This window comes from Amblyomma americanum, chromosome 2 (genome assembly GCF_052857255.1).
Source record: "Amblyomma americanum isolate KBUSLIRL-KWMA chromosome 2, ASM5285725v1, whole genome shotgun sequence".
Taxonomy (NCBI): Eukaryota; Metazoa; Arthropoda; class Arachnida; order Ixodida; family Ixodidae; genus Amblyomma; species Amblyomma americanum.
Genome location: NC_135498.1, coordinates 17,387,688 through 17,502,527, shown reverse-complemented (window position 1 = coordinate 17,502,527; position 114,840 = coordinate 17,387,688). Strand labels below are relative to the sequence as shown.

Below are 114,840 nucleotides of genomic sequence, written 5' to 3'. Positions count from 1 at the left end.
CTGCTTGCGTCGAACCAACTGGACTTTCAGGGTGCGCTGATGCTCCATGACCAGGATGTTTTGAGCGCTTAATATGTCGCTCTTTAATAAAGTGCTTACTGTGCTACTGTGTTTTCGAGCGGTTCAGCTTTTGAGGGGACTGCCTCCTAGTTCAGCGTATACTCCTCGAACCAAATACGCCCACAGTTGATGCGAGATCTGTTGCAACACACCTGTTTCACGCATAGGTGCTTCACTCCTAAATTGCTCGTAAAATACTTTCCAAGCGAAAGCTTCACTACACTAGGTTTTCAAGGGGGCAGCGTCAGTGCAGTCACTTGACAGGTCATGTGACGCACTGGCGTCATCACAATCTGCCCACCGTGGCAGGTAGCAACTGTCCCATCGGGAATTTCATCGACGCTTTACAGACAATCCGTTCGGCAGTGTGTGTGGCGTTTGTGAACGTAGCCACGCAAAGGAAATTTAGCTTCTCACCAGGGTTAACCAAAGTTTAAATCACAGCAATTTTTTTTCATTGACTGGATACTAGTACACTTAGGAACAACAAGTTATATTTCCGTGACTCGAGGCGAACGAGTATTGTTGCAAACATTGAAGTTCAGCGGTTGATCAACCAATGCTATAGGCTACGCTCCTCTGATAAGACTTTCAGGCTACTGGCGCTTACCGCTTAAATTCCTTGCGTAGGCGACGCTATGCAATATTTGTTTAGCGATAATGGAGCGATCATAAGTCGGCCAACACCAGCCTCTTGTGTGTTCGCTTAGACGTGATCACGTGCTTAAGGGGGTTGCTTTTGTGCTATACAAGTGCAACCTCGAGTAGGTAAACTCTTTTATTGCGCCCAAAAACAGGGGACCAGTCAAAGGACCGGTTGCGCTGAGTGAGATCTGCAGAGAGAGATGAAAGTCTGGTCAATCGCTTTCCCCTCGTAATCTCTTAATATGTTTTCCAGGGGCGCCCGCTTAGAATTAAGATTACATGTCCGCATCCAAGCGGTCGTTGTACTTATTGTGTCAGTGTTCCTCAATATTTTGTTAATATGTAGTGACTAGATTAATGAATGAACGAATAAATGAACGAACAGACAAACAAACGAACAAGCGAGAGAAAGAAGCAAAGAAATACAAGACCCTCGATTTATTTTGATACACGTTTCTGCATCTATTCCAACTGCGTCAAGAACAGCCTTCCGGTCACGCTGCAGGGCGCACAGCTGCATATGAACGCTATAAAAAATAAAAACAAGCAAAAACTCGCTTTAGTCAACTCGGACACACGTGTCCCCTAAGCTGTTGTACAATCCGCCTCTCCGTGGTTGCGGTCGCACTAGTCATGCCTCATTTATCCGGTGAGCACGTGAACGCCACCAGGGCGTGACTGCCCTCTTCGCGTCCCTGCACCCAGCGGAGGGGTCATCATCGCACCGCCAGGCTCGCCGCCATGATGTGCTGCCTCCTCACTCTGCCCACGTTGCTCATCGCGACGGCTGTGGCCGTTGCTGGTATCGTGGCTGCATGCCACAAGCATGGGGACTCTGACAGGGCGGAGTCTAAGTTCAAGCATCGGGAAAGTAAGTAAACGGTGGCGTAAGCTCGCAACTCGAAGGCCTGTGCGCTGTATTTATACGTTGCGTTTACTAAGTTTATTTTCCCGTAAAATGTGCACGGGGTGAGAAGGTATTGAAAGTTGCCCGTAAGCAACTTAACTGGCTTTAATAAAAAATAGACAGGAAGCGCAACGAATTACAACCAACGATCGAAAAAAAATACCAGTGAAAGTTTGTGCTGAAAGAGAAGAGAAAGATAGCAGTGCTCATTTACAGACGTCAGCAGTGTTCATGACGTCATTCGACTAGCTGGTGCTGGTGGTTAAAGTCTAAAGAATCTGCCATGCATCTGACATGGTTAAAGCCATGCAGCAAGGCTCATACCATTGGAGATGGCAACGTAAATGAAAGCAGAGGTCAAAGACAAGCCTGCATCTCACAGAACCGGCTTCAGCTGACTTCTACCGATTTTTTTAAGACTTGCCCAAACACTTACGTCAGCGGAAGACAGATAGTTATGATAATGTTAAGCTTTGTAGAATGAAACTGTCTCATGATAAAAATTAGGTACACCACTCTAAAGACGAACGCCGTATCCAATGCATGAGCGCCCCTTTAGAAAGGAAGCCTAAAAGCTTGCCAGTATGCTGCAGTCCATCATCATCATCATCATCATGTATTAACCCTTAAAGGTCCCTTAGGGACATTAAATAAGGGGGGGGGGGGGGGTACATAGTGTCCGACGGTCATACATATGAAAAGGCAAACAAAATTGAGAAAGTTCTTGCCAGAAGTTATGCAGGGAGTGCAACGTAGCTAAATCAATATTTTTGACGGTCGTTTAGTGCAAGGTTTTTTTTCACCTTCCTTGCTACCTAGTTAATCATTTACAATGATTAACATCAGCGCGTACGGGTAGCCGTAATCTCATGCACTTCTGACATTGCGAGCTGCGTTCATGGCGTGCAAAAGAAAAATACTCAGAATAAATTTCGCTTTTCAGAAATTTCGCCGCCCCGCCGCAGTGGCTCAGTGGTTAGGGCGCTCGACTACTGATCCGGAGTTCCCGGGTTCGAACCCGACCGCGGCGGCTGCGTTTTTATGGAGGAAAAACGCTAAGGCGCCCGTGTGCTGTGCGATGTCAGTGCACGTTAAAGATCCCCAGGTGGTCGAAATTATTCCGGAGCCCTCCACTACGGCATCTCCGTTCTTCTTTCACTCCCTTCCTTATCCCTTCCCTTACGGCGCAGTTCAGGTGTCCAACGATATATGAGACAGATACTGCGCCATTTCCTTTCCCCAAAAAAACAATTATTATTATTAAATTTCACCATTGAAAGTTTCATATTGACCTTTCCAGTTATCTCAAGTATGTTATCAATTAATAAATTGCTGAAATGTTCAAGTTCTAATCATAAAAATACATCTCCTAACGCTATTACAACACCACTCACACCGTTGCCGCTTAACTTTTGCAGAATGTATCAGCTTCCTTTTGTTAATTCCTGATCTGTGTACCACGCGAAGGGTGTTCAACCGACAGAATTTCAAGATGTTGCATTAAATGATGTCTGCTATTCCTTTTTTCACCTCGAGCGCATCAGTTTTCTGTGCAGTCTCCATCAACTACGATGTACTTCCGCCCTTGAGAGAGTGTGTTCTCATTCCATCGTCTATGAATGTGGAGGTCTGTTGAGGGAGACGCCTGCAATGATGCACATTGTACTGGTGACCTTTTCGTTGAACGCAAAGCACGTACCTTTCAGGTGTTTCTTCTTGTAAACGGGCCAGAAGTGTGATGCTAAGAGGTCAGTGCTGCAAGGTGCAGTGCGCCACTGAAGTCGTCAACCGCCGCCATCATTCTTCCACGACGGAATAAATATGCTAATGCAACCGGTGGCACATTTCCACGAGTGGTGACTGCGGAGAAAATAAGGGAGTAATTACTCTGTGGCATCCACCAAGCGCAGCCGTGCGGCTACAAAGGAAAGGAAGGAAGGAAAGGAAAAGATTTTTCTTTAACTACGAAGTTTTCTGAGAAAGCTGTTTGTAGCCGTATGGCTGCACTTGGGTAATTACTCCCTTACGCCAACGAGTAATTACTCCCTTATTGCAAATCTACTCCACCTTGGGGGATTCCCCTAAAACATTTGGCCAACAGAGGAAAGTGATGCGTTCAGGGGAAAAGGGCATCCAAAACTTCATCTCAGTTTAAGTTTTCATTTCCCTCAAATAGTGATAAAAGGCTGAATATACAGAAAAATGAAAGAAAATAAATAATAATAATAATTGGTTTTTGGGGGAAAGGAAATGGCGCAGTATCTGTCTCATATATCGTTGGACACCTGAACCACGCCGTAAGGAAAGGGGTAAAGGAGGGAGTGAAAGAAGAAAGGAAGAAGAGGTGCCGTAGTGGAGGGCTCCGGAATAATTTCGACCACCTGGGGATCTTTATCGTGCACTGACATCGCACAGCACACGGGCGCCTTAGCGTTTTTCCTCCATAAAAACGCAGCCGCCGCGGTCGGGTTCGAACCCGAGAACTCCGGATTAGTAGTCGAGCGCCCTAACGACTGAGCCACCGCGGCGGGGCAGAAAATAAATAGGAAATGTTACTTTGAGGCTCACTCGAACTTAGGCGTGTTTTCTTGCAGAGCGTGCACCTCGTTTGAATACAAAGATTCTAGCGATGTTTTCTTTATACGTTTCATCTGTGACGTGTTTGCGCAGGACCACGCACAGAGTCTACTTGTCGACTACTGGGAGAAAACTAAATAAGCGATGAGCAGCGGTGAGTATAACTGGTATATCTATGGCTCTGCAATTGTACCGCGGCAGAACGGCGCCGTAATCAGACAGGGTGAATAATCGTCATCACCGGTCGCAATTAAGGGCCGGCATTTATAAAGATTTGATTATGAAAGATGGATTTATATTTGGGTGGTGTCCGCTGTGTAGCCAGTGGGGATCGTGTTAAAAAAGGCATTGTGCACACGGCTCTTGGTTAACGCCGCAGCTTGTTAAAAAAAAAAATCTGGATTTTCTCGAGAAAGTTGCTGCACTGCTTTTGGTAGAAAAGACTAACCTGAGATCTGAATGCACGTGAGGAAGACATCATGTTCTGTAGAGCACATTCAACTCCTATCCTTGATTACGCACATATCGTTTGCAATTAAATTACGTGACGTCCACGATGCCCATAAAACTGAAAATGCTGCAATTTGAGATAGTTCGACCATTTACGACGAGAATCTTGTGCTAAAAAAGAACGTTCCATTTGTCTGTTGTTATTGCTGCTACTTTTATTGCAAATGTAGCATGCCCGTACAGTGAAATATTTCGCGTGGTTTAGCGCGCAACATTGACTCCCTCTCCCCCCAATTAGTAGAATGAAAACCTACTTGCGCATCAAAAGCTCACTGTAGAAGTAGCAAGATAAACGAGAAACTTTGGAGCCATTTAGCATCGCTTGATTAATACTCTTACTTCATTGTCTCTTTTTTTTTTCTTTTACAGCGTCTCTATACAGGGTGTCTCTTATTTGGCAAGGCTTTTAAGAAAGTCTGCAAGCAGCGCGAAGTGCATATCCGACAGATTTCTTCGCAGCTTACCAACGAAAAGGAAACAAGAAAAGACAATTACTACGACACGAATGAATAAATTGGCGCAATAAATGGTACCTCATCTCGCAACGCGACTGATTCATAACTGCAATCAGGGAAAAACTTCATCTCGATGTAGAGACGGCGTGGCAGGGTGCTGCGGGTGACGCAATGCAGAACGAAGGAGCACTTCCTCGAGTATGTGGGCAACGAGAAGTCAAGCGGGGGTGCGTTTAGCTATAACTATATAGAGGCCCGGCTCGTGTACCAGACAGGTAGGAATGATCGAAGCCGGAATCGCTCCGCCCGGCCTGTTTGCAAAGTGTTGCAGGTGCATCCGTGACTTACACCAGCAGCGCCTTTGTGCGGATATTCCGGAGATTCGAAACTCGCGAACTCTTCAGACGGCAAACCATCTAAATCAGCGGGAGTGCTTTGGGGAGCTAAGTAAGGTCATGGGAGGAGGGAGGGGGGGAAAGGGGGGGGTAAGTAGTGGTTGGTTGCCGTTACGATCCGGTGCTCACTGCCGAAAATGTGCTGAACACATTACCATTTCACTTCTTATGCGTGAGCTGACCCTGCAGCTGAGTTGTCATAAGAAAGAAAAAAAAGGAAAGGAAACGAGCTGGGTGACCTAAAAATGGGTTAGATTAAGAGCTTCGAGCAAGTATAATAATAATAATTGGTTTTCGGTGGAAAGGAAATGGCGCAGTATCTGTCTCATATATCGTTGGACACCTGAACCGCGCCGTAAGGGAAGGGATAAAGGAGGGAGTGAAAGAAGAGAGGAACAAATAGGTGCCGTAGTGGAGGGCTCCGGAATAATTTCGACCACCTGGGGATCTTTAACGTGCACTGACATCGCACAGCACACGGGCAGCGTTGATCCGGTGCGCCCTTGCTAAGGCGACCTAAGAAATGGTGAGTGCAGCTCACAGGAAACGTTAGCCACAAATCAAAACAGCAAGACGCCGCGGTAAACCGAGTGCCCCTTATTCTATTTTTGTCTTGCACGATACCCAAACAGGTGCAGTCGGTGGCCCCAAGCCAGACGCAGTCTTTATCGCTGATCTTGGATATCAAGGGCATCAAACGAGCATCTGTAAGCAACGTGAACGAGAGATAAACTTCCCTCCGAGTAGCTCGCAAAGAGCGAGCTTGCTCGAGGCCGCAGGCGTTGCCTTGAGCAACGGACCTGCCGCTTATTTCGGACGGAGAACGCACGGGGGGAACGAGCATTTCCAACGAATGCCCGCTCTCGGAAGGGTAGTATGAGTGGACCAAAGTCGAGTAAATGTATACCAAGGAAAGTAGTAATTAAACAAGCGGGGACAAAGGCTGAAGACAATGCAAAGCACGTATGTACGTACATGGAGTTTCCTCAACCGCTGAGCTAGTCCAAGGACGCTGCCGGACGAGGTAGTTCATTCTTTCCTGCCCCTCTGAGAAAAAGAGAACAATTTCGTGGCGGCGCCTGTCTTCGTCCCCCGTAAAGGGTCCAGAGATGTGAGGCTGCACTGGCAGCAAGCTATGTAGCGGGTACAAATAGGAAGAAAAATAATTCTGGGGAAAACCCGTGTGGCGAGTGCTCAAGCGCGCGAACAGGGATCTCCAGCTCCCATGCACCAGGTGCACAAGCGGTTATTCGAGCCATAATTTCCCTCGTTTTAGTGGCACTGGTTTGTAGAGTTTAGGATAGGGTCAATAGGAGGTACATGGGAGTGGCCTTTGCCCTGCAGTGGACTTAGGCTGATGATGGTGATGATGTGGAGTTTAACGTCCAAAGCGACACACGCTCTATGAGGCACACCGGGTGGGTTCCGTGCTAATTCATACCACCTAGGGTTCTTTAAAGTATGCGCTGACATCGCGCAGCTAGCGCACGGGCGCTTTTAACGCGATAGCATATGGGTTGTCGTCGTCCAAAAAATTTTCGGATTCTCTGTAACGAAATTCCCTGGTCGGTCGAGGAGGTCGTGACGTAATCAACACCGCCAAAATTGAAAATCTGAGAACTAGAATGTACGGGTGCATTCCATTGGATTATCATATGGGAATAAACTAATCCGACCCACTGATACACCTTAATCCACCCCTAATGCGCATTAATTAATTCACCTTAATCCACCGAATAATTCCCGTTAACTTACCCTAATACATTTACTAGAGCGGGCCAATTTGCAAAATTTTGGCGGTCCTTTGGAATTTTGTGCTTGGGCCAACTTCCAAATAATATGGCATTATCTTCTTTAAGAATGTGGTCAAAAAAAGGACCAAATATTTTTCTTTTCTCCTGCATCGAAATGCGGCCCTCGCGGCCCGGATTCGGTGCCGCTACCTCGGGATCAGCAGCCGAATGCCGAGCCACTGAGGCAGGTTCTCACATTAATAAGATTTTTCGAGACACTTCTATGATGCCTAACGTAATGAACCTATACGTGGCCGTACATTCGTCTTAGCAGACCAATAACATCCTTCCGTTAGTGATATATATTTTAAGTACAATTTATGTTACAGCCGCTTTTGCAGAGCACATCCCTACATAAAGAGTCGTAAGGTGCCGCGGGAGAATACATGCTAGAGCCCTGCCCGGGCTGCATTCTGAAGCCCGAGCCCAAACCGAGCCCGAGACTCAAAAGCCTGAGCCCAGCCCAGGCCCGCGGATTCAAGTCCCGGCCCGGCCCGCCAAACTAGACGTGAGAGCCGACCCTTAGGAGTTAAATTGCTCAGTTATAGTTCAAGTAGTCACCTGCTACACAAGTAAACGAGTGGCCGGCCAAGGCATTCAAATCTCAATAGCACTTGAAAAAAAAAATTGTTTCGTATAAACACAAAGGGAAGAAAGATAAGGCGGGTTCGCCCACACGTTTTTTTTTTTTTTTGAACAGTGATCATTTTTTCTGTGAATATACCTGAAGTTCTGACAGCCAGGTGAAAATGGTCGCATACACGCGCAATAATATTTGAGTACCTCTATATTTTTTATCAGTCCCACTTTACGGCCCGCGATGACGAAATATTAAGACATCCCCGAATTCGTAGCAACGGCATCTTTTTAGTGTGAAGGCACTGCCACTGTACACCCTTCCGTGTATCTGGCGTCATGACGCAACGAGGCTTGCTGACGAGATTAAAGCACAAAACTAAAAGTGAGACAGGGACAGACGAGGGCAACGGACGTCTGGCAGCACTCTTGCCAGCGATAACAACACTAGACAGCCCGAAACAGCGCTGATAGCGGGGTGCAGGGAGACAAAAGAGAAAGCCCCGTCAGCGATTGCAGTAACACGGTGGTTTGGGCTAGTTGGTTGCAGTTCATAATGGAGACAAGTTTCGCAGCATGAATAAAACGCACAAAGAAGACAAGGAACAAACAAGACAGGAGGATTGCAGACGTCCAGTACGCGTTCGTGTCAGCGATAACGTCAATACAATACTGAGGCATAGTTGATTTCATGCTTGCTGAAGTGTGTCTATTCGCGCAACCAGAACTGCGCGCCCGCGCGCTTTGCCAGTGCGATTCTGGCTCTTAGGTCTTGCTTCCCGTGCCGAGCTCCAAGATTCCAGCAGGAAAAGATATGACGCCGTAGCAAGGAACCACGGTGCTGTTTAGGCGTGCTCGCTGCGCCGAGCAGCAAAATGACAGCGGCAAACATTACAGTAGTCATTCATCGCAGACAACACTGCGGCAAGCCCAGGGGAGCCTGCGCCAATCAAAGGCGAATGCATTAGTACGGAAAGTTCAGGTAAACCAGCAATCGGAAATACCGAGTGATCTGACGCAACTTCAGGCATATTCGATGTGGCAAAATTAGAAGAAAAAAAAAACACCAAACGAAAAAACGTCCTCTGGAAGAGGTTCCATCATAAAAGCAATCAGACAAAATCCCCACTTTTTTCATGCGCGTTGCTCGCATCAGACTGTCTGATCGGCCGTGAAAATCTTTTTTTTTTTTTAATGAGCATGATTTCGCAAGTTACATTCATGGCAGCGTTTCTAAGGAGACGAAAAGCAAACACACCTTGGGAGCAAACACAATGTTTTATTAACACCAGGTTGTTAGCCCACTCCTCATGTACAGCATTCACCCAAGGGCCCGTTATAGTATCTGTAATAAATATACAAACTATTCAATTGGACCATTCCAGTTTCCAACTGAAGAGCCCAATTTGTTGTCCAACTGCATCCAAAGTATCCGTGTGAATGTTTGCATATATTTGACAAACAAGGCAGAATTGCATGGTTCTTATAATAAATTAAGAACTATCAGCAGCGTAACCCACCAATTATACGCTGTATTCATCATCTGCACCAACACTGCGGTCTAATTAAATTGAATAACTGCGCTCAGTGTGCATGCAAGCGCCAATGGCCCCAGCATGAGAGCCTCATAAACTGTGTTCCCTGGGTCGAGTACATAATGAGCTAATATGCTACTAGTGTCTGAATGTATAGTGCTTCTTGTTTGTGATGTATGCGTCTCTGTTGGCCTTGATTTACATAAAAGCATGTGATTCTTAATTCCATAATAAAAATGTTGGTTGGCACCAGGCAAGGTGTCTCCTGCAGTCCTCACAAATAAGTTACATTTTGCACATTAATATGTCAAGTTGTAGAAATTGGAATCCAGCTGGGTGCAATTGGTTGGGTGGCTAAAAAACACAACTGGACACAAGTGAAATGTCCAATTCAAATGTCCAATTGGTTCCAACTGAAATTTTCAATTTTTTTATTTTTTTTCGGGGGGGGGGGGGGGGGGGGCAGTCGTAAGCGGTAACACCAAATCGCGCAGATTCAGAGCCCCTTCTGGCAGATCCGACGGCATGTGCACGCTGCCCTTACTGAATTACTCGATCGTGCGTCTCAAAAAGTTCAATTTTAATTTTAAATCAAACCTCTTCTTCTTAGCATAACGCATTACGTCTTCATGCTAGACTGTCGGGTGATCTATAGTGAACATGAGGTATTTTTCTGCTTATCTTAGGGCTATAACCACCATAACGATCCTTGCACGTATCTGCACACTCGGGGATCGATGTTACATAACTTATATTTCATGCATGTTATTTTTGTAGAACACTTACGTGCATCGCAGGCTCTCTGGTAATAGCATTACAAGAACGCGGGAATGTATTTGCAATCACAAGGTCTTCATTAAAAGGATTCAGTTCTTGTAACATCGTCGGGAACCTGACTCCCGTTCAAATGGCGCGCTGCCGTCTATTTTGATCAAACAAATCGAAAGTTGAAAAAACAGCACAAAAAGGGTAAATTTACGCTTCAAAGTAAAAAAAAAACGCTCTGAGCAGCAAATATTTGCCGACAATTATTTAATCTAGTTTAGAATTGTACTTTCCGGTGAATTAATTGGTTATTACAATCACACAACCATATGAGGGTGGATAGATAACGGGAGAATGCATAGAGCTACTACTTGGAGAATGGTAACGAGCTGGTGGCGTTATCTGCAATGAGGCATGCACCTTGAAGCAGGCGCCTACACTCGGGGAGGAGGGTAGGAGAGGGCAGCGGGAAATCCAAGCGACGCGAGACAAGCAGGAGACCAGCGAGACAAGGAAGGAAGGTTGACGACGAACGGTCGGCACAGTCGTACCGCAGCAGCATCCGAAGCCAGTCACAGCGAGGCGGCTCGACTGTTCGCTTGTCTATCATTTGTACTGCGTACGCGTAACCTCCGCACATAGGCAGCGTCGACTGCTTCTTTTTTTCGTCATTTGCATATGCGTTAGAACGTGGCTGCTTCTGTTGCTGTGCTCTGAGCGTTGTGCTGTGCCCTGTGGCGAACGACGGAGGCTTCAGCGGTCCGCCGTGATCGTAGCACCTGGACCGACAGTTGAGGGCGGTTCCGGAGCTACTTCGGACTTCGCTATCATTTGGAATTGCACTCCGTTATCTGAATGTGACCTAGCTAACTGGAAGTTATAACCTGCCTCTGTTATGGCGTGCTGCTTAGTGTCTTGGCTGCTCTACCTGGGAGTACCCTGGCTTCTAGCCTTCGCGGCATGGCTTAAACTTGCCGACGCCGACCTGACGCTGCTGTTTAAGTCAAAGTTCGGCCGCCCAGTCAGTAAGTGAACAACCTCTATTCATCATCCAAGTGTTATTCGAATGAGCGCGTTTCTTGGCGCCGCCCACTCGGGCCAACCTTGTTCTTTGATGCGTAACATTGACCTCTTTCGTTTGAAACCACGTTATTGCTTGCGCCAATTTCATGTTTAGTTTGTTTGTCCTCTCACACTTGTTTTGCACTGTGAGAACAGAAATTAAGCTCAAAACATTGGTCAGCAACAGCATAGTTACAAACGCGAGTTTCAGAAGCCGCGAAGTTTTACGGGTACATTGCGCACTCAGCTTTTTGTGTGCGTCAGGTATAACCTTGAGCTTGAGTGAGGAAAATTGCATCTATTTATCGCACGAAGCGTTCCTGCCGCCCCAAGGGACGAGGTGTAAGAATTTAACGGAAATGTCAGTAATTCTTAAGCACTTGATCATGACTCTTGAACTACTTGACAAAGCCTGAGATAATTCTTTCTTCACAGAGGCAAACATTTAGTGTACAGACACTTTGGAAAACTAGCATTGTATCTGGAAGTGAATGTAAGGCTCTAATTACTGCTCATCAGAAAGTTTGACACTCATTTGGTTCTGTCTCAGGGGGGCAAGAAATGTGATGAGGAGAAAATTGTCATGTTTAATGACAAGAGTAAGAACACATGAGATAGTCACACAGAGGTACCACCTTGGCTCTCCGAACATGCAGGAACCCTCCAAGGGAAAGTAATATGGGTCACAGGAGCATCGAGCGGCATTGGCGAGTACCTTGCGTACGAATTGGCCAAAGTGGGTTGCCGCCTGGTGTTGTCTGGCACGAACTTGGAAAACTTGGAGCTTGTCAAGAAGAATTGTCTTGGTAAGACATTTTCAGCGCACTTTGAATTTTTTTCCTTAAGGCAGCGTGCCTTTCGGCATAAAGTTAGTATCCTACAGATATACATATATACTGGATTCCCAAAGGAAGTCCAGCGAGGTGAATACACTGTAAATGAGGATCTTGTTTCAGTGTCAACACTGAAAGCCCACAGATGTCTTAATACCTACTTGGAAATTGTTAGCTTGGCAGTAACAATATTAAGATCTTGCATAGTTGCCCTCATAAATGAATGTTTGGAAGAATATTGAAACAAAAGTAAAATATGCACACAGTTCATAATACCACTGGCTTTCACCTTCAAAGCTCGTTTCTTGGCACTGGATTTGGTATTACAGTAACAGTGTTCTGTTTTTTGCCAGTGTGCATGCCTCCATACTTTTTTTCCAGTTCACTTCATGCAGTAGTTTTCTTCCTATGCATTAGCAGTAATTTTATGCATTTTTCCAGAGTTCCTTATCTGTGATAAGCCAGCATTACCCAATCTGTTCTGTTTATGCAGACTTTGGAAAAGACAAAGGCACGGAAGTCCTTGTTCTTCCATTCAGCATTTGCGACTACTCATCACATTCGGAGCAGCTTCAGAAAGTCCTAGACCATTTTGGAAAGGTTAGTTTCGTCAAGCAATTTGCATTCACTTTGTACACAAATTTGTTTTAATGACTGTCTGGTAAGCACCACCTTTGATTGCAATTTATCAAACTTCAGTTTCTGTGCAGTACTGTTCACTTGTCACTCATCTATTTGTTGGTGTATGTGTTAAATAAACAGGGCTGTAGGCAGGCACATATCTAAGGGGGGGACTGCCCCCCTCCCCAAAACGGTTTCATTGCCCCCCCCCCCCCCCCCCCCCCCCCCCCCCCATCTCTATTAGAAATTTCTTTTTGAGCATGCACTGCTAAGACCCCACCCCCTCGTGCAAAAAAATTGTTTTGGGCCCCTCTTGAATAAAATTTCTGGCTACGTGCCTGGCTGTATAGGTGTCTAACAAAATGGCTTTAGACGCAAAAGCTGTGTTGCTGTTATGGAAGAATGAAGTTCACTTTCTAAAGTTGCAAAGAACTTGGTTTGGTGCCATGCTGCAAAGCCGAAAAACAGGGGACGACTGCACTGACAAACTGGGCACTCACAAGCGTTAGAGCTGTTTATTACTTTAGTGTAAGCTTGTAGCTTGTAGCATTGTATTATGTCGCAAGGGTTCACAGCACCGCCTAGTTCACATTTCGTCTTTGGATTCAAACTGCTTTCCACGGTTGTGTGGATAGCACCACCACTGAGTTCGTTATTGGTTGAAAATATCTGCAAACAGAGCTAGCTAAAGATTCCTCTCTGAATTTTCTTCATTACAGAAGCTCCTTAGGTTGTAGAACAAACTCACCGATTTAGCTGTCACAACATATAGCACATCGAAGTTTAGAAGCATTCTTAATTATTGCAGCCTAAACTATTGGCTGTACTCCTGATTATTAAACAGCTTGGCTTATTCCCCTTTAAGCATTTGTCTCCCTGTGTTATTTACATTTAAAGCCTCTCATGGCAGTTTAAGAATGTAGGAGAAAACAAAATATATGCAAAAACCAAGCTTTTTTCTTGCAGTTGGATGTGTTGGTTAACAATGCTGGCCGCAGCCAGCGTGCATCCTTTGAGGAAATTCCTGTCGAGATTGACAAGGAGATGTTCGACTGCAATGTCTTTGGTGCCATATCGCTGACACGATGTGTGGTAAAGTACTTCAAGGAAAAGGGTCTACATGGCCACATTGTGGTTACTAGCAGCACTGCAGGGAAGCTGGGTAAGCCCTTCATGTTTTTGTTCTTTTTATTTTTGCACTTAATTATGTGAGACGTGACTGACAGGAGCTGTCAGATGACCCCAGTGTGCAGCCTGATATTCTGTACTTGTTATTCATAAATTAGTAACATTTAGCAAATAAAAGGCCCAATCTTAAACATATAGAACTTCTTCAGAGACAGTGTTAGTAATTGCTTACAGTCTTTCCTTTTATAAATGCAGTTTTGTGATTGGAATGCGAGGGAAAGCGTGGCAGAATACTTGGCTAGCCTGCTTCCTTCTAGAGTAGTATGCTGCCTGTTTTGTATAGGGGTGGTATTCATGTGACGTCACGGGTGCCAGTTTGCTGTTCGTTGTGTAGCCTCAGCAGGGCAGGCCAGAGCAAGAGGTGATCATTCCTTTATACACGCCAGCTGCCTTTCGCAGTGCTCCTGAGATGACACAATGACGGCTGCTGTGACATCGGGGAATACTTCCTACAGTTGCTTCAGTCAGCTGTTCAGCGTTTGCTTGCCTTTCGAATCCCACTTACGTTTTTCTTAAATGCTGACACGAAACAGTTGGCTAAAATTACATTTTCAAGTGCCATGTATTACCTTCTCTTCCACCTTCATCGTTCGTGATTTTTTTTGTCGGGTGCGTGTAGACAGGAAATCTGAATGAAATTGAATCTTGCTAAGTTCTTATTACAAATCTACTCCACCGTGGGGAGTGGATTTGTAATTTCACTTGCACATTTCATATGCACTGAAACATTTGAGGCATACTTTTGTACCATCTCTAAGAATTTCCAGCAGACTTGGGTATGTTTTTCTTTAGATTGCTGATTACCCTATTCTCTTGGTAGCTCTGCTGCACACAAGAATTGTGGGAACCCCCCTCCCCCCTCCCCACAAACATACTGTCTGGTAGCTCCGTTTTGGTTAGGTGAAAGCTGATGTTTAGTTTAGAAACATATGATGCACTTTTGGGGGAGTACCAAGTAGTGTGTATGCTGTAAAACGAAAAAAATTCCATCTTGTTGTGTGTGATGAATACTTGATAACATTCTTGATGTGCCATTTTCTTTGCATTTAGGAGGCTAGTAATCACTGCTGGTTTAGTGTCGAGCTTCTTGTAGTATTTTGGAGGGTGTTGAATTTTCTTTTTTTCTTCAGGTGCCCCCTTCTCTGCCACCTACACTGGCTCTAAACATGCACTGCAGGTATGTAGAAGCAGACACTATGCTCTAATGCAACCTGATTGAGATAAAACAAATTTCGGAACCCTCAAACAATATTGATTGGTATCATGCTAAATCCACATTATTCTAAACACACCAGGACATGAATGCCAAAATGATAAAAACAATGCAATTTGCTTATACCTTAATTTTAAAACTTTCAAATCAAAATGTTCATGAGACAGCAGAACATTGCTTGCTTTGCAGAGGTGGCTGAAAGATATCAAAGGCATGCAGCATTCTGACAGCAGTGCCTTTTGCAGTTTTGTTGTCATCCGGTAATGTTGCTATCATTATTGATGCCACTGATCAACCAAACTCTGTATGTAACAAAATTTCTAGCAGGGTAGTAGAATACTAATCCCTGAACCTTTTGTTCTCCCATTTGAAGTTCTCTGGAGACGGTACCATTGATAATTGGAGCCAGTCAAAGCCACCTTCCCGAATTCTGATAGCAGTTTGAAACTTTATCTGTGATTGTGCAGTCTTGTTAATGAATGCTGGTAAGGTTATGCTATTCATTGCTGTGACCGGCCATTATCTCCAGCAGCTGATCACCAAGTCCTTCACACTAAGGCATTTATTCCTCTCGAAAGAAAGCTTTTGAATGATCCAATACTGTAACATGTTGTACATAGTGTATCCAGCCAGTGATTTGTACAGTCCCAAAATCTGGATCAAACATTATCATGACAGGCCAATGGTGGCTCTCATGTTTAAGTTCGGAGTTTTTTTTTCATACAAAATAAAAAAAAACATCAGTGGCTATGGGAAAAATAAAGCTTCCAAAGCACTGCAGTGGTAGCCCAAGCATTTGAGCATTTACCTCGCATGCGATAGATGTGGGGTTCGATCCTCAGTGCTACTGGGTGCCCACCAGTGATGCAATGAGTACAAGCCTTCCTCAGGCCTGCTGCTAGACTTATCTGGGGTGAAATACTTAGAAAATGGGTCTTTGACCCTGTCTTGTACAAACGAAAATATACCTTGTTCCATGCTTTTTGGCCAAAACAGCCCTCTCGCCATAAAAATTCATCATGGTCATCAGTTTCCAAAGCTTTCCATGCAGAGTAAATGATGTTGTGGTGCAAATACACCCAAACGTGCATAAAATTAATATACTACTGACTAAATGACCTTTTCTTGGAAGGCAAACATCTTCCTTTCTATTCAGTGCATCTTCAAGCAGCTTCTGCGCATGCACATAGGACACAGCACTGTCTTCTAGCTGTAAGGCCTGCCTTCTAAGTTTGTACTTTGAAATGTTGCGAATTGCCCATTGCTAGCGGCACTTTTGTTCACAATAGATGAGAATGTCATTTTTCAAATATTCCACTTGCATTCACAGCACTGTGTGAACTGACATTGCAAGCGTATATGAACTGTAGTATTGTACAACATAAAAATACACAGAAGCGAACGCTATGAAATGCGTGGCAAATATTTTCATGCTGGGTTAAGTTTTCCCACGAAAAAAGTATTGTCTGAATTAATTGTATCCTGCTTGTGGACTCGCAGGGCTACTTTGAGTGCCTGCGTTTGGAGGCTGTGCTGATGGGAGGTCTAGATGTTACCATCACCTGTCCTGGGCCTGTCTTCTCACGCATCCGAGAACGTGCCTTCACTGCCACACCTGGCAAGGTGGGTATCACCTGTCTGCCTGCTTCCATGCAAACATGACCGTGAAGCTTCGTTATGCTTTTTTTACCACAGTCTTTATCACTGCTGGCATATGACCTTATCACTTCGTTTGCAATGTTAAATGTGACCAGAGGACTCTAGAACAGCTGTGATCACACATGGCAATTCCCAAGATGCTTGATATTGTTATCAGTGTTTCAGGTGCCTTATCTCAAAAGTTTACCATCTATAAATAGAGTGTAAATGGCAGCAACAGACATTCTTATCGCGAGGATCATTGAGGGCACTTGCTGATAATGTGATCAGTTTCTGCAGATCAAGTTACACAAGTATAGAACTATTGTATTTGCATGTTTTGTATGATTGTCAAACATGCAGTGCATGTTTAAGTACTGAGAACTAATTGCAATCACGCTGCTTGATTGTTGTGGAAGGGTTCATGTGATTGTCATTTCATGCAAGTAAGCCTTATCATCACTGTTCACCTTTCCTTGTGGTCACATATATACAGCAACTTTAATGTATGTTAGCTATATCTTTATTGAGGCTGGCCTCCACTGCTAAATTCAGTGCATCAGCGTAAGGATATCTTGTTCACACAGTGGGGCCAAGCGGTAGTGATATATCGACAGTCATCGCAGTGGATTGCAGCCAAATGGGCTAAAAAAGTGTTAGAAAGGTAGAGGTAGTAGTCTTGTTTCTTTGGTAACTCTGGAAGAAAGTGTTTTGTCTATTACACATGATGATGTCTCAGTCATTTTTGTCACTTCAATTTGTCTAAATGTTCAGTTAATCTGGAAGACTTATGGAATGTGTTTTTTGTAGTGGTAAATCAAGCATTGAAATGTGTAAACGAACAAATGGGGTTCTCTGTACTTTTATTGTTTTGCATTCTATTGCTCATATTTATGCATGTTCAAGGTAAAAGTACCCGATTGAGATTTGGTTTGCTTATGATTAAGGAAATTTTTAACGTTTGATTACTTCTGTATTCATGGGAGATGTGCCTCCTTATGAAAGATCTTTAAATGGAGCTCTGCGAACACGTTCATCTCTCAGTCAGTGTTCATAATAGAAATGAAAGCAAGACTTGTACAAAGCGTTTTTGTCGGTCCGACACCTCCTGGTTAGCATCTTCTTGAGTGCGGGGCCTGATCTATTTCTCCCAAAACAGTTTCCTGCTTGTCCTTTGTGTGGCCACACTATTATTTGTGGTTTTATTCATAATAAAATAAGAACCGAAGAAAAAAAATGTTGCTAGCCACAGTATCTGCCATCAAAGCCTGAAGCACTTGAACTGCAGCTAGAGGAAACAAAGGGACAAGGAGAGGACCGGGAGGGAAAAAGAAAGAGGGGCACAATAGAAAGAAAGGACAGGTCTCCCACGCTGTGTGCTGTGTCGAAGCGCACTCTGAGCATTTTGCAAACGCTGACATACACGACTCCAGCAACCGCAAGTTGCGGTTGTGGCTGCTATGGCAAGGTAAGCTAGGAATCGCTGTGTGTGGCCAAGGCACAGTACTGATTAGTAGTGACCAGTTGTGTCACAAGACGCGGGGAAACTTGCAATGTCCGACCCTTCTTTAAATTTGAGCTGTAAAAAAAATTTAATTTTGTTTGTGCATGCTACGTTATCACCTTCCTTTGTCTGCAAAATTTGGCCGTTCGGTTTCCGTCCATCTAGGACTTGGAACCATTAAAGGTGTTGCTTGAACGAGGCTCAAACATTCCTTTCTTGTTTTTTGTAAATGATAATCGTAGCGTCAATTTGAGCTGTATGAACTACGAGAGGCTTTAAATTATCACCCAAAATAACAAAGTTGCGAAGGGGATTGTTGTAATGAAAAGACCAGGCAGCAGCAGCATATATCATAGCCGGACTCTAGCAGCGGTGCTACGACCTTCAAAGTCCTCCAGGGGTGCGCCAGATAGTGCCATGTGCGCCTGTGAGCTGGACCCACGCCTACTGCATAGAGTCCAATCAGAATCGCCGTGAGCGTGCTAGATGGCTCCATGTGTAGGCAGACTTCGAAATCTGCCATGCGTTGGGGATGTGGTTTTGTGCCTCAGAAGTCGAGACAAGAAATGAATCTGAGAGCTGTCGGAAGATTAGCTCTAAGTTCCATGCCAAAACCACAAACTAGTAGGCAGTACAGGGTGATATGGGCTGGGCATCGTTTGAAGTATGGAAAGGTCAGAGTAAAATCTATGTAGTGTGTCTGAAGATACTGGATGATCACAGGTGGGCAGCTACGATATTTAAATACTTTTGCATAAAGAGCATTGACTCACATTGCTGGAAAAGGACTAGATGACTAACCAGTTAGTATGCAGGAAACAAGGACGTGAAATAAAGAGCTCTAACCGACAGGTAAAAAATCCAGGAGGTAAAAACTGGATTAATTCAGTGGAAAACAAGCAGACTCGAGAACTACTATATGGAAATTGGGGAAAGGCAGATCAGGAAGCATTCATGCTATGATAACTCAAAAGTCAGTGTCCTACTCTTTGAAGCTAAATCAGGATATCTTGCTAGCAAAATAAATTTAACCAAGATGATTACTCTTGTGCGGTGTGTGGTAAATCTGTAGAAACAATTGAACATGTTATACTAGAATGAGGCAGTATCCATCCAGATGTTGATGCAGGCACAGTCACTCTCCTTGTGGCTGGAGGGTTTAGAGATAACAATGGTCATATGAATGAATCTGTGGTAGAAGTTAGCAAAAAGCGATTGGAAGATTGGGGGCTGAAAAGCAGAGAGGAGATAAAATGTTAGAAGGGCAGGATTAAACATTGTATTCAAAGAAAATGGCACATTTATAGACGCTTATTACACCATTAACATTGTTAAAGAAATATTAAAAAAAAGTGCCGGCCATGGTGGCAACTGCCACCACCTTTTGTCAAAGGGGGTGCTCCTATCTTCCATTCATCCATCCATCCTGGGTGCAGCACACCTGACGCAACTTGACCAACCAGCACATGAGCACTGGCGGCGCGCGACACTGTAGCAGCATGAGCTATGCTAAATGTCTCGATTATGCTTGTGCCAAAGGTAGCGTCCTTGTTTCTTTCACTGCTTACTTCATACTTTACCTTCCGGTATTGTTCCATGGCCAGTCCCCACCCACTTGCGGCCATTCTGTGACACTCTAGGCACGTGCTCTGCACCTGTGCGGCAGGCTGTCCACACGGAATATGCTCTTTGAAAGACATGCACTCGTTGCTTACACTCCCGCTAATCTCAGTTGGCCCAGATTTCACCTGGCACTTTCGATGGATGTTGCTCTTACCTAAGAACGCAGGTCAGCAGTAAGTTTTTGCACTGGTTTTGGCTGTTGGGTTCCGTAATTGGCAGACAAATATGCTGCAGTGTCCTTTTAAGAATTGTATTTATGCAACACGAGGAATAGCATAATTACATGCTATTTATTTACTTCAACAAGGGCTTGAAGTGACAAAGAAGTTAACATCTGTGACGGGCTGGAGAAGCGTCATCACATAGCCACAGCTAGTCATCACATGCCCTGCCTGATGTTGCTGACTCTTAATATCTGTTTTGATAGCATTGCATGTAAGCTTCAGTGCAGTCTATATTGTTGCAGTTCATGGCATGCATATGTCGAGGACTTTGAACAATTTATACAAATTCCTGGCCTATAAACTATATTAAACAGGAGGGGAAAATGGATTTCATGCACATAACTGTTATGCTTTTGTACTTTTAAACACACGTTTTACATTTTGCTCGGTGGTAGCCATGATATCACAACTGGCTTGCATGTTTGTTTTGTTGCCTGCAGTTGTACAACATGAAAGACACGCCCAAGTCTCGACTGATGCCCACTGAACGCTGTGCTCAGCTCATCGCAGTCGCCATGGCCAACAAGATGGATGAGGTCTGGATTTCCCAGCATCCCATCTTGCTCACCATGTACATGGCGCAGTACATGCCCTCCATTTTCAGAAAGTGAGTGCTTTCTTGCTTCTACAGACTGCTGCAGTTGCTGTGAAGGCACTAGGGGGGCCAAAATAACCCCAGATGCTACAATAACACGTGCCTTGCATGTTTCTGTAAGCAGTGAAAAAGACCTGGAAATTGCAACCTTCTGTGACTTATGCAACAAAAGCAATGGTAATAATGGGATTAAATTTGTTCATTTTGTGGCCGTTGTAGTATAAGCACTATTCATTGACATTCATTGACTGCATCTCAGCCTCTTTGAGAGCACAATTAATAATTGCTACTCAGTTTATTTGTTGGTCACACATGATATTTCATTTCTTGATTTGTATGAAATATGTTTTTTGCTGCTAGAATTTTGGCCACAGAAAGGGGTATTCGAGCTTGGCTTTAAAATGCTCGCACTATGTAGAGTACAGGCCACCAAGCGTCCATGCCGCGTACGAGACCTCAAACGCGAGTGGGAAATTTACAATACATTTATAAAAATTCCTGCTTTTGCATCTCGTGGCGACGCGTGGTGCCAGGCTTTCGCACAAAACCCGGCATATGACGTCACGTCATGCAAGTGACGTCAGCAGCCGGGGGTTATCATTGGCTCACAGCGCCAAATTCTTTTCAGACGTCATGTGCTACCACGGTCACTCTGCACGCTCCGCAGCCGGCGGAGGTAGGGGAGGGGCCAAGTGAGTGGGGCCGGCACAGGAGTGCCGCTGTTTTGGCGTACGAGAGGAGAGGGAAAGGCGCGAAGACGCGGAAGTTCAAATTTTGCCTCTATTTAACTCTGCTTCCACAAAACGCATTAAAGAAATTCTTGCTAGAGGATAATTATGAAGTGGCGCCCTGTAGCATCCCAGACATATCGCAAATTTATTAGGAGCCCCTTTCTACGGCCCTTTAAGCTTCTTTGCACTCACTCGAGGTAAGTTGGGCCTAGCCGAAAGTATTACGCTCCTCATGCCGGTGCCAGTTACCACCATGATTTGTGGAGCTCCACATGTCAAAGGAGGAATCGTCAGTTCGTGTACAAATCATTTCCGCTAACGAAAATTCACATGGCATACACACCAGTCTCTCATGCTGGCATTTGGCCTCCCGGGCAAGCGATGGCGCAGGAGCAAACTTCCTGTCTTTCCAGTGCATTGTGCCAGGATCTGAGACAATAGGACCATTGGCAGTTCAGTTTGCCACTTTGATAACCAGCTGGGCCACACACGAAAGGAAGGCATGGAAGTTGCGCTGTTTTATGGCCTTTCATAGTCGCATGCCTCGAACCTCTGGTCTAATTGAATTGCATTGTTGTGCTGCTGCGCCTTGATGCCATCCAGCAGGAGGTGTTTTAACCAAAACCACTTGAAACAAGTGTTTGAGAAACATTATTTGCTTGAGATTCATAACAAATACTTTACGATTCGGTTGAATATACTAAATTATCGAATATTTGCACAAGCCCACATTTTTTGGATAAGATTATCTTTGTAACAGGTTCTAAAACAGTTATAACACTCATCCTTGATGACAAAATTATTTGTTGTTTTTGGAATATCGTCTAGCTGAAGTTAGCGGTGCCACATGCAGATTATTTCTTTAAAGCTAGGAAGCCTTTTTCTATAAAAGTTGCTCAGTTTGCCTTCATTGTCGCGTTGTTGCTCAGATACTGTAAAGTGGGCTGCTGAAATAATTTATAAAAGTATGGTTGAGGTAGGAGAAAACTAGCTTCTAACCATATTCGACCAGTTGTTGGTGCCTTCAGAAATGGGTGACAACAGAACGAGAAAAGAGGGATGGTAAACACGAAAGGGGGCCATGCTGACGCCGTGCAACTGTGTGGACTGCATGCAGCGCAAGGTCTGCGGATTCACGGTTCTTGCTGCATGCTCAACTTACGATGCCAATGAGCACGTGTTTGCAGCATTTTGATATCATTACAAACTCATGCTACAATCGTAGAACTGGCAGCAGCAGCACATTAGCATGTAGTTTGCCATTGCTACTAAGCTCGGGAACTTGGGCATGTGCTTCATTCATTGTGCCCTGAACGTGAGTGGTTCCTTAGAACCGCAGGGCAAGTTGTGAAGTCTTCTTTTCTCTTGTTTTTTACAGCTATGTCATGAAACTGCTGTTCACGAAAGAAAGAGTGATGAAGCTGAGAGAAGGCCAGTAGAGAGGTGTGGAAACATTCCAATGAGTGACTCTTGAAAAGTGGCTGTGTGCTGTGGTGTGCAAAGTGATCACTTGTCATATGAGTGCCTGTTGTTTCCTCCTCCCCTTGTACAAGCACTTCAAATTAAATTAAGAAACCTGCTGCTGTAGGCGCATAATGCTTCATTTAAAAGGTTGTGAGTAAGCGTAATGATATTTGTTCTTCATTGTGTACTATGATAGGATCTTGTAATGGCACTATCGGTGTGGTAGTGTTATGGGAGCTGGAAAGCCAATATTTGTGGCACTGTGTTTTGAATTGAAGCTTTTGATCTTGTCATAAAGATAGTTTTACTAAATAAAAATGAACATAGTTATTTTATTATTTCCTGAGTCCCTTATATTTTCCTGTTCTTGCTATGCAAGTGTTATGCTGAAGAAAAAAAAAGCAGTCCTGCTGAAAATGCTTCTATTTTGGTTCTAATCTTTTCATATCATCAGTTCACTAACAGGCTGATATTTTTTGCTTGACGTGATAGTTTTTAATTGAGTTATGACTAAGTGCCTTTTTGCAAAATATGTATTTCTGTATACTTGCTTAAAATAACTTTTTTGTGACTAATCTCTGGTCGATGCAGAGAAAATATTTGGAAGACCCAGATCTCAATCAACTTCTTGGGCAGCTGGTACTTGGCAGTTGGATACTGCAAAGTTGTTGTGGTATTCCTTGAAATTGATCTTCCAAGCATCTTCATATAATGTGGACCGTGTCCTTCTGATAAACATGCATGAGCATGTCTGAATAGCATTTTGCCAAGCAGCTAATGCATAAAAAAAAATTACACATGAGCTGTCTGCTTTGTGCTGTGAAAATGTTTTCTTCCACAAGTGTAGTGCAAGCATGGTCTTCCAACTAGTCTCTGTGCATTGAATTTCACATTTGTAACAAGCAAGTCATAATGCACTCGTCATAAATGTGCTGTTAGCTGGCTTGCTGAAGTTTGCTGAATTCACTGCACTTCAATGGTGCATGGGGACAGGCCAACAAGGATTGGCAAATAAATTTGGATATGGAGTGACTGTTGTTGCTCTACAAAGGAGTGAATGTGCCTGATTACTTTGCACGTGGAATGTTTCCTGTGAAAGAAAACTAAAGTTGGAAAATCAGTGTGTGGTCACATAACATATCCAGTGCAGTGCACTTGTGAAAGGCACGTAGCCTGGGAAAGCCTACCATGTTGGACACAACTGTCTGTGGCCATAAGCATGTGCAGTTGCGGGGCAAGGGGGCATTGGCCCCCTAATAGACATTGGGAGGGGGAATTTTGTACCATATTGTTCCCTGCTACCCAAAAGACATGAAAGAGCACTACCATGAACTTTGGTCCTCATTTATGGCACACTTATTTCTATGGCACTGCTGTAGAAGATATATTAGAACAAACTGTCAGTCTGCATATTGGCCCCCCTTTAGGCATGCCTATGTCTATGGCACTGAGGTGGCAGATACACCAGAACAAGCTGTCATTCTGCGTATGTCAGCTTTACTACCTTTAACACTGATGTATGAGACATGTCAGCACAAACTTAGTTTGGTCATGTCAGCTGTGTTGGCTTGTGAATTCATGATACTATAGCACTCTTGTGGAAGACTGGTTTGGTTTATGGAGGCTCAATGTCCCAAAACTACTCTGGTTATGAGGGACGCCGTAGTGAAGGGCTCTGGAAATTTTGACCACTAGGGGTTCTTTGGCATTCACTGTGCAATATCAGTGCACGTTAGGAACCCCAGGTGGCCGAAATTTCTAGAGCCCTTCACTACGGCATCCCTCAAAGCCAGTTGTTTTGGGACATTAAGCACCCATCAACCAAACCAGTCTTCAACAAGAGTACTTTATGTCATGCATTCGCAAGCCGAACACAGCTAACGTGAGCAAACTGATAGTTTGTGGAAGACTGCCTTTATTGCAATGCCACAGAATTTTGTTCATGAGCATCGTGGCAGAAGTGCTTTTGTGTGCATTAAAATGTAAGTTGCTCCTGCTACGTCTGCATGCATGCATGAGTATTGTGCAGTTAGAGCGAAGTTTTGCTGAGATAACGATGGCTGGTGCAACTAGCTCAGTGTTCTTGTGCATGGAAACTACACCTCCCCACCCACACACACACCCTGGGCTTTGCCCTATACAACTGCCTAGGGCCCCTTCCGAAAAAAATTTCTGGTTATGGGCCTGGAAAGTCAATCTGCTTTCGCAGAATGGTTGCATCAGATGTCCTGTTTTCCTAATTTTTTTCTCAAACCACCCTGCTCTGTAATGTTATATAATTTTCTTTTCCATAGCCTGCCGTGCTGTCCTCAATCCTATTTCAGGCCTTTTCATGAGCCTTCAAATTCCAGCTTAATAGGTAAGTACTGGCAGGCTACAACAGTTTACTTCTCTGCTGTACAAAACTGCTGTGCAAACAGTTGCTGTACAAAGCTTGACAGTGCTTGTCAAATTCACTCAACCCCTTTTATTCAAATGGTAATTTCTTGCTCATACCTGCAGTCATTATCTGTGCCGGTCACTAAGTGTCCAAGGTGTATTTTGGTGCTACTTCCACAACCAAAATACCATTATTAATATAATTACATAATATATATAAAACAGCGGTGCACAGAAACACAAGTGGCTACAATTGCAATGCGAAGGTTAAGTAGTAGCATTTTGAAACAGCGCAACAAAGACGGGACGTGGAAACTGAGGTGTAAAGACAAACATGCGCTGACTATCAACAGACACACCACATTTTTCAATGAATGCACTTTCGTCATTGTCCTGTGTGATGCACATTTTAACGGCCCTCATGAGCTCTCCGTGTGGCAATGAATAGTAAAGGTCCACTACGTCAACGCTGAAAAACTTGCAGATCCCAGGGTTATCCAGCTTAAGGTGCTCCACCAGCGCATCCGAATTCGGAATCACGAATGGGTCTGGCAGGGCCAGCGCCTCCAGTTGCCTTTGAAGATAACCTGAAACTACATGCTGCCAGGTCCCTCGTTCGGAGACAATGGAACGGAAAGGTTGGTCCGGCTTGTGTGTCTTAATGGTGAAAAAAACTTCGAGCTTCAGTCCTGCCGACTTATTCGCTGCGTCCGCCAGCTTGCTCAAATTGTGGTGTCTCAAAAGTTCGACCGCCCGCCATTTCACCTTATTTCACCACAATTTGAGCAAGCTGGCGGACGCAGCGAATAAGTCGGCAGGACTGAAGCTCGAAGTTTTTTTCACCATTAAGACACACAAGCCGGACCAACCTTTCCGTTCCATTGTCTCCAAACGAGGGACCTGGCAGCATGTAGTTTCAGGTTATCTTCAAAGGCAACTGGAGGCGCTGGCCCTGCCAGACCCATTCGTGATTCCGAATTCGGATGCGCTGGTGGAGCACCTTAAGCTGGATAACCCTGGGATCTGCAAGTTTTTCAGCGTTGACGTAGTGGACCTTTACTATTCATTGCCACACGGAGAGCCCATGAGGGCCGTTAAAATGTGCATCACACAGGACAATGACGAAAGTGCATTCATTGAAAAATGTGGTGTGTCTGTTGATAGTCAGCGCATGTTTGTCTTTACACCTCAGTTTCCACGTCCCGTCTTTGTTGCGCTGTTTCAAAATGGATACGTACCAACTTGCCCAAATTTCTGCTTTACTTAAGTAGTAGCAGTATAGTAGTGGTAGCAGCAAATGTAGTAGTAGTAGTGTTTAAGACAAGAAATATAAAAAAGTAAGGAAAACATTTTTGCTAGCCCCATAATCTCCCGTCACTACTGAGGCACCTGAGCTGGGGCAGCAGAAGTAAAGGATAGCAGGCAGAATGGAGGAATTAAGAGATGAGGGGACAGTATGACACTATTTACACAATAAAGAAGGGAAGGGAAAGAATCTGACTACTGGCACCAATCGGGCCACTACCGCTGCCGGGAGCAGATGGAAGAAGAGGAGCAGAAACAAAGCAAGACAAAAGATTGTGCAAGCTTCTCGGCCACCGTGCGCCCCTAGACCTACTAACAGTTTTCCCACCACCCGGATTCAATTTATACACGGTTTCGTCGAACGTGTTTTGTTCTGGCAACACTGCGATTTAGCCCCAGAACACTTCTTGTTTGAAGAGGGCGCGTTTTCTGGGCAAGTATTGCCCCAAGGAAAACGAGAAGCATTGAAAGCTGGCGCGCCACTTGCACGTGTGCCTTATCAAACACTGCACGAAATGCTTTCCATTGCCTTATCAAATCCAACGCGACACGCGTCGTCTGCACTGGCGCAAACCCTATTCAAACACCGCGCCGTTGATACCGGAAGCGCTTTGGGGCTATCACCATCAGCACTCATGTTTGTAAACGACAAAACCGTGTATATAAACAAATAAAATCCATCGTTCATACGGGGTGCATCGTGCAGGTGCTTTAATTGTCCGCATGACCTTTCATGATCGTGTAGATTCGACATATTTGGAAAATGTCATACAACGTTACGCGAACGGATGCGCGAATGCGTATCAGACGAAAGATATCCAATTCAAAGCCAATCCAAACATGCCGTCGGCGGCGGTGCCGCTGTGGCTGCTGGTTTTAGTTTCAGCCAGGTTAACGTTGATGCAGGTGTCAGCCGTAGAGTTAATATGGTTTCTGTAGTGTGTAGGTCGGCTTGCCTTGCCAGCTGTTATCTGCGGTTCGCCTGTGTGAGGAACAGCCGACGCTCGTTTGTGCTTGCGAACTCGCTGCGCTCATCGAATGTCGCCGACAACGTAACATCACGCGACGGTAATACCCCCGACCTGCCTTCACTCGTCATTTCTGCTTACTAAATTGTCTCTTTCGTGAGCGTCGAATTTGTCAATTTTTCCGCTACTGCGTCAGCTGCATATTCCAATTTCAGGAACAGGAAGCCAAAAGCTGTTACGTGAGCGTCGAATTTATGTCAATTTTTCCGCTACTGCGTCAGCTGCATATTCCAATTTCAGGAACAGAAAGCCAAAACTTAATAGTTAACGGCTGTTTGATTTGCCTGATGCGAAATGGTTCGTTATACTTATTATGCGCTCTCAAGAATCTAGCGGCACGTTCACTCTAGCCGAAAGGGGATTGGCGTGGGGTTTTGTGGAAAACTCGCGATGCATTGGACAGCTCCATTGGTAAGTCGCAAGTGGCGCGACTTTCAAATGTAGCTTGTGCCACTGATAGCGGTGTCAGCGACGGAGCGAATTCTTATGTTTGACGCAGTTTGTGTTATTTTGGCCAAAAAATACGCTTCGAGGCAATATTCTTGAAGGCTGGAAATCGCTGCTCATCGCAAGTAATTCGCTGGCATTTATTTCACTCAGTAAGGTGGAGACTGTTTGCGGGCATTTCGTACGCCGTTATACGAGTACGGATGTACTGTGCTGCGTAGCACAAGGAACGCAGTGACGAAATGACCTTCGGCGGAAGTCGGGCAGCCGGTGCGTAGCAGCTGTATGTGGAATGTGCAAGGGCACAGGCGTTAAGTGGGGAAAGACCCCGGGTACGGTGGCAGGTAGGACTAACTGCGCGTGCTTGTTGAGAGACGCGCACTGCCCGCACATTTCCGTAAGACAGGGCTTTTTCGACAGAAAAGCCGCAAGGATCCGTTCTTCATTTGTGCGGTGTAGAGTATATATGGAGGCCACACTGCCTCCCGCGCTTTTTTCCCGCGTTCCGGGAGAGTTTCCCGCGCTTTTTTTACTGCTTTGTGCGCCTTGAATGCTACTGTAAGCAGATTGCGGCGGATGGATTGAGTGTTTAGCGACGAAATTTACTAGAACTTGGTTGTGATGCCATGCTGCTGTGCCTTTGATTCTTGCAACTGGGAAGCCGAAGGCAAGATTCTTTTTTGTACACTATCCTACTAAGTCGATGAAATAAATTGAAAATGAAATTCTGGACTTATTTGAAGGTGCGCAACAATGATGATGTCACTGGAAAAGGGCAAGAAAAACCAACATCACAAGGGCGTGTCGCGTGAGGATGGCTGGGGAATAGTTGGATGCATTTTTTTTTTCGCCGGCGCCTCCCAAGCTAGAGTCGGCTCTCACTGATTAGAGCGAAAAGACCGCCGTAGGCGTCAACACCTCTCTGTAGTGAATTGCGCTGGCATCTACGCGTTCGTGAGGGAACTCGGCGAGACAAGTCAAGTGCATCGCGGCCTTTTTTAGACAACGCACTATCGCCTCGTTCTCCTAGCTCGCTCCCCCAATTCTGCAAGCGTTTCGATCGGCATAGAATGAAAGCCTTCCATTATATCGAGTGTACAATTGAAACTCTCCTCTGGTTCGTGAGCTCCCGGTAGCCGCATGGTAGGAACACGGGAATGAGTGAGAATGGCGAAGCAGATAAATAGTTTAAGCGGACCCTGGACACCGAAGGGAGCTCAGAACAGCTAGCTAGTCGCACCGCTCACGGCTGAAGGTTTGGTTTGGTTTATGGGGGTTTAACGTCCCAAAGCGACTCAGGCTATGAGGGACGCCGTAGTGGAGTGTTCCGGATAATTTCGACTACATGCAGAGTTCTTTAGCGTGCACTGACATCGCACAGTACACGGGCCGCTAGCATTTCGCCTCCATCGAAATGCGACCACTGCGGCCGAGATCGAACACTCCTCTTTCGGGTCAGCAGCCGAGCACCATAACCACTGAACCACCGCGATGGATCACAGTTAAATAGGATTTCACATCCAGTCATGGGAGTAAGTGGAGATGCAGAAAATGGACTTTATTCGAGAGTCCAGTGTGTACCTGTATTTTTAAGTGATACTTGATGCCATCAGGCACACTGTCGCAATAAATAAAAAGGAAGGAAAATGGATTTGTGAGACCACGAAGACAGTCAAGTGTATATAGTGCCGATCGAGAAGACAGCCACTGCGACAATCTCAAGTACCCGATGGAGCAGACATGTACCCTGCACGCACTCTGTTGTGGTGATTGTATATCGTTTTCCTTTTTGTTATCACTGTTTACTTCTCCGTCAGATGTGGCGGTGAGTCTCCGTCCATTGGCGTCTAGTCTGTGCACGCACTTCGCGATGGATCACGCCAACTGGCCGACCTGCCTGCTCTTGTGCTCTCCATAAACACAGTGCCTCTTACGCGGAGGAACTGACGTCCCATACGATACGCATGACGAAACGGCTAACAATGCCCGATAGATGGAGTTCGCAGCCGCAGTTTTAGCCTAAGGCCTTAGGGTTTAGAGATAACAATAGTCATGTAAACAAATCTGCGGTGGAAATTAGCAAAAAGCGATTTGTGGCACAAAAACAGAGAGGTGACATAAGTTTTAAAGAGTAGGAAGACGTTTTTTTAAAGGAAATGGCGAATTGTATTAACAACTTACAGCAGAGTAAACAAAAATAAAGGAAAAAAAAAACTGAGCATAGTGGCAACAACCACTGCCCCGTTTCAAAGGGGATGCTCCTACCTTCCATTCATCCATCCATTAGCCTGCTGACCTGCGCATTGCTTCGAATTGGCGTCTCCCTCGCAGCAAGCACTCCAGTGTACGCGACATAGCATTCGCACGCAGGCAAGTTTACAACGCGGGGCGAGCGGTTGCGTGTGTGTGCTGTTACAAAACACAACAGAAATTTGTGATTAGTAGAGAAGGCGCCTAAGTACGGTAAGGGTTAAAGCAAAAATGTTGAGTTGTAACCGCCAGATCTAAGCAGCATGTACTTTTGGGGTGTGTAGACATCTGCGAGTTGGCTGGCGATGTGTGTCGTTTAACGAGTAATCTAAACCGAAGTATTAATTAAGTGTAAAAGAAACGCTGTCAACGCATCGCTGCTTTTGGGGCAGAAGGATCCTACCAGCTGCACAGTAGTCTGCCGCGATGCAGCTGTGTTGAGACCAGTCGAGACACCTTATTCCGCTGGGGGCAGCTCGCCCCACCTTGCGGGCAGCGGCGAGGTGAACAACGGACTGGTACACGCGTATCACACAAGAGGGCAGCACCGGGGCATGATGGTTGGAACATAGGTGTTTGTTAACGGTCTGTTGCTCAACTGCGCCAGTTCCGTAATAATCCGTGGCGGTGCCGCGAATATGCAGCGCCGGTTTAGGCAGTTTAGGTGCAGCTCGGCGCTGGTTGCTGCCAGAATGAATGATCGAATGAAGGGATTCGTCGTCTGCGCGCCCTAGCGTTTTACGCAGATAATTAATATAATCGCCTTTGTGTCGAGGCGGTGATGGCTGTCACCTAGCCACCAAATTCTGCCGTGCTAAATTTCTTCGGATTGACTGCCATTTTTTTCCCTTCCCCATACTCTCCTGACCTTCTCCACCAGCCCTTTTATCGGCCCTTATTCTTGCTTATACTTTTTCAAAGTTGAGTACGCCCTGGCTATTCCTAAAGCTCAATGCACCCGAATCTCTGTGCTGGCCTAACACTAACCATGCACCCTGGCACTGGCAGGTGCAAAGTTAAATTAATGATTGATCGCGAGAGGGTACTCGAGTGACTTGGGTCACACAAGGTGCTAGCACCTGCCATCGCAGAACAGTGGCGCATCGCTTCACCGCTGCACCACTGCGCCAGGAGGGGTATGAGGACTCCCAGGGACATATGAGCGTAAATAATAATAATAATAATAATAATAATAATAATAATTGGTTTTTGGTGGAATGGAAATGGCGCAGTATCTGTCTCATATATCGTTGGACACCTGAACCGCGCCGTAAGGGAAGGGGTAAAGGAGGGAGTGAAAGAAGATAGGAACGAATAGGTCCGTAGTGGAGGGCTCCGGAATAATTTCGACCACCTGGGGATCTTTAACGTGCACTGACATCGCACAGCACACGGGCGCCTTAGCGTTTTTCCTCCATAAAAACGCAGCCGCCGCGGTCGGGTTCGAACCCGGGAACTCCGGATCAGTAGTCGAGCGCCCTAACCACTGAGCCACCGCGGCGGGGCGAGCGTAAAGTTGAGAATGACCAATTCCGCATATATGGGAATTAAGCCATTAACTGTACAGCGTCATACCGTTAAGGCGGAGCTTAAGCTTCTGTCCCCTCCGTATTTTACTAAACACGCAGCTAGCATATGGAAGATATTCACGCAGAACACGTGACGCGCTGAAAGAGAACGAGCACTTTGCGTTCCCTGAGTTTCGCAAGAAAAGCGATAATTTCTAGGCGCCTATTTTGCCAAAGCTGTCCTTTGATGGCCTTAATTTGCCTGTAATTTTTTTTTAAAACACTGCTGCTGCACCGTTTTTGTCTGTCTGAATGCGCTTTCGAGGAGCTTGCAGGCAAATCAACCTCCCGTGCACGTAACTCATCGAAATAGCCAAAAATTGTTGGGCCACAGCGCCGAGGGCAACTGCGTTTTCGAAATTCTGAAAACCGGTATCGCTATTAATTACTGTGGGCTACACGCCCCTCAGTAAATAAGGAGACTAACAGTAATAGTTGAAAAGTTGATTATCCGATATTAGTTAAGCAGCCTGCTAGTTTGCATGTCTTAGCTGTTTTCTGATGTACTACACGCTACGCAGAAAAAAAGCGCTCTTCTAGCTCAAAAAGCCTATTTTTGAAAATTGTGTAAAGTCTTAGGTGAAACACCCTGTATTTACCTTCAGTATTCAGTAAGGTATTGAATACCTTCAGTAGCTTTTTGTGTTCATTGAATTTCCATTAATCAATGGGAAAGTAATATGGCATTGACAGAAATACAAAAATGGTTTTTATGAGGCATGCCTTCAATAGTTTGCCATCAATAGTTTGTCATAGACAGTCATCATCGTCAGCCTTCTCTTGGAAGACAAAGGCCTCTGCCGTATCCCTCCAATTAACCGACTGGAGAAAACCAGTCGAGTCCAAATCAATCCTCGCATTTCCCTAAAAAAAACTATAAAAAAAACAGTGCGACCGGTGTTTGTCGACGCGGCCGCAGGGATGTCGGGTGCCGCTACGACGCCTCACGGTGGTGGCGGACGGCCTGCGGGCAGCCTCGAGGAATCTTACAGACGCTGCTTCGTGGGAGGTGACCTATCGGCCCAGTACAAGATGTCAAGGCCCACCATCCCTCCCTCCATGGTGGCCGATATCGTTGAGTACGCCAACGAAACGGTATGGGCACGCGGCCTCTGGTTTCCTCTGTCCAATGACGTGCGGACACGTTTGACCTGCGAAAGATAATGTGCGTGGTGCTACACACGGGGCACAAGAAACAGAAGTTGATCCACATAGAAAGGCAGAAAGCTCGGTACTGGCTATAAATCTCTGGCCAGCGGCTCACAATGATGGAAGAGGGGGGGGGGGGAGAGATTTAGTTTTACGGTGGCCGCGAATGTAGTCAGGACAAAAACGCATAGAAACGCATCTTCAATGCAACTTAAACTACAGTCGCTAGTCGCAGTCCGCGCTGCTTAGGAAGATTGGAGGAACGCCCGAAACGCCTGGAGAGCCTTCAAAGCGGCCGGACAAGTTTATGAGCTACAGGCTTGCTGTCAGATCGCGCCTATGAAGCGGTCAGCGCTCGTATATTTCTCGCTCCTACGTGGGGCAAACCTATATTACGGACGGGGTCCATATATTTTCAGGGATGTCACAGGCGCGGCACAGTTTGGAGAATCCACACGTCCAAGGTACAGTTAAACTATAAGGTATACTACGTCGTGAAAGCCACGTCTAATTTCTCTGTTTTTAGAAGACTGCGTGTTTGTGCTGAATGCCGTTCTGAATTTTAAAAGTCGTGCTCGATACAAAACTTCAAGGTGCCTGCACACGAGCACAGGGAGCGGCATTAGATCTCGAAATACAGTTGAACCTCGTTATAACGAATTTGAACTTCGTTATAGCCATTGCTTCTTTATTGACCCTGTTGACCGAGCTTCCAGGGGAATCGCCATTCCTTCGTTATATCCATTATTTCGTTATAAGCCGTATAGTTATAACGAGGTTCGACTGTAATTTATTTAGTTTTATTGCTATTCACGCTGTACAGCATGGGCTAACTCAATAACATTCGCTACGTTGTAATTCGCCGTTACTTAATTGGCGAACTGATGAACATTCGCCGTAACTGATTCGCTTGGTGTGCGTACTCTCCGCAATAGTTATACGGCCTTTTCCTTCCGACTCCTATTATCCGAGCAAGAAAAATAACTAGCGGCAACATTTCCTGAAACACAGAGCGGCATGAGTTTCGGTGGATGTTTGCCGCCAGGTCACAGGGCTGCTCTCCAACTATATATGCAAACAAGGTGTACAGTAATGAACAGAAGTTTAATGAATATAGATTCGCCGAAAAAATAATATTTCTGGGATGACTCGGTAGGCATTCAGCTGGAATTCGTTCCATGCGATAAAACACGCATATCCTCACATATTTCTATGCTTTCCGCTGACCTTCTTTGCCTCAACAAGCAGAAATAAGTTTCTTCCCCCGCAAGCTCACTTCCCGTTAGCTGTTGCCCATGACTGTTCTAGTGTTAGTGTCATTTCAGGTGCGCGGTTCACTCGCAATTCTTCGAGCGCAAGGCCTCTATCTAGTCTGTTACCTATTCACAGCGTCCGCAATAATAATTTATGTGTCTAAGATCGCTATAGGGCGGATACCTTGTTTTATCTTCGGTAGAAAGTGCACGCGTACTTCTTTACTAATATGGAGATATTTAGTTAAATGTACATAGTGTCGACTGGACCATTTCGAGTGTGATGAGTCAAATGTGTCCGAAAGTTAGACAATGACACAAAGCGCAAGTGAAGGCGTAGTCTAGAAGACTTGTCCTCCTTTTCACAGCAGTTTGGCGTTTTCTTTTTTTTTTTACTGCGGGCAGGTTTCGTGCAAGGATGGCGTGTGTGTCGACGTCGGGTGCGGACCTGGACAGAGCACGGAGCTGTTTTGTCCGCACTTCGCGAAGGTCGTGGGCACCGACATCAGCGAGACGCAGATCTCCATAGCCCGGGCCTCCCGCACCGCCGAGAACGTGAGCTTCGAGTGAGCAGCTGTGCACTCCAGGACAGTGCGAAAGGCAATACTTGATTACCAGCGCTGGTGGCTTAGTGGCTGTGTTACATTAAGTGGTGTTTGCGGGCTCCTTTAGGTTTTCTCTACTTTATACTTCGCAGTTGAAGAAAAAAAAAGAGTAATCTGGGCTAAAAGCTGGAACCTGCCACCGCCGCCTGTCTAGTGCAGTCGTTTATCAAGCAAGTTAGACACTATTCCGGCACTTGTAATAGGATACGACTTAAGAAATAGGAGTTCATAACGATGGGCCATGGTCCTTGGCGTCCTGTGTTACTTCGCTGACAAATCACCACAGTATATAGAATACAGTTTTTTTTAACCTTTGGTTGTGTTAAACAAGCCATATGCATCAAAATTATAGAGCTTATGATTTTGTCTGGTGGTTAAATACTTGTTTAGGCATCAAGAAACGTTGTGACAAGAGACTACTTTTTTGTCGTGGAGGAATTCTGTGCATCGGTCTTAAATGTGGGCGGAGCTTCACTGCAGACTTAGTTGCATCCGACTATAGCTCAGTTGGCAGAGCTGCAATGCTCAAGACAGGCGGCGGTCGTGGGTGCGGGCCTTAAACTTGAATAAATGCACCACAGAAGAAAGGAAGCGGGAGAAAAACGCGTGCACAGGAGAACCGCATACGGAATACCCTGGAATTAAATTGGGCGGCAGCGCCGTCCTTATGTGAACGCTCCTTACCAGTGTTGGCGGACACCAGAAAACCGGTGAACCGTCTTATGTAGTAAGCTGGTTAACTAATTTTTAATAATTATATAGCTTTATAACTAGCAGAGTTAGCCGCCTAGTTGCAATTAGAGATATGTGTCCGTTCGTTAGTAATAGCCATGTCAGCTTTTAGAATTTCAAAAATGCGATTACCCTTGGCGCTGTGGCTCGACAAAATTTAGCTTTTTCGACTAGTTCCGTGCACTGGAGGGGTTGCTTCGCCTGCATGCTTTCGAAAGCGCATGTATTTTCGCATGATGCAGCCATATTTTGTCGAGCCACAGGAACGAGGGTAATCGCATTTTAGAAAATCTAAAAACGGATATGGCTATTACTAACGACCGGCTACAATTCTCTAATTGTAACTAGGCGTCTAACTCTACTAGTTAAAAAGTTAATTATTAAAAATTAGTAAACGAGCTTACTATTTAAGGTGCTTCGCCAGTTTTCTGGTGTCCGCCAACACTGGTAATACTATACCGCGAAAGCTATATTTTTACCCCAAAAACCTGTTTTTGAAAATTTTTGAAAGTGTTCGCTCAAACAGCCGGTATATATATTTGCAGCTGCCGAGTTTACTATCAGTGAAACTAGTTTGCATGCCTTGTGGCTGTATGATTACGTGTAGGTGGAATGTGAATTTAAAATAAAGCAGACTTGAACCTTATTGCAAGCTCGTCTGCGCCAGTTAGTTTCGCGCTGCGGTTCTTTGAATAGGAGTATCATAGTACGTCAGAAAAGACCGCGTCACCGCGCATGCGTACAGACCGGTTAGTCTTAGTCCCAATGTTATTCTGTCACTGTACCGCCCACTGCACTGTGCATGCAACGGCCGGTACTCACAGTTGGACAACTTACGCGAAGTCATTTATAGTCAGCTCAAATGAGTGGACTAAGAGGAAATAGTTTTCCTTAACCAGAGCGCTTTCAACTTGGCTGCAACTGCTGCTGTCGACCGAGACGAAATGCCTCTCTAAACGCGGCCGTCATCGCCGTAGTGTGACCACCTCAGTAGAGAGATGTAACATACCGGAGACGTACAGTACTAGATTAGACGTACACCGGTTTTACGCAAGGGAGATGCGCACGCGGAGTGGTCGTACCCGGCCACGCCCTTGCGCAGCTCCCGTACGTAAGCCTGTTATACGTCGCCGCTAGTACGTATCTGGTATGCTGAATCTCTCATGTCCGCATGGCGATGCCGTAGCATGGTCCTGATGTCCGCTTGCGGTGGCCTTCGAGGCGTCCTATATTTCGCTGTCGCTCAGCGCACCGTGCAAGCGGCGGTTTTACGAACGGCACGAGTAACGGCATCGGTCACCTTATTTGACGGTTACCGGGTGGCGCGCACGTCGCGTCGAGCGCAGGGTGGCCAAGGCCGAGTCGCTGCCCTTCGATGCCGGCTCCGTGGCGCTGGTGGTGACGGTGAACGCGCTGCACTGGTTCCGCTGGGAATCCTTCTTCGCCGAGGTGCGCCGGGTGCTGGCGGACGGCGGAGTGTTCTGCCCGTCGCTCTACCGGCTACGAGCCGTCGCCGAGCCGGGCCTGGAGGACTGCCTACAAGAGGTGCCCTGCACTCTACCCCGATACTCATGACAGCGCCATATAGAGACCGCTAGGGTCACTGAACTTGTCTTCTCTCTGTTAGGTGCTTCTACACTCCGTTCAGTTTTTACTCATAGCAAAAAATGGATTCTGTGGCTCTTTCTGGGCATCCTGGTACTTCTGGAGCGGCAAAGGAGCCTCGTTTATTGGTCAGAAAATTGGTTTTAAAGATGGAGTTTTTTTTTTCTCTCTCTCTATACTGGATCCAAATTCGTGGCGTAAGCACTGAAGAGGGTTTCGTGATCACTGTTTGGAAGTGAATGGTGGTGTACTCTAGCCTCAGGGCTGCTGTGCACTGTCGGTGCATGTTAAAAAACTTCAGGTGGTCGAAAATAATGTGCAGCCCTTCACATACGGCGCCTCTCATATTCTCGTATGTGTCTATGAAGTGTCCACACGCCGATCATCGTGAATTAGTTTTTCACGTGACAGATAAATTGGTAATATGTGCGTGTGTGGGTGGGTTGACAGAAGTATAGTTCTGGGCAGCAAGGTATAATGTACAGCTACAAGTACTGTAAAAGGGAACACTAAGTTTGTGTGAAAGGACCGATTTTTTTTTTTTTTTTGGTGCTTCGTGCAACTTGAAAAACAGTCATTCGTCCACATGAGGCTTACGTTTAAAATGCTCCTCACGCATGTTTGCATGCATGTTACTTGGACGTCACCGTTCAAACTGACTGTACCTGCACTTACTGTCATTCATCGCCGCGCAGGGACAAGTCACAAGCGCATTGTCACGAACTGTTGCATATGTCTGAGAAATTCTAACCATGTCGAATGCTGTAGCGTAGGAGAGAATTAACACCCAAGTTGCCCTTACAAAATTTTTAGACAGTCTATAGACTGTCAATAGACTTGTCTGTAAAGTCTGTAGGCTTTCTATAGACAAACCTTAGAAAACAGTCTATAGGCATTACAAATCCTATAGGCACTCTGTGGACAATCTATAGATTTATGGCCATACGCTTTTAGTAGTCTTGTGTCTGTACACAGTATGTAGACTATGAATAGACAAAAATAAATGTCCATAGGAAAGCAATAGAGCCTGTAAGAAGTCTGTAGACTGTCTATAGACCATTTTTAAGGGTATATTTGCTTTCAGAGATAGCATATCTCAGAGTTTTGACAACGTTTCACTTTTTTTTTTCGTACCCCGGCAGTTTCGGTACAAGGAGTTTGAAGGCTACCTTACCTCTCAGCATGACTTCTGGACTTACGGGTACGACCGCACAGATTTCTCCAAGTGGCCTTTCAAGGACGCTCAGACGTAAGTCGCGTATACGGCACACATTCGTCTGGCTCAATTCCGATAAACGGAATTGACCAAGGAACGAAAAGGCAATTTTTGTAGGTCAAGGAGCTATCGAGTATTTGAAGCTTAACACTCGCAGAGATGCATGAGCGTTGGGATTTGTAGCTCGCTTCTATGCGCCGGTAGACACGTGGCTGTAGAGCTTTCACAGTTCAGTTTACTGAAGCAGTGGAGGTACCTTCTTTGCCAAAAGTAACTGAGCAAAATGTCTTTGCTTCTCAACCGTGCAATGGAGCCTTTACGGCACCCATAAAGACCGAAAGGTGTCAAAACGTGAGGACGAGCGTTAACCTTACTTTACACAGACTAAGAGCTTATAGGCTGTCACAAGTGCTTCTCTATGCAGCTAAGGAACAAACCACCGCTGCCCGGTTACTTTTGGCCAAGACGGTACGTGTCTTCCCATGAAAAATGTTATGTCCGAAAATGGCGTGGAACAGTAGAAGACGCTGAACGCATCGCGTTGTTATTAGCATTGTTATGCTCTTATTATTGTTTTCTATCAAATTAGGCTCTAAACTACCTTTAGTTGAACGCCGCTTTTTGATATCAAGGGCGTAGCTGAGTTCCTGGTTGTACTGCCCGGTATAGTCTTCCGACTTGGGGTTCATATGGAGACCAAATGTAAAAGCACCTTATCGCTCGGTATTATTTAGCGACGGAGCATACGGTGCTTTTCATCGCCTCTTCAGGGCGGGAAAGAAACAGACCCAGTAACTTATGGGGCTTGCCACGGCGTATTCTTTCTTTGCTCTGTCCAGGAAAAATTTCGACGTGATAGAAAAGACAACGCTGTCAGCCGTTGTGGCGTTAGTGAAGACATGGAGCTTCGCAATACGAATGGCGGAGAAGGAACCGCAGCGCGCCAGAGAAGCGGTGGAGAGACTCGAGACCAGGTGAGTGCGCGTCGAAGTTCGCGGCGTTTCCAGGGGTCTTCCTAAGCAGCACGATGCTGTTTAGGTTAGGTGTTGGCTGCTGCGTTACCGACGTAGTTGTCATGGAGCAGGGCCTGTCGGTGACCAGGGTGAAAAATGAGAATAAATGGAGAGAAAAAATTGGCAGCTTTTCTAAGCAACGACCGGGAACCGCGGCCGTTTCGTTTGTTGAGTCCAGATGGTGACTCAGATGATTCCAGAAGGTGGAGAGAGAGTGACCACCATTTCTAGTTTTTTGGTTCGAGGAGAGGGGGGGGGGGGGGGGTGCGAATTTTCCCGGTAAGCTGGCTGAGGTGCTGCCTACCGAGAGTGAGACATTTACGGCGCCTTACCGAAATCCTCATAACCAACTACAGTCGACTATCTGCGAGTCATCGCGGTCAGGTGAAAAATTAACATCGAAGCATGGAGGAAGGAAAGAACTCAGGAGAGACGGTTACGTCACATTTCTAAAGCCGGCTCCCCCCTGCGTCCCCCTACTTGGCCGCCGTCTCAGCGCGCTTGCGAATGCGCAGCAGACAATGCAGCAGACGACGCCGCTGCGCCCAGCGTTACCATTGGCTGCGGCAGCAGCCAAATACTCCCAGTAGTCCTTGCGAAAGGACGTGACTTCCGGCACTCTTTCTGGCGTGCAGCTCTGATACCGAGGGCCTCTCCTTAGTTTTCCTTCCTCCATGCATTGAATGAAGTGTCAAAAACTTACGTACTTGCTACCACAAAACAGGTAATTCAGTGCCTTCAAGATTATCCACATCTGTCGAATGTTTCAGTCTCGGGCTTGCGTTTTCACGTCAGCTGAAGTGTCATCTGCTCATGTCAGCTCTTCTAGGTAATTCTAAAGGCACGCAGACTTCTCTCTCCTAACCCAATATTTAGTGCAAAGCATTGTCGGCTTTCAGGGAAGATGCTGAAAAAAATGGCTAGTTGCCTTCTCTCAGATGGTGGTGGAGCATCATGACATGGGCTACAGCTTGTCGCCGCAAGATGTCTGGCAATAACTGAATTTCATCGGACACTCAGCGCGGCCAAGACAAGATCTTGCGGTAGTACTCGTCGCGGAAAGTGCAAGTGCTCCCGGCGGTACACCGCTGGCTTCCAGAATTGACGGTCTATGGGCTTGGAGCGCGCATGAGATGAAGAAATGGGCACCACCGTCACACACTATTCAAATGGAAAGCAGACCCTTGTTGACTCAGCGGGGTGTCATTCAGGTCACGATAACGTGCCAGTGCCAAGATTGTAAACGAGTTATGCGAATTCACCCGCTTTGGTATGTTATGCGTCATGTAATGTGTATCGCTTGGTGTACTTCTCGTTTCAGGATCCGATCGGGACTTGGGAAGCCTGGTGAAAGTGATCCGGAACTTAGAGTAGCCTACAGAGCATCTTACATCCTGTTACGAAAGTGACCCACTTCGATCAAAATGTTAAAGTTGTTACAAAAAGTGTCTTTAAGGAGTTCAAATATGTCTGGAAAGCATGGAAAGCACAAGAATAAAGCAAATAATTGCGATGCTTTGCTTGAAATGCAGGGCTCACTTTGATACAACTGCTGCAAAGTGTAATGCTAATATCGACAACGCTGCTGAAGCGAGCGGAAATAGCTCCCTTGTAGAACGTTGCGCTGCTCAGAAGGGGGAAGTTGCAAGAGCATTGTTGGATGAATACCTTGCGTTTGGCGTTCTTTGCAGGCAGCAGATGAAGCTTAGCGAGGGGAGCTGGCAACACCAGGTTTCTGTCGACAGAAGCGACGCTGAATGGAGACGCATAGAGGACGCATTTCTCTCTAGTAGGCTGGGTGCGAAAAGTACCGCTCGTATACAAGCCGTATTGCAGAGAAGGGTATTCGATTTTAATAAAGAAAACCGTCGTAAAAAACTTACGAAAGACCAAATTAAGCACGAAAAACGTATTCAAGGAATGCGATACACTTGCTAAATAAATTCAGAGCAATGACCTTTAAATGTTCACTCGACACTTACATTGGACATTTTTTTCCAGTACCTAGCTGTCTATAGGATGGGTGGTAGAACTTTCTGACGGGCTAGTTGGTACATCTCTATTAAACAGCGTGCGCTAACAGGACGTACACAGGAAACTTGGAGACAAAGGAAAGAAGCGCTTCTTTCCTCTGTCTCCAAGTTTCCTGTGTACGTCCTGTTAGCGCACGCTGTTTAATAGAGATGAGTGGTAAACCTCCGCGATAAATCTTCAGGAACGGCGTAGCCTGGCACTCTTTGGTCTGCATTCAAGCAGCGATTTCTATACCGAGCGAGAGCCTCCAGCCCCAATGCCATGAGCTCGATGACCATGGCATGGCCATAGCATGTGCCATGGTCATGCCATGTGAGCGTGGTGTAAGGTGTATGGTGTAAGCGTGGTCATGCCGTTTGAAACAAGCCGGCTAGACTGTAGAGTCGGCATTATGTGGGCGCACTCAAATGTATATGTATTCGCTTAGTTCCTTCACCTTGGGGAGGACCCACTAGAGCCCAGACCAGTGGTTCCGACGTATAGTAATATCTTAGAACAACATCCGTGGCAGAGGATGGCCCCAAACACACCTCACAGCAAGCTCAAAAAGGAACACGCAAGCACTTCGAGCTGCCTCCAGACAGACACATCCTATTTTAGACATCCTAAACAAAAATAGAAAATCATGCGCGCCGCGTGACTGCACCGGCTCTATGCGTTTAATTTTGACATTTACCCGACCGCGGCGGCTGATTTTTTATGGAGGAAAAACGCTGAGGCACCCGTGTGCTGTGCGATGTCAGTGCACGTTAAAAGTCCTCAGGTGGTCGAAATTATTCCGGAGCCCTCCATTACGGCATCCCTTTCTTCCTCTCTTCTTTCACTCCCTCCCTTATCCCTTCCCTTACCGCGCGGTTCAGGTGTCCTCCGACATATGAGACAGATACTGCGCCTTTTCCTTTCCCCCAAAACCAATTATTATTATTGCTCGCTTTTTTCCTGCTGCTTGTTTAGCAAATAGCTCGTGTACTCGCTAAATGAGTGCTTGAAGGTAATAGTGCACCACTAAGAGTTTTCTGCGTGAGCGCGGAAATTTCCCCAGGAATTTCCCCAGCCTTCGGCCATCCCACGCCTGCCTTCTGCAGTAACTTGGAGGACGCTTATAATTACAATTAGCTGCGACAGTGCGATAGCTTAATAACCTCGTTGTGAGATGCTTTGCATGGCCACATTTACCATGCAAGTGGAGAGCGGTATTCCCTCTTTCCACTTTGTCACCTGCCTCCCGCTGCAGGCGGCATGTCGCAGCTGGCTCTTCCGTGCTATTGTCACCTGCTAAGGTGCCACTTGCCACCTTGAAAGTTGCGCAGTGGGACACCTGCTGTCGGTGGGGGGACATGGGGCTCTTACGATATCGCATAAAAGAAGAGGAAAAAGATAGAATCTAATCCATCCAATCCGATCCAGTCCAATCGATGGTGTCCTATCCCTCCAAAGCACGAGTCAGCGTCGTGGGTATGTGCCATTATGCCTGAGGACATCATCATCATCATCGCGTGGCGGCGCGTGCGAACAGAAGACCTGCTTGCCATGGCGGTCGACCTTCCAGTCGTGTGCGCCGTGCTCCTGTACTACATCGTACTCGTGTGCTGCGGAGTATGGTACGGTCGCAAGATGCACAGCGGCGCACAGCCTGTCCGGAGGCCTTCGGCAGTCGAAGACTCCAAGCACAGGGGAGCGACGTAGAATCCTTTCCTCGAGAGGCTCTTCGTGGTCAAACGCAAGCTGCCGCTAGCCGTCGGAATCTGCTCCATGACAGGTGGGAGAGCAACGCTTGGCCGAGCTTTTTAAGGCAGGGATGAAGGGAGCGACCAACCTCCCTCCCGCCTCACCTGGGGCGGAGAAATTCTCGATGGAAGGTCCAAATGGTCCTCAAACTGAGGTTGGCCAAGAATGAACGCTCAGACGCGCCCCAGATATCCTTTGCTTAGACGCGCTATATCATTCTTCCAACTATAAGTTACGTCCTCACGCAAAGCCAGATCTTCAATTAAGAATTCGAGGCGCAGCATAACTATAGCACTATATTGTAGTGCGCTCGTTCTTGTTGCATGACTAAGAGGTGCACTGGGGTTTCCGCGCAGCTTTAGGATTTTCGTAGTGCTGGACGGGTCAAGATTTTCCTGTCGTGTGGAAAGTCGTTGGCCGAACGCATACTAGTTTCATCCTCGGGTAGCTAGGATTACTTCTTAAAAAAAAAGCAGGCAGCCTCTTCGTGGCACACCCTTTCAAAGTTGCGCCGTTTTATGCAAATATAAACCAGGTGGAATGTCACAGAAACACCATTTTATTGTCCCGTTTTCGAAACGGAAAGGCTCCGTGATGTCCAAAGCTTAACTGTCAAATCAGCTGGCCTGGATTTCGCATGTTCAAAAGTGTCGTGGCTCTTTCCAAATAGCAGCTAAAGTCAAGATTTCGGGAACCTCCTTCCGCCGTACTTTAAAAAAAAAAAGAAATCGAGGAACGACAAAAGAAAGTTGTCGTAGCACGTCTTGTTGTTTAATATTGATGAAAAACACAGCTGGATGCGGTTCTTGTCTTGTGACACCGTTTCGCCTACATCAACATGGGCCGGCGGTGGCTACCTGAGCGGAATTGACCATCTACACGCAAGACGTCCTGTACTGCCACACTTCGATCAGCTACACCACTAGCCTCATGCTCTGCGTGCGGCACACACTCTACATCGGGTCTCAAACTCCAAAGGCCGGCTCCGTTCGAGTTGTTGTTCAGCAGGCGTCAGCCCTTCGTAGAGGGCTCTAATGGAGAGATGATAAGCAAATGAAACTTTCTGCAATGCAGATCGGCGTTGCATGCAAAATACTAACAGGATTATGCAAGCACACGGGCTGCCATAACGCATCTAACTGTTGTGGAGAGGAACGGTTACAATTACTTCTGAAACTATCGCAAATGAAATGGCTATAAGACCACTCTCTCTTCTTGCTTCCCTTTGCTTTCCTCTGCAGTTTACTGAGCAAAAGTCGCTACAGAGCAGCTACGAGCACACTAGGAGCACGAAAAAGAACTAATACTGGAAATAACGCACAAATACATTCAGATCGGTGAAAACAACACAGCACAGCCAACTGCCCCTGGCATAAGTTGTATCAGAAATGATGCGGGATGTCAACTGACTCCGCCAGCCTATAATATTCATGGTGTCGGTCATGGTGAACATGTGTGTGGTTGTTATTAGCGAGGAAGCCTAGATGGTAAACATCTGCGAGACGGGATGTTTACCACAACAAGAAGCAAGAAACATCGCCTATACACGTGTCCGTTCTGCAGTTTTACTACGGTTCGAGGCGGACGATGCTCGGGGAATAATAGAAACGCAGAAGAATAAGGAATATGGGCTTCGTACATGCTTTTGTTGGCAATTTAGAGAAGAAGCCTCTGGAGTTGCGATTCTATAGGCGCAGTTGAGCGTTTCATTCCACGAATCCGACATGATTCTAAAGCTTCCAGTCTAGGCCCTCGACCTTACTACGATCATAACGGCTCACGACAGGGACACAGTATGCACGGGTGTCTATGCACCTGTAAACAGAGGAGTGTGCAGCACTCAGTTTTTCATTGCCAGAGCGTCTAGTGCGACAGCGTGCGACTCGAAGCGTTACAGGGTAGTACGAAATGCTTGCTTCTGCTCAGGAAACACGACTGCTCTAAGCTCACCCGCACAACGCCGTTGTATAAAGTGCACTGGCTTCGCAGTTGCTGCCGACGGACCGTTCGTATCGTTTCAGGGTTTAAAGTACAGGCACAGCATCGTACTGATTGGACTTGGTTTGCGGTCTGTCACTGCACATGGATTCAGCTACGCTGGACGTATGACATCCCTGAACTACTCCTTAATGAGATAAATAAAAATTGAGAGGATTTTTTCGTTGCTAGCGGACTATAACGTTTGGCTTCGTAGTATACAATGTGTTTTTCACAGTCACGATTGAGTCAATTCTCAATAAACAACACCCATGAATAATGTTCTCGCGCACAAGTACACGCACATCCGAGCAGGCGGGTGTCGAAGCAGTGGGCGCCTTTGACGCCACCACCAGCGAGCAGAAAGTGAAGGAGCTGCGACTGCAGGCATGAAGCCACCACAGCTCAGCTCCAGATGGCCGCCTTCTACGCCGCTGGGGTAGTCTGCCCAAGGTGGAACCACTGCCCAGCCGTGTGCGTCGGGTTGCTCACATGTGCTGTCGAGCTCTGTCGAGGTGTCTGCCCTGAGCCGACGCCTTGTCCTTCGCCCCTCGGCTGCTGCGCGTGGTGTCCCTGCTGGCGACACCCGCGGCGCTTTTCCGCCTGGTGTCCGCCTTGCGAGCAACGCGCTGGGCGTCGGCCCTGCGGTCCGCACCGCCGCTTGATTTGCGCCTGCGCGAGGCGGGCTGCATCTCGGCGTCCAGCAACTCCACCACCGGCTCGCTCGCCTGCGGGATCAGAGAACGGCGACGTGGGGCTACCTCCGCCATCTGCAGCGTTGTTTCCTGTACACTGGCGGCAGCTGTCAGTGACAGCTTGCGGTTTGACGTGTTTCGTGTTCAGCGGCTGATGTTAGAACTGCGCACACTGTACCTTACTACCGTCTCAAACACGCGCTCATTTCGTACCACGCTGCGGCAGAATGCTGGACTGAACCACCCATTTTTGAGAATGGAGTCGTGCGAACGGATATGAAAAGCGCTGACGCACGGCCTGCAAAAGTCATGTCGTGGACACGCTGCAAGGCTTTGAGCATCCGGCCACTCATCTGCGTGCGCCATCTATACCTTCGACTATACAGCGATAGACTATTCTTGGAGAGAGTATAGCTGATCAGTTCCAAACTTCGGGTGCCCTTATGCACAATGAAATCACTCACATCAGACGGCTGTCTAGAGACGTGGGGAGAGTCGACGCTGTGCCCGGTGTGCTCGCGGTCTGCCGGGCCTCCTCCACCAACAATGTGCCTGGTGTTCTGGTGGTCCGACGGGCCTCCTCCGCCAACGATGTGCCTGGCGTTCTGGTGGTCCACTGGGCCTCCTCCACTAACGATGTGCCTGGTGTTTTGGCGGTCTGTCGGGCCTCCTCCGCCAACGATGTGCCTGGCGTCCCGGCGGTCCGCCGGGCCTCCCCCACCAATGATGTGCCTGGCGTTCTGGTGGTCCACTAAGCCTCCCCCACCAACGATGTGCCTGGCGTTCTGATGGTCTACCGGGCCTCCTCCGCCAACGATATGCCTTGGGTTTTGCTGGTCTGCCGGCACTCCGCCAACGCTCTGCCTGGTGTGCTTTTGGGCCGCTGGGCCGCCATCACTGATGCTCTTCCGGGGCTGCTCATGGCCTGCCGTGACTATTCCGCCGGTGCTCTGCATGGTGGACTCGTGTGCCGCCTGGCGGCCAACGAAGCAGCCGAACACGTCGTAGTGGGGTGGGATCCAATGTCTCTTGAAAGCCATTGCTGTGAGCAGGGAGCCCAAGACGAGGCTCGACACTCCGAGAGCCATGCAGGCAAACCGGAAAGGAACCATTTGGCCCCGGGGCGGGTCGTAGATGGGCATCCATGGCGTCGCTGGCATGTTTACAGAAGGCTGCCCACACAGCCAGCGAGAGAAGGCCCCTAGAAAGAAAGCTGCACGACAGACAGAAACGCAATGCTTAGAGCCAGGCGTGCAAGACGTTTGCGACAACGGGGCAGAAACTTGGGCTAGTTGGATATTGTTAGAACTCATATTTTCGTCCTGTGTATTTGTGTTCTTGTCCCTTGTGTTCACTAAGCGCTAGAAAATATGAGTTCAAGCGACAACGAGGGCCTTGAAGTTCCGACGTGGATCAGACAGCACTTTGAGAGATTCTTCCGAAAAGGAAAAAGCGCTAAAGAAAGGAAAATATTGGTTTGGTTTGGTTTATGGGGGTTTAACGTCCCAAAGCGACTCAGGCTATGAGGGACGCCGTAGTGAAGGGCTTCGGAAATTTCGACCGCCTGGGGTTCTTTAACGTGCACTGACATCGCACAGTACACGGCCTCTAGAATTTCGCCTCCATCGAAATTCGACCGCCGCGGCCAGGATTGAACCCGCGTCTTTCGGGCCAGCAGTCGAGCACCATAACCACTCAGCCACCGCGGCGGCAAAGAAAGGAAAAGACACACCATACAACTGCTGATTACCAGCTGAGGCCACATCTTGTCGCATGTTTTTCACTGTATTCCTAGTTCTTCGGCACTTAAAGAACTAGTCCACCAAAGCTGCTCGACCTTGCTGTTCGGCCTTGAACCAACTGGCCCGCCAAGCAGTCTTGTTGCCGCAAAGAGTTGGTTGTAAGTTGATCAAGTTTAGAATTTTGTTGTAGCGCTTCGCTTCTATAGAAAAAGCTTAAAAGGTATCCAGAATTGTTGGATTTTCAAATTCCATTTTACAAACGTGCAGTTATGTAAGAAAGCTTGATGTAGGTGATCTATAATATTAACGCGGTAACATTTAGGTTGTTATCTCACAAATAATTTCCGGATTATGTGTCACAAAGTTTCCTGATTGCTCGAGAAGGTCATGACGTCATCAGAACCACCAAATTTATAAACCTGAGGACCCCCAAAGTTTAAAAGTTCACTCCCCCCTCTCCACCAAGGGCCACTAAAATTTTAGAGGTAGACGCAGCCCAGAAAATGAATTAAAGTGGATTAGTGGCTGAAATAAAATTGATTAAGGAGTCGGATTAGTACATTTCCATATGATAATCCAATGGAAGGTACTAACACATTCTAGATGGTTATGACTTGCATACCACATAAGGGCAATGAAACTGATTCCATCCGGAGTTTTGGAAGAAAATCGCAGCAACTTTAGACACTCTTTGGCGACACCATAGTAGGCAATCTGTATGCTTTCGCATGTTCTTCTTTAAGAATGTGGTTAGAAGGCCCCGAAGTTTCTGAAATCTGTCATCACCTAAAGTGCAGGCTTGACGCTACGACGTATCATTATTTTGTAAATAAGACTTCCAAAACTCACATTAGCCAGCGCAGCAATTGCACGCCAAGCATATCTACTCTCACCTCTCTGATGTAGACGGAGCTTACACAAATATACGTTTTCATTACTGCGCTACAGTGACGTAACATAACACTTTCAATATTCATCGTAAAATAGAATAATGAGTTCCTTAAAAGTGAGCATATAATAAGGCACTTTACTTCAAGCTACTTCGCGCAAACCTTCGCTGCAGTTTCATAATGAGTGCATTGTTGCGAATGTCACGTGATTAATGGAAGAGCTGGCGTGTGTGCCAGAGCTATGTAAGGCTATACGCCCACCGGCTTTAACCTAATATGTTGTAATTCACCTGCCAGTGTACAGCAGTGCACTAACACGATGCACAGAATGGAGGAGGATGTATTATTTAACAGTCCAATACCACGAGTTTGTTCTCCCTAGTCTGGTGTCATACCTTTATGGGGAGCCACTTTAACATGACGCTTCAAATGCTGTAAGATTCATAAAGATTCCAAGGTCTTCAAGAAGACTCCGTTATAAATCCGTTAATAATTCCTTATTAAGGAAAAAAAACAGTTTAGGAATATGCAAATGTTTTCACCAGAAACATTTGCGTATTTGTGTTCACGTCACTACACAAAAGAACCAAAATGAGAACAGGTGTGACCTTGAACCGAGAGGTAACTGGGAGAAGGCGACTGCGCGGCACCTCACCCATGATGGAGCCGTACGTGTTGGTGCCCTTGAGGTAGAAGACGCATACGAGCTGCGGAAAGAGCAGGATGTACACCACGTCTGAACAGAGGATCCACAGTTCGTACACGGACTGCACCGACAGCGCCAGGTAGGTGGCAAAGGCGCCGATCAGGCACACCATGAACCGCAGCATCACGGCCACTTCCGTGTCGGAGGCCTGCGCGAAAGCACATGCCACTGTTGAAGACGCAGTGCCGGACCGCCACAAACAGCAGCCACATGAATTGCTTTTTTTTTAAATTTTCACCAAGTTGTAACCCTAAGCATAAATATGCCTATATGGGAGTAAAAAGGGAGTAAGTTGTCCTTTAGTGCTCTCTTTCATGAAAGGGATTGCGCTAGAGGACAGTTTCATCATCATCATAATCATCATCATTATCATTTTCCTGACTACGCCCACTGAAGTGAAGAATTGAACTATCTTGTGTTGTAGATGGACGGGGACAAACACAGAAATTCACTAAAATCGAGAAACTGAAAAAAAATGAATTCAAAGTTAGAATTTAATTTTCGAATAAGTGGATCAGTTTAGAAGGTATGTGATTTTTTACAAACAAAATTATTACGCGCTTCTTGATGGTCGCCTGAGCGACATATTAGGTTTTTCAGACTCCGGAAATTGCCTCAAAAAGTCGACGACGCCCACCACGCTGGCTACCAGCACACAGTTTAAGGCAGAATCCGTGTCGTCAACTTGTGAACCCTATTTTATCGGCTGATACCATTGCTACGCCCGCTTATTTCGTTGCGATCTAGCAGCCATGACGGTATACCATCCGGACCTAAGGTGTGGCCGCTGGTCATGCCGAGCTAGCCAGGACAACTCAGACATATTCCATCACAAGTGAACGCAGGACACCTCACAACCTCGAATCTGTTTAAATGGCGTTAGCTTAGGCACCCGTATCGTGTTTGTTTCAGACACAATTACACCAATTTTCAAAATGCTGCCTCAGCGCATTTCAACCCTTCATACCAGGCACAAATGTTGCTTATAGAACAGACATGCTTGGCATACAAATAGTCTTGTTTTCGCGCTCACTAAAATACAAAAAGTATGTTGAGGTGAACAAAGGAATGAAAAATAATATGTCCCTGCCCGCACTGATATGCATAACGGGCTTAATTCAATGGGGAAATAAATGAATTGGTTCTGAGGGGCAAGGTTTGTTTGGCTCGCCAGCAGGCGGAAAATGTTAAATAAAAGAGGGGGGTGGGGGTGGGGCGTTACACTGGCGACACCACAGCCGAAAAAAGCAGGCGCAAGAAGACTCCCCTCCCCTTGTCAACCCTGGGGGGTGGCAGGAAGGGATGGGAATAGAGAATGGCTTGAGGGTTGATGGGAAGCGGTTGTGGGAATTGGGATGGGAACGGGGACAGCGTAGGCTTTTGCTCAGTGATCTTGACTGAGGGAGAGCACTCGCCCTTAGCCGAATACGCGGCCCTCGTCCTTCAAGCGGATTCCGAACACCATTAGACGCTCGCCGGGTTTCCGACCCTTCAGACAAATTCCTAACAGAGGCACGATCAGGGGTACTCATTCCTCAAGCCTAGATCCGCCGCGCCGAGCGTTCTTGGTTCTAAAGGAGTTCGAGGGACAATTCAGGCTCCCCGTCCTCCAAGCCCTGTTCCCCCACCCGACCGTCTGGGCGCTGGAGGCGCCGGTCTTCTGTTCCCTACTCCAAGGTACTCGAACTCGCAGTGGCTAGCGCTTGAATACCGGCTTGCCGCATGACGGGAAACCTTTATCACGGTGTTAGTCTTCGACCAAGTATGTGCGAACCATTACCATTCAAGCATCTCTGGACCCGAACGTCTGACGCTGTCGCAGTTATATCCGCAGATCCCCTCGTTCCGTACCTACGAAGGCGCGGTAGCCCTGATGCCTAGGCGCCAGTGCCGTGAGACACATTTCTGTGTTTTCGTCTCCGCGTGACTCTGCAGTTAATCTGATAAAAACGTAGTTATTCCCAATCCATCTGTCACCGCCTGCGGTTACTAGCACGTCTAAGCGGATCGGTGAAGGGGGAGAGGGGGGAGGATCGGTCGACGTCTTTGGCTGCAGGGGCTCCTCTGAGGGGCAAATGCTGCTTTGTTCTTGAGTTGTATCCTGCTATAGCAGTTTTGCACAGCAGTAAAAAAAAAAAGAAGTATCTTTTCACTGTGCTGTACTGCGGTCTTTGTGACTTTTTTGTTTGCTCCTTGCAGAGTATTGACGGGAAAGTGTTTGTTTTCACATATTTGGTCGTTCTGGTAATAAAATTTTATTTCTTGTTTTCTGCGAATGTTGCACATACGTTTTCCCAGAAGGAATAGAAAGGCCTGGAAGGCATTTATTAGTTCACCTTTTACCTTGAAAAGCTTTATAAGGTTTTGACATTGCAAACGTTCTAGTACCAGGATATACAGTTCTGTTGAGTTGGGTCAATTGCGTTTCAAATGAACAGAAATACTCATTAAGAAATCAAGTTATTTTCATTTAGCTGTAGCGTGCAAAGCCGATAGCTCCTTCAACCACAAATGCCATATTTGTAAATCATGGCGCATCCTCACCAGCGAGTCTCAGACGTCGTGCGACTCGTTATGGTCGATGCTACGGTCCATCGCCTATTTCTTTGGACTTTGGGACTGCAACAAGTACGTCGAAACCGCTCGCGAGACGTCCGCAACCGATAGGTACAAATGTGCCCAAACAGGAACTATACTCTGAATTGGTGATTCATATCGCGTGTAGACGCAACTGTGGTGAAGGTGTTGGAATCAAGGCTCACGGTGGGGCGAAGGAGCACGAGGTAGATGTTCCTGGTGACCATGGTGGAGGCGCTGAGCATGGACGAGTCTGCGGACGACATGACGGCCGCTGTGATGCCCACCATGCCCACGACGGAGGCCGAGGCAGGCATCAGGTAGCGGACAGCGTAAGGCAGCACGCTGTAGCTGTCACGCTCGCGCAACATCCACGGGCCTCGGTAGCCGGCAGCCGTAAAGTCTGCGCCGTGGGAGCGAAGCGGCGCCTTAAAAAAATACCTCTCGTTTTTGGCAGGATTATTTGCTCAAAGTGACGAACAATGCGAAACTTAATTTTTAAAAATAACAGCGCGGAAAACGGGGACTTCAAGGGTAGAAAACACTGGACAAACGCTGTTTTTTTGTATCCAACCCTCGAACAGACGAACCCAAGGGATGACCCAATGGCGCAATGTGCGTTCAAAGAATCAGTGCTCAGTGTGCCCTGCACTTCACGCCAAGTCTCGCAGCTGGCTGCGTTCTTCATCGACCCGAGAACCGAGTGATCCACCGCTTATGTATGCATGCAAAAAATGTATCACCAACTAGCCAGCCTATAGCTATCGTGCCAAACTTAAATTTAGAGCAGTCGGGACTAAGTGGGAATTGGGGACTCATGGGGAAACCCAGCCACCGATGTGGTTTGAGAGACCCAGGTTGCTCTGCTCAAGCGCCCGCAAGGCTCATGCGCAGTGCAGCGGTGGGAAGGTGGCAACGGCATTGAATTTGTTTTAATTGATTTCATCGTCACTTGCAAGAGGTGGCAGGTTTCTTACAACTCGGTGGCCCAATTGCTTTTTTCGATACGCCAACGCCGACGCCGGGTTCTCCGCTGAAGGTGACCCTTAACGCTGTCACCGTAATAGAAACTTCAATCCGCGCTATTCGTAATTACTTGCGCTCTTTGCCGTGGCTCCTATGATCACCGGTGGTATGGCCATGAACACGCACCCGGTGGCTGCCACGAACGAAACCATCTTGGCAGCGAAGTGGCTCTCGCAGCTGAGGACGCGTTGAAAGTACACCTGAGCGAGAAAGATTTGTCGCGCAGAAATGCAGAAACTTGCCGGTGCAAGCCGCGGTGGCTCAGTAGCTGTCGCGTCATATTTATGAGCATGCGGGTGTGGGTTCGAACCGGTCACCGCGACCGCATTTTTATGAAGGCGACATGCAACAGCACCCGCATAAAGGTATTTCAGTATGCGCAGAGGAAGTCCGTATTATCACCTCCACTCTACGGTATGCACGACGGCCCACGTTCCAGCTTGAGTATTTAAAAATTCAGTTATTAAACCCCGCGGACGGTATCCTAACGACAGAGCTGATACCTGGGCACAATGCAGAAGTTGTGAGAGGGGGGGGGGGGAGGTGGAATGGATAGCAAATTAAGACATCTTGCCAGAACGTAGAAGTAGAAGCATTAAGGAAAATTATTTGGCCACAAAACTTACGCGCCTCAGACGTCTTCACCTTCAGCTAGAAGCCAGTCTAGCCAGGTCCCGACAGTGTGGGAGGGGATGGAAAAGAAGCCAGATTGCAGAGGAACCGGGCAGGAGAGAAAACGATGGGAAATGTTGGAATAAGGGGCAGGGCAGTTGGGACATGAATGATAGCGACGGAATATGTACAGATAAAGCCAAGCAGTTGTCAAGAGTGTTGAGTCGAAGAATGTGAGCCTTCCGCACAAAAAGACCGGGATGAGGGTCGGTGAAGAGTTTCGATCAAGGCGCAGAACATTGTAATACTATTTGATGGTGGCGCTACCGTACAGCCTCGACCCGCCCTCTGAGTGCCTGGGCGATAGGATCAATGGTGCCCGGATAAAGAAACGATGCCCGGGAATGTAGTTATCTTCGACATTGTTATTGCGCTACTGATGGTTTACAGACAAGAACGACACATACAGGCAGGACGCAAACTATCAACTGATTTTATTGCATGGGAAATTCGTTTTATATGAACTGTTAAGATGAAAAAAGAAGGGACACAAAAACAAGTAGCTTCATGGAGATGAGTTGTCTAATCTTCTTCTGCCGACAGGCATGCGTGGAGGATGCAGTCTTTATGCAACACATCTTCATGAAGCTACTTGTTTTTGTGTCCCTTCTTTTTTCATCTTAACAGTTCATATAAAACGAATTTCCCACGCAATAAAATCAGTTGATAGTTTGCGCCCTGTCTGCATGTGTCGTTCTTGTCTGTGTAAACCATGAGTAGCGCAATAACAATGTCGAAGATTACAAACCAACTAGGCCCATTTGAAGTTACTTCGCCGCTGCTGCTCGACAAGTTTTTGCGACATTGCGATAAAATGCACGTGATTTCGAGAAGCTTGCAGGCAAAGCAACCCCCCAATGTGCACGTAACTCGTCGCCAAAATTTTTGGACCACAGTGCCGAAAGCCACCGCGTTTTCGAAACTGTAAATGCTGATATCAATATTACTTACCGTGGGCTACATGCCTCTGAATGATTAAGGGGCCTGACAGTAATAGTATAAAATTTTACTAAATATTACTTAACCAGCCTACCAGTTAGCATGCCATAGCTGTACTCTGATGCGCTACACCATTGACAATGTTATGCCGAAAAAAAGGGCTCTTCTAAAAAAACCTGTCTTTAAAAATTGCAGAACATCTTAGGAGAGACACATGGTGTACCTTGCAGCCCGCACGTTTCACGTTTTATACTTACCTGCCACGGAATACCGCCTAGCGCAGTCATGAGGAACGCGTCCAGCAGCTGGGCGACATCCTTCACCGCTATGGTGCCGATCCAGTCGTTGTGAGGAGGACCCACAGCACCCACGGCGGGGCTACTCGACACGTAAGGCACGCAGATCCACTGCGCATGGAATGCGGATGCAAGGGGGTGAACTGAATAACCACTTAGGGTGAGCGACGAATCGCCAGAGCGTCGTATTAATAACAATAATAATAATAATAATAATAATAATAATAATAATAATAATAATAATAATAATAATAATAATAATAATAATAATAATAATAATAATAATAATAACAATAATAATAATAATAATAATAATAATATAATAATAATAATAATAATAATAATAATAATATTAATAATAATAATAATAATCAATCAATCAATCAATCAATCAATCTTTATTTTTCGGTGCCCAGGAACAACCCAAAGGTCTTGGTGCTGGTACACCATTCACACGCACAAAATGTAAATTTGTCTTCCACAAAGGAAGACACTCAGGGGAGGTAATGCAGCAGTCAAAGCGATAGAAAAAAAGACATAAACTAGGCGTGACAGCAAGCATGAAGCAAAAAAGTGAAAACAAGAAAACAACGAGAACAGCGGTAAATGAAAACAGCTAGAACAGGCAACAGACATATAAACAACTAATGAAACAATAAACGAAGAGAATGAACACAAGAACGACCGATAACAGCCAAGTACAGCATATAGCAAAATACAAACAAGAATAAAGCCAATACTAATATGAACGAATAAGAAACCTCTCAAATACAAGCTAGAAATACAATCATACACAATAAGAAATGTAATTAGTGAACGCGTTACAGACAATCAGGCGTGAGTACACAGTATTAAAGAAATAACATTAATGAAAACAAGTAGACGTGATGAACAATTAAGGAGAAAAAAAACAATATAATACCAGTGCAAATGCACAAGTGTAGTAAAGTCAAAATGCATGAAAGGGGAAGTTATGTATGAGAAAAAGAGTGCTCAAAGTGGAACGTCACGGACATCCAATATAAAAGAAGGGAGAGAATTTTCGAATATATCAAGGTGAGGACAAAGAGAATTGAACAACTTTTGCATTCTGTCCAGAGGGGAGAGGTAGTGCAGGAGCGCAGAAACTTGGAATGGTCTGAATTCCCTTATGCTCTTTCGCGGTACACGCAAAAGGATACGCGCTAGGAGCTGAGGGCATAGAATGTGACCATGAAGAAGTTTATACAAGAAAATTATATAATAATAATAATAATAATAATAATAATAATAATAGGTTTTTGAGGAAAGCAAATGGCGCAGTATCTCTCATATATCGTTGCACACCTGAACCGCGCCATATGGGAAAGGATAAAGGAGGGAGTCAAAGAAGAAAGGAAGAGAAAGGTGCCGTGATGGAGGGCTCCGGAATAATTTCGACCACCTGGGGATCTTTAACATGCACTGACATCGCACAGCACACGGGCGCCTTAGCGTTTTTCCTCCATAAAAACGCAGCCGCCGCGGTCGGGTTCGAACGCGGGAACTCCGGATCAGTAGCCGGGCGCCCTAACCACTGAGCCACCGCGGCGGGGCGTGCACTGCATGCTGAAGCCGATTTTGGTGCATCGTTCGTCATTTACTTATGAAGTGACAGGAAATAAGTCGCAGGAGGCGTATAGTTCTGGCCGCTGCAGGTACTGAGGCAGCCGTTGCGCTGCTCCCTCAACATGAGACTGTGTGAACCATAATAATAATAATAATTGGTTTTGGGGGAAAGGAAATGGCGCTGTATCTGTCTCATATATCGTTGGACACCTGAACAGCGCCGTAAGGGAAGGGATAATGGAGGGAATGAAAAAAGAAAGGAAGAAGAGGTGCCGTAGTGGAGGGCTCCGGAATAATTTCGAAGACCACCTGGGGATCTTTAACGTGCACTGACATCGCACAGCACACGGGCGCATGATTACTGGTGAATGCTATCAAGCCCGTTGGAACATGCTTGAACGGCGGCAACGCCTCGATCCGAATGGACGATAAGAAGTAGCAGACGCCGCGAGCAGTCGTATCCGTCATTTCGCGTCACGTCTACGCTCCGTGCTTTTCAGAGTTCATTCGAAGTACATGGAAGCGACTATATATTTAAATGCTCTGAACAGTCGTGAGATAGCTTTGAGCTGAAACAAGAAGAGCAGTGTGATTTCAAAAGATATTTTTGCCAAACTGGGATTCACTCCAAGTGGATGAGTGCTCATACCCAGCAATTCTGGACAAAAGCATTTCCGAGCGGTAAACCATGTATGAACGCAATTGTTTCGTACATTGTAAGATTTCACTACAATAATCAATACATCCGAAGATCACCTGGCGGCAGTCCTGCATTTTTTTTCTGTTAACGTTTTTGCTGTCGCCAAAAGCGTTCCCCATTAGCTTTCTATGGCAGTCTTAACTGTCTGATGCGATCGATGGAAACACTTAAAAAAAGGATTTTGCAACATATCAGAAAAATGAACCATTGCCTTCTATATTTCTAGAACACTGTCTTACAATTTTTTTCAATTTTCAAAATATTTGCCCGATAATGCTGGACATGAGGGCTTTTTGGGTGCGTAAGCACCTAGGGCTTTCGTGCGCCAATTACAGGGTTAAAACAATAAATGCTGTCCTGACAGACTACTAGTTTTTAATGTGTTATAGTTTGAGTAAGTTCTTCCGTTTTCGATCCTAAGAACTCGCGATGAATCGACCATTGTATTCTCTGAAACTGGGCTGCAATGGAATGTATACTTGTTGTAAAATAGCTTCCGGTGAATATTTAAGGCGCCCGTGTGTTGTGCGATGTCAGTGCACGTTAAAGATCCCCAGGTGGTCGAAATTATTCCTGAGCCCTCCACTACGGCACCTCTTCTTCCTTTCTTCTTTCACTCCCGCCTTTACCCCTTCCCTTACGGCGCGGTTCAGGTGTCCAACGATATATGAGACAGATACTGCGCCATTTCCTTTCCCCAAAAACAATTATTATTATTATTATTATTATTATTATTATTATTTAGGCCTAAAGCCGGCGAACGTGTCGGAAAGGAGGTCGCCTTACCAGGCACGCGGCGGTGCTGCCAATCTGGAAGACGTCGGTATACGAGACCGAGTAGAAACCGCCGAGAGCGGTGTAGAAGAATATGGCCGTCGCGGAAAGGACGATGAAGAGGCCAGGATCCACTTCGGTGATTGCGGCCGCTGTGGCACCTGCATCTCGCAGTGAAACTTTATGATGCACGCGTTGTAACTGCCGTTCATTACAGTAGCACGTTCGAGGCAGCACAGACACCATGAAACTCGTTTAAAGCGCGTCTAGAGAGAATACCTCCATTGGCTACAACAGCCCATACAGTCATTTGAATCCCAAGCATGTCCGCATATTCTGTTGTTCATTCTCTTCGTATTGCACTGTGAAGTGCTAAAGCACGGACCAAGGGGGTGCTTACTAATCCAAGAACGGTATCGAAAGAGCGCCGTGCTGTACAGTAATTCTAACGATGATATACCGCTGTGAGAAAGCTTAGATGGTTTCGGAATGCTGGAAAGTGTTTTCTCACGTGACGATAGGTTTACGTAGAAACGTCACCAGCTATGCCTTGGTGCGATGCACGGAACGAACAAAGTGGAACGAGGTGAATTAAGAATAGGAATGCCAGAGTTATGTTGTCGCAGGTCAGTTTGGAGGGTTTCCATATAGCACACAGTAATGTAGCTAATTCACAAGCACGAAAGAACGCATAAATGTATAAGCGTTTCATTGAATGTACAGCCTTTCTCAAAAGTAAAGTGATCAGGAAGTTTGCTTTTGGGCTTTGTGGCCGGTTATGCACTGGAAGCGTTTAAAATCTCTTGAAGTTGAGAAAACTCTCGTCACACCTCCGAAATTCAGCAGTTAAGACCGCGTCATCACATGAGTTAAAAGTAGCGCCCTTGGACTATACGTTTGATAAGGGCTGAACCTATATAGGCACTTGGTAGCTCTAAATGTATTAAGCGCCCATGGCTTGAGCCAAGTTTGACAGGACACATCTGGATGAAGGCAGCAGCAAGTGCCAGACAGAACAAAAGCGTAAAAGTGTCCGTTTCTCTCAGTCACGCTTAGTGTTTTTTTATATGCATTGAAACGCTGGGGAGGTTCAATGATTAATAGCGGGACTGGTGAGGCTGTGGCGGCTCACCCAGCGCAGCCAGCATTGCGGCCGTCCAGAATATCTCGCCGCACACGGCCGGCAGACACAGCAGCAGGCCCATCCAGCGGCCGTAGTGCTCCTGGAACGGGTCCAGCATGGTGAACGCGTTGGTTTCCCGCATTTTCTGGGCGAAGAAGGAGCCGCCTACAGCGGGAGATGGCAAGGCGTAAGCCAGTTATAAAGTGCTGAAAGGCTGCCGAGCTGAAAGTTATTCACATTAGTGGCGTTCAAATAGACATTCAGGCAGGTCACTGACGGGCTGCACATCCCTCTTGCAGACAACCGGTAAATTTGTCGCATACATACGAGGTCAAACCCATGCTTGGCGCAGCAGCAGCGTGTTATTTGGCAAGTAAACTAGCCCTTATGGTGAACAATACATAATATTTAGCGATTCACATGGAATGATGTGCGTTTAACAGGTGCTTAATACGCGGCTGCAGTTCGCTGGTAACTACAGCAAAAACAGGCCATCACAATATCATGAGTAGATACTGGAAAAAGACCAATGGTTGCTGTTCATAAAGTACCGGCGCAGGTGATAACAGGATCGCACAGTGGCCATAAGTTTTCTGTACAACACTCGAACAGTTCAGTGCTGGGCAAAGTAAAATGAAGTTGACTACTGGGAGGTAAATGCGCTCGCTGCCTTATTTTTTGTTTTGGTGCCTAACGCAATTGCATTATCCGCCATTTCTGTAACTCCAGTTTGAGAAAATTGCAAACATTCCTTTCCGCATCGATTGCGTGATCGAGAGCAAATGAAATGAACAAGATAATAAATGTGTTACATGAGTCAGTGTGCTTGCATAACGTTGGAAGTACTGTCCGTACAACGGAGATGTGAATTGCGCCTGAGGTGGTTTCATTTGTTTCCATCGCTCCATTGGAGCCCTCTACGCAGGCCTGACGCGTGCTGCCCATGGCAACTAGAGCGGTGGAGGACTTGGAGTTTGAAGTCAGAGGTAGACCATGTGCCACCCACCGAGGACGAGGCTGATGGCGTAGCTGATCGGAGCGTGGCAGTGCAGGACGCCACGCGTGTACACCGCCTCGGCAGTTCCGCTCAGGTAGCCACCGCCGACCCATGTCGCTGGAGATGTAACGGAGTCACAAGGTAAGAACCTCTTGCAGCTGCCCAATTTCATGGTTGCTAAACAACAAGGGCCGGTATTACCACTTTCTTTTCTTCATTTCTCCATTCGTAACTTTTTCCCTTAGAGACCGGCTGAAACGGGCTCCCGAAATCTTGGCGTCGGAGGAGATTTCGAGCGAAACACGACAATTTTGGGCATGGGAAATCCAGGCCATCTCATTAGACGGCTCAGCTTTCGCGGAAAAGATATCTAACACGGAGCACTTTCTGCGTCTGAGTACAGGGCAATAAAACGGTGTATCCGAGACATCTCGCCTGCTTTAAAATTACCGACTTCCCACTTGTGCTGTACCGCCCACACGACCGAAAGTCTTAACCTGTCCACCAATATCAACATCCTGAAACAGTGTACAATCCTGAGCCCATCTTCAGTAATGTAACAAAAAGAGTGACCACATTAGCATGGTACGATGTTTGCACTGCGTCGCGGAGCCCTAATTAAAGATCTAGCTTTGCAAAAAGACGGAACTTCTTGGTGGAACAAGGAATAACGCGTCTAAACAACGGATATACATGGGGCGCTTCTGACCCATTCCTGGCCAGCCGCAGTTTGAAGTCCTTTTGGACTTTCCGTCCAAAATTTCTCCTCCACAGGTGAGGCAGGAGGAAGGGTGATCGCTCCCCTCATCGCTGCCTTAAAGAGCTCGGCCAAGCGTTGCTCTCCCACCTGTCATGGAGCAGATTCCGACGGCTAGCGGCAGCTTGCGGTCGGCCACGAAGAGCCTCTCGAGGTAAGGATTCTGCGTCGCTTCCCTGTGCTTGGAGTCTTCGGCTGCCGACAGCCTCCGGACAGGGTGTGCGCCGCTGCGTATCTTGCGACCGTACCATACTCCGCAGCACACGACTACGATGTAGTACACGAGCACGGCGCCCACGACTGGAAGGTCGACCGCCATGGCCAGCAGGTCTTCTTCTTCTGCACGCACGCGCCGCCTCGAGCTCTGGCGGGATAGGGCGGGATGGATTGGATTTGATCTGACTGGATGCAACCTCCTCTGCTACGGAAACAGAGTTACACAATTTTTGTTAGGTCCTCCCACGCTTGCCATATGCAATCTGCAATTTAAATAGTCACCGCCTGGTTATGGCCAATCCCCCTTGTGGGTATGTGCCATTTTGTGAGGGGAACAACAACAAATACTCCACTCCTTATCCATTAGTGCGTTTGTTTCCGCAATGCACCCAAGCCAATCCCCCGCCGTGGGTATGTGCCGTTAAGCCTAAGGACGTCATCATGATCATCATTGGAGGAGGCAGGCGTGGAATAACCGAAGGTTGTATTTAGTAGTAGTAATACGTTTTATTGCACAAATCAGCAGCTGGTGATAGCCTTCGTAGAGGCGAGAGTCCTGCGAGAGTCAGGAGGCCGCGGGCCCTGGCCGTTCGCCGCGTCCTGTCCACCAGCATAAGCTTGACCTCAGCATCGGGGCTGATTAGTCGCGCCTCTCACTGCTCTTCGGAAGGTTCTTGAAAAAAAAGCAGCGCAAAAAGACGACAGACGCAAAAAGAACAGACACTACAAGAGCTGTTGTTGTTGTTGTTAGCCTATCAAAAGATGGCACATACCCACACTGGGGGATCGGCCAAGAATCGGGTGGCTGTTCACCTGAACAAGAGCTTTTTCACGCTGATTAACTTCGTTTTTTTTCCGAGTTACTGTACCAACTAGTTCAAATGTCGGTATTAGTACTCCGGAAGGTTTCTGCGCGGGTGATACCTCGGTGCCGTCACACTCCCACACTATGTGGTGAAACGTGTTGGGCACTTTGCATGCAATGCTCACTGTCGAACTCGTAGCCCATATAGCACGCGGAAAGGTGAGCTCTACTTGCTTCCCTGAAGAGGGTGGGAGCGCCACACGCTCATACAGAAAGGAGGCTTCGCGCCTTCTTTTAAAATTTATTCGAGACTGTGACCTGGACTCCAGTTTATTATTCACTGCTTTTTGGTTGGTTTTTGGGGAAAGGAAATGGCGCAGTATCTGTCTCATATCATTGGACTACCGAACCGCGCCGTAAGGGAAGAGATGAAGGAGGGAGTGAAAGAAGAAAGGAAGAAAGAGGTGACGTAGTGGAGGGCTCCGGAATAATTTCGACCACCCGGGGATCTTTTTATTCACTGCTTTCATTTTTGCTTATATTTCGACTGCAAGTGGTAGCAAAAAAAAGGCACATTTTTTGGCGCCACTGATTGCGACCGCGTTCTCACGCGAGTGCTACCACGAACAAAGAAGAAGCCTTCGATCTGTTGTTAGTTCGCAAGCCGCTTCATTTCTGAGCCCGAAGATGCTGGACTTCAGATTTCTCAACTTCGTTTTATTCGCCTGCATCGTAAGTACTGGGCCTAATATCTCTGGCGATCTTTTATCTGCCTTCAATCTTGAAAATGTGCTCCCAGAAATTTATGGTTGTCCTCCACCGGTGGCTAAACCTTGAAGGCCGTTTTTTTTTCCTCTCCGTTCACTTGTCGCAAAAGCGTATATGTCTTTTTCTTGTGAATCGAAAAAAAAACAACGTCGCACTGGGGTCCGGCTAATTCACCGTTTCTGAGGTGAAAGGAACCGAAGAGCACCTTGATGAATTGCAGCTTTCCCAGCCCGGTCTTTTGGGCTGTCCACTGAATTGAGTGCCAGGAACGACTTCGGATAGAGCATGGGGGTCAAAGCGAGCAGAGCGAAAATAAGACCTCTAATTTTTCAGCATAATTTGCTGTGCCAGTGGTGCTTTTCACGTCTGATCTGCTTGGCCCTTCCCTCGGACCTGCTATGTCAGGCAGTCTCTTCCGAGTCTTTCATTCTCCGTAGTAAGACATTCGCGCCTCGAGGAAATCCTCTTTGAGCGCTTCACTAAGACGTAGTGCCTGAAAGGCGAATTCCAATTGACAATTCCCGTATGCTTTCTAAAATAATGTGAAAAAAAAAACTGTAGCCGCGATGAAAACGGCTAAGCGGGCTTTTTTCGATGTTCTAATTTTGGAACATTGACGTTTCGGATAGACAAGTAGCTCATGTCGTCTCCAATAGTGCAGTAGGAATTTCTTCTTGCTATCTGACGACAACGTTAAAGCTGCCTGCACTGTCTTCGTAAATTAGAGAAGGAAAAATTATAGAATCGCTATGCTTGAATAATGTTTTTTTCCTCATGCGAGCTGTAACCCAATCGGCAATTCGGAAGCCTTGGTGCGCAGGAAAGCAATTCTTGAGCAATGTATTTTACAGTATATGATACGCACGTCCTACGACGACCCACACGTGGCTCTCTTTGTGATCACGTGACCACCATCTGCACGTGCCTCGCGCTGCCTTCATTTCTTTGTTTAATGCGCTAGCACTAAGGCCGAAGAGCCCTCGTCTGGCAGTTAGTGCAACCCCCCTTTGAGTGCCTACCGGGTTGTGAGCAATCTTAGTGAGCCAACTAAGATTGCTCACAACCCGATGGGAACACATAGGGGCCGCACAAACTCACAACTAACTACCGTGACCTTGTCTATAGCAACGCCAAAGCAATGAGCGTTGCTATCTGCGCAGAGGCAAACCAGTGTTGCCGAGCTGTTGCTGTAACTCAGTGGTTATGGAGCTGGGCTGCTGACCCGAAAGACGCGGTTTCGGTCCCGGCCGCGCGGTCGTATTTTGATACAGGCCAAATGCTAGAGGCCCGTGTACTCCCTTACAAAAATTTCTGTAGACAGTCTATAGACTGTTTATAGACTTATGTCTACAAAGTCTATAGACAAACCCTAGAGAACAGTCTATAGGCAATACAAATCCTATAGACAGTCTATAAACAGTCTATAGATTTATGGCCATACACTTTTAGTAGACTTTTGTTTATATGCAGTCTATAGACTATGAATAGATGTAAAGCAATATCCATAAGAAGGCAATAGAGTCTATAAGAAGTCTATGGACTGTCTATAGACCATTTTTATAAGGGCTGTGCGATATCAGTGCACGTTAAAGAACTCCGGGTGGTTGAAATTTCCGGAGCCCTTAACTAAGGCGTCTCTCAAAGCGTGAGTCGCATTGGGACGTTAAACCCCCATAAACCCTAAACCAAATCAGTGTTGCTAAAGGTAACGCTGATTTTTTTTTGTTTTATTTCAGGGTAGTAATATCTTTGTAACTTTATCGTGCATCATGGGCGGGCACAGAAACTTGAAAAGTGAGTACAAATGACTTTATATGAAAGGTTCAAAGGCTTTCAATCCTTAGCGCGAAGTGCATCGAGCTTTCTTGGCCTTGATGCCTCGTTATTGAGTCTTACTGTACGCGTTCTTCTCTTGGAAAGAGTTTTGTTATGCCACGAGAGCGGAGGTGTCGCCAACTGGATAATGGTTACCTTGGGAGCAGAAAGGTATGGTGAGAGTGTAAGGCGCAAGTAACTGCCATGGGAACCACCCTGTTGATAGTTACCCTGGGAGAGGTGGAAGGTTATCCTGCAAGGGAGAGGGAATGCCGAGAGCGTAGAAATGGGTAACGGAGAGTGGTTACCACGGCAACCATCCGGAGTGTGGTGATGGAGGAAGGTGGAAGGAGAGAGTGGCGAGAACGCAGGAACGTTGCCTTCCAATTGAATAGCGTGCGCTAACAGGACGAACACAGGAAACTTGGAAAAGACTAGTTTCAAGTTTCCTGTGTTCGTCCTGTTAGCGCACGCTGTTCAATTGAAATGTACCAACTAGCCCGCCAGAAAGTTCTACTACAGAATGTAGCCTGGTCCATCTGATGCAGCTGTTACGAAACGCGCCGGCCGAGGACAGAGTCAGCGGTGGCGCCGCGCGCCTAGAGCGGTGGACTTGAGAAGAAGTCGAAAAGCCAGTGTGGGGAAGACTGTAAAGAGTACTCTAGAACAAAACAGATATGAATTTGAGCAAGGTGGATGGCTGGGCAGGTTGGTTAAGAATAATTCTGAGAAGCACAGCGCTGGCAGACAACGGATGAAAATAAGGAGAACGCCTACAGCTGTCGCTGAATCTCGGGTTATAATGTTAACCGTCCTGTCACTTGTTTGATTTTCTATAAATAGGTGAAGGGGTTGTCTTCGACATCATCTACGGCGTCGTGTGTTCGCTCAACCTGGTCAGCGACCTGATCATGCTCAATGCACTAAAGAAACCGGTGCGTATACAGCACAGGAGTGCTTTTGCGACTCGTCTCCGTTCAAATACGACTGCCTTGGTCGGAAATCGCCCGTGTCCTTTGTTACTCATTGTCATATGTAGCTACTGAGGGCCAAATAAAATTGCACTGTATCGCTAGATTACCGCGTCCTAATGAAAAATGAATTACTATTAGGGTAAGCCGAGACTTTATGACATACAAAAGACCAAAAAGAAAATACCTTTATCTGTGTTAATAGCATCTGTTAGCACACATAATAGTATCTGTCTTAAGGGATACAATCAATATACTAACGTTAATAATATATTAGTAGTATTAATATAAAATAGTACTAATGTAAGAGTAATTATGTCTCTGTTTCTGCGCTGTTTTTCCTTCTTTATCCAATTACCGCTGCCACGGCATGTTTTCATAGGCAAACTGCGATGACGTCTGATTGGTGCAGTGTGCAAGCGCTCCTGCGGTGGCGCTGCACGACAAAGAAAACGCGTAAATCGAAAGCTGTACTTTCGGACAAAACGAACACACGTCACCCAACCATAAATATTTTCTGTCGTTTTTTTTCTACATTTCTTTCGTCTTTGTGGCAGGCACGAATTTGTATCCTCTGTATGTAAAATAAAGCATTCATTAATACTTCAACGCGGAAGCAAGCTGATGAACCCAGGACAGGATGATGACGGGAGGCAATATGATGTAGACACACACACGAAGCCCTGCTGTTTTGTCGTTTGCTCAGCCCGACGTCTATGATTTTGCGCTAAATCTGTCTAAAAAGTGTCAGCTAGCCCTTCCGATAGCATGAACACATTTTTTAAATAAAAGTTTGAGCTCACGGCCATCCTTTTGCAGACTCGAGCTCCAGTCCAGCAGCGGAAAAAAATGAATTTGGCAGACACACTTCAGACTGCTTACGTGTGAGAATGTGACAGCATTAAAGTTATGAGCCATGCGTCGTAGAACGACTATGAGTCATGAGTAATGACTATGACTATAAGATGTATGACTATGCACACTTTGTACAAACTCTATAAACCTTACATTACGCTACTTGTGAAGTGCCAAGTCATGATACGTTGCAGAATGACTATGAGTCACGACTACGGCTACTAGTCATGAATTTCAAATGTCATAGTACATTACGTTTCACAATTCATGACTATACATGTTCACTTACATTTGTTGTGACATCGTGCACCGATGTTCTGACATCATCCGAATTTCTTACCATAGACGGCGACAGGCGGCGGACTGCGGCTTTTGTGCTAATGGGTCATATAATGTTTGCGCATTAATATTCCATTTTTAACTCAAAACTTCTCGTCAGCGAATACGTGTTCTGCTGCCGAAAAAAGTCAATAGACCCAGAAAAAAAATTAAAGATTGAGCTTTACCAAGAGCAAGAATTAGAGTTGAATGGTGGCCGTTTGAGGTGGCGTGTCCACCCGTCAGGAAATTACAAGCGCGTCGGCCTTACCCACGTCAAGATATTGCAGATATTGGACCGTCTAGTTTGCTAAAACGAGCCTAGCCAGCTAGACCAAGCCAGCCCTGTTCTGTCGTGGCCTAACACATTTGCGTGTCTATTATGCCTGTTGTCCTTTCCCCCACTGCAGAGAGAACAAGAGACGAAAGACAAGCTTCGACTGTTCCTAATTTGGAATGCCGGAACAACCTGCGTCTGCTACGTCACAGATATATTCCTGAGTGATTTCAACAGCAAGCACGTAAGTGGCGTCCACGGTGCGGCCGCCAACTTGTTCAAGCAAAATACTCAGCCGATGATCGTTTTTATTTAAGCGCAGGAAGGCAAATGTGATTGACTATAGAAACCAATCAGCTGAGAACTTTGCGGGAGGATTGCATATGACCCCGAAAACATGCCAAACATATCAATACTCAATCTCTCCCTTATCTGAAAAGCAGCTTCATTGCCTTGTTCCCAACAATTGGTGTGCGCTTCGAAATTGTTTAATTTCTGCCGTAATCGCGTTGACAAGCTGTCTCGTCAAGAGCAAAACTAGCCGCGCTTACATGAATGCGACAGAAGTCGACTCCAAACCAATTATTATTAGCCCCATTTTTGCGGGAAAGAGCAGGTTTCGAGAAGGAATGGCTTGACTCGTCCTCTACTCCCTTTTTCGAAGTTTCCGCACTTTGTCTCAAAAGGGGGACTGCAGCCGACTTCTGTCGCATTCAAGTAAGCGCGGCTACTGTTTCTTCCCAAGAAGTATACGTGCAACACACTAGAATAGCGCATTTACTGAGCACGAACTGGAAGTCTCAGGTTTAGTTGATGATGCAATGGATACCTGCTAACTGATGATGGTTTAGTGCTTGCAAAGCAAAGGCCCTCGCGTGAAGGCACTTACTGCTCCTGAAAGAGGTGTAACTTCTAAGCCAGGCCAGAGTTCCACAGCCAACTGAAAATATGTTTACATTCATACGCTCACCAACACCGACCTAGAATCTTGTCATTTGGATCGTTCTTGTGCCGCTGCCTAGCAACATCAACGCCATATTAAGTTAAACGTTGCAAAAAAAGGCACAACACACAGTTACCTCCAAATCTGGCCCGGCCACCCTGAATTTGTCCACGCCCAACACGATGCGGACCTCCAAAATTTGGCTCGGCCCAAACCGAAAATTTCGCCCAACCACCCTGAAAATTAGCCTTTGCAGATTTGGTCCAAAATCAATGTCTAGCATTAACTGGCCACGACCAACATGATGACGAGCTCTAAATTTGGCCCGTGCCACCCGAAAATTTGGCCCACCCCCGAAATATGAACTTGGCCAATTTGGACCAAAATCGATATCCAATCATAATTAAGCGTGCCAAACACGATGGTGACAATCAAATTTGGTCCGAGACATTGCCAAATTTGACCCTGGCGGCCTGGGAATGCTTTCGCACTGCAGTAGGTCTGACCAAGTTAGAACCCTGCCAATTTTTTTCACTTACTGGCGGTGAACAGTAACCCGCCTCTTTCGTTGTTGTTCTCCACGACATGTTGCAGCACTTCAGGCTGGAAACCATACTCTGTTATTTTATTTCCTTTTTTAGATGGCTCTAAAGAAGGAGGATTTCAAAGACATCGATGAAGAATCGGCACGAGTAAGCACCAAAAGCTCTCTCTTGTAGAGCCAATTCTCCTGTGCTGCTTTAAAAAGAAATAAAAGAAATTGATTAAAATAGTCGAGCCGCCATTTAATATGTTACAACACATTGCGTACAGCCGCGCTTTTCTGAGCGGGACTTCTAAATGGAAGCGCGTTAAGCTAAACCGCAAAGCTCGCAGCTTTTGCGGTTCTTTGAAGGACGCGTGAGAAAAACTTCATATAATTTGTGTTCGTAGTACGTATAGATTCTGTGGCTATATCTGGTTATGTCGATGCTTGTTCAGGATCAGAAGACCCATTTATTGCTGACAAATATTTCGCTTCAAATTTTACCGTCTCTCGATTCAAGCTCGTAATTGAAAAGGACTGCGTAATTGGCGCCATATCGAAGTGATTGAATTTATTGCCTAGCCTCTGAGATCCATGCAAAAGAAACCTTTGCCGACGCGCCGCAGTTTACTGGCGAAAATGACCAGTGGTGGCCTCCATTTGCTTATTAGGGTCAATTTTCAGTGAAAGTATTGCCGTTATAATGCGGTAATCTGCAGAAACAGACCAAATACAATTTGTCTCAGTGCGGCTATAAAATCAGGACAACGAGCTATTAAGCCTAGAAAACTACGTACCTTGCCGGTTTTACCAATAAGTTTAGTTGCACCCATTGTGTTTGCTGGCTTATACATTTCATTAAATTTGAACCTTAATAAGCTCTTATTTAATTTTAATCGCTGATGAGTTGAAAATGCTCAGAATCACTACATTTACCCAGAGCCTTTTGTCACTTTTCCCTTTTCAGAATACGCTCTTTTACGCCTCTGTGATGTTCAGCACCGTAATCTTTATTGTGAAGGTAAGACGAACGCACCGCCGCGGCGGCTCAGTGGTTATGGTGCTCTGCTGCTGGCCCGAAAGACGCGTGTTCCGTCCCGGCCGCGGCAGTAGAATTTCGATGGAGGCGAAATTTTAGAGGCCCATGTGCTGTGTGATGTCAGTGCACGTTAAAGAACACCAGGTGGTCTAAATTTCCGGAGCCCTTCACTGCGGCGTCTCTCATAGCCTTAGACACTTTGGGACGTTAAAACCCCACAAAAATAATGACGAACGCAGATATTTGGACTTCTGCGTTTAACTACAGGCGTATCGTGTGCATTAGTTCAAATCAAATCAAATCAAATCAAATCTTTATTCAGCATTCTTCCGCGTGTAACGGTGTTTTGATGTCACAATTATCTGATTTGCTCGTTGAGCTGCGAAACTTCGCTGATCACCTTGCACCTCTTGTGCGAAGTGTATCGGCGCCATAGACCGAGCTGGTGCGTGCAGTTTAACCCTCCATCGAGTTCGCACGATTTCGATCACTATGCCGCAGGGGCGATGAATAATCCTACTCAGATATGTGCGGCCGTCTGGGAGGTGTCTTGCTTTTAACGCGATAGCGTTAAGGTGCTCGTGACACAAAAAAGTCGGTGTCGGCGTTGTTGGCGTTGTGGGCGTTGTAAGACGATAATGACAAAAAAAAAAAAGCTGCGATACGAGGAATCGAACTGAGGTCTTTCAGACTGCGAGGCGAGCACGTGCAAGGACGCGCTACGAAGGCTCGTTGCTTCGAACTGAATGAAAGTGTACCTGTTGATTGCGTTGTGGTCTTTGACTTCGTGAAGTGTCTTTGTGTACTGATGCGTACATGAGTAATACCCTGGCAGCGCTTGAACACGCTGTCGCGTTCCACTCTTAACAGCGAAGCTTAAGCTTCCTACAATATTTTAGTTGTTTCTAGCTTGAGCTTTGCGTGTGCCACAGGCTTGTTGGCTACGTCGTTACTGGCTGGCATATATGTTTCAATCGCGAACTGTTTATGCGTGCGTTAAGACGTAGCAAATTTCACACCTTAGCCTGCACGCTTGCGAATGATTACAGGGGTCCACCTTTTCTTGTAGAAAGCATATGATTTCGACACCTGCCGGGATGCAAGCACAGATTGCACGTGTAATATCCGTGAACGCAAGCCTCCCCATTGACCGTGACGTCGTATTTCCCACTTCATTTTTTGTACATAGGGTGTGACCTGTTATTTTTTGCAGCAACTGATCACGAAGCCAGCGAAAATAGCAGTTTGCACGATTTCATCTGGGCATTTTATTGGTGTTGTCGGAAATAGTAGCGAATGGACCACACAATTTTTTCGTTAACTTGGCCAAGCAGTAATTGCGTACTCTCCATATAGGCACTCGTTTTCATTTTCTGACTATATGCCTAAGCTGTACTGCAAAAAAGAGTAAAGTTGCATTCATTTTCACGGTCGATACTAAACGTCGCACAGGCCGGCCTGCAGCTTCAATGTGTTTTATAGTGAAGCGCATGCGCCATTCTTGAGCTGCTGAAAGTCGCCATCGCCTCTCCTGCAGGGCGGAGTCCTGTACGCCATCTACCAGATGTACACAAACTACGAACATCTGGTGGCCGACGACGCCTTTCAGGCGCCAGGAGTGAGAGGACCTCTGTTCGCCGCAGCACCGCCCGTCGCCTTTAGGTTCGAACCGGGAAACCAGCAAGGAATCGCCGTGGGGACTCCCGCCCCAGCAGTCCCGATGACTCCTCCGCTACCGGCCCCGTACAGCGCCGCTCCCGGCTGGGCCCCTATGGCACCCGCCTACCGCGAGGCACCCCAGGTTCCGGGACAGCCATACTACGTGGCGTTTCAGCAACCGTGTTTTCCGGTTCAACAACCGCAGCCAGAGATGCATCCCAGAACGGATCCCAGGATAGCGTACATGCCTTACTACACGGATGCCGCATCGTCCCAAATAACGCTGGAGCCGCCTATAATGGTAACTCAAGGCAACGCGCCAGCACATGCAGCAATCGAAGTCAATGCGGCTCAACCACCAGTCTGTGAGCCCACAGCCCCTCAAGCAGTGGCACCTCCAGGGGCACTACCTCACGATGCTCAGTCTGAAGGAACGTCGTCCGAGGACACGCAAGTTACAGCACCGACAGCTCAGGGTACGACGGCTTCGGATACGCATGTTCAAACACCTGCCGAGCAAGCAACGTCTTCTCCAGATATGCAGGAGAAAGTCATTCTGGACGGGGATACAGCAGCAACGGCCACGTCGTCTCCAGTTCCGACGGCTTCAGCGGCAGCTACCCAGCCTGAGACTGTTGAAAGTACCGCGTCCCGAACAGCGTCAGCTCGTGGAACGCCTGTTTCGAGCAAGCGCGTTCCCAACGCTGACGAACGAGATACGCAGGCTGAGTCAAAGGCCGCTGTAGCGTGCGTTAGCCAGGAGCTGAAAACTGCGAGCGACCAGCCGGCTGACGAGGCAAAGCAGCAAAAGCGTGGCTTCTTGAAGTAAGCCCCGGAATCTAAGGAAGACATGTAGAGGCGGGTGGTGCGTGCTGGGGGGATGTTGCTGTTCGGAGGTTGTTTGGAACGTCTGAGTACGACTTGCGGTCAGCGGTATAGCGTGCACATCTACAGATGTGCCAGCGTCACGCAGTCTGCGTGATTAGAGTGACTTTCCGCAGTTGCGCTTAGTTGTTAAAAGCTTGGGAGGCAAAGGTTGAACTTCAATGTAATTAACAAATTATTCTGCGCTAAGCTAGAATACGTGGGCTGTTTGTCAAGGGGGTCGCGGTCGAAAGGGGCCACTTTTGAATAGATAAAAATAAGAATTCTACTACCACTGTGTGGACTTGAATTCTCGCGACGCACGAGTGTTGTAGCTTTAGTAGCCAGTGTTATCTCAAGTATGGATGCTTAGTTCTATGTACAAACGTTAGCGCAAAAAAAAAGACATATGTACAAGAAAGGTGGACAAGACAACGCGCTACTGACAACTGATTTTTATTGAAAGAAACACATAATATATAGGTTCACCGTCACACCACCTATCAGCTGCAGCAAACGTGAGAAAGATGAATAGGGTCATAAAAGCGATTAAAGACAAACACTAAAAACACGACTTAGTTGTTTGTCTTTTATCGCTTTTATAACCCTATTCATCTTTCTCACGTTTGCTGCAGCTGGTAGGTGGTGAGACGGTGAACCTATATATTATGTGTTTCTTTCGATAAAAATCAGTTGTCAGTAGCGCGTTGTCTTGTCCACCTTTCTTGTGAAAGTGTCTTTTTTTTCGCTAACGTTTGTACATAGAACTATGCACCAACTAGCCCAGCAACAAAAAAAAAAATGGGTGCTTAGAGACGCACAACAGTGCACAATAACGAAGACTGCTTAAGAGCTGTGGAGTTTTTATTATACGGTAGTGTAGAATTAAATCGACGTAATAGTGTATCGTTGCGCTTAGCACTGGCCAGTTACAAAAAAGGGCTTTTCCTTCCATTACTCACATTTCCATGATACTTTTCATTCAATTACTCACAAACGTGCAAAGCTTCCCCACGTGACCATGTTTCCAGTGTTCGTTCCCTTTCCTCTGAATAGCGTAACAATGGATGGTGGCAAAAAGATGTTAGAGTGGTCCATGATACAAACAAGCATGACTCTGGCGTCTGTTTATAACCATCTAGGTAAAAATTCGATGAAAACAAATGCGAACATCTGAGAGCGTAGCCGCCGCGCTGCTGTAGCCGCCGCGTTGTTAGCATTTCATTTTATCGAGACAGAAGATTGATGAATATAGTCAAAGGCATTAGTGAAACCAACTTGATGCCAAGCACGAACACCCTTTGTTACTATTTTTTTTTTGCTGAATTCCAAACTCGCACACTTGTTTTTTAAAACTTAACTGCGCCCTTGAGTCCAAAGTGTATTTCTCAAAGAAACTATGAGATCGGAATATGGACGAGTTTTTCTAATCGCTTTGAAAATAAAGGTAGCACGAAAAAAGGCACGTAATCGTCCCTACAGTTGTCACTTTTCTTTAACACACATGGTCACTTTAGCAACTTGCATTCTGTTTGGAATGGAGAGGACTGACAAAGGTTAAAAATGTGCGGACATCAAGGACATCTTTGGAAGTTAGAATTTCTATATATGAGCGCCGCAGCTTAGGAAAACTAGAACGCTTCAAAAGAAAATTGGAACTTACGAACAATTTGGTTTAAGTCAGCTGATCATCTCTTTCTAAAGTAGATGGAAAAGTTAGGCAACAGACAGAAGCCGAAGTACATTTGATATTTTGCTGCACATATGGCCCCTCTTATGACTTGACTGTGTTGGTTGGAGTACAGGTCATGAGAAGGTCAAAGCTGCTCCTGACGAGGGACGAAATGGGAAAAAAGCACTTACGGACGAAGCACATGTTATGAGTCCTTGCAGGAGCACAAATTGATCACACTTCTTTCTTTCACGACAGATCGAATGTACATCGCTGGGATTTAAAAGGAACCTATTGAAAAGTAGTCGCAGATGAGCACGGCGTTTCAGTCCTAATAGATGTACCAAAAGAAACAAATCGCCTTTAGTGTGCAGATGCTCTCGCGACTGGATTCCTGATGATGGAGTCTCCGGTTTGTCCATGGTGGGTAAATTCGGGCTATTTTCTCTTGTTTTTTCGTTCCGCTCCTGGTAAAAATAGTGCACGACTCTGAGGAGTGTGATGTGAAAAAAAAATAAGGCTCCGGGAAACAATTCCCCGCCATCTGAACACAGCCACCGTTTTCCTACACTGCTAAATGAAGTAATGCTTTTTGGTGGGCTAGTTGCTGTTTCATTCTTTTAGGGGTGATCACCAGAGTGACGTCAAACTAGTGCGCAGATCAAAATGCACTTGCCAAGCACTCTGTGTCCGCCGCATACAACATAAACTGGGCAGAGACACGTGTTATCGCAAAAGAAAGGGACAAGAAATCAGCACTCCATCTGGAATCTCCGATTATTCAGACGACAGCGCATACGCTTGCCTCCAACCTACGCCAGGTGCCCGGGTTCGCTCATGCGCCGTGTGCAAATAAACGACGCAGCTACGTTACGCCTCATTGTGAACAAGGCTTCGTGGGGCAGCCGAAACGTCATCCCATCCTTTCTTTTGGTCGGCGCCTTCTATTTTCGTCATGTACCATCCCGACCAGACGGCTTTCCGTCCGACACTAGGTTTCTAGACGAATCACATGGATAGTAAACATAAAGCAAATAAAGCTAGTAAAGAGAACCCATACCAATATTAAGACCGAGGAGTCGCAACTATAAGCAGCACGAGATAAAGTTTCACGTTGCGACAGCAGTGACCTAACACACGCTAGCAAGTGGAAGTAACAGCTTTTGAGCGCAATACTTAGGAACATAATTATGTAGTGCAGAAAGGACGCGAACGACAGAAAAATGGCGGATTTATATTTTCACGCCGTCCCTTTGACCCTAAGTGCACGTACCAACTAGCCCAAGAGTCGATTCCTGATCAAACGCTGAAGCCTTACTAAATGACGCTGGAGCTATGATGATATTGAAGGCTACGAATCAGGCGGGAGTCTCCCATCCAGTGGAATGGTAACTTATTACTGTTACATGAGGAACGGTTGTGACCGACAGATCTGTAAATTGTAAATTGGGGGGGGGGGGGGGGGTGACATCCCAAAGGGACACAAGAGGGTTGAGGAAGTCGTAGTGGAAGGCTGCAGGATAATTTAGAACACCTGGGGTTTCTTTAACGTGCGCTGACAAAATACAGCACAGAGACGATGTCAGTGCGCGTTTGGAGCACATCATTTGAGCGACTGCAACTTCATCTTGTGAAGCAGGTCGCTTATAGTTCTAAAGGATAAAAAAAAATAAACACTGGCGCTGTCATACAGCAACTGTGAAGTTTGGTTTGGATTATGGGGGTTTAACGTCCCAAAGCAATTAACTCAGGCTATGAGAGACGCCGTAGTGAAGGGCTCCGGAAATTTCGACCACCTGGGGTTCTTTAACGTGCACTGACATCGCACAGCACACGGGCCTCTAGAATTCGCCTCCATCGAAATTCGACCGCCATGGCCGGGATCGAGCCAGCGTCTTTCGGGCCAGCAGCCGAGTGCCATAACCACTCAGCCACCGCGGCGACGCAACTGTGAAGTGTTGACGAGACTAAAGCTGCCGTCGTATTCTGGACCGATACCAACGTCGGGGAGATTATGAGAGGTAATTAAAAATTCGCGAATGGCTCGCACCCGTGGCTGACCGCTTCTCAGAGGCACTGACAATTTAAGCCAAGGCACTGAGCTTAACAAACCGCCTTTGTGGGCAGCTTTTTGAACTCGACCCGTAATTAACTGACGCAAGATATTCTATTTAAACAACAATACCTCGAACAGCGACTTACCAATAAAAGTAGGGGACATAGCTGTGGACACAAGTAAACGGAGCGCGCTATTCCGTTCTACTTGCAATCCCGCCTTCCCAATTGAAAATGAAGAAACATTGTTCATGAGAAAGCGCACTAGCGTCCGCTACTAGCTTGGACATGCCACAATTGCCAGTTTCAATGAGAAAACGCGTGAAAAATGTTTGAAGGGAATAGCATGCTCCTTTTACTTTTGTCCGCACCTGTACATTAAATTGAATAAATTTTTATTGTACAGATAGCATTGGAAGGCTTTCAGCCGTATGGCTACGCTTGGCTCGATTCTAATAAGTGACTATTTCTTTGTCAGATATATTATTATTAACAACAAACTGCGCAAGCATGAGGGACGCACAGGAGAGGAGATTCCGCTTTCATGACGTGCTACGTCTCCAACAGCTCACATGCACACTGCTCTGTTTCCGCATCTGGCTAGAACCTTGATACTGTCTAGTGGTGGCTCGAAATCGCTTAAATCGATGACTCAAGCGGAGCAATTGCCGACAGGCCACTGTAAGGCTAATCCCACCTGTACATTTGCACCACCGCCATCCACCACCGTCACTGCGTGCAACTTTTGCAAGCAATGCAATGAGCGGACAAGTTCGTCCTTTTTGTTAAAAAAAGGACCTAGGACATCCGTACTACGCGATGCTTCAGCAACAATGTTTTCTGGGCCAACGACCACGCTTTCCTGGTCAACAACCCCATCTGGCAGATCCCCAGATGTATCCCACAGGTCAGAGGGAAGTGCACATGAATACCTTACTACACGGACGCCGCCTCATCCCTACCAATACTACAGCATTCTTTAATTGTAACTGAAGACTGGGTGCCCGTAGGTAGAACAGCCCAAGCTACTGTGGCTTAACTAGCAGTCAGCGAACCTACAGCAGCTCAAGAAGCGGCACGTCAAGAAGCACCACCTCATTCTGCACCGGCTCAGGTTACATCGTCTCACGGTAAACAAGTTCTAGACACGGCAGATAAAAGTGTACGACGGCTCCGGATACACTTGTCCAAACAATCGAGCGAGTGATGCCTCTTCAAGAAACGGAGGGTGCCGCCATTTCTGCTGTGGTTGCAGCAGGAACTGACGTTTCGGCTCAAGGTATACGATGTCTCGAGCGACAGCTGCTCATCCTGGCCCCGTTGTAAATACCACGTCTGAAGCCGTGTCAGCTCCAGAAGCACCTGTTCCGCACTACTCCGCTCACGTAGCTGCCTATATAGCTACGCTGAGTCAAGGGCGGATGTGGCGTGTTTTGGTAAGATGCTACAAAGTGTAAACGAACACCCGTCCGGAACTGACGAGGCTTAGCAGAAGGCACGTCGCTTCGTAAAGTCTGCTGCGAAATACACATAGCAACGAGCGGTGTGTGCCGCTTGGATCCTGCTGCTCGAAGCATGACTGCCCTGGGTTTATAGTAGACAAACGGAACTCCTTATTACGTCTTGCGGTCAGCGGTATAATGTATACTTCACGAGATGTGCTAGCGGCATGCAGTCTGCGAAAAAACAGTGCACTTACGATTTCACGCTAAGTTGTTAAATATTAGCAGGCGAAGGCAGAACTTTCGTTCAAATAGGGCCTAAAGAATGTCTAAATCTCGTACCAGAACGAATTTTTCGTCAACTATGAGGAATTGAGGGAGCTGTATACATTTTCTTCGCAGCTGGAATAATTAATAATAATTGGTTTTTGGGGAAAGGAAATGGCGCAGTATCTGTCTCAAATATCGTTGGACACCTGAACCGCGCCGTAAGGGAAGGGACAAGGGAGGGAGTGAAAGAAGAAGGGAAGAAGGTGCCGTAAGGCTGTGCCTGATTCGGGGTTATTATTAAGGAATCTCGTGATTTTCGCTTGCGGGTTATGCTGCAATTGTCAGTATCTGCTTGGACTAGGCGAGATTTGCAGTAAAGGTATAGGCATTGAAAGAAAGTAAATTAGTAACAAAAATGCCAGAGCATGTCCTCCAAGAAAGACATGTCAGCATCGACCAAGTCCGCCTTTGCAAGTATACCTCGAACATTAAGATGACCGTGAACTGAAAAGTGCAGGCCATGAAGAGCATCTTCTGAAAAAGAAAGCCAGAAGGCTCGGTAATAATTTCTTTAGCATTAACTTTAGTTTCCGAGAGGGCTATTTCTGCGCCAACCACAACTACGAAATATACAGTCGACAACGAATTAAATATGATCACGCAGTTGCCTGCGTTGTGTCCTGTTATATGCTTGTTAGGAAGGTTTTAACATCAAAAGAAGGCACTTTCGTCAACGGAGAGAGGGTTTCTGCTGATCGTCTGTCCTCGGGCGTTTTTCGAGACCTATACGCATGCGCCGCTTGCGTTATCACGTTTTATTCGTTGACGATTGGGCATGGATACATTTCTCATATTCTATACATGAAGACAAATGTGCAAGTATATTTACGTCACATGAACCTTGTCAGTTACGTAACTTCTATTCGTGTAGCGGATACCAAAAGGTGCAGCCCAGCCGACATTGTATCGTCGCACTAAAAGGCATGCGCAGATTTTTTTGCATACCCTGTGCATGGCAGCATCATGGTTGCATGGTATCTTTTCGAGGTCCACCTGGGCCTGCAAAGCGAAATGAAAAATAAATGACGTATCATCAAATCATTCTGTGCGTTATAGATCATTTAGCTATCGCGTAATTTTTCCGGCTGATTGTACTGAAACTCTGAATTAATGATTTATTTATTATAACGTCTATTTAAGGGTATGCGAAGAGTGTTTTTCTTTCACAATCGAATTGAATACGAACAGTGTAGCGGAAAACAGAATCATATAATAATAGAATGGAATCAAATACAAATCGAACATAATTGCGAATATTCGCTACCTGCACGAATATCGTGCAATAGGAAGCAGCGTTCGTAAAAGCGAAGTGCAAACGGAACCGCTGGGGTACTGTGTTCTATCCTGCGGAGTTAGCGCTATAACTGTCAAAAGACGCCACAATGACCTTTATTAGGCAACCGCAACACGAAGTCATCATCTAAGACCGTAATGTTATACGTGTCTGTATATTAAAATTTCATTTTACTACTCATCATGACAGCAAATAAACTAGCAATGCATCTCAGTGGATGGGAACAGCGCGAGGTTGGTATCAGCCAAGGCCTCTGCGAAAGGGCCTCACGGCAGCGTTTACTGAACCTGCCTGTACACTGTTTCGTTGTACAATGTTGTATGACCGTTACGAACGCCGCCGCACACTGTGCAGTGCCAGTATGGGCTCTGTCTTTGAAGCAGTTGGGGAAGGAAACTACAGCGGGCCTTGTTCGAATTTCATGCCAACTAGTCGAAAAATATTCGAAAAATTTTAGAAGGTACTCAGTTTGGTTTGAACAACTTTAAACAAGCATTATTCTATTCGTTTGACGAATCGAATCGGAGAGAAGGGATTCGCTATTCGAAAATTTCTAATATTCGCACACACCTAATAATATGTCATTGTTATCGCTTAAGCCTGCCGTGCACACAGAAGATAGTTTACTGCGTTTGGTTGTCGTTAACCTGCACGTTTTTTTTCCACCAAGTTTTTCAGGTTTCAGCGGGAGAAATTGAATTTAGCGTTATTGTCAATTATCCTGCTCCAGCAAGCGTAAGGAGCCAGTGCTTGATCATTAAACCACTTTATCATTCCAGCTCCTCAAGAAATATCTACTCAAAGTGTATACCCATACCAATCGTAATTGTAATCGTGAAATTGGGCAAGCCTGACGAACGTGCGGTTATCAAACATCTCAAAGACGTTAAGCCGGCATTCCCTTTTATGGTTTATGGAGGTTCAACGTCCCAAAGCGGCTCAGGCTATGAGGGACGTCGTAGTAAAGTGCTCCGGAAATTTCAACCCCCTGGGGTTCTTTAACGCGCACTGACATCGCACAGTACATGGGCCTCTAACATTTCGCCTCCATCGAAATTCGACCGCCGCGGCCGGGATTAACAAGAAAAAGTGGTAAGAGGTGGTTAATAAAACATAAAATACGTATACGTTGTAAGGGGGGCCCCGAATTTCAACAAAATGTTTTCTTTCTGGATGTTTGGACATAAACGGTTTTGCATATTATAAATATTTTAAGGTTACTCACACAATATTATTCTGTTTTACCTGCAGAAAACTGTTCTCTAATGTACATTTCTCTTCCGAATTTTGTAAAAAACTACAAAGTTGATAAAATGTGGCAGAAGGCTGGTTCAAAATGGATTGCGTTCCTACTGGCACGGTATCGGTTAAGACATTCTTATTATTTTTGTTGCAAAATCAAAAATCTTGTTATAGAATATAGGCTACTTGTTGTTGTCGTTGTTGTTGTTTTCGTCTTTGTTGTTGTTGTTGTTACCCTCACACAATGGCACATGCCCGCATAGGGGGATGGGCCAAGAATTGGGGGGCACCGAGAGCTTTTCACATAAACGGGGTGGGATAGATGGACGAAAATAAAATGAATGCTGAGGAAGGAAGAAGTAAACAAAAAGGAACACCGAAATAAAACGGGAAATGCATAACGCACGCATGAGATCGACACTGGGGTTTATGGCAGAATGGTTAAATGACAATGATAATTGTAAGAATAAAATAAATATTGTAAAAAAATGTTACCAAGGTAGCCAATTTCCAAGGAGGCCATATTCTTGTTCTTCTATCTCTTCTACCTGTGCAATGAAGCTAGGCAATGAGTGCGAGCAGCGTGCTTGCTTCATCTTCATCATCATCAGCCTGACTACGCCAAGTGCGTCGATTGTGCAGTCGAGGCCGGTGTGAATCATTTGCTTTTAGTGTGCGCGCGTTTTTGTGACGAGCGTGAGACGCTCCTGTACAGCCTGGGGTGAATAAACGTTCCGTTTCACGACGTCTCCTGCATCGAGTACCCTGAGCGCTCTCGAAATGAGTGGCCAACAGTAGCAAAAACACTCGCATGAAAAATGCGCTAGCACTTATAGGGACCATTTCCCGTATTTAGTCATTGTGTGTTAGTCTGAAGCCTGCTTTGTGGCAGGCTGCCTACCTGCCTGCTGGGTTGGGCGCAACCTGCCAAAGTGTGTGCATGTTCGTGTGCATGTGGAACAACACCACCACCACCGCCACCACCAAAATTTGTAGCCAGAACAAAATCAGACGCGATTGGTCATCCCTAGGGGCAGGACTTTTCGATTTATTTTTGAAAATTCTGCCGACTTCTGCTTTTATTTTAGAAAGGACTTATCAGTAATTTTCAGTGAGTATTATTTCGGAGATATAAATTTTATTCATATTTATGTATTTACACATACTGCGAGCCATAGCTTCGCCCAAGCATGATTTGGTTTTCTTGTTAATTAATGGCGAAGCACTTATAGCTGCGCGTGCAATAGGAAATGCTATCGCTGTGAAAAAAGCTACGGAAGTAAATGACAAAAATCGTTGAACGAAAAATTAAAGTAATACGATTTTTAGCGCAGCTCTCCGTAATGCGGTAGCTACGTCTGCCTTACTCATATCGCGGTATAACTGGCCGTATATATTATTGCGCCGTGCTATTGTGTAGCGCTTATATGGGTGCCAGTCGGTTCAGTAGTCTATTCGCTCCTAGAGATTTATCGCGTGAGGCTGTCTGGTTCTGTGGCTGCATGTCTCAGTGGCAAAGCGTGTGTCATCATTGCGGCCACCTTTTGGGCCTCGCTTACATAGAGGTTTCTGTTTCGGCCGCCTGTATACACCACAGCTGCACCCTGACGACAGCATTGTTCAGCCTCGGCTCGGGCGGCGCCTTAGTACCCGGGTCTGCCTCACTTATCGCGATAGAACAAGTGGCCGGAAATATTGTGCCGCGATTATAAAGCGATTGCGTTAAAGGAACCGTTCGGCGGAAAACCCTGCGCCAGCAGGACTGAAAAAAAAAAAAAAACTTGATTGGACGAGAGGGCACTGAAGCCGAAAAGCAGTTTCGAGGAAAAGAAAAATCGAGCCGCTATCTTTTGGATCGGGAGCCGGGCATGCTGCCTCTACACCGCACTAAGGAAATTTCGTTCAGTGGGTTGAATGGAGGCCTTGTCCGAGCACCTCATACCACACAGTAGGCGAACTACACTACAGGAACACTTACTTAATGTCACTAATTAGCGTCACCAATGAACATGAAATAAGATATAGCAACGCATATTGTGAATGAAGACGAGGTGAACGAAGTGTCTCGGTGGTGCGCGTGTCCTGAGCTTGGGTGGCCTGTGCTCTGTGCGGGCCCTGTGCTCTCCGCCTGTGCGCTGTGCCCTAAGTCGTCCTTACATCGTTCTCGCCTAGGGCCACGTAACATCTATGGTGTGTGGGGGTGGGGGGGGGGGGGGGCTGGGTGAACAGAGCACGAGGTCGGGGCCGGGGGGGGGGGGTAAAAGCTTCTGCTTTATAGAGTGTCATCATGCAGCAAAAACCGGCGCAGATGGGTCAACGGGAGATTTAAGTTAATATCCCGGAATATCATTTGATGTACATATTTAATAAAGCGGCATGTGATGGCAACAAGCGTGCTGATGTCTGCGAAAGGGTGCGCCAGGAAACCCTATATCGATGAGTTTTTACAACTCCCTAGTGAATAAAACCAACACAGGGACAAGGCGGCAATCACCAATGCCATCGGCATCACCCTTTTGAAAAGTAAAGTCACTTGGCAGCTTGCTTTTTTTTTTTTTGGAAGCCAAGCATTTGACCAAGTTGAAAATGCAGGTTAAAGACGTGCAATACCAAAGGACACATCTGACAGGTGAAATTTGCATACATTCGGTGTTGGAGCTCTAAGTATTTTTTAGTAAAGAGAAAAGGAAAATAAGAACACACGAATACTTTAGTTCGAACTAGTTCATAGTTCTTTTTTTTAAAGAGCAGATGAGAAAATAAGAATTAACGCAACAGGCTGAGCCATACAGTGTACATTTATTGCAATCTTGCTGAACGTATGGTCCGGCTAACGATCAGACATGAGCAGAAATCTCGAAGAGTTCAGAGCTGCTCCTGACGTGGAATCAAATGGGTAAAAGCACTTGCAGAAGGAGCATATCTTAGGGACCTTGCAGGAGCACAAGTTTATCACACATGTTTCATTCCCGACAGAAGGAATCTCTGCATTCAAAAAACAACGTATCCAGGAGTACTCGCAGATGTGCACAACCTTCTAGTATATTCAATAAGCTATCTCACGGCCGGATTCCAGTAAGGTGGAGTCTCCGGCTTCTTCATGATGGGTGACTTGGCGCTTTTTTGTGTTGTTTCTCTCCAGCTCCTGGTGAAAATTGTACACTACGCTCAGGAGCGTGATCTGAAAACAAAACAAAAATAACAGGAGAAAAAATATTTGCAGGGTTTGTAAACACAGGAAATGTTTTCATTTGCAATGCAATCAACTTTCTGCCGTTACACAGAACAAAAGCATCCAGTCGACAGAACAGGTGTTTGAGGGCTAGTCGAACCACATGGACTAAATACGAACTAAGCCCAAGCGCTTTCGCGGATATTCGTGTCTACCTTCGTAAGTAAAGACTAAATAGAAGCAAAGACAACATCAAGACCAAGGAATCGCAGTTTAAAGCAGCCTGGAATGAAGTTCCAGGCTGCGACAGGGGTGCCCTTACAAACACCAAGCGAGAGGGGGAACCAGCTTGTGACAGCAACACGCGTCACGTGTTAATTATGTAGTGCAAAAAGTGCTTAAGCAACAGAAATGTTGCAGAATCTGCCTTTTTCTTTATTGCTCGATAACTACGACCTTCAGTGCACAATACCAACTGGTCCAAGAGTTAATTCCTTCTCGAACTCAGAAGTGTGACTGGTCCACGCTGAGCCCACGTTGATAAGGAAGTGTTTTAAACAGGTGTGCGTCTCCCATGAAGTAGAACGCAATCTCGCTATAGTTAAATCAGAAGCGTGTGGATGGGAGTTTTAGCAAAGCGAACTCATTTACTTAATTCTAGTTAGTTTCATTGGGTTTAACGTCCTGAAGCGACTGAGGTTATGAGGGCTGCCGAAGTGGAGGGCTCCGGAAAATTTCGATCGCCTTGGATTCTTCTTGGGCCTTGGGATAGTGCACTGCACAAGGTCTCCAGCATTTCGCCTGCGTCGAAATGCGAGGGCCGCGGCCGGAGTCCAACCTGCGTCTTCCAATCGGCAATTACTCTAGTATTTCTCAAAATACGGGCGTTTTGCTGCAATTCTCAGTAGCGGCATGTTGTGGGAGGTGTGCAGTAATGAGACAGCCGAAATATAAAGATGTCTGTAAAAATAAATAGTTGAAAAATGACACGCGGGTTACACCGGAGTCGACTGCATGTGCACCCACCTTGAATAGGAAGATGACTGTGTACTGTAACGCGCTGGACATGAAGAGTATCTTCTGAAAGCGGAAAGCAGTAAGAAAAGAGGAATATTTCGATTTTCATTCTGCAGAAATGTTACCGTATTAAGCCGTTTTTTTTTCTTTAAATATAATGCCTACGAGTTAGCCGCTCGGAAAAAAGAGAAAATAAATGCAAGGCGTACTATTAGGGACAGAAGCCTTCAGAACGAGCGAAAGGGGATCTAGGGGCATAAATGGCACGTTTGCAAGCAGGTACAGGCGCTGCCAAAAGTAAACGGAGCACGCTATTGCCTTCTAACATTTTTCTCTCGCTTCCTAATTGAGACTGGCAAATGTGGTTTGTGCAGGCTAGTAGTACACGATAGTTCGCGTTGACAGGAACAAATAATGTTTCCTGATACCTCATAGGAAAGGCGAGATTGCCATTAGAACGGAATGGAGTGCTCCGTTTACTGATGTCCGCGCCTCATTTGAATACTGCAGATTTCAGCTCGTCCTCCACAAGTGTGGTCTTGAGCCACTTGCCAATTAAGAGCAATCGGCTTTGATTGCTGCCAACGCGTCCTGGGTACTTTTGTTCCCTTTATTGCATCGGTGCTCTTCTTTTCAGGCTGCTTATATTTCAGCACAGGTGTTCGTGAGTATTTATCCGCCACGATTGATTTGCAACTGCACAAATTCTTTTCATTTGAAAAGTGGGCAAACTTTTCGCGATAAGAAACCCAGACAACGCTCTTTGAACTTGCATCAAAGCAGCGCGTTTCTCCAGTTCTTACGGCATTCGGAGATGCTCGTCTCCTGGAAAATTCGGAGATCCAAATTTTCTAGAACACGAGGACATTTATACAGCTTTACTTTGCCTTGCACAACCTAAATCTAATTGTGGAAAAAATAGAAACACAGATGCAATGTTTTCTGCCGCTCAACCTGCAAACGCCAAAAAGAATATATTTATTTATCAATTACTCTTATTATAAACAAGCTCTTATTTTTGAAGTGATTAATGTACAGTATGCGTTTTGACGACCGTTTGAACTATTTTTACTCTATGATGGGTCGGAAGCCCTTGGTATAGTGTTAGGTAGATAATGGTTTGGTTCATGAGGGTTTAACGTCCCAAAGCGACTCGGGCTATGAGGGACGCCGTAGTGAAGAGCTCCGGAAATTTCGACCACCTGGGGTTCTTTAACGTGCGCTGACGTCGCACAGCACATGGGCCTCCGGAATTTCGCCTCCATCGAAATTCGACCACCGCGGCAGGGATCGAGCCCGCGTCTTTCGGGCCAGCAGCCGAGCGCCATAACCACTCAGCCACCGCGGCGGCCAAAAAGGTTTGGTTAGGTTCATGGGGGTTTAACGTCCCAAAACGACTCAGGCTATGCGGAACGCCGAAGTGAAGGGCTCCGGAAACTCCGACCGCCTGGAGGTTTTTTAAAGCACTGAAATCGCACAGCACACGGGCCTCCAGAATTTCGCCTCCATCGAAATTCGACCGCCGCGGCCGGGATCGAGCCCGCATCTTTCGGGCCAGCAGCCGAGCGCCATAACTACTCAGCCACCGCGGCGGCCCCTTAGTCAGATAATAACTAACCCTTCAATATTTTGGGTCCGTATTTGGAACTGCAGGGTCGGATTGTACCATACATAGAATCAGTGGCACTGATCTGGGAGATAGTCTCACACGAGAGTTTTCTGCGGTGTTTTGCTCATTAAATGGATTCAATTTCCGTTGGCATCGTATGCTGACAAGCTACGCTTTCAGGTGACTATGTACGCAATATCTGCAGGCCTCGTAACAGTACGCAAGAAAGCGTGTACAAATTCTGACGCCTACCCGGTGTGTGGCAGCATCACGGTTGTACGGTATCTTCTCGAGATCCACCCGGGCCTGAAAATTGAACAGAAGGAGCAACGGGTCATAAACTACGTTGACTTAAATAACTCAAATCACTCAAAGCGGATCACTCAAATCTCGTGCTTATATACCGATACTACCCAAAGAATGAAGGGAAAGGTATTTCTTAGGCTAACATAACGGGCTTATTTTTTCGACCATGTAACAAGAACTGAAACCCTCAAGGCTTGTGCATGGATTCGAACTGACTGCCAAGTGAATACTGCCTATCTCTGTTTACTTAGTTTTCGCTGCAGGTTTAGTTAAAAGATTTCACAGCGGGGATTGGAGTGTAAAGTGTGGCTACAATTTATGGCACCCTAGCTGAAGGATAAGATGACGGCCCCTGATCGCTGAAACCAATTTGTCTTTCTAATGGCCATTTTTTATTCAATACAATAATTGTCACTATAAGCCTGCTTTCAGTTACAAAACTTGGCAACTGTCACGGACAAGCAACTATAAAACCTCACTGGAATGGAGTTTAGATATTCTTTCCTGCACTTCAAGTTGTCGCTCGGTATGGAATTCATATCGCGCGATAGCGATCTTCGAGAGTTTAGTGCATAACAGGGGTTTTCAACACAGTACATTCAGGAAGCAATGCTGTACTATATCTCACGCACATGTGGGAGCACATGTGTAGGTAGAAAAATGCAAAAGTTTGATACTTTACTCGCGGAGGTGATGAACAACGCTACTACGGATTTAATAACACGGCTACAATGATCTGATGCTCGGCTTATGCAAGGTGAAATTATTGATAAATTGGTCTTTGACTCCACTTTAAGTAGACGAAAACACCTTGTACCATGGCCTTCTTTGGCAGCAGTTGCCTTTGCACTAAAAAAATTTAAAAAATCATCATAATCAAAACTGAAATTGTCACGTGGAGGCGACAGCAATCCGGAGAGCAGAAAGACAGCTAAAATGACGTCTAAACAAAACTTTACCAGGGCTGACTTGCGCCCACAATGGACTGAATCACTCGGCGGCGGCGTTGCGACAAGTGTGCTCGGCGGTCGTCGAACTGAATGCCCGCCGCTGTCGTGCTCAATTTAAAGCTGACAGCGAACTTTTGAAATAAAACGTGTAATGTTACCAGAACATTCTGGACCAAGGTACAATCTGCTCCGCCTGGATGCGATCAATCGAAATAAATCTGGTCGCGTCTTGCGTCCACAAACAAATTGATAAAGCGGCGTGGCGGCAGCGTCGAAGAATGAACAAACACTACAAAAATTCGTAGAAATATAATTAGTTACAAAAATTGGAAAAACTTGTGAACTGCCTCAAACTGTGGCGTTTCGAAAATGCTAAGCGATAATGACGCTGTCGGCGACGTCATTCCGAAAAGCGCCTCATAAATTCGTTTTTGGGGAAAGGGAAAGGAAATGTCGCCGTATCTGTCTCACATACCTGCGGACACCTGAACCGCGCCGTGAGCGAAGGGATAAATGAGCGACCAAGAGAAGAAAAAAAAAAGAGGTGCCGTAGTGGAGGGCTCCGGAATAATTTCGACCACCTGGGGATCTTTAATGTGCACTGACATCGCACAGCACACAGGTGCCTTAGCGTTTCGCCCCCATCGAAACGCGGTCGGGTTCGAACCCGGGTACTCCGGATCAGTAGCCAAGCGCCCTATACACTGAGCCACCGCGGCGGGTAAAAGGGCCGCACATATCTACCGTTCCAGATATTTCCCTAAGGAACGAGATAACCAAAGATGCCGAAAGTATTTCTATCTAGAACAGCTCGATTACCCCAGGAATTTTTTATGCTCGTACGTTTTTCTTCATGTCCAAGCGCGCAATCAGAATACTGTGGTATCAGATCGGTCGTGACTTACCGAATGGCACTTGCGGTAGCACCACACGAGGTGACAGGCGAAACACGTGGCCGAGGTTCCAACGTTCCAGACGATAAACGCGAGTATCCGTTCGGTAAGCACGGACATGGACACCTACAGGGAGAGACGGAAAAAGAAACAAGTAGTCTCGGCAGACATGCAGTCAGAAAGAAAATCGTGTGATTATATGTCCACGTGTTTAACGAACAGGAAACTTGTCCACCTACCAGGTAAATAACAAGAGTGATCAAAGCTGGCACTAATGCACCTCATAGCAGGACTTGAACATGCGCATGCGTCGGATGTTTTGTGCGGCAGTGTTTCAATAAGGCGCTTGAAAGTTCAGTGTCCGTTCATGTATAACACCTCTTTCTCGTGTGCGCGTCTTTGTGTTTCCACTGGGGCCCGCTTTTAATAATAATAATAATAATTGGTTTTTGGGGAAAGGAAATGGCGCAGTATCTGTCTCATATATCTTTGGACACCTGAACCGCGCCGTAAGGGAAGGGATAAAGGAGGGAGTGAAAGAAAGGAAGAATAGGTGCCGTAGTGGAGGGCTCCGGAATAATTTCGACCACCTGGGGATCTTTAACAAGTTCAATATTCACCAACTAGCCCATACCCATCAATTCTGGACAAAAGCGTTTTTGAGCGGGAAACCTTTTATGAGTGCAATTTTTTCATTAAATGCAAGATTTCACTACAACATTCAATATATTCGCAGATCACCTGGCGGCATTCTCATATTTTTTTTTTCTATTCACGTATTTGCTATCTTCAAAAGCGTTCCCCATTGGTTTTCTATGGCAGTTTTAACTGTTAGATGCGATTGCTGGAAACACTTAAAAAGAAAGATTTGCTACATATTAGAATAATGGACCATTCGCTCAACATTTCCATAACAGTGTCTTACAATTTTCCAATTTTCAAAATGTTTGCCCTAGAAAGCTGGACTTGACTTTACAGTCTGGCCTCTATACCCGCGTCGACAGTGTTTCTGTTCTCGTATGGACTAATCCAAACGAATAGCTTTACCATAGCTCCAGCACTAACGCGCTCGAGCTGTTCTCACGCACATCGTGACGGAGTCATCGAAAGAAGGCTATATTTAGTGAGAGAAAGACACAGCCTAGTGTTGGGCAAAGTTCTCCTCTATCTAAGGCACAGCAGAGAATTTCTTCATACGCATACTTGTGGAATGCAGCCAGTGCAGTCATCTCGCCTCATAGGGTTACTTAATAACCAATCAGGCTCAGAATCATCTTGGTCTGGTCTGAAAGGTCCCTAGCATTCAGGGGAGATTGTAAACAGGTAACATCGTGCTTATGATGCTCAGCGTAAAATTAAAAAAATAAATTAACAGTCGAGGGCGGGTTACAATACGCCGATTAGAACAGAAGGGGGAATGGGGAGTTAAATGGGCAATTATGACAACACTGAGGGCATAGCTTCATGCTTGACGCTTCAGCCTACTGCTGGTTGGGCAGTATAGACCAGGAACAGGTCCAAGTCGAAGACGAGCAAGCAATAGCAACGCTGAAGACATTCGCGAACGCCATGCGTGTCCTGCTTGCACACGACAGTTGCACAGAATGCACTGCAAGTGCTGAATATGTTCCATCCAGAACTTGCGGCTCTCTAATAGCTGGCACTATGCACTCTCCAGACTCATCGTTCCGAGATGAAGTCAGGATGTCTTACGTTATCATCTGCATTGTCAACCGCAACTGCAAGCAGCCTTTCTTCACACTGGAACCTCTGCGCTAAGGCGCCTGTGTGCTGTGCGATGTCAGTGCACGTTAAAGATCCCCAGGTGGTCGAAATTATTCCGGAGCCCTCCACTACGGCACCTCTCTCTTCCTTTCTTCTTTCACTCCCTCCTTTATCCCTTCCCTTACGGCGCGGTTCAGGTGTCCAACGATATATGAGACAGATACTGCGCCACTTCCTTTCCCCCCAAAACCAATTATAATTATATAACCTCTGCGCTGCCTGAGTGCCTTGTGTTAGTGGCGGAGGACGCTCGACGCGTTCAACTCAGGTCTCAGCGCTCGGCAGCCCTCAAGTTATGCAGGCTACAACAGCTTCGGCGGCCTGCAACTTGCAGCGCGCGTCATTGTTTATCGTGCTTGCTACGGACCGCATTCGTCTTCTTCCTCTTATCCTTTTACGCCTCCTCATCCCTCTCCCCCAGTGCTGGGTATCCAACCGGAACATTCTTCGAGTTAACCTCCCTGCCTTTCCTCTACCACTTTTCTCTCTCTCTCTCTTGAGGAACTGCGTAATAAGTAGTCTTTTATATTTTACTGCAATTATGAAGTTATATGGTTCTGTAGTTGAGCCTGGTTATAAAGAAGTCAAAGAGGCCTGGTGATATCTTCGTTATAGCCGTTGCTTCTTTACAGCGCTACGCGAAATCAGTTGCAACTGTTACGAGCCAAAGGGCTTACCTGCCCCTGCGCATACGAAGTAGAACATAGCCGTAGTTTAGTAGGCCGCCAAAGTGCGTTGCAGAGGCCTTCAAGAAGCGCACCAAACGCCCACTGCGTGGCCGAATGACACGCATCAAGCGAATCTGCCAGCTTCATCAAAGGGTGCCCGTGACCTCCTTAAACCACATCAGCTTCGAAGCTGAGGAGACAAGTCTTGGGGAAGTAACGTCACAGCGGAAAGGGAGAGACCTATTCAGAATATTTAGCTCCGTGTTCCGGGTGCTTAAGCCGACAGGGGCCGCTGTAAGAGAGGGCACGCGCCCGCAGTTTAGTCACCAGTTTTCGTCTTGGTTGGCTTCGCCCCACACCTCACGAGCACGCAGGTGACAACACTTTTAACCATGACAGGAATGTAATGTGCACAATGCGTACGTCCGACCGAAGGCTTTGATGCTGAACACCTTCTGGTCTGCGGAAATTGTCCTGCGCATTCGTTTTCCGCAGCATTGGTTATGTGAAACCAGCGCGGTACCGTCAAGACCGCTTTAACCGTATGCGACCATGCTGCGAAAACTAAACCAAACTGCACGTTGAACCACAAAAGTGGAGTGCGCTCGCAGTGGGCCCTGTGTGTTGGAGAACGGGGAAACTGCAATGACTGGCAACTTATGGCGCAGCGGGCCGTGTATATACCGCGCAACGTGGCATCGGTTAATAGGCTCCGTACCCAATTTTCGACGAGGGCCGTGTATACCGCGCAATGTGGCATCGGTTAATAGGCTCTGAACCCAATTTTCGACGACGAACGGACTGCCAGCATCAAACCCTGAACCTTGGCTGATAAACTGTCCAGGAAAACGCTCCATTCAAGCCACATTTAAGGTGGGATTACGTCTACATTTCCCCATGCTTTGTGCGGTGCTCGACGGAGCGGGTTATTCGGCGGCGATTTCAATCTACCACTTAGAAACGGCTAGGTTGACCTGTGCCCTGTTATAAATTGCCACACTCACTGCGTAATGGACATTGGGGTTCATCAAAACTTTGTTACGTCATTTTGTAAGAAAAATTGTCTTCTTAAAAACGAGACACCAAATGCATGTGCTTAATTCTAACGAAGGTTCCAAGGGGAATAGAATATGTATTCCTTCCCTGTATACATATTTTTTGTTAAAAACCGTTTGATTATAGCGAAGTTTGAATGTAACAAGTTTCGATAATCTCAACTGCCAGGCTATGTTACGCAAGGCCCTATTTGTCTTTCGTCGGATTGATCAGACTGATTGCTTGATCGATTAGGTGACCGCATTTAGACTGCATCAATAGATTACTACCTTCAATTGATTCACTTAGTTTGAAGTTGAAAAGAGCTTTTATAAGGGATAAAATAAAAAAAAATACTAAAATACAGGTGTCGCTGCGTCAAAGAGAGGTTTTGGATCGCGAATCCTTAAGCTAGACTACATCTTCATTCTCTTTCAAACGGTGATCACGAAGTACGTTTCGGCCTTGTCATCGCGAGCGTGAATCGAGGGGGTCAAAATAAGCCCGATTTTTAAATAAGATTTTCCAAAAAATAACTGCCTCTTTTTCTGCCGAACAAGTTCAAACTTAGACAGAAAATTGTATAGAATCAATTTTTTATTCTGCCGCGGTGGCTCAGTGGTTAGGGCCCTCGGCTACTGAGCCGGAGTTCCCGAGTTCGAATCCGACCGCGGGGGCTCCGTTTCTATGGAGGCGAAACGCATAGGCGCCCGTGTGCTGTGCGATGTCAGTGCACGTTAAAGATCCCCAGGTGGTCTAAATTATTCCGGAGCCCTCCACTACGGCACCTCTCTTCTTTTCTTTCTTCTTTAACTCCCTCCTTTTCCCCTTTCCTTACGGCGCGGTTCTGGTGTCCGCCGATATGTGAGACAGAAGCTGTGCCATTTCCTTTCCCGAAAACCTATTTCCAATTTTCATAAACCTTTATTTAAAGAAAATAAGATCTTTATTTAAATAAAATGAGATAAAAGTTTTAATCAGCCTTCCTTGATCAAATATATTAAAACAAACAAGCCATATCGCCGAAGAGACACACTGTTGCCGCGCGGGAATAGGACATGTTTCTTTTTGTGTTTCCTCATATGGCACGTCAAACGCGTACAGTATCAGAGGAGTATTGCTCACTGCTCTGAATTTTGAATTGAAATAAAGCTAACTCGCCGTCAACGTAGTTATTTCGGTATTCCTCGTATCGCGCAGTTCTTACCGGCGGGCGGCGAAGTGTGCGCAGCATGATGACGTCAGATACAAGGTTCAGGAAAGTCTCGAGCATGAAGTAGTATTCACTTCCCTGTATCTTTGCTGAAACAAAATGAATCGAATATATGACCAGCATTCTTCAATAAGCCGGGTGTGTCAGCTAAAAATAACCAAGGTTTTCATAAGCAATGATTGTCTCAGGCTGGCGAAATCAATTAATTGCTGTTGAGATTCACGTGCCCTTGTCTGCAGTATTTTTTCGTTCAAACTAATCAGCTAACTTTTTAAATATTGTCTTCAAGAATGAAGTGTCCATTCAAAAGCTGCAGATAGCCTCGAAAAGTAGCTGACTGGAATGTTTGCACGGCGGTGTCATTTACGAAGCTTTATTGATCGACCTAAGAAAAAGCCCGCGAAATACAAAAGCTACCACAGGGCAGCTGGTGGCGCATTTTTCTTGCTCAGTGCGATCGCCGAGCCTCGTCAGGGACAGTGCTCCAGTGAAAAGCCTATTTTGTTCTCTGAAGGACATCTTGGGAAGCCAAAATAGCACTGCGTTCGTGTGCGACAATTGTAGCGTTTTTTTTATTATTGGGGGGGGGGGGGGGGGGCTTTCTTTTAAGGGCGATAAAGAAAGCTACGATAGTGGTACGCTGGTTCAAATATTTCGGGCGGCTGTTCTTCAAGGTGATAGACAACTTCTGCATTGACAATTTATTCCTGGCACCAATATTTCAAAACTTAGGTATTATTCTTTATTATTTTCCAGAGCGAAAAAAACTGCTGACTCGCCCATGAGACTCAACAGCACTTCGCTCGTTTCGCACGGCTGGGCACTCCCGTCTTTTTTTTTTTAATACATTGGTTACTTTTAGCTGGGACACCTGCCGCATTGAAACAGCTGGAAAATTCGGGGGACATTTAAACTCCGCCTTAAGGGTATGATGCGATAGTTTTAATGCTCCATTCAGCGGCCTGGAGTCCACTGCTCTTCATTTCAGAGACACGAACACTTATCGGCGCAGTCCCTAGCGTTGCAAGCGCAGGCCAGGGGGTCTCGATGCCTGCCCACGCTTCCGCTAGCGCAAGCCTCATCTCGCGCGCCATCTGTTGGCGCAGCGGTGCAACGCGGCGTGTCTCAGTTCTGGCGACCACCGCATGCCGGCGTCACTGCATCAATCATTTGCGCCGAGCTGCCACGCCAGCCGGCCAATCGGGGATTTTTGGCTCACGGTCAACGCACGGCCAACGGCGACGACACCGGATTTTCTGCATAACGGGGCCCTTAAAGTTGTTGCTTTAAAATTTAGAAGTACACGAGGTTACGAACTGCTTTGTCGGCGATCATCATAGTGGAGCCACAGAACTGTCCCTCAACCTGCTGATGTTTAAGAAATTTGAGCTGCTGAAGTCAGCTTTAACTGCATATGGATTTTCCTAAATGACAGTTTGCGCACACCAAAATCATGTCCTTGCCCGGATCACTCTTCTAGGCCTTCATTCGAGGCGCAAATCAATGAATAGAAATATGTCCTTATAATTAGGTTCATTTTATTGTACTGTGATGCTTGCTATACTATACATTATATATCCCGGCAGTTCGATTCTCGCATAATTAAAGTTCTCGCTTTTTATGCTTGCCCACTGCTGCTCGTGTGAGTCTACCTTTATATCAAGCACACAAAAATGTGCTCAAGAGTACGATAAATAGGCCACTGATACAATTCCAAATGTGATCTTTTGGTCTGTATGGGGCGCCGAGGTCACCGAGTACAATGTGTGGAACCTCACCTCCTTTCCGCCTGTGAAATCCTCCAATGTAGCAGAAAAGATTCAGCGCATTGCACACCTGCGAGCAAGGAAACAGCTTTCTGACAAAGGTGGCAGAAGGTTATCGACCACACAAAGTCTATGGATTGCACATCACGTCAGCGAAAAAGTAAGGAACAAGTAGTCAGAGGTGGGTGTTCAAATTCAGGGGGCACTTTGGCGATATAAAGTGCGCGAAGCGAAAGCCTTCGGCCAAGGTCAAATTTCGTGGGTGGGTGGTCCAATTTCGGGGTGACTCGGGTCAAATTTGGGTGTCTTCATGGTGCTCGCAGTAGTCAAATTAGGCTGTACATAGATTTTGGGGCAAATCGGTGAAGGTCAAATTTCGGGGATGACCCGGGCCAAATTTGGGGGTCGTCATGGTGTTCGCGATAGTCTATTAGGCTGGACATCAATTTTGGTGCAAATCAGCCAAGGTCAAATTTCGGGGGTGGCCCGGGTCAAATTTTGGGGTCACCATGATGGTTTCCATAGTCAGATTAGGCTGGGCATCGATTTTGGTGCAAATCGGCCAAGGTCAGATTTCAGGGGTGACCCGCGCCAAATTTGGGGGTCACCATTCGCCGCAGTTCGCCGCAGTCGAATTAGGCTGGACATCGATTGTGTAGCAAATCGGCCAAGGTCATATTTCGGGGGTGACCCGGGCAAAATTTGGGGGACACCATGGTGTTCGTCGTAGTCGAATTAGGCTGGACATCGCTTTTGGTGCAAATCGGCCGAGGTCAAGTGTGTGTGTGATGTCACTTCCGTTGTCGTGACTTCCGGTTGGTGATATAGCGGACGGACAGGATCTCGACGGGAGTACAAGCCATTAAAGGCTTTCGCCTTAAAACGTAAAATGCACATTCTGAGACGTGTGGAGGTAAAGTAGGAATGTAAAGCAAACTACCAGGGAGGAACAAACCGAGGATGCGTGCGCTAGGCTGAGCTAACCTACTCTACTCACACATCATGCGTTGAGTTAAATATCTGTTCAAGATTGGTTGCTGCAGCATTTAAACATAAATGCCCCCAGTCTTCCTGTGGCTACTTATGGAACGTGCGTTTTAACGAGATATCATTAGGAGGGCCATGAAGGCGAAAACTGTCCATAGGTGTCACCGTGTGTGTGCATCCTCCACCCATTAGGTATGTTAATTGAAATTCGTTTGCCTCCGCCTGCCACCTATCAAGCGTCCCCTTCTCCGCCCACCCCTCTTCACTCGTAGGGGAAAGCGGGGGCACGTGAGACGAAGAATGACTCAACGAAAATTAAAATAACTAAGAGACCACTTGGACAACAACCGACCTACGTGCCAAATATATAGCCTCCCGATGACCTGTCTTTGCAACAAAAATTGAGGATGACCAAGCTCTGTTAGGCCAGGATATACGCAGCGTAAGCGCGGCGACATCTGGTTCGGAAGAGTTAATATATGAAAGGCGCGCATTCACTACATGTGCCTTTATTCACGGTTAAACATTGAGCCGTCGTCGCGGAGTTGTAGCGTCTCCGCCTTAAACGCCATAGGCCCTGGTTCGATTCGCAGCCTCGACACAGGGTTTCTTTCATTCAGTGTGTGTGCGGGGGGTTGATGACGCGGTTGGCCACGTGGTCGGTCACGTGGTGCGGAGCAGCGCCGTGGCTGCTCACGTGGATCGTCACGCGGTTGTCAACGTGACCAGTCACGTGGTTGGTCACGTGGTGCTGTTTCCAGAGGATGCGCAGACCGGCAAGGCGTGCGCGGCGGCTCGGCGCGCCAGCTGTGCGTCATGTGACGTCACTGCTCCTCGCGCATGCACAGCACGGCTCTCCAGGAGCCACGCGAAACTGCTGAGCCTCGGCCAGTGTAGCTTACGCTACAAAATGAAGCTTGTGGGGGAGCTATTCTTTCTAGCATATGGGTCTCTCAAGACCCACCGGTGGCCGTGTTTGAAAGTCACCTGTGAATGCAGTGGTGCATCGCTTAGCCACTGCGCTGGGAGCGGTATGAGGGCTCGCCGCGATCTATGAGTGCAACATATTTTGCGGAATTGTGCAGTTAGAATTGGGATAGAATCAGGTTTTGGATAGATTGGGTAGTGAAAAATAATGAACTCGAAATTCGAAACGAATCAGAACTGGAGTAAATTGGCGAACGAAAGAAGCATGCTATCGTATTTCCTCAGCATGAGTCCATTTGACTGCTCTTAAACATTTTGCGTTTCGAGCTTCGCCTGGACGGCTGAAATGGGCGAAAACAAAAAATTTCCGATGCGCCGTACGCTGATGCACGACCACAAAGCGTCAGAAAGTCACTCAGTTGCAGTTAGGGTTAGGTAATGTTTGCCATTACCTCTCGTGCACGCGCTCAAAAGTAAGCCTGCATAGCTCTAAGCACTGCTGATAGAACAAAAAGCACCAAATGTCTGACTCTGTTGCTGTACCAGAATAACACGTCGCCATAGATTAACTCGAGTTACAGTCCGTGAAAATGATGGAGACATAGCCCTCTTGGTGCCACCCCCTCGAATAGTGGATATAGTGCACCAAAAATGCCAAAACGTTAAGAAGTTGTGCTGAACCACAAAAGAAAGACCGAATAGTTGTCAGCAGCATTGCGTTCATTCTGCCTCCCGATGGACTACGTCCACTGCAGGACGAAGGTCTTTCTCATATCCCTCCAGTCTTGTGAGAGTTGTGGCCAACTTACCCCCGTAAAGTTCCTAATTTTATACTGTGATGTCCGAGCCCCGCGCGTTGCGGGCGAGCGCCAGAGAACGAACAGCCAACACAGAGTCCGGTGAACGACTGCCTTCATTTTTGAAATTCCAGGGTGCCTTCATGGAGTAGACGCAGCACTTGAGGTTGCAGTGTACTAGGAATAACCACTCGCGAACCCAGCAGGATGCAATTTTCTTGGACGCTCATTTGCGTTGTGCGATTGGCATATGGCTTTAGCACAGGATCCCGCAGCTCTGTTCCAGCCCACAGTGCCTCGCGAACCTTTGCTAACACAGGGTCTTTGGAAGTGGCTTCCGCCACAACAGACGCCACCAAAACCCTGGGGTAAACAGCCTCAAGCATGAATACTTCAGCTGGCCGCTCAACAGTGTGTTCCGAAGTAGGCAGCGGCAGCCGACTCAAGCAGTCAGCGCTGGCGATGCCGGCTCCGGGTCTGTACTTAAGCTTGTAGTTATAAGCGGCCAGCATCAGTGACCAGCGCAGCACTCGAGGAGAGCACGTCTCTGGCACGGGTTTGTCAGCGGAGAGCAGGCCTAGCAAAGGCTTGTGGTCGGTGACCGCCTCAAACTCTCTGCCCCTGACATATTGCCGAAACTTGGTCACTCCAAACACCAGGGCAAGTGCCTCTTTATCCAAGTGACTATAGTTGCGCTCAGCTGATGTGAGACTTCTTGATGCAAAAGCGATCGGACGCTCAGCGCCCGTGTCCTCACGGTGAGCCAGCACAGCCCCCACTCCATACGGTGATGCATCGCAAATCAGCACCAATGTTTTCCTAGGGTCGTAGTGTGCCAAAACCGCAGCAGACACCAGCAACTCCTTGCTTTCCCTAAACGCGCGTTCCTGGTCAGCACCCCACATCCACGGTGTCTTGGCTCCAAGTAATTGATTCAGTGGATGAAGAACAGCAGACAGATTTGGCAGGAATCGCCGGTAGAAATTTACCAGTCCCAAATAACTTTGCAGTGACTTCACATCGCTAGGCTTGGGGGCCTTCAGCACAGCCTCAGTCTTTTCAGGGTTAGGATGGAAACCAGCCGACGTGACAACGTGGCCCAGGTATTCCACTTTTGGACCCATGAAGGTGCACTTGTCAAGCTTCAGCTTCAGACCGGCTTCCTTCAAGCGATGCAGTACTCGGCACAAGTTCTGAAGGTGATCCTTATCATTGCGCCCAGTCACCAGGATGTCATCGAAGTACACGACCACGTGTGGTAGACCGCGCATCAAGTTGTCCATCTCCCTCTGGAAAATCGACGGTGCTGAGGTTACGCCGAAAGGCAGGCGTGTGTATTGGTACAGCCCCCTTGGCGTGTTGACGGTCAGCAGTTTCGAGGACGCCTCGTCCAGCTCCACTTGCAAGTAGGCATCCTTGAGGTCGAGCTTGGAGAACTTCTCACCCCCACTCAGTCTGGCGAATAGATCCTCAACACGCGGTATCGGATAGTTCTCCGGCACAGTCACAGGATTCACCTTGACCTTGAAGTCACCACAGATTCGAATCTGTCCGTTGCGCTTGAGAATAGGCACAATGGGTGCAGCCCATTCTGATGATCTTACCGGTTGCAGCACTCCAGCGCGTTCCATACGGAGCAGCTCCTCGTTAACACGATCGATCATCGCGAACGGTACAGATCGAGGCTTGAAAAACCTTGGCTTGGCATTGTCTTGAATGGTGATCTTGGCAGCCACGCCCTTGAGAGTTCCAAGTTTGCCATCAAAAACAGTGGAGTACGCAGCCAGTACATCCTCAAGCGACGACACAGCATTGAGCTCTCTCGCATTGCATAATTCCAAACCAAGACCCTTCATCCAACCGCGCCCCATGAGGGACGGGCAATCACCAGAAACAACGTACAACACCTCCTCGCACTTCCGGTTCCCCAGCTGAACAGTCACAGGCAAACTTCCTAGTACAGGAGACAGTTCACCTGAGTAGCTCTTCAACACAACAGTTGAAGGCTTCAGACGTGCCGACGGAAACTTTCGGTGAAATGTGTCCCCAGATACGACGGATACACTTGCTCGCGTGTCAACTTCCATTAGCAGCGAAGTTCCGTTCACCGCGACTTCCACGCGGTATGGCTGAGTAACTCCTGCAGTGCGTTGCAGACTCCACAATTCGTATACCTGAAGCGCATCCGGTCGCTCATTGGCTCCATCACACCTGGCATCGTTCACGACATGCACAGATTTGTTCACAGACGGCAGCGCCGCTTTCCTGGTATTTGCTACATCTTTCGCTCTCCTGGTGTTTGTCGCATTTTTTCTCCCCTTGCACACACGAGAGAGATGACCCTTAATCCCACGGTTGTGGCAGACACTGTTTAGATGTCGGCACTGCGTCGCCAGATGCCCGCCACCACAGCGAAAGCACAAAATGGCCGTTTCTTCTCGCCTCGGCTTCGTAGAGTCACGTGACACAGCGTTGGTCGGCGCGACAAAGGGCGCGGGCGCCGTTGAAAGCACTTGCGAATCCTTGTTTGCCGCTTCCATCGCGATAACCGTTTTCTTCGCCATGTCAAGCGTCAAGTCCGGCAGCTCCAACAGTCGTCTCTGCATCGATTCATCGTTAATTCCCGCCACTATACGGTCGCGCAGCATTCTCTCACGAAAGGTGCCAAACCCGCATTCATCGGCCAGCTTGTTCAGGGCTGCGAAGTAGTCAGCAGCCGCTTCACCCGCCTGTCGTGTTCTGGAGTTGAACTTGAATGAGGCAACAACTTCCGACGGCTGTGGCGAGAAATGCCTCCCGAGGACATCAAAAATGGTAGTCAAACTTGCCTCGCACGGCTTCACGGGCGCCAGCAGATTCCGCAGCAAGGTGTATGTGGCCGGGCCACAACACGTGAGCAAGACAGCTCGTTTCTTGTCATCCGGCACATCGTTGGCAATAAAGTACTGAACAGCTCTCTCTCGGTACTCGTCCCAGTTCGTCTGCGTGTCGAACGGCTCTAGCTTGCCGACGCCTGGCATTTCCGAAGTACAGGAACGCTTCAAACAGTTCAACACGTGTTCCTCGTCGCCATTGTGATGTCCGAGCCCCGCGCGTTGCGGGCGAGCGCCAGAGAACGAACAGCCAACACAGAGTCCGGTGAACGACTGCCTTCATTTTTGAAATTCCAGGGTGGCCTTCACGGAGTAGACGCAGCACTTGAGGTTGCAGTGTACTAGGAATAACCACTCGCGAACCCAGCAGGATGCAATTTTCTTGGACGCTCATTTGCGTTGTGCGATTGGCATATGGCTTTAGCACAGGATCCCGCAGCTCTGTTCCAGCCCACAGTGCCTCGCGAACCTTTGCTAACACAGGGTCTTTGTAAGTGGCTTCCGCCACAACATATACGTCCATCTGACCCTCTGCGGCTCACTTCTAAGCTTACCTGATCTTAGAATCCATTCCGTTACCCTAACGGACCATCTGTTCTCTGGCCTGCGCATTGCATGCAATGGACATGCCAATTTTTCCTTGATTTCGACTTGAATGTCATTAACTCCCGTTTGTTCTCCTTTCCATCCTACCTTCTTCCTTTCTCTTAACACTAAACCCATATTTTCCTTGCCATATCTCGCTGCGCTGTCTTCAACTTAATTTCAGGCGTTTTCACCCCACCGCACTCCATCGAGCCTGCTAAATACCCTACGCGTGCACGGTACAGGACGAAACTGCCACAGCTACCCTTTGGCCGCATCGATACTCACTGCGAAAAAGTAAATGATGTAGACCACTTTTTCTCGGGTGGAGGCCATTCTCGTACTTCTTCGTCCTCTTCTTCCTCTGAAACGAAGAAGGAGCGAGCGGAGGCCACGCTGCATTCTTGTTGTTGTTGTTAGCCTATCAAAAGATGGCACATACCCACACTGGGGGATCGGCCAAGAATCGGGTGGCTGTTCACCTGAACGCAGTTATTAAAAAGGAAGAGCACGTGGGAGTGCAACACCGGTGAATTCTTCCTCATGAACAGTAAAGAGATGAGAGTTTGGATTTCAAAATTATAAGAATAGTAATAAAGAGACGGATTAAATAATAATGATTAAGTCAAAATGTAATAATTGATAGAAAGGAAAATTTTGGAACACTTAGCAAGGCAGTCGGTGAGATTCTATTAGGAAATTTAGAACAGCGGTACAAACAGATCTGTGGCTGAACCCAAATGTGGTGGCGCCAAATGATAGCAAGAGCGGGCTGCTCAAACTAAGGCCAAGATGCTGCAAGGGCTCCTCCAGCAACCTTTTTCTCAGAGAGTTGAATCGGCGACAATACAGCCAAAAATGTTCAATAGATTCTGGCTCACGGCAAAATGCACAAAGGGGAGAGAGCGCCAAACCCGACTTGCGTAAATAGAAATTTATAGGGGGGATGCGGCAGCGCAGCCTCGTCAGAGATACTTCAAGCTGCCGAGAGCAACAAATTTTCCTGTTCCAATAATATTTTGAGGTGCTAATAATCCGACGATGTTAAAAGTGGTGTGTCTTGCGTGCTTAAAAACGCACGTCGCCGAAATCTAGATGCTGTAATATAGGCTGTAGCCGGGATGATTGGCAACACGGGGCCGCTGAGGGAAGCCTTTGCGAGATTCTTTTGGCAAATAGTGCTATCATCATCATCATCATCATCATCATCATCATCATCATCATCATCATCATCATCATCATCATCATTGTCCTGCTTGGGTGTCTCGCGAGACTGTGTGAGAGACGAAACGGAAGAGTCGCTTTGCACAAAATAATCAATTTTTTTTGCGTTTTCTTCACTGAAGTTGAAAATGTCTTATCTGCTATATGCCGTCTTACCCTGGCAGCACCGTAACAGAAAAGTGCATGTTTTGATTCTTTAGAGCTCGTTGCAAACTTGTCCAAAGTGCTTGCCTCGACATTTTTTCTAACAGTTAGACGGACACATAATCTACTGGCTAAGCAGAATAAGACAAAGCAATGATTTTTTTTCAACAGTGTTTACTTGTTAAAGATGAAGTGTTTCATGATATTTTAGAAGACAGAAGTAAATACACTTCTGACGATGCGATTGTTGAATTGCCCCCAGCCAACGTAATTTTACCAGCTCTTTCTTTCGAGTTATAGTGACAGCCCTTAAGGCTACGCTACCTGCTTATGCGGCGTCGATGTCATTAGCGTAACACAGCAGGTGTAGTGCGCCACGACCAATGATTATCAAAAATATTCTGAGATCACGAATGACTTCTTGAGAGCGCGGCACTCTGTCAAGGATAAAATGATGTCACGCATGATGTCATGGCCACGCGCTAGGCTGATATGTCACACCGGACTGACGTGTCACACATGACGTCATGACAACGGGCCATGCTGATTGGCCAGAGTGCCAATCAGTGATTGGCCCACACAGACGTCACTTGTGTTCTAGTTGGATGAATGCGGATACATTTGTGAGCGACCGTGCGTGACAGTGAGTGTTTACTACCCGCAGTTACTCTGCCGGTCATCGGCGTTCCGTTTAGCACCAGGTGTCGCTGAAATTCGCATTACCGCAGAAGTAAACGTCGGGAAAAAATTTTTACGCATTTATCCTGTTCCTGCCATTAATCTTTATTTTCTTCTCTTTAAAAGAAATTGGTTAACTTGAGTCAGACCTGTAATTCCATTCCTAGTATCAAGAATGCGCCAGGACCACGGCAGCTACTCTATAGCGGGCCTGCAGGATCACGCTGGCACATGGAGCCCTGTACTGAGGATTCCACTCAGGAAGGCAAGAATACTGTTTTTAATTTTTCCTCCTCCTCCTCTCCTCCTCCAAGGTACCTTTTCGCAGAAGAAATAGAAGAAGATGCTGTTCATGACAAGAACGCACATTCGTTATTTGTGCTCCGCTTGTGCGGTAAGTTGCAGCACCGCTGCTTCGTGTTTACATCGACCACCTTTGATAACATAGACATCGAATAGGGTACTGAAGGTTACGGGAAGCTTTTGTCCACTCCATCTCATACCCACTCGTTCCCAGAGCTTCGCACGTTGCCGGCCCTGCATACACACACGCATGCGCCCGAAGGTCGTTAGGTCGTTGTTTGGGGTTGCTATATGCATACAAAAAAAAAGGTTCTAGATAAGCGAAGCCCCAGTGGGAATCATGCGAAGGAATACACCGCACATCGCTGCCAGCCTGTAAACCCGAACCAGGCAAACTACTGGTGTACACTGATATCGAAAGTCGCCTTTGGATTTCTTGAGTATCTGTACTTATCCTAAACATAGCTGGACGAGTACTTTTTTGTTAATTCGGTTAGGGATCGAGTTTTCCATGTACATCTGGTGGGTACGAGCTGGTCTGGTCGAGCTAAATGTTCGGTGTGTATCCTTAACTGCCAGGCGGGCTTTCTATCGTTGACGTTGCTTTAACAATTTCAAATTGCATTCATTTCCAGCAACGCATTAGTGTGGCCCGCGAAAAAAATCAGTGATGGCTCTTAGGAAACTGGGCAAATCACAAGCTTAGAAAGCGTACATTAAAAATTCTGGTCTCCAGAAAACAAGCACCTTGAGCAGAAAAAGTTGACTAAATGCTGATTTTTCATGCCTCTAAGTAAATACTTCTAGTCCTCCGTCGCGTTAAGGTGTTGGAATTGTGGACGATATGTTACATATAGATATGCAGTTTTCTGGTGACCATCGCTTTCATACTCCTTCAATATTAAAACTAGATATTTCCATGTTAAAGCTGTTCTCAGGCTTCGAGGGAGACCATTGCTGGGAGTCCTAGAATAACTTTGACCACATGAACATTAAAGTACACTAGAAGCAGTGCGGTATGTTTTTTTGTTCGTTTAGGCGCTGTGGGAATGCAACTGCCGTTGTCAGTAAGCCTACGCTTGAGCGTGTGATCAGCAGCCAGGCGCCAGCCAATCGGGGTCTGATACCACATAATTGTTCGCATGTCGGAATGGCTCGCGATTTACCCGTAACCGATGTGGCCCGAGAGCTTTGAACAGCCGGCATCAACTCTACCTCGTAAAAAACCGTTCCATTTTTGTGAAACAAAACACAGACTGCGCCTTGAAAGTGTTCATGTTATCGCGTGGTCAGAGCACGGTGTTTATGTTACGCCACAATTACAAAATCTTTAATGTCTTCTTTAGGTCCTAAACGGCTGGTCAGTTTGGCAGTACCTTCGCGGCTTTTACAGGAAGCTTTACGGTAAGTATAATAGAGCAAGACCACCCCGTATGATACATTGGTGTTATTGGGAAAAAGCTCGGAAGAAGATCTTTTATCCAGGCGAAACAGCGCATCAACATGAGGACGACACACATCTCTGCACCTCGTCTTTTCTTTGGTCCTCGTGCTGATTGGCTGTTTCGCCTAGGTATACGTCTAACCAACTTGTCCATCAGCTTGTGTTGTTCAGGCTTACATCTCTTAAAACCCTTTTGTTTCAGAGTCGTTCCGTTAATAGCAGCAAAGAATTGGCCGTTGTGCATCACATCTGAGCTTGCACCACTTTCTTTGCAGCCGGAGGATGGGTGTTTGACATCTTGTTCGGGACTGAGTGCGCCTTCACCCTTTTCTGGGACGTCGTCTTGTTCAAGACTCTACGAAGGAGGGTTAGTGGCGCCTGCGCAAAAGTGGTTCTCTTGAACATCGCTTGTCGCCGCTACAATATCGTTCTCTTAAATAACATCCCGCTAGCTGACTCAAGATACTGTTACCTACGAGCTTTGGCTTTTAAGACGCGGTGCAATATTATCGCTGTATCTGGGACTGCTATAGTTGTACATCACGAAGAAATTGCAGAGAAGTAGTGTTCGCATTTCTGGGGGACCCTTTCCTGCATCTTTACCTCATTGTTTTTTTTTGCGTCAGGCTGGCTCTTTGCTTGACACTGAAATTGAAATGTTCCCATTAGTAGATTCTCATTTCACAAATAGGCCCGTACAAGACTGCACCTTTAAAAAGAAGCCAAATAAGTCTGTATGCGTGCGTGCATACAAACGCGTTTTGGTCACCTGTAGGAAATAGAAAAAAAGCTACATCTTTAAACTCTGTGACCAATTTTTTTGAGATTATACTCACTGTCGAATTTTGATGTAGTTATTTTCAATCTCTGTACCACTCTCAGGTGAACCCAACATGGGCGGACCATGATCCCGTAAGTGTTGAAGTCCGGCACTGCCAGGAAGCTTAGCCTTATAACGGTGCCCCTAAAAGTCGATGCTCCCGCAGCCGATCTCAAGAATTTAGCTGTTTAAATAACACTTTCCGTAATTTTAAAATTTTTTTAAAGGTAACTGTTTTTCGATACGACGAAATTCGCGGCATAATGACGTGTTGTGGCTCTCGTCGACTGCAGATAACAGAACTTGTATTGCATTTGCCAGCTCGCACCCTGAGTGGGCATACCGGTAAAGAACAGTTGATGCAATTTCAAACTGTGTGCCCCAAAGCAGGCGTCATCATCTGTATCGCAGGACAAGATAGTTCGCACGCTGCTCTGGTTCCTCCGTGCAACCACTGTCGCTGCCTGCGTCTGCTACGCGGGCGCTCTGTGCGAAATGTTTGTCTACATGAAGCACGTGAGTGCCACCTTCTGTTCTTCCAGTGTGGTTCCCGGTTATTTCCCGCGTTTGCGTCTGTACGCAAACGACATCTTTCTAAAAAGCCACACAGAATCTTGTGCGCTGTGTTGTACAGCCATCTAGGCCGATATAATCGGAAATTCTTTTTTTGAAGTTCTATTTCATGCGATACTAACTCCGTCCTTAGATTTACCAGTCGTGGCGATAACGTCAGCGCATAACGCTGGTGCCAGTAGAGGTGGTCTGAAGGAATTATTAGTTTAATGGACGAATTTGCTTTATGATTGGTCGGTGCTCATGCGCAGGTTAATCGGTCAGCCATAGTAGCCTATAGAAGGCTGCATCCAGAAGACTGTACACCGTTTGCCAATGCTTTGTGGGACAGACTTTGAACGAGCTCCGATATGATCGCGATGTCAGAAATGAAACGTTTAATGGAGGGTCAGTGGAGTCCTGTTTTGAGGCTTTCAGCGCGGAAGCACTACACCACGGGCTCAGAACCAATCAAGAATCTTGTGGCATGCATGATCTTGAGGGTGCAGAAATAAAATAAATATTTCCACGGCTGTGTTTCGAACCCGTGGTGGCGCGAACAGGTCAGTTTTGCTGGCCGCTGCACGAGAGCAATATATGCTATCGCCGCAGCTAATAACGCCTCGTGTTACACTGGAACCCACTCGCGCTGTACATTCCCCATCGTCGTCTTCACCAACTTCCATGTGCGGCACAAACAGATCAGCTTAACGTCCACCAGAACTTAACCTGAGTCTAATATCGTCGCGACACGTTCCTAGGACCCAGCAAAGCAAAACCATGAGCCAACCAGGATGAACACATGCTTTCACACGTCTACTGGGTTTAAATGAGTAGTTAACGGTTAAACTGAGTCCGGTCCATATCGAATGTGTCATTCTTTTTTTTCCATAAGAAATGTCTTTATAATGTATGATATCTTGCTAATGTTCGCGTTATACTTTTACAGACTTCTATAATGCTATAAATACTTTTCACAGCAATGTGATAATCCCTTCATTCTACTTGGACAACAGAGAAAACAGCAGCAGCCGTAACACGAGACACAAAGAAACTTGGATCACTTCGACACCAAGAACTTACTCTAGGAACCAGTCCTTAAGTTACAACCTTCTCGTCTTGGTAAACAAACTAGGCCATGGCAATTTTGACATTATCAGCAATTCAAAACACAAAATTCGTGACTACTGTCGTGACAATTTTTGTCTGCGGAAGAAGCACACACATTATTTTCCTTGTTCATTGTTTGGGAAATCTGTACTATATATTCTAGTTATTTGCAAACATTTGCTTTCAGTGCATGTGTGTATTGCGATTTCTTACATGTATGTTCGCGCTTAGCGTAAGTGTGAATCTGTATGACCTACCAATGACATTCCCAATTGATGTGAATGATGTGACGCTCGTCTTCCTTCTGTACTGCCGCTATCCGAAGGAGTCGGGACCTTCACTCACGCTGTTGCCACAGCTTTTAGTCCCGACTGTTCCTTTGTAAGAAAGGAAAATAAACTTGAACTACGTTAAACCCTACCACTTTTTGTTAAGTGTCCAGAACATCACTGTCTGTTGATGTCACACCGAAGGCACCGAATGAGCACTTTTAGGAGCTCCAACTGGTGTTATGTCCTGCGATGAACGGCACGCTAGCAGTTCGCAGCAATTCATTGGTAATTTTGCACCTGCCGAGAGCGGAAGTAGACCTTTGCAGGACGCTGCTGCGTCGCAATTGAAAGATTGTTTGCGCGTCCTTGAGCTGCCAAAGCTTTCCTCGGCATCGGCAGATGTGCAGTGTTTGGGTGCGACGTCTCCAAAGGACCTCACTCGGATTTACCGCTATTCGGACTGCTAGAGAAAAAAAATAAAAGCCGACTGAAATGAAAGCCCTTTCACGAAAAGCTCCCGTTGTCTTGAGCTTCGTGCTGAACAAAGCCGAAATAAATATACCCAGCAAAAGCACGCGTAGTTTAAAAATATCATACCCAGCAATACTGGACAAATGCATTTTTGAACGGGAAACTGTTTATGAACGCAATTTTACATATCATATAAGATTTAACTGTAACAATCAATATATCCGCAGATCACCCGACTGCAGTCCTGTATCTTTTTTTCGATTCACGTTTTCGCTATCGTCAAGAGCGTTCCCCATTGATTTTCTGTGGCAGTCTTAACTGTTCGATGTGATCGCTGGAAACTCTTTAAAAGAAAGATTTTGCTACATATAGGCAGAATGGACCATTATCTTCAATATTTCTATAACAGTGTCTTACAATTTTCTAGTTTTCAAAATTTTTGCCCGAGGGAGCTGGACATGTCTTTCTTTTCTGTCGAAGTTGATCGGAAAGGTATTGAATTACTGCCGCCAAACAGCTGCTGCATCGCGTAAGTAAGCAATGACTTACGACTTCCTGAGGCAGCTTTCTAGGAAGGCAGTGACTAAATGTTATCGTTTCAGTTTACACAGAGACAATACCCACAGTGTTCCTCTTCTTCATTTTGCATGCTTTCCTGTTATTTCATTGGGTAGTGCTTTATCGGCCTACAGGAGTCCGCAACAAGTTAAGCGCGGCGACCGAGAGTCAAACTTGACTAATTTGGAATGTTGTTGGTCGAAGGTTCACGCTTTTACTTCGTTTACGATGCCGCGAGGTAGTTGAGGGCGCGTTCTCTCACGGTTACCTAGGAGACAAAATGCTTCTGAATCAAGCGAAGTCCGGTTGGTGTGCTGCGCATCTTAAAGTTTCCCGATATTCAGGACTGTAGTGCACACAAAGCATCAGAGGCAGCCGTTATTCATGTACCATCTTAGTATAACAGGTAAAGGGCTTTGTATGAGCAAACTGAGCTCATGGCACGTCTCTCTCTCTCTCTCGATGCTGTCCACAGGTGGATTTCGTCCAGCTTCGTAAGGATTACGGTGACAATGCCACCAGCATCCGTAGCTTGAAGGTTAGCCCAAGTGTATACGCTGCAAAAGCCTGCAGGGCTATGTATCGCATATTTTTTTTCTAAAAAAAGTTTCTCAAAAATGCTCTTCATGCCAATCATGTCGAGATTGTAGCGAAATGTTCGCACGTACTTTCTTACGATGTCGAAGCACCCATGTCGATGAAGATGCTGTCTTCGTTAGTTTTCCCAGGGCATTACTATCAGTAATAGTCGGAGAAACGTGGCCGTATCAGCGGCAGAAGATAGTTAAGGACTTCTGGAGGATCGTTAGCGTACAAGTAACAAAACACTCGCTAATGGGCAGTGGCATTCGCTTTGCCCTCGCTTAAAAAGGGCGCTAGCATACAGTAGGTATTTCATGTGGCAGCATTCAGACTCAAAACGGCTGCAGTTTCGTCACAGTGCCTCCTTTGAAGCGTTGGCGACACGGTGTAGATGAATTTGCACGGCAAGCATAGCCTCCAACGAGCAAACATTGACAAATGGCGTAGGCAGCAAAACAAACATGCTCTGAACGTGCGTGTTTGTGGAGCAGACCAATTATATAGATTTGAACGGATTGCTCCTTAATTTTGAAAAGTAATGCATGTAATGCGGCTGACAAACATTTGAGAAGTTGTGTATATTAATGCCCGCGGCTACATATGGTGTTCGTCTTGGATCCTGTTGTTTTCATTGACTTCATTTCGTGAGCGCTTTTGTGTTTATTGTTTTTACTGTCAAAGGTATTGCGGTATTTTTGCAATAGATTCAGTATTGGCATTGTTAACAATTATTTCTTCTGTCCTTCCACATGAAGATTAGAAATCTGCGCAAAGAACGGAATGCTGCTGCGGTATTTGCTCTGATCTACTGTTTTGTGTATCTATATGATGTGTAGCGATTTGTAAAACTGATTTTTTTGCCTGTGCTGTAAGGGAGGCATGTCGCAGCCAGGCACTTTCCGGGCCTTCTGCTATGCATCCGGAGGCAACCTGTGTGACATTCCCTCAAAGAAAGAAAGAAATGCATGATACGCGGAAAGAAAGAAAGGATTTTCTAGAAAGAAAGGAAAGAAATGAAGTAAATAAATAAAGGAAAGAAAGAAATGAAGAAAGAAGGAAAGAAAGAAAGAAAGAAAGAAAGGAAGAAAGAAAGAAGGAAAGAAAGAAAGAAAGAAAGAAAGAAAGAAAGAAAGAAAGAAAGAAAGAAAGAAAGAAAGAAAGAAAGAAAGAAAGAAAGAAAGAAAGAAAGAAAGAAAGAAAGAAAGAAAGAAAGGAATAAGGAAAGAAAGAAAAAAGCAAGAAAGGAAAAGCTTTAGAACCATGTGTGCAGACTAGGCCTCTCAGCTGGGCTTAGGCCTCTTACATTCATGAAGCGGTACAATAAAAATTGTTAACTGTGCGATGTCAGCGCACGTTAAAGATCCCCAGGTGGTCGAATTGTCCGGAGTTCTTCACTACAGCGTCCCTCATAGCCTCAGTCGCTTTGGGACGGTAAACCCCCATTAAAAAAAAAAAGGTAAACACTTTCGAGATGAAAGCGTCGATGCAGGGAATAGCGAGGCATGGTGAGGAGGGGTGCTCATTAAGACGCTGTTGTTCTTTTCGAAACAGACTTGAACAAGTTTGAGTGCAAACTGGCGTGTTTAATTACTCTAACTATAAACATCTCATGTTCGAAAAGCGGCACGTAGAATGTCTATGACAAGTAGACAACGAAAACACAACCTAGCACAACACACTTTTCTTTAATCCGAGCACTTGCCACGACATAACTTGGCGTTGCCAGCATACTATAGATAGCATATTGTAGGCTACTTTTATTTATGAACCGCGTTTATACTGTGGGCCGCAGGTGTCGTTCGTGACGGGGAATGGTGCGTTATATACGGCCACTATGCTAGCCAAGGTAAGTCGACACGGAAATGTTGTTCACAGCTTTACCAAACACAGCAGAACTTTTGTGCGCATGTTGAAAGATTGCACACGTTCATAACAAGCCCGCAGGAGCCGTTCAAAGAAAGTATTCCGCGAGGAGATACCATGGCGTCATCTACGTGTAGAGCTGAAGCGTCAGTTCTAGTTCACTACTCCTTCTGCCTAGCTTGTCGGCTTCGTGGTCTTAATTTCTACACAGGAGTGGCCTTCACAATATGTCTTCAGGCCTTCAGTCGTATTCAGATTTCATATTCGTTCTTTGAGTGTTATCCTGCGGCTATTGTCGTGCTGTTGTAGGGTCAGGCTCTGTGACCATTGGTCGGTGCCGATTCCAGCCATTGGGTAGCTCGGATGAAGAAAAGGCGATTAAGTGAGCGAAAAAAAAACGGTTTATATGCAGTAATTATAGAGGAATTTGACACAAGAAGCACGCAAGGCGGCCTCAACTTGATTATTGGGTGAACAGACAGAATCTGTCTCGATCCGATACTGCTCGCGTGTTCCACAAATTCTTTATAGTAAAACTCTCGAGGAAAACATAAAAAGCATAAAATACATGAGAGGAAGCCTGCACCATCTAACGCCCCAACCCTGATCCAACTTTGCAAGGACGTGTCCGGGAATGTTGGCGGTGAACTTCGCACACGATCGTGGGCAAGTGAGAGACATTTCTCTGCGCCGTCTGCTCTGGCGCCCAGCTGTACGACTTTTGTTTCTTCTGGAGGTAGGCCTCGGAAGACGCTCCAATGTCAAAAACAACAAACAGTTCTATCCCATAAGAGACAAAAAAATCTATAAATAAAACAAACAACAAGTTTACTGGCACCGAAAAAAACACATTAAGTTTTGGCGCCCATCTTATTGCATCCGCACTTCTGCACACTCACACCCGCACTACTCGAGACGCGCACGCTTGCGCGATGACTCATCCGGTGGATGAAGCGTTCTTCTCCGTTTGCTTCCTGTGTCGCAATCGCCATCGCTAGCACGTTGACTCGATCTGACATTGATACCTACACTTCTCTGGTTGAAGGGTGCAGTGGCCGCTGCAAGTGCAAAACACGCATGGACGCGACCAGCTCAAGCATTGCACTCATGCGGGCAACAGATGCGACGAATAGAAAGTAATAGAAATAATTACGAGGAAAGATTCGCTCACAGACGGCTATTGCATGCAATAGCCTCCAAAGTGGGCCTCGTTGTTGCGTCAGGAGAAGCCTGTGTTTTCCAGACTTTCAATGAACATTGCAAGGAACGAATGTTGTTTCGATAACGTGTAATGGCAGCGCGTTTGCGCTGTCTGTTTTTCGCATCTAAAAAGTTTTTGTTTAATGACTGAAGGTGGTAAATTATTCTGATATGTGACAGCATTGAATGGCGTTAGTGTTGGGAAGCAATAAAGGGCAGCCTTAAAAATCGCGGAGTGTTGCCCATGTTTCAGGCGACTGCTACTTCGCATAACAAACACCGGTGTGTAGGCTGGCCAGTTGCCACCCTGTTAAAGTCGAAACAGGGAGCTTACTTCGGATCATGCATAATTGGTGAGCTGGCCGGAAAAAAGAACGCGAAGCATAAGTGGCTGCAGGCAGTTTCTGCATGCTCAGAAAGACTCACTTAACAAGTGCTCTCATTGTGCCTCACGAACTAAGTATTAGCTTTCGAGGCCTGCCTCGTTCTAGCAGGCAGAAAAAGGCGCGAAAAAAAAAGGATCCTGAAAGAGAAGATACTATAGCCCGCAGAGGTGGCTCAGTGGTTAAGGCGCTTGTGTACTGAGCCGGAATACCCGGTTCGAACCCGACCGCGGCGGCTTCGTGTGCTGTGCGATGCAAGTCCACGTTAAAGATTCCCTTACGGCGCAGTTAGGGTGTCCATCGAGATAGGGGACAGTTAATGCGCCATTTCATTTCCTCAAGGCCAATTTTCATTTTTTTTTAGTTTTCTGGCAGCAGCCTTTAGCTTTCGATGTCAACTCTGACTGGGTTGAAAACAAAGAGCCGAGAATATGTTCGAACGGTAGAGGCACGTACGTCACTGAGTAGAAGCATCCAGTCCATTTTCATTCAATGCCCTGAACATTTTATTATAATTTATTCCATTATAAAGAAGCCATGCTGCCTATGAACTGAAATTAAGCCTAGCTGTGCTCTCCACACTGGTTTCCGTCCTGGCATGGATGCGTTTAAAAGGTTGCTCGAAAGCCCCTCAGAAGTTATTCTAGCAAAGAACGTTAGTTAACGAAAAATTAGATATCGTTTCTCACCATGACAAACTAAAAGGACACATGCTAATTTTTTTTGAAGCGATGTTTATTGCCTCAGGGCATAAAAACTATGAAGTGAAAGATGAGTAAGATGCTTAAATAAATGAAAAAAGTTGAGCTGATCTGATGAAATCAAGAAGTGAACGATGATATCGACCCTGTGTCCATGCAATATATGAATCCGGATTGTCCGGTGAGAGTCCCACTGACGCCAGGTGCCGAATTCTCGTCGGCTTCAGCGCCGGGCAGTTCCACAACAGGTGGTGGGATATGCTAATTACTCGTCACGTTTCTCGATTTCGTGGGGTGTGCTACCACCTCCCTTCGGCGTAAATTTTCCAAGTCCGAGGAATTCAAGATTGCGGCCTCCAAAGTAAATCCATATAGCAACCCAATTGGCGATTGACTGGTGACGTAATTAGTATATCGAATTGGTGATTGATTGGTGACTCATTCATATCAATTCTAGTAAACCAAACAGCTAAAGCTCGTTACTTCAACGTCTTCCAGACGGTGGCGCCATCTTTTTTTTCATCCTCAACAAGAACAAAGCAGTGACAGTAATAGTCAAACATGTCAGCGTGACCAATAAGCGCGGCAGCTAAGCGTGACAGAAGTACGAAAGCATTGTTGGAAGGGGCGCGAGAAAACGTTTAGGCATCTAGGTGTAGAGCATATTCCCCAACTAAAAGGACACAAATTTTTCCTCCTCCACAAGAAGGAAGAAGTAGCAGTAATAGTCAAACATGTCAGCGTGACCAATAAGCGTGGCAGCTAAGCGTGAGAGAAGTACGGGAGCATTGTTGGAAGGGGCGCGAGAAGAAGGTTAGGCATCTAGGTGTAGAGCATATTCCCCAACTAAAAGGACACAAATTTTTCCTCCTCCACAAGAAGGAAGAAGTAGCAGTAATAGTCAAACATGTCAGCGTGACCAATAAGCGTGGCAGCTAAGCGTGAGAGAAGTACGGGAGCATTGTTGGAAGGGGCGCGAGAAGAAGGTTAGGCATCTAGGTGTAGAGCATATTCCCCAACTAAAAGGACACAAATTTTTCCTCCTCCACAAGAACGAAGAAGTAGCAGTAATAGTCAAGCTTGTCAGCGTGACAACTAAGCGTGGCAGCTAAGCGTGACAGAAGTACGGGAGCATTGTTGGAAGGGGCGCGAGAAGAAGTTTAGGCATCTAGGTGTAGAGCATATTCCCCAACTAAAAGGACACAAATTTTTCCTCCTCCAACGAAGAAGTAGCAGTACTAGTCCAGCTTGTCAGCGTGACAACTAAGCGTGGCAGCTAAGCGTGACAGAAGTACGGGAGCATTGTTGGAAGGGGCGCGAGAAAAAGTTTAGGCATCTAGGTGTAGAGCATATTCCCCAACTAAAGGGACACAAATTTTTCCTCCTCCACAAGAACGAAGAAGTAGCAGTAATAGTCAAGCTTGTCAGCGTGACAACTAAGCGTGGCAGCTAAGCGTGACAGAAGTACGGGAGCATTGTCGGAAGGGGCACGGGAACGAGTTTAGGTAGATAGTGTACAGCGCATTTCCCTTTGCGTTCCTCCGCAGTTCAGCATCCTCTACGGCATCTACTGCTACTACCGGCGGTACAAAGACCACGGCGACAGCCTGGAGGAGTCTGAGGCCGCCATCGCCGACGCCATAGCAGAGCAGCCCGTCGCTTCGGTCTCCGGCCAGTCTTCTCACAGCGGATCGGGGACCGACAGTGCCGCCAGCGCAACACACGTCACAAGCCGCACGACTGATGGCGGACACACCGGGTCCTCTTCTACACAATCCAAGCACGGGACTAAAGCGCAGGCCTTTTCCTCAGCTAAGGATAATGTGCGTTAACATTTAAAATAGCAGCCCTGGAAATGCGCTAGTCTGGCGCCGTTTCAGTTTATGTGCTTCAAGATGTGCCGAAGAATCAATAAACGAGAACGAAACATATGAAACAAATGAAACATACGCACGTACGTGCAAGAACTTGTTCTGTTGTCCCTACCTTTGTATTTACTGCACTGGCTCCTTCGATATTAAGGATGAAATCAACTTGTCACACTGCTAAACTTGTGACACTGCTAGGAACGCTATCGCGCAGCGTTTACATAAGAGAGCTTTGGTGAAAGTAGTTCCTGAAATTCACAATTGATGTTTTGAGAATAGCGACGGCATACTAGCGTAGAAATGAGCTAG

General features: G+C 46.5%; 6 protein-coding genes, 1 long non-coding RNA gene, 1 other non-coding gene and 1 pseudogene across 11 annotated transcripts; 5 read left to right on the top strand and 4 right to left on the bottom strand.

The window, feature by feature from the left end:
- Positions 1 to 1,296: 1,296 nt before the first annotated feature.
- Positions 1,297 to 5,241, top strand: LOC144120699 (uncharacterized). Its single transcript, XR_013312474.1, has 3 exons — positions 1,297 to 1,576; positions 4,283 to 4,343; positions 5,069 to 5,241. It is a non-coding gene; the product is annotated as an uncharacterized LOC144120699 (long non-coding RNA).
- Positions 5,242 to 10,547: 5,306 nt separating this feature from the next.
- Positions 10,548 to 23,252, top strand: LOC144120698 (dehydrogenase/reductase SDR family member 7-like). Its single transcript, XM_077653347.1, has 8 exons — positions 10,548 to 11,243; positions 11,937 to 12,086; positions 12,607 to 12,713; positions 13,701 to 13,896; positions 15,053 to 15,099; positions 16,636 to 16,758; positions 20,565 to 20,731; positions 22,829 to 23,252. The coding sequence occupies exons 1-8, from the start codon at positions 11,114 to 11,116 to the stop codon at positions 22,887 to 22,889; spliced, it is 981 nt and encodes a 326-aa protein (XP_077509473.1). The 5' UTR covers positions 10,548 to 11,113; the 3' UTR covers positions 22,890 to 23,252.
- A 4,196-nt stretch (positions 23,253 to 27,448) lies between these two features.
- LOC144120697 (putative methyltransferase DDB_G0268948) lies at positions 27,449 to 41,009 on the top strand. 2 transcript variants are annotated; one of them, XM_077653345.1, is made up of 7 exons: positions 27,449 to 27,666; positions 32,811 to 32,986; positions 34,699 to 34,859; positions 36,977 to 37,175; positions 38,378 to 38,484; positions 39,291 to 39,425; positions 40,786 to 41,009. In XM_077653345.1, exons 1-7 carry the CDS (start codon positions 27,525 to 27,527, stop codon positions 40,871 to 40,873), a joined length of 1,008 nt encoding a protein of 335 aa, XP_077509471.1. In that variant the 5' UTR covers positions 27,449 to 27,524; the 3' UTR covers positions 40,874 to 41,009. The 2 variants fall into 2 exon arrangements, with proteins under 2 accessions (XP_077509471.1, XP_077509472.1); XM_077653346.1 differs by lacking the exon at positions 27,449 to 27,666 and adding an exon at positions 30,357 to 30,443.
- A 3,588-nt stretch (positions 41,010 to 44,597) lies between these two features.
- Positions 44,598 to 59,054, bottom strand: LOC144118361 (high affinity choline transporter 1-like). The gene is made up of 8 exons (XM_077651312.1): positions 58,940 to 59,054; positions 57,820 to 57,968; positions 54,708 to 54,857; positions 52,910 to 53,039; positions 51,999 to 52,216; positions 49,186 to 49,384; positions 46,363 to 47,111; positions 44,598 to 45,931 (listed from the first exon to the last, which is right to left on the bottom strand). Exons 1-8 carry the CDS (start codon positions 59,046 to 59,048, stop codon positions 45,692 to 45,694), a joined length of 1,944 nt encoding a protein of 647 aa, XP_077507438.1. The 5' UTR covers positions 59,049 to 59,054; the 3' UTR covers positions 44,598 to 45,691.
- Positions 52,384 to 52,536, bottom strand: LOC144122322 (5.8S ribosomal RNA). Its single transcript, XR_013312908.1, has one exon. It is a non-coding gene; the product is annotated as a 5.8S ribosomal RNA (ribosomal RNA).
- An 856-nt stretch (positions 59,055 to 59,910) lies between the features above and the next one.
- On the bottom strand, positions 59,911 to 61,003 carry LOC144119564 (high-affinity choline transporter 1 pseudogene; annotated as a pseudogene). Its single transcript, XR_013312394.1, has 2 exons — positions 60,775 to 61,003; positions 59,911 to 60,044 (listed from the first exon to the last, which is right to left on the bottom strand). The product of XR_013312394.1 is annotated as a high-affinity choline transporter 1 pseudogene (transcript).
- A 3,239-nt stretch (positions 61,004 to 64,242) lies between these two features.
- Positions 64,243 to 71,735, top strand: LOC144119563 (uncharacterized). Its single transcript, XM_077652144.1, has 6 exons — positions 64,243 to 64,267; positions 65,132 to 65,227; positions 66,853 to 66,953; positions 68,294 to 68,344; positions 69,146 to 69,199; positions 70,755 to 71,735. Exons 1-6 carry the CDS (start codon positions 64,243 to 64,245, stop codon positions 71,703 to 71,705), a joined length of 1,278 nt encoding a protein of 425 aa, XP_077508270.1. The 3' UTR covers positions 71,706 to 71,735.
- Positions 71,736 to 82,555: 10,820 nt separating this feature from the next.
- LOC144118360 (uncharacterized) lies at positions 82,556 to 100,720 on the bottom strand. 2 transcript variants are annotated; one of them, XM_077651310.1, is made up of 7 exons: positions 100,647 to 100,720; positions 94,202 to 94,259; positions 92,418 to 92,512; positions 87,735 to 87,848; positions 85,826 to 85,879; positions 83,974 to 84,027; positions 82,556 to 82,956 (listed from the first exon to the last, which is right to left on the bottom strand). In XM_077651310.1, the coding sequence occupies exons 1-7, from the start codon at positions 100,692 to 100,694 to the stop codon at positions 82,822 to 82,824; spliced, it is 558 nt and encodes a 185-aa protein (XP_077507436.1). In that variant the 5' UTR covers positions 100,695 to 100,720; the 3' UTR covers positions 82,556 to 82,821. The 2 variants fall into 2 exon arrangements, with proteins under 2 accessions (XP_077507436.1, XP_077507437.1); XM_077651311.1 differs by lacking the exon at positions 83,974 to 84,027.
- Positions 100,721 to 102,713: 1,993 nt separating this feature from the next.
- On the top strand, positions 102,714 to 114,495 carry LOC144119562 (uncharacterized). The gene is made up of 8 exons (XM_077652142.1): positions 102,714 to 102,798; positions 104,054 to 104,111; positions 104,427 to 104,518; positions 105,034 to 105,063; positions 105,383 to 105,487; positions 108,410 to 108,472; positions 110,309 to 110,362; positions 114,211 to 114,495. The coding sequence occupies exons 1-8, from the start codon at positions 102,748 to 102,750 to the stop codon at positions 114,493 to 114,495; spliced, it is 738 nt and encodes a 245-aa protein (XP_077508268.1). The 5' UTR covers positions 102,714 to 102,747.
- Positions 114,496 to 114,840: the final 345 nt, after the last annotated feature.

Bases quoted from the DNA above. Each gene is read 5' to 3' on its own strand.
- LOC144120698 (XM_077653347.1), top strand. From the start codon at position 11,114: ATGGCGTGCTGCTTAGTGTCTTGGCTGCTCTACCTGGGAGTACCCTGG. The intron at 12,714-13,700 runs GTTAGTTTCGTC...TTTTTCTTGCAG, and splicing joins TCCTAGACCATTTTGGAAAG to TTGGATGTGTTGGTTAACAA. The intron at 13,897-15,052 runs GTAAGCCCTTCA...TTTTTTCTTCAG, and splicing joins CAGCACTGCAGGGAAGCTGG to GTGCCCCCTTCTCTGCCACC.
- LOC144120697 (XM_077653345.1), top strand. From the start codon at position 27,525: ATGGTTTCTGTAGTGTGTAGGTCGGCTTGCCTTGCCAGCTGTTATCTG. The intron at 32,987-34,698 runs GTATGGGCACGC...TACTGCGGGCAG, and splicing joins TTGAGTACGCCAACGAAACG to GTTTCGTGCAAGGATGGCGT. The intron at 34,860-36,976 runs GTGAGCAGCTGT...CGTCGAGCGCAG, and splicing joins GCCGAGAACGTGAGCTTCGA to GGTGGCCAAGGCCGAGTCGC.
- LOC144118361 (XM_077651312.1), bottom strand. From the start codon at position 59,048: ATGCTGGACCCGTTCCAGGAGCACTACGGCCGCTGGATGGGCCTGCTG. The intron at 47,112-49,185 runs GTGAGGTGCCGC...TCTGTCGTGCAG, and splicing joins CACGTACGGCTCCATCATGG to CTTTCTTTCTAGGGGCCTTC. The intron at 45,932-46,362 runs GTGAGTGATTTC...CTGATCCCGCAG, and splicing joins TCTCTAGACAGCCGTCTGAT to GCGAGCGAGCCGGTGGTGGA.
- LOC144119563 (XM_077652144.1), top strand. From the start codon at position 64,243: ATGGGCGGGCACAGAAACTTGAAAA. The intron at 66,954-68,293 runs GTAAGTGGCGTC...TTCCTTTTTTAG, and splicing joins GTGATTTCAACAGCAAGCAC to ATGGCTCTAAAGAAGGAGGA. The intron at 68,345-69,145 runs GTAAGCACCAAA...TTCCCTTTTCAG, and splicing joins TCGATGAAGAATCGGCACGA to AATACGCTCTTTTACGCCTC.
- LOC144118360 (XM_077651310.1), bottom strand. From the start codon at position 100,694: ATGGCCTCCACCCGAGAAAAAGTGGTCTACATCATTTACTTTTTCGCA. The intron at 92,513-94,201 runs GTGAGGTTCCAC...ATTTTGTTTCAG, and splicing joins ATTTCACAGGCGGAAAGGAG to CAAAGATACAGGGAAGTGAA. The intron at 87,849-92,417 runs GTAAGAACTGCG...CTCTCCCTGTAG, and splicing joins GCACACTTCGCCGCCCGCCG to GTGTCCATGTCCGTGCTTAC.
- LOC144119562 (XM_077652142.1), top strand. From the start codon at position 102,748: ATGCTGTTCATGACAAGAACGCACATTCGTTATTTGTGCTCCGCTTGT. The intron at 104,112-104,426 runs GTAAGTATAATA...CTTTCTTTGCAG, and splicing joins CTTTTACAGGAAGCTTTACG to CCGGAGGATGGGTGTTTGAC. The intron at 104,519-105,033 runs GTTAGTGGCGCC...TACCACTCTCAG, and splicing joins TCAAGACTCTACGAAGGAGG to GTGAACCCAACATGGGCGGA.